We start from the raw sequence: 121,896 nt of genomic DNA, 5'->3' as shown, positions 1-121,896 counted from the left end.
TATTATTTTTTATAAACTCTCTTAGTGATTTTAACATGAATGCAAAGTTGAATACTGCTGATCTAGCTAGGGAAGGCTTTTTCATCTCTCTGAAATCAAGGTGTATGTGTACGTGTTTATGTGTATGTGTGTGTGTGTCTAGCACACAAAGCAAAATGTGAAAACATGAGATCAAGAGAAAAACAACTGCAGGCCATAACTGACACTGATGAGCGCTGGCAACACACTTGGCTGACTTCTTAGATTCTATTTTTAATGCCAAATCCACACTGGTTATATAACATTGGGGCTAAAAGTTTTACATAACAAGTCCCTTTGAATCTGTAAAACTCAGGTTGTTGATTTTATAAAAATCTTTATTTCATTTCTTTAAAAATTAGTTCTATTGTGATTTCTTTTTATAAAGGGAAGCTGCAGTTTCTTTACAAGATTTTTTTTTAAAAGCCCTGTTTATTTTAAATCCTCCATTCATTCTGAGATTCACTCACTCCTATGAAGAACTCTGTAAGAAAATTAACTTAGTAATATCAAAAAAGGCTAATACTATAATGGTACGTAATAGTTTGGTAAGTGCTTAAGATTGTATATATGGAGCAACATATATTTTAGATTTATTTTTTTAAGCTTGAGATAATTTTTAATTTAAATTTGCTAGCTGTTGCACTTTAAGCTCTCAGATTACATTATCCAAGGTTTAGCCTTACTCCCTCAGATGACCACATTACTGAGTTGTTAATAAAAGTCAGTTAACGCTTCTCTCTATGCTTTTATAAAATGTGAATGATTTATCCTTCTTTACTTCACAATAGTTTTAGAAATCTAAACTCATTAGAAAAAAGCCAAGGATGAAAGGATTTAGAAAGCATAGCATTCATACAAGAGAAGATACTATACATAAAGGTATGGTATTTTCTCTGAACAGTCACTTAAAAATCTCTCCTTGTATAGTGTATATTATGTGAAGTGCACAATCACAGGAAAAAGATATACTGAGAATTAAGAACTGGAACAAAGTATACAACATTAAAATGGTGATTTCCATTAACATCTGTGTACTGCACAGACTATGACAATTTTGTTTTTCTTCAACTGTGGTGCACACATAAGAAGCATTCAACCCCTTCTTCTTAGAAGGTAGCAGAAGTTTTTAAAGGGGTAGTATATGAAAAGATAACTGTTTTTGTAAATAACATGACCATAAAAGGAATAGAACTAACTGAGAAGAAATACTACAGATTTCGGCTTAAAACTTTAGTTTTGGAATATTTTTTGTTCTTTCTAGATTTCAGCTAATACTAGGCTTTTTTGAACCTGTTATAAGGATCCCCAATACCTCTACACATTATGAGGAATCTTTATTTTTACATCCAAAGGATTCTTCTGGAGTTTTAAGGTATGGAGACCAAAGTTAGGGATCTCAAGCCCAATGCTGCTCTATCTCTGATTATTCAGCGGGAAGAGAGGTGGTGGGAAGAAGCTAGAACAAAGAATGAATTAGATTCCGTTCTCCAACTTGAGCTATGTAAATGTCATGAGGCAGAGCTGCATAGGCACCTGCTTAGTGAATGGATTACAAGGGCTTGCATGACTGACCACATTACACACATTTTCTTCTTTGCCTATCTCTCTGAAGAAAAAAATCTATTTTTCTCAATGTGTCAATAAAGATCTTTGAAAGGAACAGACTTAGATTTCCGGTTTTTCATTTTTGTTGGCGGTGTGGTGTAATGTGCTCTTTTAAGCAGCACTGAGCAGCTTCATTTGAACTGATTACCTTGGAATGAACTAAAACAGCAATAATATTCTGGCCGAGTCAGACCTTATAAAATTTGCAAGAGGCAGAGGAAAGCACAAGGGTTAGGAATGTAAGAAATGGAGCCTCTGGTTATTCTGGTTTCAAGTTTCAAGTTCATTTACATAGATATAAATACTTTAAATTCAGCAAATGATTAATGTTATTACAGTTTTAATCTGAAAAGGAAATCCTTAATTTCAAGTTTTTGCTACTGGTATGAAATTATCATCTGAATAGTCCCAGTATTATTCCATCTTTTTATCATTTTGAAAACTCAGTATGTATCACCTTGACAGACAAAATCCTTGAATGATTTGGTATTCATAGATAAAACCACGTGTAGGTCGGTCTTTAAGAAAGTTCCCAGGGGCAGCTGAGCCCAATATGAATGTACCAAGAATTAAATAACTTCACCAATTTCAGTAAATGCTAACACTAATATAATCTGATAATAAATCATTAATTAGCCAGTGGGTAACTGAACACATAGAGTATCTCCGGAATACACTATTAAGACAAGAGGAAGCGCACAGGAAAAGACAGCATGATAAAAATTTGTGTTTCATTCATTTATAGAAAAGACAAATCTCAATCAATTCTGCAAAGAATTTCCAGTTCTAATCCAACCAGTTTTCCTAATTTTCCTGGTGACTGGAAACAAGTTAGGAGTGGGATACAGTGGAATGAAGATGAGGAATTCTGTTTTTAACAGAATTAAAAGGTTAGGAAAAAGATAAACTCCAAATCACCAAAGAACACCCTTTCCTTTAAGTGTTTTCAAAATAAATATGAGATAGATTTTAGAACAATGTACAACCATGGATAAGTTAAAAGTTTTAGGGAAAGGGAAAACTGGGATAACTATAGAATACATATAATCAAGACCCAGGAGAACTGACTTGTTTTTCATTCTCTGGTAAAAGAAAATGCAGGATGGTAGGGTCTTACATTTCAACATTTTATATGAAACTATGAAATAGAAACAACTGTGCAAAGCACAAGATTCAAATGAAAGAAAAATCCCAAATGTCCAACTCTAAGAATATGCAATTGATGTTTAATAATCAGAGGATTAAGTAACAAAATCAAAAGATTTTTTACTTGCCTAGATTCATTCCCTCTGAATTCTTCTATGATTTAAAAATAATCTATCATACTTATTGATTTAGAACCATCAGATTTTACTTCAGGAATATCTAATATCTTTCAAAAAGTTATAATTTTAATGTTAGCACAAAAAATTACTTTCTAACATTTCATTTTTAAAAACTTTTCTGCAGCCAAAGATTCCTATTTTTTAATTACAGTACTGCAAGGCACATACAGAACTCACCTTCTTCAAAACACACAGAAGATATACTCCCTGAAATAGAATTTAAAAATCCTTAAACAATTAGAAATACTACAAAGTTAGCAATTTTTAGGTAAAAATGTTGTTCCTACAGGATCATGCACCTTTCTTAAAATCAGTTCAGCATATATGTATAAATAATCCTTTTTTTAAAACATTTATACTTGAAATGCAGATACAGTGATGCTGAAGACAGCACTAAACAAAAACCTGAAAAGTACTATAGCTTGATAAATTTTATGTTATTGCCTTCATTAGAGACTGTATTATCTTTAGCATTTTAAAAGATTTGAATTTAATAATGGGGTACTATGCATGAAATAAAGGATTTTTTCTTTCTTTTTAAACAATATTTCCATTATTTGTAGCATCAATTCTTTTATAAAAGATGCTAAATGAATCATATTTTTTTGTTAAGTACAACTGAGAATGAGTCCATTTAAATGCCTTTGCTAAATTTAATGCAGCTTAATTAGGGACCGGGTACATATTTTCCTCTGAAAATTTTTGGTCAAGCATGTCTAACCATGAAAGCAAAATGGAATTTTAAGAGGTAGATTTTTTTTTTCCCATGATGCACTTGTTAATAAAGGTATTGTCAAGAAAAATCAAAACAAGCACTGAGTGTGTTTTCTTAAAGTATAAGGGTCTAATGAAAAGAAAAATAAAAGATAGGTATGATATTTGTTAACAGTCATAGTATTAGATTTTTGTGACCAGTGCATTTTGGATTCTCTCAGGATCAAAATACGAGTCTGCCAACTGTATTAAATCCTCCTCCACCCCCTCCACCAGTTGGTCCACAGCTTCCTGGTGGGTCATTGTCATCAAATCCATTGGGCCGAAATGAACAGGAGGCAGATGCAGCTTGTAGGGCCCGGGCTCGAGCATTCAACTCTTGTTCCTAAAATTAAAAAGAATTTTTATAACGTTAAGATCTTAAATACAATGGATGTATAAATATTTTAAAACTGACTTAATTCTTAATAAGCATCCATCAATCTCAGTAATTTAAAAAGTATTGACTATACTAATCCTTACCAAATATTACTAAATAAAGTACATAATCACAGATGGAACAAGTAAGACAGAGAACAAAATCCTGGTGTAACTCTACAGAATGACAAACCCTATGGCTTGTTCTGTTTCAATACTTCAGTCTGCAGAAGAGAAAACTGAAGCCCCACATCCTAAAATTCCTCTACAGGAATTCTATAGTTCTTGTAAATACTCACCAATACACATAGGAATAGATTTCCTTGCTAATATACAGAATGTAGATATTTAAAAGTTACAACAATGGATTATCTACTCTTTATTAAGTGGGGCTATTTTGTATGTGGGTGATACAGTAAAAGGTATAAATAATGAAAGAAGACTGAATGTTAGCTACCCTTTCCTTAGAATATTTCTCAGTAAATAAAGGTAGAATTTCAATAACATTGCTAAGGAAAATGGAACCTTACCGTATTACTTATAACATTTTCCCTACCAGATTATCAGAACTTTTATGAGGAACCAGTTATACTGGTCTATGTGCCAGACACATATTAGGTGTTCAATAAATATTAATGATCTCAGATTAGAACACTTTATTTATTTATAGAATTTATTTATAAATATTTTTAGGATTTACAAATATAAATATAGAATTTATATATTTATAATTTATATTTATAAATTATATATATGTTATAATTATATATAATTATTTATAATTTATATATGTTATATATTATATATATTATTTGTACTTATATATATAATTTATATTTATGTGACCTTAGATAAGAAATTCTTGTAACAGAATGGCCTCATTAACCAGTCACAGGAAGGATTTAGAAAGGTTTTTAAAACTTAATTTATAAGATACTTCTCAAAAACTTTTTAAATTACTGTACTGGTTCCTTTGTATAATGTTTTTTTAAGACATAATCTATTATTTAGTCTGTAGAATTAAAGAAAAAATCAAAATAGAAACTAAAATTTTCAATATTACTGATAGAAAATAAAAGCTATAGGTATGTATATAAGAAACAGACACAAAAATAAGAAACAAAATCCTCATTGCGCTAGCTCTATAACCTGTTAAACTATCCAAACAAGCAATGAAAATGACTCTAAGATCTGGTTTCAGATATAGATCATGTTCCCTAATGAAATAAATAAAACTGAATATGCAAGGTAGAGTTCAAGAAGTTCTGCTCCCAAAAGATAGGCCAGATTTTGTTACAAAGTAATTCCCCCCCAGAAGCAGTGTTAAAGGACACACACAATACAAATTTAACCCCATTGCTTCTGAGATGCATGAGAGCTACATTGTATTTCAAAACAGCTTCCTAAGGAAGGAATATTCCTTTTTTGCTTTTTATATACTTATAAAAATATATGGCTGACAGAGAAAAATGTATGATATCCTGTTTTCAGAAGCTTAATGGACTGAAGCAGGGAAAACTGCTTCTCATTTTACTTCTTTTAGCACAGTGAGAGCACTGTGTAGAATGCTAAAAATTATGATTCTCAGAGTGTATATTTTATATTCCAATTTTATATCAAGTATTAAAATTAATTCTTAGTTCAGTAATGGACTATAGGCCTGGAGTTATTGTTGCTTTGGGACAAATAACTTTCAGTATATTTAGATCTCTCATTTAAGTAAATATGTTAACATTAAACTAATCCATCTTTTATTTTTCTTCAAACTACACAGATATATTATGTATACTCTTTTGTATGTATAATAAAGAAAAATATTAAGACACTAAATTACCACCTCCTCCAAAGAAACAAAGGAAAGAAACCAAAAATAAAGGACAGAAGGTCTGTCTGTAGTTGATGCGGGACACGTGGAGATAGGTGGTGATATCACTTCACAGTGTGGTGCTGGTGCTACTCACACATTTTTCTCGCTGGATCCTAACTAAAAGCATAATTTTTGGAGTGTAGACACTAAAATAATAGAGACATTCTTTATGCAAGTTGGATCTAAGGGAAAGAAATAAAAGAAGAAAAAGACCTTCCCAAAATTTACTTCGAGATCCACCATCTGCACTGCTATGTGTCAGGCTATGATACACAGTTATGATACTGCTATCCTATGTGTCAGGTATGATACAAAGCAGAAAATGGTTTGGTCACATAGGATTTTTTGCCCACTTATCAAAATCACTAGTCTCATCAGCACCAGAAAGAGCAAGAGTTTTTCTCCAACACATGTCAATCTAGATGTGATTTTAGTAAAATTTAAAAATGGAATCCCCCCAAATTATACAAGATGAATTTCCAATGTAATTATGAAGAATTAAAAAAGAAAGTAGCTACCCTGATATGTACTATGATGGTAAATTCATTTGGAGTACTACTCAAGAGCAAAGGAACTCAAAATATTCACTCTGCATTCTACTAAGACTTAGTTAAGTTTTTGCAGTTGTTTTATAAATAGGTATAAAGCTATACCTTAAAACTAAAGTTGTATTCTTGACATAGCAATCTATTTTAAAGCATTATTACTACGAAATGAGCAAAAATTTTGAACTATGCCTCAAAAATATAAAAAAATGAAAATAAGAAAAAATATATGCCCTGTATTCAAAAAAGTACAAGTCTCTTAATACTAACTTAAAATACCACAATGATTCAGTTAAATAGTATGAGAACCATCACAATTCAAATTTCATCATAAATCAATTACATTATTGAATTTAAAAGTAAATAATACAAAGTATAAATGTATTTAAATTTTTAAGAGTTGAGTATTTATTATCATAATTCGCTTTAAAAAGGTAGTTTGATAATAAGCTTTAGGAGCCTGTCTTAATGCAGGTTCATAAACATCTTAATGTAAACAGACACATAGACCAGAAGAACAGAGTAGAGAGCCCAGATACGGACCCGCAACTCTATGGTCAACTAATCTTTGACAAAGCAGGAAAAAATATCCAGTGAAAAAAAGACAGTCTCTTCAATAAATGGTGCTGGGAAAATTGGACAGCTATGTATAGAAGAATGAAATTCGACCATTCTCTTATACCATATACAAAGATAAACTCGAAATGGATAAAAGACCTCAAAATGAGGCAGGAATCTATCAAAATCCTAGAGGAGAACACAGGCAGTAGCCTCTTTGACATTGGCCAGAGCAACTTCTTTTAAGACATGTCTCCAAAGGCAAAGGAAACAAAAGCAAAAATGAACTTTTGGGACTTTAAGATCAAAAGCTTCTGCACAGCAAAGAGTCAACAAAACAAAGAGGCAACCCATGGAATAGAAGATATTCACAAATGACACTACATACAAAGGGCTGATATCCAAGATCTATAAAGAACTCCTCAAACTCAATACATACAAAACAGATAATAATGTCAAAAAATGGGCAGAAGACATGAACGGACACTTCTCCAAAGAAGACATACAAATGGCTAACAGACACATGAAAAAATGTTCATCATCATTAGCCATCAGGGAGATTAAAATCAAAACCACACTGAGATACCACCTTACACCAGCTAGAATGGCCAAAATCAACAAGACAGTAAACAAGTGCTGGAGAGGATGTAGAGAAAGGGGAACCCTCTTACACTGTTGGTGGGAATGCAAATTGGTGCAGCCACTTTGGAAACCAGTGTGGAGATTCCTTAAGAAATTAAAAATAGAGCTACCCTATGACCTTGCAATTGCACTCCTGGGTATTTACCCCAAAGATACTGATGTAGTGAAAAGAAGGGCCATCTGTACCCCAATGTTCACAGCAGCAATGGCCAGAGTTGCCAAACTGGAAAGAACCAAGATGCACTTCAATGGATGAATGGATAAAGAAGATATGGTCCATATATACAATGGAGTATTATGCCTCCATCAGAAAGGATGAATACCCAACTTTTGTATCCCATGACGGGACTGGAGGAGATTATGCTGAATGAAGTAAGTCAAGCAGAGAGAGTCAATTATATGGTTTCACTTACTCATGGAGCATAAGGAATAACACGGAAGACACTGGGAGGAGAGAAGTGAGTTGGGGGAAATCGGAGGGGGAGACAAACCATGAGAGACTGTGGACTCTGAGAAACAAACTGAGGGTTTTGGAGGGGAGGGGGTTGGGGGTTGGGTAAACCTGGTGCTAGGTATTAAGGAGGGCACTTATTGCATGGAGCACTGGGTGTGGTGCATAAACAATGAATCTTGAACACTGAAAAATAAAATAAAATAAATCAGTTGAAAAAAAAATAAAGCAAAAAGGAAACAGAAAAATAAAAAAATAAAATTTGGCAATATCTTTTAAATTACATTAACTTGCCAATCTGAGACTTCAGATGGAATTTAGAAAAACTGCAGACACTGAAAAACTGAATTAACAAAGTACATAATGCTTTCCTTTATAGTGACAATGGGCCTTAAAACAATAATGAAAAGAATGGCTTATCACACCCAGATATTGTAAATACTATAATGGGGGAAATAGTTAAGACAGAGAAAATCATTTGGAGGTAGGCTATAATGAAATAGTTATGGTTACAAGAGCTTTTGGCAATCCAATCACAGAAAGAGAGTAGTAGGTTCCTCATCTTTTTAAAATCTATGTCTCTATCCTTGGATAAAGATACTATTTTACCCATCATTGAAATATAATCTGCATACTTCCACAAGTCAAGATTATACTGGGCCTTATTTTATGTATCTTATATCACAGAAAATTTCTATTTCAACCTAACCCTCTTGCCCTTACTCCTCCTTTTAATCTCCAAGAATCATGACAATTAATATCAGTGCTTATGGAATATCTAGCAAGAAGGATAAGATTGAATACATCCTGTTAACTTAATCATAAGTCTTCTGACTGAAAGTCAGAATTTTTGGTGGTGAATCAGGCTTAATAGTATTTCTAATTTTTTTTTCTGTAACTCCAGGACATTGCCAAACTAATAATGTATCATGTATCATTGAGTATTTTATAACATGGCAAATTTGAAAATTTTTGAGAAAAATCAAGTTCTAAAAATCAGTACTCTAATGACCCATTTCTTCTCTTAATTTGTATTTTTCAGCTTTGTGATTTTCAAACACCAAATTTTTAGAACTTACATAAACTCATAAAATCACTTGGACTACACAGTTAATACACCTACAGTTTCACTAATAATTTAGTGTTAATCCTTATGCTATTAGCAAGTTAGCAGGTTTCAGAGAAAAATACTTGTAGCCAAGATCTTTATTAACTTTTAAATAATAAAATCACTAACTCCTTGCAAAAGTGTAGTTGTAAGTAAATTCAGGTCATATGAAACCTTTGTTCCATGGCTTTTATTTAGTAATTGTTCTATTAGTTCTCTGGTTTTATTGCTCAGGGCCTTAAAGAACACAATTATGTGCTTTTGTTTTTGTTTTTTGTTTTTTTTACATATTCTATCTTTTATCTTATCTACCTGAATGTTAATAAGTGCCCTTAAAACACCTGTCAAATAGTGTAGAATGAAATAAACACCAGATTCAGCAGCTGTTTCCTCTGGTAGGTGGGATTAAAGAGGAGAGGGAAGATACTTCCATTTTACTAAGCTTCCTGTATTTCTGTACTGAATGACTGTATAATGAGCACATCTTTTGTAATTAAAAACAAGTGAGGTCTTTTAAACTGCATTTAACTCCAACTTTTCATTGCTAATTCATAGCATTAGAAAGTAATGGCTTTCTATATATATAGAAGTATATATAGAAATATATATAGTATATATATATACAGTATATAGGCTGATTTCTATATAAACCCAGACCCAAATTTCAGAACTGCCACTGTAAATTCCTTGAAAATGCAGAAGTTGGATTTCAAAATTAGGATACTCATTTAACCACCGTTAAACCAATTGTTTAAATATTTTCCACAGATTAAGTTTCTATATCCAACTTACCTGTAAATATAGTTTATTGTCTTTTGTTATAGCATCCATAAGTTCTTTCTGTAGAGGTGGGTCTCCATTTACCCAGAGTCCACTGGTTGAACTGTTACCACTTAAACCATTAGTGCTATTCTGTTTTTTATACAAAAGCACATAAGCTGTGTCCTTTGGAAACCTACTCGTAATTTTCTGGACTGACTGAAATGAAGTAAATGTCACTCTGCTGTCATTAAATAAAAACCATTCTTTTGACATTTCCTTATTCTCTAAATCCTGTTCAATAACTGCACTGGGACTATTTCTCTCTAGGAAATGACTTTGGGAGGATGCTAATGCCAGAGTCTCAGACTGATGGCACATCTGGTATGAGGACTCTGTACCTGTGATGTTTCTAGCATAAGAATAGTAATGCCCACTTTCAGAGGATATACCAGAGTGAACAACAACAGAACTTAATAGATATGGCACCAATCTGGAGCAGCAAGTTTCTTCAGTTCCAGAAGGCTTTAATTTTTTAGCTAGGTTCTCACTAACATCAGTGAAGTCAACATCTATAGACCAACTTTCTGACAATGAAGAGAAAGAAGTAGTTCTTTTAACTGGCAACTCCAAAACCAGTGGCAGTGACACGTTGTCTAAAATCTTTCTTCTCACATGATACTTTTGATCATATGAAAATCTCAGGAGAGTAAGAATAAGGTACTCAGGCTCCTCCGTGATTTGCATAGTTTTCTCAGCATTCTGCAAAGAGGCACAGTTTTCACAATAATACTGGTTGTCGCCAGTAAGAATCTCTGGAGCCAAAAAATAATTTAGTAAGTCAGTTACTGAAGGTGTGCTTCCACCTCCTGGTTTCTGAGGTACATCTTTATTAACAAGAATTGTGCTAGATTCACTGGGGACACAAGTGTTTTCAGTACAGCAAAACTCATCAGAAGGACTGCCTAACATTCTTTCATTCATAGCTGAGTCACAAACAAAGGCAGCTGTTGCTGGATTATAAACTCCTGGTTCTTCTGAAGGACCAGGTACACTGGCTTGCATTAGGCCACCATCTTGTGTACTGGCTGATGATGCTGGATCTTGAAAAGACAAGTTTTCGACAGAAGAGGAAGGACAAAAGGCCAGTGAAAGATCGGTAAAGGCTTCCACTTTTTGTGAGGTACTCCTGCAGTTCAAACAACATATATGAGTTCGTAGTTTTCCTCCAAACATTTTTTCTATTAAAGTCTTCTCACCATCACTTGTACAAGGGCTCTCTGCTAGTACAGCTGCCTTACTGGCTACTTCCTGTAAAGAAGTTTCATTGCACCCCAGACTTTCAGATGGCTTGTGTGAGGACTGAACTTTCAAGATCTTTTCTTCTTCATGTAGCCTGCAGGAGAGTATATATCATTATATTGCTGCTTCACTTATGTTTCAATATCATTGCTATTTAAAAATATTGGGGCTTAGGGGCGCCTGGGTAGCTCAGTGGGTTAAGTCTCTGCCTCAGCTCAGGTCATGGTCTCAGGGTCCTGGGATTGAGCCCAGCATCTGGCTCTTTGCTTGGTGTGGAGCCTGCTTCCCCACCTCCTCCCACCCCCCACCTGCCTCTCTACCTTCTTGTGATCTCTGTCTGTCAAATAAATAAATAAATAAATAAAATCTTTTAAAAAAATTGGTGGCTTATATAAATAGCCAAATTATTTTTTAATCAAATATAATAACTTAAAAAATCAAGTTTTTCCTCTTTTAATCCAGAGGAATATTGAACAATTTAAGAATGTAGATTAAAAGTTAGGGGCTATCACTACCTTATAGTCTCATTCTTTCTTCATACTGCTATTTTATAGCACTTATTACATGATAGTAAATGATATATGTCCACTAATTATCTTCTATATCTTTGTCTGCCTGACATCTCATAGAAAGCCTGGTACAAAGAAACCGCTCAACATGTCCTTGGCAATCAGCTAATCAGCACATGTTAAGTTCAACTAACTTTATACTAGTCATTCATGTAATAGAAGGAAGGCAATGATCTGGAGAAGAAGATAGAGGTTTTATTAACTAAGTGGTAAGGATACAACAAAATACACCAAACTCATCTAATTATATACTGATCTAAAGGAGCAACTATTAAATTTTTGGTCTCCAGATCCCTTTATACTCTTAAAAGGAACTGAGGAAAATTGAGGAACCCAACAGCTTCCATTCATGTCGTTATGCCCATCAATATTTACTGTATTCAAAAACTGAGAATAAAAGTAATAAAATAATACATTTGAAAATAATAAACCCATTATGTGTTAATACTCATTATGAAAAAGTTGTATTTTCTAAACCCACAAGATTTAGTGAGAAGAATGGCACTGTTTTACATTTTGCAAATATTTCAAGTATCTGGCTTAATAGAAGACAGCTGGATCCTCATAGCTGCTCTGCATTTAATCTATTGTGATATGTTGCTCTGGATGAAACATATGAAGAAAATCTGGCTCAATTACATATACACAGATATACAGTTAGAAAAGGGAAGACCCCTGAGAATGTTTTTGGAACCCGCAGGGGGTCTTTGTACCACACTCTAAGAACAGCTGGTCCAAAGTAAGAAAATCGAAGAAAGAAGCCAAATTAAAAACAAAAGAACACTTAAATATATACAGTAAATGCAAGGTATTTTAAAGATTAACATTTGAAATATGTTTTTAAAGGCAAAAACAATATGCCACAGAAATAATCTGTTATGAAAGAAAACAATTCAAATCATAACTTTCAAATACTTTTTACCTGTCTAGCAGAAACCTGAGGTATTCAGAACAGTCTTGTTGTGATCTGGGGGTAAACCATGGAGGTCTAGAAGCCTCAAAGAATACCCGAGGTGCATATGCTTCTCTCTTGATATCAGTAGAGAAAATACAAGGAAGTGATTCTCATACCATGAATCAAATAACTAAAATCTTAATATACAATGTTTAATAAAGATCAATTAAAATTATATTGCACTTAACACTACTACAAAGACCCAGAAATGGGGACAGATAAAATTAGAAATAAATTTAGGTAATCTTCAGTCATAACTTCTCATTCTGCAGATAAGAATTAATATCTAAAGAAACATGTGACTTGCCCAAGGTTTTACAGTTAAAATAGTACCAGAGGGAATCCAGGTCTCTCAAACACTTAATATAATGCTACTGGCATTATCTCTCTTACAGTCACATGCTTGCATCCAAATTTTTTGTAAAACCAAATCTGAAAAAGACATGCTAATGAATACATATTTTGGATAAAATAATAAGGGGAGTACCATATAGGGCCACACATATCTACTTTAGGTGAAAATTTCCTTGACTAGGTACACATTTCATAAATGCACAGAATGTAAGTATACTGTTTAGGGTCCTTGCTGATCTTTTTTGGTGTGGTGGAGGTTTAGTGGAAGTGGATGCTCATTGACTTTGAAGCAATCTTGGCTCAAATCCTAGATTTTGCAACAACAAAAAGTAACTGAAAAGGCATCTGAAAACATGTGATTTAAACCTGAAAACTTAGAATTCTGACATTTTGAATATTTGTGGAATGTAACAGAGTCCTCAGTTGAAAAAATTTTTTATCAAAATGGGGTGTTGATAGCATTCTGAAGGAAGGAACTTCAACATACTAGTTAAGCATGAGTTCTAGCGTCATTTGTTTCATATCATACCCCAATTTGCCACTTGTCTGCATGACACTGAAAAGCAGGTAATATAAACCCAGTTTTTTCATCTGTAAAATGGGGATACTATCTTATTACTTCATAGATTCTTTCTGAGGATTGAGAAATAATACATGTAAACTACTTAGGATAGAATCTAGGCAAATTTAAATGCTTAATAAATGTTAGCTTCCTCAGTTGTAAGAAAAAAAGGCTTTTCAATTATATAGTGAAATCTATCAATCCAAAAAAATCCTTGCTGGCTTGCTATCAGACAAGGTCTCAACTATGACAGAACTTTTATTAGGTTCTCTGGTGAATTCCTGTCTTCTTTTCCTTGGGAGCATGGAACCCTCCTATAGTTTTTTTTTCTAACAGCTCTGATTCAGAAAGGTAATATAGTATATATAATGTCTTTATAGCTACCTATACACACATAGATATATATACATTTTATATAATATATGGTAAATACAGACTAGTGATAAAGCAAGTACAGAAATCAATTTACTAGGAAAATAATGTTTGGCAATTGGAGGGAAGAGATTTCATCTCCCTTGGTCCTGAGACGTTAAATTTAATTTGTGAACAGATTTTCTTCAGAAAAAGAACAATAAAATTATTTCTTTGAGTATACTAATACTTATAGGCCATCACTCATATGTTAATTTTTTTCATTTAAGAAGTTACACTGGGGCGCCTGGGTGGCTCAGTGGGTTAAGCCTCTGCCTTCGGCTCAGGTCATGATCTCAGGGTCCTGTGATCAAGTCCCACACTGGGCTCTCTGCTTGGCAGGGAGCCTGCTTCCTCCTCTCTCTCTCTTTCTGCCTGCCTCTCTGCCTACTTATGATCTCGCTCTGTCAAATAAATAAATAAAATCTTTAAAAAAAAGAAAAAAAGAAGTTATACTTGAGCTATTTCACAGCTTATATATAGGAAACAAGGCATTCTTATCAACTCAATCCCAGTAAAGCTATCTTCTCTTCTGATTCTCCCACCTACTCCTTTTACAGAAGTAAGACAGAGTAAAAGTAAGACAATCAGAGTAAAACCAGAAAAAAATAGTATACATTATTTATAAATGACATATATATTGTTCATATGTAGTACTCAAAACTTAAGAGTTCCTTGAGTGTAAGGATTGCCTTCCCCTTTGAATGTTTACCAGACTCCATACTGTCTCTCAATAAATGTCTTTATTTATTTAAGTAATTAATTAACATATAAAGTATTATTTGTTTCAGAGGTACAGGTCTGTGATTCATCAGTCTTAACAATTCAGTGTTCATCACAGCACATATCCTCCCCCAATGTCCATCAATAAATGTCTTTCAAATGAATGTTTACTATATGTGACTTTCTTGCCAGTAGCATAAATTCATTTCCTTGGATTAATTTGTGGACATAAAAGATCATCTTAAATCTTAAGCCTTAGAACTTAATGGATAAAGTTGTTAACCCATTAGGCTCTAGAGCTTAAAATTTTGGTCATAATAAGAATGAGAAGGTACATACATTAGAAATAGGAGATAAAAGCCAATGTGCCACAAAATTATTTTATTAATTATTATGAAAAATCTATCAATTTAGTATTATAAACTATTAGAGATGCATTTAAAAAGATGTTTTCATGAAGATGTTTATTTATTAGAGAAGAAATCGGAGTTTATCTATATTAGAAGAATGGGTCAGCATAATATTCATCTACAAGAATGGGAAACAGGAGGAAGAAATAAAAACTCAAAGCATATCCCAATTTTAGGCAGGATGTCTAGTACATCTAAGTGGATTTGTTATGCTGCGTCAAATACATATTATTTAAACAAGATTCATCAAGTTTGGTATAATGTGAAGTTTAAAGAATATTATCAATGAAGTTAACATATACATACTATACACACTAACACTCACCTGTGTATGAGCCAAAAAGGCAAAGAGATGCTGTAACTTTTTCATTAATGAATTGCACCCATTTAGATTTAAAGATAATACTTGTCTCCTGAAACTGACAGAGAATAAAACAGTGATTCTTGTATACATGTACATGCATATACACACATATTTTTTAAAAGCTAAAAGGAAATTAGTTCAAGAACTTATTACCTTCAAAGTAAAACATCACTCATCTGATGGCCCTTTACCTAGCAGAGTTACTACTTACAATGTCGTGAAGAAGGAAAGGAAGAATGACAATAAAATAGTTACTATGGGACCAGACAATGGCCTACGTGCTGTCACATATTATTACTATTTTCTGGATTAGCAAACAGAAATGGATTAAGCTATTAATTAGTAACTAAATAAGCAACTTTTAAATTCTTTCATACACCTGCATGAAATAAAATATATTGTCAACAAAACATACTATAACTTTAGAGTGCTTTATAGACTGTGGTACAAGTAAGGGATGGGAAAAGGATAAATTATTCAAACAAAAGAATAGGAACAATTCGATATCCATTTGGAAAAAAAAATGGAATTAAATAAAATTTTAAATTATTACAAATGTCACACAGGAGTAATGAGCTAATGTAAAATAAGAAAACTAGTGAAGTATTTAAAAGAAAAAAGATGGGGGAAATGTCGAGCGGGAAGCCTTCCTACGATTCAGACACTATAAATGAGAAATAGCAGATTTTACTGCGATGCCTGGGTGGCTTAGTGGGTTAAGCCTCTGCCTTCGGTTCAGGTCATATTCTCAGGGTCCTGAGATCAAATCCCGCATTGGGCTCTCTGATCAGCAGGGAGCCTGCTTCCCTCTCTCTCTCAGCCTGCCTCTCTGCCTACTTGTGATCTCTCTGTCAAATAAATAAAATCTTAAAAAAAATTACAAATGAAACACTCTATAAATCTGAATCACACCGACTGGAAGGGAGCATGTGATAAAGGATTATCATCCAGAGTATATATAAATCAGTATGCAAAAGAAAAAGACCCAATAGAAAGGTGCACAAAAGAAAGAACAGGTTATTCAGAAAACAAACACAAATGAACAAAGTAAAATATAGACAGAAAACTCTGTAATGGTCAGTAATATTACAAATTAAAGCAAAAAGACACTTTTGCCCCAATTAGAAAAAAATCTCAAAGACTAACTATATCAAGTACCACTAAAGGAATGGGGTCACAGGTATAATTATATATTAATATGTAAGTTCAAATGCTACAATCTTTCTGGAGAGCAACTGGCATACCTATTCAAAGCAAATCCTCTACATCTGCATATGGGCGGAGAGATGTTAATTATGAGCAAAACAATCTAATGTTCATCAACAGGAGTATGGTTACATAAAATATAGTACATCTATTTATTCAGAATGACAGTTCTGTCATTACCCTATCATGGGGATACTGCCAACATGAATCATTAAAAAATAAAAGTTCTAGGAAAAAACCATATAAATAAGATTATAAATATTTTTTAAAAACAATGCATTTGTTCTTGTTCTAAATAAAATCTTGTTAACTGTAAAAAAAATTATCTGAAACAATGCACACAAAACTGTTAACCAATTACTTTTATGAATGGGGATGTCTGATAAAAATATTTTTTATACCTGATTTTTATTTTACATACTTCTAAATTTATCTTTTTAAACCACAAAGAATTCACATATTACCAAGAAATAAAATATGTTATATGCCTATTTTTAGATAGTATAATTGGCTTATTCAATAAGATGGCTTTATGAATTGCTGTTGCCAGTTACACTTGCTTTGGGTTTCTGCTTTCACCATCATCTGGCTGGACTAGATGACATCTGGTGGTGAGATACAGATTTGAATTTAGTTTTATGCTTGTGTCTGAGTGTACACATTAAAAAAAAAAATTAATAATCTCAAATACAAACAAATAAAAAAAATAAAACACTGAGCCAAACAAAAAAACACTAGTGTTATAGCAGATTCTGGGGCCAGAAAATAAACTAAACCTAAGAATTCATCTTTTAGTTTATGATTCCTCTAGGGAAGCATAAAAACTTACAAAGGCATGGAACTCAATTTGTAAAGACCATTGGTCAAGTTCCATAAACACTCTACTGGCAATGAAGAGAAATATCCAACCATATTTTTGTCTTTAGGAAAAGTTTATCATTATTTTGTACTTTTACACACAGCACTCAAGTAGCTAACAGCCTCTGATTTCATATTTGCTTGGCTACAAAAAAAGAAAATTAATTTGAAAGCAAATCTGTAAGAGAACAAAGGAACATAAATGTTTACATATTTGTTCAGTATCTGCAACTTGTGGAGGGAAACAGAGCTTATGCTTCTTTCACAGTAACAGAGAAGTTATCAATCTGATAAACAGCAAAATAGCTATAAGCAGAAAAAACTAAACATAACTCCCTTAAAAGATATATAGGCTAAAAAAATACACTGTCTTATAGGACAATAATAAATTAGTACTTGAGGACACTTAAACTCTTTGGAATAAGCCCACTTAATGCTTCTGTTATACTAAGAAATATCCAGCCAGAATAATCAAAAGAGTCTCAATGCAATACACAATATAAATATAGAGCAGAATTAATATAAGTTAACATTTTAATAGCTCCTGAGCACTGACAGCAATTACATTTCTAAATAAGGCAATTATATACAAATATTAATATTTCTGCCATTTATAAGAAATAATGTCAAGACAATCCCATCATCTTACATTTCATCAGTATGCATCAATTTCTACAGTTAACAAAAAAGGTTCAAATTTAAACTTACTCTGTAGCCATAAACAATGCTTGTATAACACTGTTCATATAACATGTATTTCCTAGATTAATAAGACCAGTTTTCCCAGTTTCAGATTTTCCAGAAAGTCTAGACAAGCAAGAGGCCAAAGAATTGGATTGAGAAGTCCAGGCACTTTGACTGAGAATCAATTTGATCTTCTCTTCACTGGGCTTAGGAAAATCCTGTAGAACATCAAGAAGAGAAAAGCTTAAAAATAGAAACTATTTTTGTTATTAAATTAACATCATAAAGAAGATTCTTCCACTGACATTTAACTTTTCTTTTCCTCCACTAGTTTTGAAATCACCCCTAATACTTGACAAAATACTTGGCAAAAATAATTGTCTCTTAAAATAAATAACTACGTCCTAACAGTAGAGTTTATCAAGTGAAGAAATATTCAAGAACCAGGGATTCAAGTCACATTGGAACTATTTATGTTCCAATGTGCCAGCAAAATGTTTCAGAATAGAACTCTGAGACCAGAGAGTATACTGCAGTGCTACTCAAAGACATCAGAATGAGGACTTAAATTAGCATACAACTGAATAGCCTAGACAATTTGCTTTCAAATTTTCTAGTGAAAGTAAAAAATATCTCCTTTTCATTCACTACTACTATTTACTCAATATTAACCCTTAGAAATAAAAGCTCAAAGTAATCAGGATATGAAAAATGAAAGCACCTAAGCACAATGACTTCTGACTTCAAAAAATTAAACTCAATCTCATGTTTAACAATATAATTATTATAAGATATAGATTCTTTTATTTGCTCTATGATAATTGAGATATATTTATCTATTTATTTATTTATTCAAAAGATTTTTTTTTTTATTTGATAGAAAGAGAAGGCAAGAACAGGGGTAACGGCAGAGGGAGAAGCAATGAGCAGGGACTCCAATGCAGGGCTCCATCTCAGGACTTTGGGATCATGACCTGAGCAGAAAACAGATGCTTAACAGACTGAGCCACCCAGGTGCCCCACGATACAATTTTAAATCTAAGTGATTTCAAGTATGAATGGAGCAATGCAGAATAATAGAAGTTGGTGACATCATTAAGCCTATTTTTGGACTGATATTATCATCTGATACTTAGACTTCAGAAAACATTTTCTGAAGGAATTTTAATCTCTTTAATTCTCTTGTTGTTGACAGCTAATAGAACAGTGTTGCCCTTGGATTGAGAGTGAGAACCTTGCTTCTTCTGAGCCTATTTCAGTTATCAGAATTCTCAACACATAAAGCACTGAAAAATGGCAATTAACAGCAAGAGGTTTCATCTATGGACACAGAGCGACACTGTAGAAAGAGATTAACATTATTATTAAATCCATGATAAAATGCTCCTGTACATAAAAACATTTACTTTTTTTTTTTTTTTAAGATTTTATTTATTTATTTGACAGAGATCACTAGTAGGCAGAGAGACAGGCAGAGGGCGAAGAGGAAGCAGGCTCCCTGCTGAGTAGAGAGCCTGGTGCGGGCCTCGATCCCAGGACCCTGAGATCCTGACCGGAGCCGAAGGCCCAGGCTTAACCCACTGAGCCACCTGGGAACCCCAAAATATTTACTTTTGAAATGTCAAATGTAACACTAGTGGGATACCTAGTGGAATACCTTGTTCAACAGTCTTGTTTTACATTCAACCAAAATCAGTTTGATTTAGCTAGAACTATATAGTAAAAAAATGTATTCATTTCAGATATAGAAGAGGTAATAAAGATAATGAGGCTTATCTTGTATTTCAGCGTAAAAAGGAACATTATTAATAGAACTGATTTCTAATAACTTCTCATTAGGTCTGCCTGAGGCACATTTTCCAATTCTTTTGCAATACCCTGATTATGTAGTCAATTTAAGAGTGAAGTATGTCTATGTGTAACCGATTCTTTTTTTTTTTTTTTTTTTAATTTTTTTTTTTTTTTTAAAGATTTTATTTATTTTTCAGAGACAGAGGGAGAGAGCGCGAGCGAGCACAGGCAGACAGAGAGGCAGGCAGAGGCAGAGGGAGAAGCAGGCTCCCTGCCGAGCAAGGAGCCCGATGTGGGACTCGATCCCAGGACCCTGGGATCATGACCTGAGCTGAAGGCAGCTGCTTAACCAACTGAGCCACCCAGGCGTCCCTATGTGTAACCGATTCTTTAAGACAAATAGAATCAGTGCTTTTTAGGTCTACTAGTTACACAAAGTTGAAAAACAGGGTGAGTTCACAAAGAACTCAAGTAAAGATTCTATAAAATATGCATATACATGAATAGTTCACAACAAAAATGGAATAAAAGTAAGTAAAGAAACAAAGTCAAATATTTTGTTAAACTGTCTTTTCTTGATTCTAAGATTTTCTTAAATATTTTAACACTACTACAGGAGCCTGGGTGGCTCAGTCCATTAGTTAAGTGTCTGCCTTTGTCTCAGGTCATGATCCAGGAGTCCTGGGATCAATCCCCATGTTGGGCTTCCTGCTCAGCAGGGAGTTTGCCTCTCCCTCTCTTTCTGCCTGTCCTCCTGCTCATGCTTTCTCTCTCTCACAAATAAATAAAATCTTAAAAAAAATATTTTAACAATTCTGATATTAGATATTGTATGGATTCACTTAATGTAGCATTTAATTTTAAACAAATTTCCCCAACAGCTGTTATAAATGTAAAGATATGCCTTATAACTGATGGTATTGTAGAACTGAAGAAATATGGTTATTAATTTAGATTAGTTATAGCAAATAAGAAAGAGATTACTCCCTAAATATTAATGAACCCCCATTCTAATTACATTTTTCAAATAAAAAGCACATTACCATAGAATAGTAAATTGAGTATCTAGTTATATAAATGTTTCACTACATTCATCTATCACATCATGGTTTGCAGTTGAACAAATACTGGTGTAACTACCATCATACCTTTATTGCTTCCAGAATAGGTTCGTAAAGATCTGGAAATCCAGAATAATGATACATCATACAGTGTATCAGTTCTGTTAACTGCACTAAGAAGGCTGTACTGGAAGGCAGACCATCACTTTTGAAGGAGTGAACCAAACTAACTACGTGAGGAACAATCTGAAGAGAAAAAAGACACATATTCCAATATAAAAAGACAAACATTCTAATATACAAATGGACAACAAATTCTCTAGCCTACAAATGGAATGCAAATGTTACATGATCAGCAAGTACTTTTCTGTATGTTCAGTCACAGTCTTTTTCTAAAAAAGTTATGAATTTAAAATTTCTAGAATATCAAGGTACATCAAAATTTCAAAGTCACATGTAATTTTAATTCCATATAAGACCTGTCTCCTTATTCTTATACTCCACCTAAAACACAAACTAAGGTACAAAATAGAAGTCGTAGTCACTTCTGCCATTCTGAAAAATGCTAGGCTGAAAAATGTTAGGACTATTTTATTTACCAGATTGTTCAATAGGAACAAACTTTTAAAAAATATAAACCTAGAATTAGCTTAAGAGCTCCATCTAGTGTGAAGTTCAGATTTTTCACTTGAAAGAATTAAACACAGTACATTGCACATTAAAGTCTACTTCAAGAAAGTAACGAACTTAACTGAAATTAGAGCTCAGCTCTTCTTTTAGGTAAGTATGGAGAAGATACCGAGAAGATGTCTTATGTTAGCATTGTTATTCTTTTTAACAACTCCATTTCCCCACCTCCAAAAAGAGGAGATGGTTCTAAAGAATAAATGGAATAAAAAATTTCTATTACTTTTAAGAAACTGGAGTTAAAATGGAAATCTAAAATGCTCATTGTTCAAAAACATGCAGAAAACTTAGTATTGATAATAAGCACAACAGTGTGTTTTCATTACAAAATTAAAGTCAATACAGGGTCATCACATATTCAAGAGGTTATTAACAACATGAACTCGGTTTTGCAGAAATGCCTCTTTCCATGAGTGCAGTGATATCTTTGTTCCAATTAATTATTAATCATAATCTAATAATATACATTTATACTTCACATGTAAAAGGTCTCTAATAATATTACGTTCTATTTGTAGAACATTTTTTTGGTTGTTAACTTGTGATAAAGGTGAAGTTATGGCTCTATCGTCTTTTCACTAAATGGCAATAACAACAATTATAGTAGCATCATAATCAACTCCCTTTCCTTCCTCCTAAAAGGAACAATCATATTCTTTTTTTTTTTTTTTTAGAGATTTTATTTATTTATTTGACAGACAGAGATCACAAGGAGGTATAGAAGCAGGCAGAGAGAGAGGAGGAAGCAGGGTCCCTGCTAAGCAGAGAGCCCGATCCAGGGCGCGATCCCAGGACCACCTGAGCCGAAGGCAAAGGCTTTAACCCACTGAGCCACCCAGGCACCCCAGGAATAATCATATTCTTAAATTAACAGTGCTACTCTCATTTTGCTCTGATTCTATGCCTGAGGTCTCAAAATCGCTTTTTAACTTTTGCACATCCTTCTTTGATCTTACCTCCATCACCATGAAACCATCAGTTCCTAATGAGTTCACTGTATTGCTCTCATCTCATTTCTAAACAAAGCTGAATTATAATTTTGCTTCATATAGCTATATCTATCAGATAGTATCTTGCTAAAATAGCAGAAATCCAAAATTATTATGCTTCCTCACAGGTGAAAAGAGAGAGAGAAGTGGAAGAGAAGAGAAAATAATTTTTAAAAAATGATTATTTAATTTACAACTCTAAATCTTCCAAAAACCTTCCTAGTGTAGATTTGGTCTTTGCAATCAGGTAATATAGTTGTCTACTATTATATCCTGTATGGTCAAAATTATCACTGACATAGAAATGAGACTAAGTTCTTCACAGGTACATAGATACACGTCCAAGCAGGCTATTACATTCTAACTGCTTGAAAGTTGCTTTTTTTTGAGTGAGTAAATCTAAATATTTGTGGACATTACTGTAATACTCACTAAACTTAAGTTACCATTTGAGAAAATGTGTATGACTTATTAGAAACTTTGATATTTTTCTTTGGTTTAAAATAAATTTCTTTCCACTTATAAAAAGCATATGAAAAGCAATTTGGTCTATAATAATATATATTATAACATCCATCTTAGTTTGCTCTAAAATGCTATGAATAATGATGTTGGTGATTCCCAGTTATTGCTCACATTTAAGAACTTCTAAGCCTGCATCCTTTACTGAGTTAGAGTAATACTGAGTTAGAGTAATACTGATTTAACTACTACATGACCATTAGATGCCCAAGTTCATTTTAGTTGAGTAGCCAGTCAGGTTACATACAGTATATAGGCAATAATTAGATCTTAGTTTTTAGAATTTACTAAGCCAGATGACAATTTTCAATTTCAGATCTAAGTAAACTTTAAGTAAATGATTTCATATCAATAGTTCAATAAGCCAAATATTTCAAAGTCAACCATTTTTATTTCAACTATGTTTTTCAGAAAAAGAAGTAATACAACATATGGAGATATCGTCCATCTTTTAAAAAAAGTGGGAGCCAAAAATAGGTTTAGAGTATGGCATAAGTGACAAATCAGATTAAGAAATGTCATCAGTGAGAGGAGCAGTAAACATTAGAATGGATGAGTAAGTTTTATTAAAGAATCTCCTTCTCAAGAGAACCTGAAAATAAACCTTTTATCAACTGGCCTACACATGATTATGCCTGAAGACAGACATAAATAATTGATGTTCTTTACCTTGTTAGACTTAGCTAGTACACATGCTATCTTAGCTTGAGTTCTGAGTTTTGTTTATGTAACAAACCAATATCGGGTTATTGGTTGATGCATCAATTATGAAATTAATTGTAGAAATTCTCAGAAAAACCCTTTCGAAGTGACAATGGATGACAGAATTACTTGTTGATAAGGATTACTTTCTATAAAGCCTGCAGATTTTCCTTCAGTGGCAGTGAGGCACTAAGCAGCCTAAGTATGTACATGGTTCTTTGAGGCTAGTTTTGTTTCTAGCTAATAATCAACAATTGGAATTCAGCACTTCTTCATCAGTCTCCCTTGAATTTGCTTGTATTGGGTCAGCATTCCTAAGATATTTATATTGTGGGTATACTAGTAATAAGATTCTAATCCTGTAAAACTGGGGACCAGACCCTAAAAGAAGCAAATAACCATATAAAGCACTGCTTTCCTGCGATGCACTAGACAGATAAATGGACAGAGTCTCAAAATAACATTTTGTCATTTCCACCTGTAATGACTGATAATCAAAGAACTGAAACCAAATCAAATCAAAACCAGTGATATAGCATATTAAAAATGGTAGGGTTCTGGATATATTTTAAAGGTGGAGTTAACTGGATTTATAGGTTATGGGTTGGGAGAGAATGACATCTCAATTCTGGGGCTATAAAACAACATCTAATCTTTTCACATTTCTGAAATTCTAAAGCATTTTTTTTCTACATTGTTCCTATGTGCAAGAGACAACCATCAGTGATGCTGACATGTAACATCTCTCATGTAGAGCAATAATATTTAACTGCTGGTAGTGGTTCCAAGTGCAGCAGTTTTCGTGAGACTCAAAACATTTTGAAAATATACTTTTTGGAGGGAAAACCCACAACCTCAATTTTCTAAGAAATCATAAAGCTACAAGAAAATAGATTTAGGACTAACATAATCTTTTTCACTATATACAAATGTGACTCCATATTAAACTAAAATTTTAACACAAAGTTCTTCAGTGCAGAAAGCTTGTGTCCTAACTTACCAGATGGAACGCCTCTGGAGAATGCTGAAAACTGAGCAGCATGTGAGAAAGAACTGCAAGAGCACCAGGTCTCACAAGAGGAAACCAAAGTCGATTAAAAACCTTCAAAAAAGAGAAGACATCCACCTTAGGAGTTTGTAGGAAAATCATTAACCCAATCAGTGGCTCTTTTCCTTGGACCAAAAATATTTATGTGACTATCTCCCTTCCTGGAAAGTTCTATCATAACATGTCACTTTGGGAGAGAAAGTTGGGAAATAACAACATAACAGAGATCAAGAGAATATAGTGGTCTAAAAAACTCTTAAAACCCCTTGATCAAATACAAATCTGTCAAGCTTTACCTACAAAGTGATCGTTCCTTGGCCCACACTTCATTCAACAAACATTGATTGAGATTCTACCATTGCTTGGCATTGTTCTAGGCACTGAGGATACAACAGTGGATTTAAAAAAATCCCCAATTTGATAGGGCTTACTGTCTCTAGGGCAGGTAGACAATAAAAAGTAACATGGAGATAAATACTGAAAATAGGGTATGAAGATAGGGACTGCTGAGTAGCAAAGGGACCTGCTATTTTATTATTCAAAAAATGTGTCATTTAAAAGGTGATATCTGTATATATAAAAAAGCTGAAGGAAATGAAAGTAAGCCTGCAGACACCTGAGAGAAGAGCATAATAAGCAAAGCAAAGGCCAAGTACTGCAAAGGCCCTGATGTCTTCAGCCTGGTACTAGAGATAGAGCAAAAAGGGCAGTGTAAGCAAAGTACAGAGACTGAGGCAATAATAGTGGAAGACTTGAGGAGAGAAGGAGCAATGGACTAGATCATGTAGGTCTTGTGTGACACCTGTCGGGGCCAAAGGGGAGGAGCAGGGAGACTACAGCAATCTGTATAGCATGGGATGATGAGAGCTTTGGACCAAGGTGGTAGTGATATAGCTGGTTAAAAGTGGTAGGATTCTGGACATTTTAAAGGTGGAGTCAATAGGATTTGTAGGTTAAGGGCTGAGAGAGAATGAAAAGCAAGAAGGATAGCTTTCAGGTTTTGTCCTGAGCAAGTAGAAGGATGGAGTCACTATTTAAGATAGGGAAGACCAGGTCAGGGAGGGAAAAATCAGAAATTAGATCGTGGATAAGCTGGATTTGATATTCAAGTATAGACACTTGGATACATGACTCTGGAGTTCATGGGACTATAATGAACAAGAAATATATACCTGGCAGTCATTAACTTAGAAACATTATTTTAAAGTGATGGGACCCATATGCTGTGAGAATGGACTAGAAAATGGCTGAAAAATTAAACTCTAAAGCGCTCTAAAGTTAGAAAGATCCATTATGGGAGACTGAGGTGCCAGTAATAAACTAGGACAAAAGCCAAGAGAACTAGGACAAAGTGAGGCAAGTGTTTCAAGAAGGAGCGATCAACTGTGTCAAATGCTGCTGATAGGTCAAATGAGAGGAGGCCTAAGAAACAACTCCTGAGTTTAGCAATACTCGCAAGCACTGGTGTCAAAGATGGTTTTGGTAGGATAAGGGTGGTAAAAGCTTGATTAGCCAGATTTAAGAGATAATGGGAGGAATGTTTTCATATTAGATACTTGAAAACAGCAAAATTCTTTTAATTATCTATACTAAAATACCATTCTTAATTTCTATTTCAAAATTATGATTCAAAACCAACCAAAACCAAGAACATATTCAACATTAGATGCTTTATAGGGGACTACCCAAAGATTAAAAGATTGAGACCATTCATTCAAAGAGATTTATATACTCCCACTTACCAGCTCTATTTTCAGTAAAGTAACATCTATCAAAATAGTAAACTTCTGGACAGCTGCCAGTCCTTTTAGGAGTGCAATCACCCATGTATCCACATGCTGAGCCAATGGCCAGGATAGCCAGTCAATCATTCTGAAAATTGAAAAAGAAAACTATCAGTCTTGAAAATGTTTTCAACATCTTTTAGTTGGGAATAATAAAGTTACAGTAGACAATCTCTCCCTTTGTGACTCAATATTTACTGAGCTGGCTTGTGAAAGAAAAGCACTGTTCTAGATGCAGAAATAAGTATAAAGGTGCTTGTACAGAAGGAGTTTCCGAACTTGTAAGAAACTGACAGTTTCTTACATATTTCAATAAAAAGAAATTCTGATAAAGTGTCATTTCACATAAATGCAGTTTTAAGCTGACTCTACACAGTGCTAGTTAGAATTTATTAGGCAAATTCACCCTAAGAAGAAGAGCTCAAATGTAGCTATTGACTAAGATATACGGAAACAAAATTTTTCCTTTCTGGTGATTGCAGTCTAAAAATGAAATGCACTGTTAAAAATGACTATTTTGAATTGAGAAATAGGTCTTTTTATCCCTTTCATTATCCTACTATACCAAGACATAGAAGGAAGCTTTACATAGATAAAAGGGCACTGAATCTGTAAATACACTAAATGGCCTCATACTGAATTAATCAGTGTTCTTCTTGAATATCAACCCAGTTAAATGGAAATAAAGACAAAATAATATGGGGTGTGATGGAGACTGTCCTTAATGTTAAATATCAATCACATTAAAGAGCAGTACAACTGTTTTGATCCAATAATCCAGTTTTGGGGATTACATAATAAGAAAATAGTAGTAGGAAAAAAAAGGTTTTTAAAATCAGAGTGATCTGGTTTCAAAATCTTAACTTACCATTTATTAGTTGGAGGGGCCCTAATATCTATGTCTCAATTTCCTTATCTATGGATTATAGATAAACATGTTTATTTTACAGGGCTGATTTGAAGACTACATGAGTTAATATATGACACTGGAAATACTCATTGTGAATGCCTCTCTTCTACCAAATATCAACACATATGGCAATAAATAAACAACTAAATAAAATGTCAAACATAAATACTAAGTACAAAAGCATATGACCAAAAAGAGCAACTAATATCTTAAAAAAACTGACTTCAAAATTGATATGGTTATTTTCATAACAGCTAATGTTATAACCATCTATATTAACACTGGAGTGTTATCTCCTTTTTTAAAGTTTTTGCTCTTAAGATTAAAATGTTCCATCAGATGTTAAGAGTAGCCCAAAGTCCAAAGGCATGTTAGTTATCTATATGTTCCTTATGTTTCCTATTTTAAATCCATATTTTATTTCCTTTCTTGTTTTTCTGGCCATCTTCTTTAAACAATGATAATTACAAATCGTTAAAAGAGCCTCTGACAGCTAGCTGTTCTACATATTCTAACTGTTGTTAAGTTGATTTTAATAGAAGTTTGTAGCCACTCTACATATAGGGAGTAGAGAGATACTTGTATTGGTGTATAAAGAGTAAGTTCATAGTTGCACTGTATTTAGGATATGGAAAAATGCAAATAATCTAAACGTCCATCAATGAGGGAATGGCTAAATATACTATGGAACATTATGTAGAATTTTATTCCTTTTTTTTTTTAAACTTAGTATTTTTTTTTTAAAGATTTCATTTATTTATTTATTTGACACACAGAGAGAGATCACAAGTAGGCAGAGAGGTAGGCGGAGAGGGAAGGAAGCAGGCTCCCCACTGAGCAGAGAGCCTGATGGGGGGCTTGATCCCAGGACCCTGAGACCCTGACCTGAGCTGAAGGCAGAGACTTAACCCACTGAGCCACTCAGGCGCCCCTAATTTTAAAGAATGAGATGGATCTATATGAATCTATCTGTGGGGATCTAACATGGAAAGATCTGAGATATTGTCCAATTAAAGAAGAAAAAAAGTGCCAATAACTTCTAAAAACTGTTCTTTAAAAAAATCATGCTGGACACAGTTCATATTTTTTTAGTACAAATATACACACATACAAAAATGTGATTCAGAGAAGTATATGTGAGCACATCTCCTTGGCTTTGTGGACTCTGTCCTCTGTGGGGGAATGGTACCACCAGAATAGAAAGAAACTGGGCTCTCCAGAACAGGGGGCCCTGGGCCAGAACTCCCTTTAGCTCAGGTCTAAGAGTAGAGTAGAAAATTCCATTTGGCCATGGTTCTGCATTATACCTAATCACCCAATCAGCTTTTTCCTCTTCTTCCCATTTCTAGCTTCCCATCTCAAAAGCCTTTACTCTTTACCTTATCCCATATGTCCACAATGTCCTCCAGCATACTAAAGAAACTTCCAGTCAAAAGTAAGAGTAAGAAGCCATTCACTCAACAAATATTGTGCTTATTCCATAACAGTTACTCTGTTAAGTGCTGAAAACAAAATAATTACAATTTCTGCTTTCAAATTGGTAAGAAAAATTAGGAATTTTGTCAACAGTTATATAATTAATAAACAGCAGTACTGGTGTTTGAACTAAGCTCCGCTGGTGTATAAATGCAATGCTTTGAGCTACACATTAATTATATTCCAGTTCTGCTTCAATTTGATTGGACTTGCATATGCCCAAATCCTTTCAGGCACTGGTATTGTACGATGAATTATTTTTATGATTAACTACACTAATTTTGTCCAACATATATTGGTTTCTACATGAATTTTAAGGATACTTAACCCTGATATATTCAGTTAATTTCTTACTATTTAAAGAACATTGATTATAGTTATAATTTATGTACTTTGAAATCTTCTTTCCTCCATTAGACCATGAGCTTAAGAACAGTGATCTTTAATTTATGGATCTCCAGTACTTAGCATACTGTTTGGAGCTGAGAAGGAATTCAAATTTGATGAATAAATGAAACCATCCAAGTTGCAAAAAAATGCAACTTGAAAATCTTTTTTTTTAATATCTTTTTTTTTTTTAAAGATTTTATTTATTTATTTGACAGAGAGAGATGACAAGTAGATGGAGAGGCAGGCAGAGAGAGAGAGAGAGAGGGAAGCAGGCTCCCTGCTGAGCAGAGAGCCTGATGCGGGACTCGATCCCAGGACCCTGAGATCATGACCTAAGCTGAAGGCAGCGGCTTAACCCACTGAGCCACCCAGGCACCCCGGCAACTTGAAAATCTTAACATTAAAACTGGCAATAGGGATGCCTGGGTGGCTCAGTGGGTTAAGCCGCTGCCTTCAGCTCAGGTCATGATCCCAGCGTCCTGGGCTCGAGTCCCACATCGGGCTCCTTGCTTGGCAGGGAGCCTGCTTCTCCCTCTGCCTCTCTCTGCCATTCTGTCTGCCTGTGCTCGCTCTCTCTACCTCTCTTTCTGACAAATAAATAAATAAAATATTTTTTAAAAAAAACTGGCAATATTACAAAAGACAAAAAATAGATTTATTCTTAATTTGTAGAGAATAAAACCAATTTTCACTTTTAGATGGCACCTTCACGGCTAGAGCCAGCCTCAGTTTACCTTGTTCCACTGTTTTAAAAGTTGGGAAATTTCACATAAAAAACTGGATTACAGGCTTTTGAAAAATCAGATCAGCCATACTGAATTCAAATTTCCTTATGGCAACAAGAAAACTGGAGTTGAGGATCAGCATTCTCTTTTAGAAGGTACTTATGTACCCCATTCCTTATTATTTCACTTACATCTGGCTAATCTCATACTTTAATGTTACTTATCTGTTTCTGGTATGGTATTTGCATTTCTTTGGATTACAGAAAATAACAGTTCAAGCATAGTAAGTGCTACGTGTGGGGAAATACAGACTATGAGGAAGGAGAAGGTAGGAGAATGATAAAAATAAACACTGCTATCCTGTTGAGTTATATCTTACTATAAGAATAACTACTTCAGATAGACTATGGGTTAAACAGGATCATACAGGATAAATTAAAAATGCAATACTTTTAAAAAGTGGATCATAGCTTCCCACAGAAACAAACAGGCAAAAATTAACTACCAAATATATTTTTAAAAACAAGAAAAATTCAGAAGTTAGATACCATGGCTATTTTGAAAAGGTTGAAAAATTAAGATGAAAAGTGCCAACTGCCAAGAAATGGAATTTGCACTTGATTTAGTAATGTGTGGAAGTCACTGCAGTTTGTTAATCAGAAGGGAGAACTGAATAGATCAGGATGACTTAGAGAAGAGAGAGAAATGTAAGTCACTGTTGGCAAAAAGACCAATTAGAAGCCTCTGTTGCAATAACTTACGGCATGTAATGAAAAATGTTAGATATTATTACCTAGGCAATGAAGGTGAAAGACAAACGGATTTTTAATTTCACTTTCAGCTATGAAATGTGTAATTCTCTGACTCTTCCTATTTTATTTAAGGACCACATAATTTATGATATCTTCATCTCAAAGAGAAAGAAATTTTAGTGCTGTTGAGGTCATACTTATAATGGAGTGTTACTGCTAAATAGGACATATACAGAATTTCATTATGGAGAGATGGATGAGATAGAAGTCTTTCTTTTCTTTTTCTTTCTTTCTTTTTTTTTTTTTTTTAATAGGCTCCATGACTAGCATGGAGCCTAATGTGGGGCTTGAACACACAAACCTCAGATCAAAACCTTAGCAAAATCAAGAGTCAGAGGCTCAAGTGACTAAGCCACCAGCCGCCTTGGTAAGAGTGTTTCTTAAAATTAAAAGTAAACAATGAGAACTTTACATAAAGACTTGGACATATAGAAGACATATAGAAGAGAATTGATAAAGTGATAAAAATAAAGGGAAAAGGAAAAATAAGAAGAACAATATGAAGAAAATCCTAACAGCATGGTGTCACAGGATTTCTATAATTTTAAGGAATTATAGAATTTTATGAATACAAAGATATCAAGATGATGAAAACAAAAATACAGACCACTAAATATGGCAAGGAGATCACCATAAATTAAATGTAGTAGAGATAAAGGCCATACAGCAGGAATAATATTTATATAGGTCTATGGAAGTTTGAGAGAATGAGCAACAAGAAACTGAGAGTAATAGGTACAGCTAAATTGATTTAGTTAAATTTAAGAGCACAAGGAAAAAAGAAGGAAAGTTGGAAGAGAAGGGTCTTTTCAAACACTAGACAAAAAGGGGGAAAAAGTGGAAAAAAAATTCATGTCCCCAAAGTTTGTGTTACAGATAGTGAGATTTGTATACATGTAGCTTTCTGAATATCCAACACAAATACTTAAGTTTCTATGTCATGACTACAATTTTGTAACAGGTACACAGAAACCATTTTGTTCCAAATCCTTATATTTTATTTAGATGTGCCACATACACACGCACAAATGTGTACGCTGTAGAAAAAAATTACAAAAAAACTCAGGCAGATGTGAAACAAAAACAGGTAGAGGAGAAAAGCTCGATTAGAAAAATAATCACTGGGACGCCTGGGTGGCTCAGTTGGTTAAGCAGCTGCCTTCGGCTCAGGTCATGATCCCAGGGTCCTGGGATCGAGTCCCACATCAGGCTCCTTGCTCGGCAGGGAGCCTGCTTCTCCCTCTGCCTCTGCCTGCCTCTCTGTCTGCCTGTGCTCGCTCGCGCTCTCTCCCTCTGTCTCTGAAAAATAAATAAAATCTTTAAAAAAAAGAAAAAAAAAAGAAAAAGAATCACTAAGGGGCACCTGGGAGGCTCAGTTGTTAAGCATCTCCCTTCAGCTTACGTCATGATCTGGGAGTCCTTGGATGGAGACCCACTTTGGGCTCCCTGCTCAGCCAGAAGCCTGCTTCTCCCTCTCCCACTCCCCCTGTGTTCCCTCTCTCGCTGCATCTCTGTGTCAAATAAATAAATAAAAATTTTTTTAAAAAGAGCAGAGGTTGAGGTTTTAAAGAAAAATAGAGTCACTGAAATAAAGAAACTCAATAGCTAGAATAAGCCCTATAAATGGGTACTCTGAAGAAAAAAATCAGTTGAGTTTTAAGACAATATTGACGTTCTTCCCCTTCGATCTCCACAGGCTTTGCTCCCTCTTTTGTGTCTTTACTTCATCTTCATGTTCTCATTGAGGCCTTCCTAACCCACCTAATTTAAAATTGCAAACCAATCTCTCATACTTTATGTCCCTCCTATCTACTTTTTTTCCAAAAACAATTATCACTATTCAAATACTAAATTATAATTTTAATTATCATATTTAAAAAAATCTAAAACAAAATTAATTTTAGGATGTATAATTAGTTTATGTACCATTAAGGCAGGAAAAGTCATGCCAATTAGACTAGAATACCAAGTGACTTTATATTTCCACATTTTAACATCTCTGAAATTAGAATGCATCTTGCAATCAAAGAGATATGTTACTAATTTACTGTCTTCTTCTTCATCTAGAAACTAAATCCACGAAGACAGATTTTTTTTATCCATTTGTTCAAAGAGGTTTTGAAACACTGCCTAGCACTCATGATAAGTTAAGTGTCTATAAATACGGTTTGAATAAATGAACAAATGAATTAATAAAAGCATGAAAATGCTGAGGATAAATATATTAAGTTTACACCTAGAAATATAAGAATAAACTGAAAAACATCAAGAGACATAAACATTACCAGAAAAGCCTAACTACTCACAAAGGAATGACAACTGGATTGACAGCAGACTCCATATCAGCAATAATAAATGCCAGAAGACAATGCAGTATTATTTTCAAAATGCTGAGAAAATGACTATCAAATTAGAATTCTGCATTTTACCCAATCATCTATTTAAGAATAAGGAAGAAAAAACACATTTTTAAACAGACTAAGGTAGAGTGTATTATCCAGAGATTCTGATTGAAAGAGAAAATAAAAGTATGTACTTAGCTTAAAAAAACAAAAAACAAAAACCCAGGGAAAACAGGTTGCAGGAAACCACAATGAGTAAGTAAATTAGTAAAATATACTGATAATCCAACCAATTCCTTACTGTACAGTAAGTCTACTCATGTGTATATTTTTGGAATTAAAAAAGCTGAACTGAAAATGGACTTTGAATTACTTTGAATTTGGGAGACCTGTCAAACCTAGATAGTAAGGTAAATAATTCATTCCAATTAATTTGGAGAATATGTATTTCATTCTACAATTTCAGTTTAAACATCTAAGTTTTTCATTACCCACAAAATACAATAAAGTATTTCCTCCTCCCAAATCTACAACACCATCTACAGTGTCATGAAGAAGTACCTGCAAAGAGCTTGGGTCATACTTGCATCTTTTACATTTGGATCCGTAGTTAGGCTCCTGATGAGAACTGTAATCATCTGAAGAGGAATATGCTGCACAAGGCTTGCCAATGCTACAGAAGGTTCAAATGATGTATCTATTTTTTTAATTAAAAAAAAGAAAAAGGAATATGGCAAGAAGGTTCAAGTGAAGTATTTAGAGAGAAACAACAATTTACAAAAAAAAAATGTATTCGCAGCAAAGGTGTTACTCAGGGCAAGCTGTTATGCTCTACCTCACGGACAGGCTAACAACATCCAAGGAACGTTAAACTACAGAAATGAGGGATGAAACGTGAGCAGCAATGATTGTTCATTACAGACAGAACTACTGCAATATAAAAGCTATTGTTCACTATCACCATATTCAGCTCATAAGTTACTTTATTCTCCTGCATTAGTTAATATTAAGTCATATTAAGTTGTGTTAAAATATTCGTTAGTAAGAAAAGAAATTCAAGGTATCATTTAAATTCCCACTTTAGATCTTCCAAAGTAACTTGTAACTATTAATTACAGTAGCCATAGTTCTAAGGAAGACTTAAAAGAAATCTCTTAAAGAAGTAAAAATTAAGGTGAATTTTGAGGGGACTTTGTTTAAATTATATAATGATTAAGCAAATTCAAGACAAGTTCCTTTACTGCTACTGTTGAACAAGTTCTGGGGAAATCTAACAGTTCTAGCAACACAGGTAATAAAAGAAAAATTACAATGAAAAAATAAGACAACTCAGATACTGCAAATATTTAGTTGATTATTCTTTCCTAAACATATTTAATTCATCAGAATATACGGAGCTTGTTAAAACTCTACTCTTATTTCTGGTTCCCAAGATAAAAGACACCTCCTTCACAAGTTCAACTTCAAATAGCCAAGGAGAATGGTTGTACCAAGTATAGAGGAAAGGAACACAGTTTTGGGTCTATTGTCTCACAACTTACAGAGCTGAAAGCTCCAAGTCCAAAAAAGGAATGTAAATACAAAGTAAAATTCCTGGTGAGAAAGCATTTTCTTGCCAATTATCACTTGACTCCTTCCCACTTTCTAAGGATGTAGTTCTTTCTAAGGATGGGCTATATACACTGAGCACAAAAACATCTATTTAAGTTCTCATAGTCTTTCCCTCCTTCTACCTATACCCTCTCTCATAAACTACTGTAGAGAAAAAAAAAGTCAATATGCAAAAACTACATAGTTAAACTGTGATAATCCAGTAATAAAACAAACCATACAGCCCATGAATAAAAAAGTGGGAAAATTAAAAAACAGGAGAAAAACTAGTAATGACTAGATGACAGAGTCACAGTACAATAATAACATGGTAAACATTATTATGCTATCATTAGTCACTAATGAATAGAAGCTTTATTTAGTCGCTGTCATCCTCAAAGCATTCCATAACTTCAGCAGAGGCTAGGTAATTAAGCAACTTACTCAGTGCCAAAGGTCTTAGACCTCAATATTTTCAACATTTAAAATAGGAACACTGCTCCCCCCCCCCCCCCCCGGTCCCCAAAGGTACAAAGGGACACCCTAAATACGGAAGTGGATGAGAATAAAACTTTGGATGAGGGTATTAAGATTTGTTCTCCATTAAGAATGTTTTCAGGGCAGAGAAGCAAACATGGTGTGTGTCTAAGAGACATGCTGAATTTCCAAGAGAGATTTTTCTGGAATATAATGACACTTACCTGTGGAAGAAATGCTTGCAAAAACTTCCTGCAGGGAAGGCAGGAGTGTGGAGGGCTCGGCCTTCCAGATGTTCTGCAGTAAGTTACTCACTTTTGTCACCTGAGAGACATATTCCCGCAGCTCCTTCTCCTGGGTGGACACGCACTGGAAATGGCCTATCGTTCTTACAAGCTGTTGACAGAAGGTGACGGACAGTTTTCCCTTGGGGATGCACTGCACGAAGTCGGTCAGGAGGTCGCTCAATCGGGCACACAGCTGCGGCTCCGGCCTCTCACACACCATACGTAACACCTCTACTTGCAGCAGGCTGAAGAGGTCCAGCACCGATGGGCAGCTCATGATCAGCTTCAGGCCGTTGTGAATGTAGTCCAGAATGGCTACGTCCTTCCTGTCCAGCGAGTGGTAGCCCTGCTGAAGGAGGCCCAGCACGAACGTCTTGTTGAAGAAGGACTCGAATTCTGGCCGGTGGTATCGCGCATAGGCCTCCAGCACTTGGTGCCCCACCTGCCGCTGGAAGGGGTCTTGGCCCTCCAGAATGAGCCGGGTGGTCAGGTCAAACATGGCTTCACACTGCGCCTCGTCTAGCCAATGCTCCGCCGATTCCACCACCTTCCGCACAATCACCCGCTTTAGGGGCAGTGGGTGCGAAGAACTCACCAGGCCCTCCAGGATCTTGTCCATTGTCGCCAAACTGCAAGGCCGGGGCCGGGGGATTAGAAGCGGGGGAAGACAGTCCCGACGTGGGGCAGGAGAGTCCCGCGGCACAGGTGAACTTGGAGCGCCGCAGCAGCAGCGGGACCGACCACCGCCACCGCAGTCTCAGCAGCCACATTTATCGGACAGAAGGGCCCATCCAAGCCCGGGCGGGAGGTGGCAAGTCTGGGGAGCGTAAGAAGCGGCAGCGCCCGCGGCGGGCCTAGGGAGCCAGAGGCTCGCACTCCGCCGCCGCCCCGGGCCCACGCTCCCTCTCAGCATCAGCGCGGAGCGGTTGGCCAGGACCCCCGGCGGCGGCGGTCACTTAAGGACCGTGGCTGTCCCCCAATAGGTGGAGGAAGCGCGACTTAGCGTCCCGAGGCAGGTGTGGACGTCGGGGCTCAGCAGGTCGTAAGATGAAACCAGCCTTCGGTTGAGTCAGAAGCCGCTGTCACTGAAAGTGCCGGGTCAGCCCCGGAGAAGATGAGGAGGCGAACCCTCCTTGACCCGGATTCAGAAGTTCCCGCAAACAGGAAGTGAAAGACCTTTCCCTCCGGAAAGGCCCGCCCTCCGGCCCTACAGCCCTCGGGCCCTCCGGCCCCTCCCCCCCGCCTCCACCTCTCTGTCCTCCTCTCCCCCTCCAAATCCTCCCCAACTCGCCGCCACCCTCCAGGTTACGCCCCCGCCGCCTCCCCGCCCCTCCTCGCCTTGCCCCGCCCCGCTCCTTCGCAGCTACGCAGGTGCGGCCGCTTGCAGTGGAGTCGCACGGCGACGCTCGCGTCATTGGGTAGCGTGTGTCGAGTCACAGGCGGTTTTCTGGCAGGTGCGGCCGGGAGCGGACGCTGAGGAAGTGACCACGATTTTAGTATGCCCACCTTCCGAACTCTGTAGGTTCTGTGCCGGTCAGGTTATTCGTGAAAGCCTGAGGAAGTGCTATTTGTGTAAAATTTTGTGAAAACGTTTTGGAAACGAGAGAAAAACATTTGGGGAGTAAGTAAGGAAGAGAAACCCAAAACTGTGATTGAGGAGAAATGGTTTAGGTCTTGGCTCCTTCATCGAGAAATGAGCTAAGGCTCCTAAATGTGAGTGCCTTCAGTGCTGTGGCTATTAAAGTAAGAACTGTACTGGCAGTTGCGTGCGTTTAGTGAGGGCCGGTATGGGTAGGGATTTTTGTCAAGCCTCGAAGTATCTTTTTAGTGAGCTTTTGGGTCATATTGAAAAACTAAAAGGTGTCCAAACAATGGAAGAGTAAGGAAAAGGTGGCAGGTGAGAAAGAATGAAAGGTATGTATATATTTGCCTATGTTCATCTCTGAGAGTACTTCGACGGTAGAAAACCAGGTGAAAATTAAACAGTGTTTAATACCTCATTTTGTTGGACTTCACGTGCTAGAGTAAATAGTGGTTTGCGGATATTGGCTTATGAACTGGAGGCTTGTGGTAACCTTGTGTCAAGCCAGTCTGTTGGCGCGGTTTTTTGAACTGTATTTGCTAATTTTGTGGCTTTGTCACATTTTGGTTTTTGCAGTATTTCAGACTTTTTAATAATTACTTGTGAAGGTAATCTGTGAGCAGTGATTATGATTCACTGGAAGCTCAGATGATGGTTAGCATCTTTTAGCAATACAGTATTTTAAAATTAAGGTATGTAGTTTTTTAGACATAAAGCCATTGCACATTTAATAGACAACAGTATTGTGTAAACGGAGCTTTCAGATGCCCTGGGAAACCCCAGAATTCATTTGACTCTTGTGATACTTACTTCGTACTACAGTGGTCTGGAACTGAACCTACATTATCCCTGAGGGCTGCCTTTATGTGAGCATGCTGACATTGAACATGGTTTACAATAAACAGCTACAGTTATGCTTGTACTTTTTCAAGTTAAAGTCCAAAGATTTGCAATAAGAATATAGCCTTTAATAGAGCCCTTTAAATTGGAAAGAAAAATAGCGTAATTATAGCCCCGTTCACCTTTAGCTAATATAGTTGTGAAATTAGGCATAAATGGCCTCCAATAATGACAAAACTTAAATGATTTAAGATAGAATAGAAATAAAATAGAAATATTTTTTCAATAGAAAAATGAATAAAGCTGTATGTTTTTCTTTTACCAATTTACAAAATGATTACACCAACATATTTAACATGCCAGTTGTGGTAATCATAAGAATAGCAGTTTAGATGAGAAAGGAACCAAGTAGAGTAAACTTTTGGACAGAGTTTGTAGGAAGAAACTGAAGATAAAAGAGAAATAAGGCAGTTGATGAGTCTAAAAGACAACCATGCTAGAGCACAGGAATAACTTTGGAACTTTTCCTTTTCAAATAGATAGAGGGTAAAACTATAGAGGAAAGTTGTACTTTACTGGGAATGGTGCCGTATTGGAAGACAAAAATAATATGAAAAGTGAAACATTAAGAGGAATGAACAGTAGGCCTGTGAATTTGAGGAGTAGCAGAGATTTGGAATTAGCCTTAGTTAAGGATTTGCTAGGGATCCAACTGAAGATAATTGAAGATTGCTGAGGAGAAAAAAAAATACTGGTTAGTTAAAAACTTAACAGATCATTAATAACATTTCCTTCTTTTTGTTAATATTCTCTCTTGAGAAATTGAATGTTGTAAAATAAGATGTCTGAGAGAGCATAGTGCAAGTTGTTCTCAGTCTGCATAACACAGATAACATAGTTTCATACTATCAGGCTTCCAAAAGCACCCATGACTCAGTGTGGTTTTTTTGTTTTGTTTTGTTTTTTGTTTTTTAAGAATTTTATTTATTTATTTGACAGAGAGGGATCACAAGTAGGCAGAGAGGCAGGCAGAGAGAGAGAGAGAGAGGAGGAAGCAGGCTCCCTGCTGAGCTGAGAGCCGGACACGGGACTCGATCCCGGGACCCCGAGATCATGACCTGAGTTGAAGGCAGTGGCTTAACCCACTGAGCCACCCAGGTGCCCCCATGACTCAATGTTTTTAAAGTATTTCTTGAGTGCTGGATGCATGAAATAAAATATTTAGTAGGTTTTTATGCTCAAATAGTCAAAGCATGTTTTCCTATATTGCCATTGGTAAAAAAAAAATGTACACAATATCCTGTTCTATTGTTTTAAGATTTCATTTGAATGTGATTTTACATAATTGATTTTATCCCACAACTGAAAGTTATATACAGTACCATGTTCTTGTTCAGCATCTTAAAATATTTTCAAAAGTCTGTGGAAAGGTTTTGCTGAAGTGTGTTCTGCCCCTAATCATTGAATTAATAGGTGCTATTGCCACAGGCTTTAAAATTTTGTATAAAATTTTACTCTAAGACTCCAGTTATGAATGAAATGGTTTTAGAAATATCTTAAATCTGAAAGTAGGAGCTGTGATGGGGGTGAACGAGAAAAAGCTCAGGATAGGGAAATATCATTTATTAAACACCCTCTGTTTTCCTGGGACTCAATATAGTATACTTTATTCTTAGTTTTCAAAATAGGCTTTGGAAGTAGACATCAGGGACCATTTTACAGACAAGGTCATGAAAGCACCAGAGGTTAAATAAATAGCTATTAGTTGAGAAGTGTGTGTGCGTTTATATATTTGTGATAGGCAAAGAGGAAAGACATTTTCAAAGGCAGTGGTTAGAGTTGGCCAACTGCAACACCACTACTATGAAGTTATGAGATTATTTATATTTCTCTATAGAATCAAAAGCAAACTCATTGTGTAGATTAGAAAGAACTGTGATTAATAAATCATCTTGTGAATAATTACTAATAATCACTTTATGCATTTTATGTTAATGTACATTTTTTAAATTAAAAAGATGGAAAGAAATATACCGATCACTGGTATGGTGGAGTGATATTTTTTATGATTTCAATAACACACACCAAACTTAACCTAACAACTTTTATACTTGATCTTAGCCAAAAGGCCGAAAAGCAGTTCCCTAACAACTTTTAAAACTGTCAGTGCTTCCTATCTTATTTAGAATAAAATTCAAGCAATTCAAGTGCCTACTATTAACTGCAAGACTTTACATGAAGTAACTCTTGAGTCTTTTCCTACTACTCTCCTCCTTACAGTGTGAACCACACAGGCCTTCTTATGGTTTCTTCCTCAGGTCATCCTCTTTCAGGTCTTTGGGCATTTGTACTTACTGAAATTTTCTTCTCTGGTTACTATAATTTAAATCTGCTCAGAAGTCATCTCCTCATAGGGTCAGTTCTAGATTATCTACCACTCTATTATGTTACTCTGTTTATTTCTTTGTAGTACTTAACCATCAACCACTTAAGTGAAATTAACTTAATTGTTATTTAATTGATTGTAGTCCTTTTCTTTCCTCTAAAATCTAAGCTCCATGAGGTCAAGAAACTCTAATTTTCTCCGTAACCTCCATATCTAGTAGTTAGAACGGTATCTGGCACAAAGTAAACAATCTAATAATTTATTGAACAAATGAACTTACTATTTTTAACAAAATGAAGGAATTATTTTAAAAATTCCAAGAAATTAGCAAAACAACTTAAAGTGAGTTCAGCAAGTTCTCAGAATACAAGATAATAGACAAAAAACAATTATACTTTTATATACTAGCAATGAACACATGGAAACCAAAATAAAAAATGTAATACTATTTACAGTCACAACAAAACAATTTAGGTGTAAGTTTTGTAAAACATGAGCAGGACTTACACTGAAATCGACAAAACACTTATTAAAGAAATAAAGGAAAATGTAAATATATAGAGATGCGTATTGTGTTCATGGATTGGGAAACTCATAGTAAAGATGCTAATTGTTCCCCAGCCGACGTACAGGTTTAACATAATTCCTATTATAATCCCAGCAAGATTTTTTTTTTTGAGATACAAGAGTATTCAAAAATTTATATGGAAAGGCAAACTGAAATTGTAACAATAATTTTGAAAGAAGAGTTAAGTGGGAAAAATCACTTAACCCAAATCTAATACTTACTATAAATTACAGTAATGAACAAAATGTGGTACTGGTAGAGGGATAAACACACAGATCAATATAACAGGTTAGACTACCCAGAAATAGACAAACAACTGAGTTTGGGCAAAGATGCAAAAGCCATTCAGTGGAGAAAGGGTAGCTTTTTAAACAAATGGTGCTGGAGAAATTGGATATTTATAGGCAAAGAAAAAACTTTGACCTAAACTTCACACCTTATACAAAAATTAATTCAAAGTGGATCATAGATTTAAATGTAAAACATCAAATCTTAACACTTTTAGAAGACATAGGAAAAAATATTTGGGACCTAGGGCTTGGTGAGAGTACTTTGACGTAATACTAAAAGCAATCAATAAATTGGACATCATCAAAATTAAAAACCTTCCCCAGTGAAACTTCCCCTGTTAAAAGAATGAACAAACAAGTTATAGACTGGGAAAAAGTATTTGTAAACCAGATATCTGACAAAGACATATCTAGAATAAAGAACTCAGGGAGTTCAACAATAAAAGGCTTTTGTGTATCTGATGATACTACCAAGCGAGTGAAAAGACTAAACATGAAATGGGAGAAAATATTTGCAATAAATTGACTTCAACAAAATTTAAAAGCTTTAAAAAAAGGATGTAAATATTCATTAATAGATGAGTGGATAAACAAAATAAGTTATATCTATACAATAGCCAGTCATAAAAAGGAGTGAAATACTACAACATGGATCAAGTTTGAAAACATTATGCTAAGTTAAATAAGTCAGACATAAAAGAACAAAAATTACATGATTTCATTTAGGGGAGGTACCTAGAAAAGTCCAATTCAGAGACAGTTGAATAGAAGTTACCAGAGGTTAGTGGAAAGAGGAACTTGGGAGTTACTGCTTACTGGGTACAGAATTCCTGTTTTGGAGGATAAAACTATTTAGAATAGGTGGTGATTTCACAACATGTACTGCATATTGAACTGTACACATAAAAATGGTTAAAGAGTTCTTAGAAAATGGGCAGTAAAAAAATTAAGCAATCCATAAAAAGCAAAAAACATAAAGACATTGCACTGAAGAGTATACATAGATGGCAAATAAGCACAGGAAAAGATGTTCAATATCAGTAGTCACTAGGGACATACAAATTAAAACCATGAGGTATCATTACACACCTCTTAGAACAGCTCAAGTAAAAAATAGTGTCTATGCTAATGCTGGCAAGAATGCAGAGAAACTGGATCTCTCGTACATGTTGGTAGAATGCAAAATCATTCAGCTACTCTGGGAAATTATTTGGCAGTTTCTTAGAAATTAAATACCCAACTACCATAGACTGAGTCATCACACTGGGTTTTTATTCCAGAGAAATGAGAACTATGTTTGTACAAAAACATACAAATATGCATAGCAGCTTTATTTGTAATAAGCAGTAACTAGAAACAACCATAATGTTTGTCAGTAGGTGAATGACTAATCAACTTGTGCTACATCCATACCATGGAGCACTAATCAAAATAGGAACAAAATAGGTGTGTCTTGATAGACACACCACTTGGATGGGCCTCAAGGACATTACGTTAAGTGAAAAAAGACAATCTCATAGGTTATGTAATGAGATTCCATTTATGTAACATTCTCAAAATGAAAAAAATAGGGATGAAGAATGGATTAATGTTTGCCAGAAGTTAGGGATGGTGGGGTTGGAGAAGAGGAAGGGTGGGTATGACTGTAAAGAGATAACATGAAAATGATTTTTGTGGTGATGAAATAGTTTAGTGTATTAGCATGGCTCTCCAGAGAAACAGATTGAATAGAAACAGAACTGTATGAGATTTATTATAAGGAATTAGCTCACACAGTTATGGAAACAGAAGTATTGGGATCTAAAGTTGATAAGCTAGAGTTCCAGAAGAGTCAATGCTATAGTTCGTCTGTCTGAAGACAGGCAGAGAAAATGAATTTTCTCTTATTCTGCCTTTTTCTTCTATTCATGCCTTTATTGGATTGGATAAGGCTCATCCACATTGGATAGAGCAACTTGCTTTACACAGTCTAGTGAATCATATGTTAATCTCATTCAGAAATGTCTTTACACACACACCAGAGAATACTATTTGACCAAATATCTGGGCATTCTGTGGCTCAGTCAAGGTGACACAAAATTATACAGTTGTCAGTTTGGCACTCACACACTTCTCCTTAACCATATTTAATCCCCAAATGAAGCAATAATAAGATTGTAATTTTACCAAATATCCTAAAATACTGTTTTCTTGCTTCCCTATAAGAGGAGGTAAAATTTTTGAATGATACTTTCTCTTCTTTATATCCTATAACTTAAATACCAAATGATATAAAATTAATAATACTTGCACACTATATGTTCCATGTTACTTAAGGAAATAAGTTACTTAAGGAAATAAGAGGAAAGACAAAATTTTTGCTGCATATATATATATATATATATGTATATATATACACATATATATATATTCCTTACTTAAGGAAATAAGAGGAAAGACAAAATGTTTGCTGCATATATATATATATATATATACACACACACACACATATATATATACACTAAGCAAATACTTCTGTTATGCATATCATGCATAACATGCATATTACACACACAAACATATAACAAAAGTCAGGAAAAAATACTTAGGATAATTATGGTCCTCATTTCTGTAACTGGTCATGTAGTTATAGCTGGTATTTGTAAGAATCTTTTTCTCACCTATTTCTCACTATTGCCTTCAGCAAGCACTTTAGCTGGTTATGGTTCTTTGCCCAGTAGAGTGACTCAAACCTTTATTCCTGAAGAGTCTGGTCCATTACTAGTCCTATTTTGATTGGATTCTTACTGACTTTAATCACTTAGGGAGTATAGTAAGAGATGCCTTAAAGTATCTCTCATATTCTGGACAGAGTACATTCCTCATGTCTAGTGTGGACTAGCAGCCTGATTTCCCCTTGATGGTCAGGTTCAATCAAGCACAACAACTCTTGATTCTCTTTGCCTATTGAATCATTGGTTTGAGTTGTCCAATGTAGTCTAGTGACATTCTCAACTCTTAGTTCACTGGAATCATTGTTGTATTTCCTGGTGGAAGCATTCCTCCCTTTGGATCCAAGACTTCTAAACTAGCAGAGCATAATGTCTCAGTAAGAGGGAACAAAAATTTTGCTAGCAGGTCACCAGGAGTAATAGTGAGTGGTGTCACTCCTACTTCTACGGCTTGGTTTCTGGACCTGTGAATCCTGGCTGTAAGAGAAACAGCATCATATATCAGATGTTGATTCAGAGAATACACAGACTTCTAGAGAACTTTGCTTTAGCCCTGCAAGTTGTCACCTAGTTGGCACTGTAATTGAGTCTCTAAAATCTTCAGAAGGCTTTTACACTGTTCTGTCAAGCCAGCTGCTTCAGGAAGAGGGCGGGGAACATGAGAAGACCAGTGAATTCCGTGAGTATGGGTCCATTGCTACACTTTGTTTGCTGCGAAGTGAATTCCTTGATCAGACGTAATGCTATGTAGAATACAATGGATGTGGGTAAGGTACTCTGTAAGTTCATGGATGATAGTTTGGGGAGAAGCATTGTATGCAGAGAAGGAAATCCCATATCCAGAGACAATGTCTGTTCCAGTAAGAACAAAATACTGCCCCTTCCATGATGGAAGCAGTCCAGAGTAATCAGTCTGCCACCTGGTAACCGGCTACCACCTCAGGGAATTGTGCCATATCGGGATTAATGTTGTCTTTTCAATTGACAGATTGGACACTCAGCAGTGGCCATAGCTAGGTCAGTCTTGGTAAGTGGGAATCTATGCGCTAAGCCCATGATAACCTCCATCCTTGACACCATAGTCATTTGTTCATGAGTCCACTGGACAATGCCAGGGGTGTTTGGGGCGAAAGTGATTGGCCACAGTCAGTGAATCAGTATGTAATCATGTCTGGCCATTTCTCCTTCCAAGCAAAGTGAATAATCAGGTGCACTGCGCAAAGTTCTGTGCACTGGGAGGGTTTCCCTTTACCACTGCCCTTCAGGGATGTCCCAGAAAAAGGGAATGTAGTGCTCCAGCTGTCCACTTTTGGGTGGTATCTGCGTATTGTCCAAAACCATCTCTACACCAGGCCAGAATCTTCCTCTGTCAACTGATTGGAGGGAACTCTCCATGAGGCCATAGGTGCAGGCTGGGAAAGAGAAGGTAGCGTGGCAGGAGTGAGGACCATGAGCATTTGGGCCACTTTTACATGTAACTTTTGCCTTCAGGGCCTGCTTGAGCCTAATCACATACATACCATTTTCACTTGATAATGGAGTACTGCTATGCGTGCCACATTTGTGCCTTGGTGGGTCAGGTAACACCCAGTTCACGATTAGAAACTCAGGTCACACGGTATCCTGGTGGCTCATGGTTGTACATTTAGTTTCTATGAAGTCTCAGTTGCAGGCCAGGAGCTGTTTTTCAGAGTAACTATCTGCAGAAGATGGCAGAATTTTGCTTTAAAATCCTAGGGGCTTGTGTTGTTCACTTCTAGGGACTTGCAAAAGGCTCCAAATAGCATCTCTATCTACCACTGACCTTTCAGTCTCACTGGATGTGGTGGATTATATGACGCAAGTAGCAGAGCTGCTTGTACAGCCACCTGGACCTTTTACAGAGCCTTCTGTTCTAGACCCCAGTCAAAACTAGAAGCTTTTAACGTCACTCAGTAAATGGGGTAGATTAAAATGCCCAAATGAGACAAACCACGAGAGACTGTGGACTCTGAGAAACGAACTGAGAGTTTTAAAGGGGAGGGTGGTGGGGGGTTGGGTGAGCCTGATGGTGGGTATTAAGGAGGGCACATAATGCATGGAGCACTGAGTGTGGTGCATAAACAATTTTGGAACACACACACACAAATTATAATTAATTAATTAATTAATTTTTAAAAAAACCCTCCCAAATGAAGAATATGCTACCTTCCAAATCCAGAGGCCCACCAAGGGTTCTGCCTCTTTTTTGGTTGCACAAGTCAATTTATTTATTTGTTTCCTCCAGCCATGTTTACATGCACAGGTGCAAATATGGAGCAGGCAGAGAACTGGACATAAACACGGCTGTGGTTTAGCCGAATACAAAGAGATAAGAGAAGGGAAGGAGAGTTAAAGATATATGTGGTATATGCAAGGAAGTGATTATCACTGACCATGCAATTTAAGGTGGATAGAATCAATGAACTATAGATTTTTGTAGGGTCAGAGACTTGTTGGAATTCTTCAAATATAGGTAGTTAAGCTAGAAAGATAGGAGATGGTGGTCAGAAAGTGGGATGCCTCAAATTGAGATGATTGAGAAGCTGTAATTATTGGGGATGACAAAGATGGAGGTATGGTCATGTGAGTAAATAACTGGAATAAGGTAGAGGATTAAATTGGAAGAAAGAAGGTCAAGGCACTGAATGACAATGCATTGGGTGGATCATCGATGTGGGCATAGAAGTCAACTGAAATTTATGACAGGAATAGGGTCTGAGACTGTATTGGGGAGTTAGGAACTAAAATCTTCAAGGAGCAGGGTGGAGGAAGATAAGATTGTTCCAGCACTGCAGCAAGGAAATGAGAATTAATGCTGTAGTTTGATGTCATGAAATTTAAATGGAACATGTTTATGGAGGAGGGAAGAAGAATGGTATGGCAGGAGCAACAAAAAATGAGAATGTCATCTCTACTTCCGGGCCTTCTAGTAGTAGAGTTAGGACTTTGAGCTGCAGAGAAAAGGGCTGAGGGCTCGATCAGGTTTTAAAGCAAGAAGTGAAGAGGATGTTTCAAGAAGGCCATTCTGCTGATGACTGAGTCTCAAAAGGCCCAGGTATTATTTCTGGTTTTGGACAGGGATAAGGAATGGGGCCAAAAAAGGGAAAATTCAGAGCCTTATGGGAATTAGAATCTTGAAGATAAGTTTACTCAGGCTATTTTTGTGACAACTGAAATCAACATGCATAAAAAAGGCATTGTGAAATTAATCTTGATGAAAGTCTTTGATAAAAGCTTTAAGTTCAGAATTGAAGCTGTAATGAACAAATGTCCCCTTTAGTGCCTATTCAAGTACAAACTTGGGCTCAGATTACTCATGAGTGAAATACCTGTTGGCAAAATGTCTTCCTCTGAAGGGCATAGGGTGGTATGTGAGGTTATGAAGGAATCTGAAGGCCTTGAAGATAATCAAGGCTTAATATACATTGCCTTCAATTTATGTCATAGGCAATTATTGCTGCTATATCAAAGACTTTCATTATCATAAGGGGATTTTTCTCAAAAGCTAAGCAATAATTTTTTCCCTCTTACCTGAGGAGAGTTTGTGTAATAGTAGAATCTTGTTGATTTGCAGACATTTTACCTATTGTTACATTCAAACAAAATTTTAAACTTGAAATTTAATTTTTAAAAGTCACCAAAGATTAAAGCAGTCAGAATTAGCTGAACATGAATTCAGAATAAGCAGTAGGGGAACTCCAAATATGGCCCTAAAAAATGGGCAGAAATGTTTATAGGTACATAAAAAACTATTACAGTTCTCCCTCTGCTGCCTAGAATCATCCACAAATAATACAAGTAAAAACAGTGGGTGAGAATATTCTTGTTTTGGTTAACGCAATTATTTTCCCTTAGACTAGACCTGGGTCTCTCCTCTTCACTTATTTTTATCAGGAACTCAGAACTACCATTGCTACTGTTAAATGTTGAGAGAGGAGCAATTTGCTGGTTGGGGACAACTGAGGTATTGCCTTGCTCAGAGAAGGACATGTAACTACAGGATGGTGTAAATAGGAATGAAGTGAGAGCAAGAAAGCAGGGGGCCGTGCAATGGTAGCAGTTTTATTTATTTTGTGATTGGGGTCTTTGCATAATCTGAAAATTCATGTTTGCTAAGACAAGGAGAGGGCTGGAATGGATAATTGTGCAATGCTTGTGTACGAGTTTTGAAGATTTAGACAGAAAATAGTACTGAAATTTTTCATGTACTGTTTCGGTAATTTTTAAAGTTTCTGTCATGACGGTTACTGTGTAAGACGCACTTGGCACACCAAATTGGAGAATAAAACCAGGGTCTGTCAAGAGGTACCTTGTGGTTTTGTTATAAAAGTAAATTAAATAAAATATGCAAGTACATAGCCAGGTTCTTGGCTTAGGTTGAATTTTCTTTCTAAAGAATTTTCTGAGGAATTAGCCTATTCATTTTTTTAATGTGTTACAGAAACAATGACTTCTGGTTGCAACAAACTTCTCTAATATTTAGATAAGATCTTTAATGTTGTACTATAAAATATTCTCAGCATTCTGTATCTTTCTCTAGCACTCATCACGATTATAATTATTTTTTCTATAATTTTTGAATATCTTTTTTTCTACACTGGGAGCTAAGTTCCATAAGAACAGGGATCACATTTATCTTCATTCCTGTTTCTAACCCAGCACCCAGCACAATATCTCCCAGGACTCAGCGTTCAGTAATATTAAATAATTAATCTTGGTTTTAGTTAAGATGTTTCTGGTGATATGCTCATTTGGCAAAAATAAATATTTTTAAAGAGAGATTTGACAGGAAATAAGTTCTTCAGTGATATTATGTCTCTTTAGGAATTCTGTATCTTAGCTTCCTTTGCTGTAACTGCTATAACACATGAGTGTGTATATATATACATATATATGTACATATACACATATATGTGTGTGTGTATGTTTTCTTAAGATAATGTGGACATTGCCAGTCTGTAGGTTGTTAAATATTTTTAATAATGTTTTAATGCCTAAATATTTTTGATAATGTTTTAATGCCTTATTTCTGAGGCCTTGTACATACTTTTTCTCAAAGATGTATCACCAGCTAGCTTAGATTTCTTAGATAAAACAAGATGTGATAATCTGTTACAGGTTCCAATGTAGAAAAAAATATTTGTATTTTAGGAAGGTGGTACTTGAGGCAGATTTAGCTATAAAGCACTTTCATGTGAAGAACAATCCAGAGGGTTTATTTGAAGTATCCCTTCTAACTCTAAGGGGTGGCAAACAAAGAACCAGAGAATGTGGGAACAAAAAAGGGCAAGTCATCTTTCTGTTTTTTAAAATGTTACATATTTTTTTCACTTTCAATTATAGATTAGTGAAGAAAAAATATTTTTTCAAATGTTTTTCAAAACAGACCGAAATGGATTGACCCTACTCTTACGGTGCAGCCTTAGGTTACATGCTTGGACCTTAGTCAGTTTCCTCATCTGCAAAAGTGCACTCTAGTCCTTACTCCCAGGAATGTTCTATGGATTAAATAATCCAGTGTACATAAAGAGTTTGACACATGATAGCACACAACTAATATTTATTTTTCCTCTTTTATTAGTTGGTGGTTTGGCTGAGGAAAAAACAGCAATGTAGAATTTTACTGAACCATATTCTTCGACGCTCAGACCAGGTCTTCCTCCTCTCCTCTCCCCACCCTTCCAATTTCCTCTCCTCTCCTCCCTCCTTCCCTCCTTTCTTTCCCATTCTTTCCTTCCTCCCGTCATTCCTTGCTTCTGTTTTCCCTTCTATCTGAAACGTAAAGGTTGTGGTTTGGGTTGTCATTTGTTTTTATGAGGAAGCTCACTAGGATGTGAGGTTAATGAAACATACATATTTTCTCAAATATCCATGTCTATATCTTGGATTGGTTTAGAAAGCTCAGAAAACTGAGGGTGGCGGGGGGTTGTGGTAAGTTTTGGAGAAGAAATTGTTTAGAAAAGCATTGAGGAAAACAGCTAATGAATTGTTAAATGAATTTATTATTCATGAGTCCATAATGTAGGTGCAAGTGCTAATTACAGAGTTTCTGTATTACAAAGGAACCCATGAAAAGAAAGAAGTTGGATTGGTGGGCAGGCTAGAGTTTTCTTGTTTATTTGTTTGGGTTGTTTGTTTGAGATAAAAGGATGGGGAGGCACTTTTTTCTAAGCTTGTAGTAAGAACTTTGTAATCTATAAGCATAGTCTTCCAAAGCCAAAGAAAGTCTGTCCCCTTTTAATGTCACTTCTGGAGTAAAGTCAGTGCAACTGTATTTATCTAACAGGACACTTTCTGTCTCATAGTTCCATATTTTGGTTCTGGTCAGATCATCTGGAAGTGATGAATCACAACAATAAATTAAACAACGTACTCAATTTAGCTTACAACAGATACAATTATACAAATGATTAATTTGTTCTACTCCAGAGTTTTTTGATTCTTACCAGTGATGTATACCACAGTCAGTAGCTTTAACTCCCCGTGGATTATTATGGTTAATAACAGATCTTACTTATAGAAAGGAAAGAAATTTCAACTAATCAGTAGTCACAGGCTGTAGGCATTATCTAGTTTATTGAAATTTTTATTAACTGGCTTCAAATGCTGGGTCAGTCCTATAATTCAATTCTCTTACTCCCTGTTTGCTGAAATATTAAGTCAGGAAAATGCACTAATTAATTATATTTCTAGTTCATGTTATCCACTCATGAAATAGGTATACTCATTGCTGTTAAACAAGTGTTACATTCATCTCTAAATATTTCATATTCCCCCAGTACCCAAGGACCCTCCCCCTGCTTTTCTTTGATAATATCCTTCTTTCTTTATTAGAAAGATTGAGGACTATCACATCATTTCTATTAATTTCTCTCTTCATTGGAAAAAAGTTTTTGAATTTTTATACACTTCCCATCTTCCTTCTAATCTCAGAAAAAAAAAGTCCTCTTTTTGTTAATTCTGATGCTTGCGACTTCCATCTCTCTTCACCTTTTAGTGATACTTTGCTTCATCGATTTTATCCTTGTATTATCAGTCTCTTTCCATTCTCCTCACTTTCTAAGTACATGTTCCTTTCTTAAATCTTGTTATCATCTTATATATTTACCCTTTAGGAGCTCATGGTATTTTAACAAAACTTTATAAAGTAACATGCTTTACACTGTCTAAACTGTGTGGAAAAGAACATATACTTGATGAAGTTCCAGAACCTAAGTCAGGTTCGGTGGGGTGAGGTTCGGAGCTGACGGCTAAAGAAAGAATTCTTAAGACATCTTTGGTGCAAAATGGTGGTTTATTAAAGCACGGGGACAGGACCCGTGGGCAGGAAGAGCTGCTGCTGCCCAGGGCCTGTGAGGAGTGTCTGGTTATATACACAGGAGTTGGGTAGGTGAGGACAAAGGGGTGTTCAGAAGGGCTATTGGGGTAAAGAAGACTGTCAGGATATTGAAGGCCTGGTTACTACCAAGCCAAGGCCACTTTTCCTCTAATGAGGCACTAACATAAAGACAATTGGGAGTCTCCTGGTGGAATGTTACATTCCTGCTATCAAACGTCCTTGTTAGTGAGATTTAGGTTTTAAAAGAAATTTAACTTTATTTACTTTTCCTTCTACCTCCGTCTCGTTCGGTTTTTTATGGAGGGGAGGGTGACGTTAGGGCTTGAGGAACTGAGTTATGTATGCACTTCTAAATTATTGAAAAAGATTTCTATTAATTATTTATGTGATTATAAATATATCCTCATTTTAGTAATTTAATAACAAAATTATTTTCCTCTGTTCATATTTTACTCAAGAGTGATCTATTAGACACAGATCGATATCATTTACCAGGAAAAAAGAGATATTATTTTTGCAGGAAGAACCCCCTCTTGGGTACTTTTGTATCTCTCTGAGTCTATGACTTTCTACCCTGAAAAACAGTCATTATTTCAGTGACTACTTTGTAGTTATACAACTACTAAGATACTTTGCTGTCCCAGGAACTAATCAAGGCCAACCTTACCCTAGAAAGAAGAGTGATATAACCTTTTGAAAACTACTTTAAAAACACCTCATATTGCTTGTATCATTTAAATACCACCATACCACAGTGAAATAGCCAAACAACTACCTTTTCATCGCACGGCAAAATATATGTCTCATAAGATTATTTAATAGAACTGGTATGATTGAAATACATCACTAACACAATCAAAACATTATTACCAAGGGCCACCTGTTTATATATTAGAATAGCATCTTATATAGAACAGGATAACAAAATTACATTCATACCTAATTTTGTACATTCAAGAATTAGAGAAATAAATTCACAAAAGATACATAGTAATAAAGCTCAAAAGAAATCCATGAATGTTAGATTTTTAATGTAATTTATATTATTGTTGGAAGTACTTTTTTGTGGGAAAAATTAATAAAATTACTAATGTTAAAAACACATTATGAAGGAGTCTCAGAAGCTGCTAGAGTAGGAAGCACCAGGAGCTGTCTTCTCATTGAGATAACAGTTACACTGGCAGAATCTGTGTGCTGCAACTTTTTCGCAACTCAGATCTATTGAAGTCTTGCAGATTGCAGGGGATATCTTAGATGGCAAACTGCAGTTAATTTTGGTCAATTTCAGTAGTAACTACCAACTCCCTATTACCAGCCACTATGGCAGGCAGTTGTGGACATGTTCCTGGAGCAGTTTCCACATAGCTTGCAGGAACCAAACTGGGTAAGAGACCCTATCCTCCAAATCTCAAGGTCTGATCACAGAGATGCAGCTGTTGTTTTTCCTCCTCCCACTGTAACAATCCTCCATCCCCCAGGCTGAAGTAACTTCCAGAGGATTTAAAGGGCCAACACCTTTTTCCTCTGCACTTAATTTTTTTCTTTCCCTCACTTTTGGGAGCCAGACACTAAAGATTAGGACATTAGAAAACAAATTCACATAAGGAAAAAGTAGAATGTGGCTGTATAGGCTCAGAGAAGGTCTCAGAAAGGACCTGGATGATCTTAATTGTACACCTGCAACTGATTCTTGGCACAGAGATAGACTAGAACAGCAACAAGAACCATCACAACTACAAACAAAATAAAAACAATAACAAAAAATAGTTAAGTTCTTAGGGAAGAGGAGAATCTGATTTTCAGTTGTCACATTATTAGATAAAAATATCTACTTTTCAACAAAAAAAATCCACCAGGCATACAAAGAAAAAATAAAGTATGGCTCACTCAAGGAAAAAAAAAAATCAACAGAAACTGGCCTTGAAAATATCTAATGGCAGATCTACTACACAATGTTTTTTTTTGTTTTTGTTTTTGTTTTTAAAGTATGCTCCACACTGTGGAGCCCAACACAGGGCTTGAACTCACAACTCTGAGATCAAGACCTGAGATGAGATCAAGATTTGGACCCTCAACTGACTAAGCAACCCAGGTGCCCCATACTACACCATGATCTTTTTTTAAAAGACTGTCTTAAAGATGCTCGCTCAACAAACTAAAGGAAGATGTGGAGAAAGTCAATAAAATGGGTGTTAAGGAGGGCACTTGTGATGAGCACTGCATGTTGTATGTATATGATGAATCACTAAATTCTATGCCTGAGATTAATATTACAGTGTATGTTAACAAAATTTAAATAAAAACCTTAAAAAGGAAACATTATATTATGCAAGTAAAAAAAGAGAGTAGAGCTTTAATGTTGTCACTTTAACAACAACAAGATGTTAATTATGTGAGGTGAAGGATGTGTTGACTAATATTATTATGCTAAATAATTCACAGTATATACATGTATCAAACTATCACATTGTATACATTAAACTTATACAATGTTATATGTCAATTATATCTTAATAAAGCTGGAGAAAATGACAGAATTAATTATTATTAGTAAATATTTTATTAGTAATTATTTTATATATAACTGATAATCAGAAAATAGAGATTGAGAGAATGGATAGAGCAGTTCAGTTAAATATAAGAATAGACAAATAAGGGTCACCTGGGTGGCTTAGTCAGTTGTGTGTCCAACTCTTGATTTCAACTGAGGTCATGATGTCAGGGTCATGAGATCGAACCCCCATTTGGGCTTCATGCTGGGTATGGAGCCTGCTTAAGATTATCCGTCCCCTTCTGTCCCTCCCCTATGTGCTCATGCTCTCTCTCTAAAAATAAAACAAACAACCTAAACATTGTGGTAATCATTTTCCAATAAACACATGCATTAAATCATTATTTTATACATCTTACACTAACCCAATATGTCAATTATAGCTCAATAAAACTGGAAAAAATAAGGGAGAAATAGATAATTCTACAATAACATTTGAAAGATTTCAATATACTCTCAATAATTGATAGAACAAACAGAAGGTAAGTAAGGAAAAAGAAGACAATGCAATGCACTAACATACATATACATAACATACATATACAGAACACTCTACTTAACAACAGTATACGTATTCTTCTCAAGTGGACATGGGACATTTTCCAGGATAGGCCATATGTTAGGTGACCTATTGAGTCTCAGTAATTTAGAAAAGATAGATGTTATATAAATATTTTCTCTTACTATAAGTGGATGAAGTTAAAAAGAAATGAACTATCAAGCCATGAAAAGACATAGAGGAACCTTAAATGCATGTTGCTAAGTAATAGAAGCCAGTGTGAAAAAGCTACATATTTTATGATCTCAACTATATGACATTCCGGAAAGGACAAAACTAAGCAGAGAGTAAAATGATCAATATCTGCTGGAGGTTAGGGAGAAGGAAGAGATGAAAAAGTAGAGCATAGGGATTAAAAAAAAAAAAAGATTTTATTTATTTACTTCTCAGAGAGAGAGAAAGAGAGCACAAGCAGGGGGAGGGGCAGATAGAGGCAGAAGTTGCTCCCCACTAAGCAAGGAACCCTATGTGGAACTCCATCCCAGCAATGTGGGATCATGACCTGAGCCAAAGAAGATGATTATTCAACTGAGCCATCCAGGTGTCTCAAGCACAGGGATTTTTATGGCAATGAAACTACCCTATGTAATATTATAATGAAGGGTACATAACATTATGCATTTGTAAAGCCAGTAGAATGTATAATAGAGAATAAACCCTAATGTAAACTATGGGCTTTAGTTAGATAAAGTATTAATATTAGTCAGTTGTAAGAAATGTACCACATGAACACAAGTTGTTAATAATAAAACTGGGGTTGGAGGCCTATAAAAATTTAAAACTTTCTGGGGGAACTTTTCTGTAAACGTAAAACTGCTCTAAAAAATAAAATCCATCAAAAATTTCATTATGAAAGATGCTGTTTATCTCATTTGTCTATTCTGGGCTCTGGAATCTTTATTACAGAGTGGAGCGGGGTTTGTTGGTTCTGTGATTTGATTTTACCATGCCTGCAAGCAAGTAAGTTAGGCTGGTATTTTTTCATCAATGCTTGAACATCTGTATATTTGCATCAGTTCCCCTTGGCCCTCATTCACATGCGAATGACACAGAGGGCTTAGTTGGGGGCCTATACATTAGTTAGTTGTGTTACAAGAAAAAAACACCAAATATGGGAATCCCCTGCTTTTATAGCAAGCAATAAAGAAGGCTGCTCTTTGGGATGAGGGCATTAACCTATCTCTCAAGATTGCTCACTGTAAATACAACCTTGAGGAATGGCCAAAGAAAGGAGTGGTTAGGGCTTTGCAATCTTGGCACATTATGTAAGAATGTGCAGGATGCCAATTACCCATGGTGGAGCACCTTTCCAGGTCCTTTTAGTTACGGTATTTTTTTCTAACAATGCTTAGGGAAAGAAATGCTTTACATTAGGGTTTTTAAAAACAATAAATATATATTTTCATGTGCAGTTGACTTATGCATACGTATATAAAATTAAGTACACATTCTTCACAAATGGAATACTGATGTCAATTTCCATTGCTGCTTCTTTTTTAAATTTAAACTTTATTTTATTTTTTCAGTGTTCCAAGATTCATTGTTTATGCACCACACCCAGTGCTCCATGCAATACGTACCCTCCTTAATACTCACCGCCAGGGTCACCAACCCCCCACTCTCCTCCCCTCCAAAACCCTCAGTTTGTTTCTCAGAGTCCACAGTCTCTCATGGTTCATTTCCCCCTCTGATTTCCCCCAACTCACTTCTCCTCTCCTCCCAATGTCCTCCGTGTTGTTCCTTATGCTCCACAAGTAAGTGAGACCATATGATAATTGACTGTTCTGCTTGACTTATTTCACTCAGCATAATCTCCTCCAGTCCTGTCCATGCTGATACAAAAGTTGGGTATTCATCCTTTCTGGTGGAGACATAATATTCTAGTATATATATGGACCATATCTTCTTTATCCATTCATCTGTTGAAGGGCATCTTGGCTCTTTCCACAGTTTGGCGATTGTGGCCATTGTTGCTATGAACATTGGGGTATATATGACCCTTCTTTTCACTACATCTGTATCATTTCTTCTTAATAAGCATTCTTCTCTGTGGTGGTCCAATCTAGATTGATTTTCTTCCCAGTCTTCCCAATCTTCCTTTGGAAGTTTCCATGCATATCTTCTAACTAAACCTTTTGTTAATTTTCTTAAAACTCCAATTTTATTGTTTCAGAATTGACCGGGCCATGTATCTTTTGGGGGTAACATGGGGATAGGGGGAAGGCTATGCTCAGTGCCATAGCAAAGGCTCATTACAGTTTGAGAAATTGAGAAAAATAATAGTTTTCTCTATTATTTTTAAAAATTTCTCCCAATGTTAGTAACTCCCTAGATGGAAGTCACATTTATTTAGAAACTGCATTAACATTTTAAGGCCATTTTGGTGCTAGTTAATATATATACTTCCATCATACTAAAAATAGCACCTAGATAGACATTCCAAAGTGGTTTCAGAGACTTGATAGTATAGCAAGACAGTGTGATTTGAAATAAGGAAAAACAGCTCAACTGAAGAGTTCAAGTGTCTGAATTTAAAACCTAGTGTTATAATTTACTAGCTATCTGACCTTAGGAAAATGAATTAGTCTTGAGGCTTCAGGCCTCTCATATGATGGTAATAGAGAATTTAGGGCTTTTTATATAATAAATGAGATAATCCATAGAAGGTACTTATTTAGTTCAAGTGTTTGTCACATGTTATTCACTCTATTAAAGATAGCTTTTTAATATTCCTTAGGATTAGTATAGTAGACTAATAATAACAATACTTAAAGAGTATTTTCTATGAACTTGGTACTGCATTTTCACAAGCATTGACTCATTTAATCCTCACCACAGTTCTCTTAGATAGTGATCTTAACACAAAGGATTGCATTATCAAATCAGACAATCAAGAATTAGAGATCTTAGGGCACCTGGGTGGCTCAGTGGGTTAAGCCTCTGCCTTCAGCTCCGGTCGTGATCTCAGGGTCCTGGGATCGAGCCCCACATCGGGCTTCCTGCCCAGCGGGAAGCCTGCTTTCCCCCTCTCTCTGCCTGCCTCTCTGCCTACTTGTGATCCCACTCTCTGTCAAATAAATAAATATATTTTTTTAAAAAAGGAAAAAAAAAGAATTAGAGATCTTATTCTGCATCAAGTTTACTAATCTTTATTACAAGTAATCTTGAAGCACAGGCTTAGTAGGGAGAGGCCTGGGACCACCAACACAGATCTCCATGTCCTTTCTTGCTGTACCGGGATTCACTCTGGCACAGATGAGTATATGAAGTCTCTAAATAAGTAACACAAGTTGCTGCATTTTTTACACAAAAGGTAACTTTTTCAATAATAACACATTTCCACTTTACACTTAGATAGTTATTGGTACCTGACTCCTAAATCCCTAGATTCTAGATTTAGCTACTATAAGGAATCAAAACAGATCAGGTACATTCTGCCAAAGGCTTTCCATAGATAAGGACTGTCTTAATCTGCTAGAACTGCCATAACAAAATACCACGACCTGCGCAGCTTAAAACTCCAACAGAAATTTATTTTTTCAGAGGCTAAAGGTCCAAGATCAAAGTGCCATCAGGGTTTGTTTCTAATGAGGTCTCTCTTACTGGCTCCTGGGCAGTAGCCTTCTTACTGTGTCATCACAAGGTCTTTCCTTCTGTGATATGAAGAGATACAGAGGCCTCTAGTATCTCCTCCTGTTCTTATAAGGACAGGCCTATTGGATTAGGCCCCCCTTACGACCTGATTTAAACTTTATTGTCTTTTTATAGGCCTTGTCTTCAAATTCTAGAGATTAGGCTTTAACCTGGACACCATTCAGACCATAACAAGGATCTCTCATTAGCATTATTTGGTAAAATGATGACTTGGCATAATTAATGTGTTTACCAGTTTTGTCATTAGCATGTTCATGAGGAGATTTAACTTGGTCAACTTCTTTTTTTGGGGGGAGGGGGGAGGCCTCCCTGTAGTAAAGGGAGAGAATAGATTGCAGGAATATTGTTAGCTAGTTTCTTCCCAGGCAAGCACTAGTATTATTCCCATTTTAAGGTTGAAGAAATGAGGGACAATGAATTTAAGTTAGTAGCATAAAGTCAACCAGCTAGTAAACGAGGGAGCCTGGAACATAAAGATTGTGGTTTATTGAGTATCTACATACATGAAGCACTAAATTACATAAAAATCCTCAATCAAATTCACATTTAATTTTTTTCTTTTTTTACATTTCACTTCTTAATAACTTAAGATTTGAAAGAAGATATTCTTATAGATTCATAAAATATACATTGAATGAGAATATTATACAAACAGAGTCTCTTTTTTTTTTTCTTTTTCAGGAATGGCAACATCATCTGCTTCTGCAAACCAGAAATCTTGGAGTTATCCATAGAATTTTCTCTTCTTCATCCCCATATCCAATATCCCATAATGAATTCTGTTGTTCCTCCATTGTAAAAAACAAAACAAAACAAACAAACAAAAACAACCCTGTAAGTGATTTACTTTACTCCACTTTTTCTATTCCCCCTAATCTAAGTACGACTGAGCAAGAGTGAGAAAACTCTCCAGGTGAGAAAACAGCCTATGCTATCACACTCTTAAAATATGGTCTCTACACCACTTGCAAAATGATCTTTCAGAATGAAAACCTTATGTCATTCTCCACTTAAAATACATTAAAGATCATCATTGTTAACATAATAACAGAAGTCTTTCCTATAGGCTCTGAGGCACAACAGGATTTAGCTCCCAACTATATTGCTAGTCTCTTATCACACTCTGCTTCCCCTTGTTTTCCGTATTCCAGCCACTCTGGCCATTTTGCAAATTTTTGTAATTCCGGTGTGTTAACCTCCACTTAGTTTTTGGACTTGCTGTTCGCTTTGTTTCCTGTCCCTTTTGCTTGTTTGTTTTTTGAGATTTTATTTATTTATTTATTTGGTGGAATTACTATGCCATCAATAACCCGAAATCTTGCCATTTGCAATGATATGGATGGAACTAGTCGGTATTATGCTAAGTGAAATAAGTCAATCAGAGAAAGACAATTATCATACGATCTCTATAATATGAGGAATTTGAGAGGCAGAGCGGGGGGCCTTTTGGGACTAGGGAGGGAAAAAATGGAACAAGATGGAGCTGGGGACAGAGACAAACCATTAGAGACTCTTAATCTCAGAAAACAAACTGAGGATTGCTGAGGGGTGGTTGGGGGGAGGGATAGGGTGGCTGGGTTATGGACATTGGGGAGGGTATGTGCTATGGTGAGTGCTGTGAACTGTGTAAGACTGATGATTCACAGACCTGTACCCCTGAAGCTAATAATACATTACATGTTAATTTTAAAATATTTATTTATTTGAGAGAGAGGGAGGGAGAGATTGAGAGAATGATTGGGAGGAGGGTCAGGGGGAGAAGCAGACTCCCTGCAGAGCAGGGAGCCTGATGCTGGACTTCATCCCAGGACCCTGGGATCATGACTTGAGCTGAAGGCAGACGCTTAATGCACTGAGCCATCCAGGCACCCTGTTTGGTTGTTTTTTTGAGTTATCCTTCTGACTTCAGTTATTTTTGCTCAATGAAGCTTTTCTTCACAGATCAGATTCCCCAGTGATAGCCTCTCAAGACATGAACTCTAGGTAATTTCACTGAGAAACAGTTAACTGAGAGCCAGTTCCACGAAGGACCAATGTTCTAAGAACAAATTTGGCAAAAGCCAATTTGCAGATGACCAGTTCATCATCAGATATCATCAGATAGTTCTCTGTAGCTGTCTTTCTGGAAAAGGTAGAGACAGGCAGAAGCTCAAGTCTGAAGACAGTAAGCTGCATTTAAAGAGAAGTCCACCATTTGCTTATATTACAAGAGAAGGGCTTGGCATCTGAAATGTGAAAACATGAAATTGATAATCAGCCCAGAGAAACTGTCAAATTTGGGACTGAAGAGCTGTCATAAAAGGACTGCATTGAAACTTCAGTGAAATGAAGTTTCAATGAAAAAAATCAATAATTCAGTGAATTGGTTATTTGGTGAAATAATGATTTGGCAGACTACTCTTCATCAAATTGATTTTCTAGAAATTGGCTTTTGGCAAACTTGCTTTTGGTGAATTGTCTGGTAGGGAATTCAGTGAATCAGTCATTTGGAAAATTGACTTTCTGCAAATTTATTTTTGACAAATTGACTTTTTTATAGCCCCATGTACCTCTCTTTGTTCCATTTTTCATAGTTTATGTTTTCTATTTGCTTTATGGTATAGGAATGGTGGTATTCGCCCCCACTGTACAAAAGCAACACAAGGGGAAATATCTGTTTTTATTCACTGTTATACTCTCAGCTTCCAAAATAGTGTGTGGCACATAGTTAGGACTCAATAGATATGTGTAGAATGAATGGGGAAAAAATGACAATTTGCTACAGATCAAAAGGGAAAAAGAATGCACTTGGGACACCACTCATTGGGACTTAATCACCAGATACCTGAAAGATCTGATTATGTGGGAGTTGCTTATAGGTATGTGCTTATATAAATGCCATGTGTGTGTGTATATATATATATATATGTGTGTGTGTGTGTGCATATATATATATATTACTTATAGGTATGTGCTTATATAAATGCCGTATATATATATGTGTGTGTGTGTATATATATATATATAAAACGCTGTATGTGTGTGTGCATATATATATAAGCAACTCCCACATAATATAAATATAAATATATAAAATATATTTAATAAATATAAATATATACATATAATATAAAATAAATATAGAATATATTTAATATTATATATTATAAATATTATAATTATTATATAATATAATATATAACATAATTTATTATTAATATTATTATTAATATAATATATTGTATATTATAAAATGTAATATAAATATATATAAATATATAAATATAAATAATATAAATATATATATATATAAGATGGTACCATTTTAACTTAAAGGTTAATAATAACTAAATTTTATATATTCACTAATTTCCAAAATAACATTATTAATTCATTTAGTCCTTGCAACAATCCTATGGATTGATGGGCAGAAAGCTACAGATATTGGTTGGCATTGTGTGCTGTGTGGAAATTTGGGCCACATGTACGTGGGTTTGGGAGCATGTTCTGGCGAGGCTCCTGCCGCTAGTGCTCAAAACCATGGGCCGGGCCCACACAGCTCCCCTGAAGGGCCCTGCCACTGGAAGCGAGTTCACTGGGGGTTTCTGGCCAATTCTCAGGAGCTTTCTGCCCAAATTGATTTGGACAGAGATCTCTCGAACTTTGGAATAGGTTCTCACAACCTGTAGACTAGATCTCCCAGGAGTTGGACTGAAGTCATGTGATGTCTCTGAGTTCTCATGATATATGAAAAGACTGGTCACAAGTTGTCTCCTCAATTTTCGTAAGAATTCTACCGAAATCCATAGATTGGAATTCTCGTGAGAATTCCCTGAGTTCCCAGGAGATTTGGACTAAGATCTCTCAAGCTTTAGAATACGTTCTCACCAGTTTTGGATTAGGTCTTCCAGGATTTGGACTGAGATCATTGATGTTCCTGAGTTCTCAGGCTATTTGAAAAGGGTTCTCAGGAGATTTCTACCCAATTCTAAAGAGAATTCTACCCAAATCTATTGATTTGGAACAAGATTTCAAACAAGATCTCCCGAGCTTTGGAATAAGTTCTCGTCTCATATTTGGAATAAGTTCTCACGATATTTGGGTAAAAATCTATGAAGTAGGGCTTGAGTTGTCATGAGATTTGGATGAGATCTCATACCTCCCATGGTGGGAGCTGACACTGCCACTCCATCCAGAGTCACAAACTGCAACTCACCACTGCCTACAGTGGCGTCAAGCTGCATAGCCTCATTATCACTGGACCCACACTGCATCTCAACACTACCTCTAGTGGCTGTAAGAATCACTGCAAGCCTCCGATGTCTGTGACACTGCAACTGATCTCTGCCTCCACTGACGGGAACCGATGCTGCCCTTCCCTCCAGCGTTTCACACTGCAACTCTCCATTGCATCCAGTAGTGTGGAAGGGCATTGCAGCATTTTCAGGCCTCTCACAATGGAACTCACCACTTCCTCCAGTGGATGTAAGCTGCAATGTCAAGTCTTCTTGCTCCTCTCATGGTGTAGCTCACCACTGCCTTCAGTGGCAGTCATCAACACTGCAAATCCTTTTGGCATCCCTCTAACTACAGCCGACTCAGGCAGAAACCGACATTCCCATTTCTTCCAGGGTCTCCCAGTGTGGCTCATCACTGCCTCCAGTGCCTGCAATCTGCACCGGCCTATCTCCCAGCAGCTTTCCTAATGAAGCTCAGCACTGCCTCCAGTGACAGACATCTGCCCTGCCATTGCCATCAAGCAGCTCTCTCCTCATTCATCTTTCCACCACTGGAGGCAGTGCTGAGCTCCAGTGCAACAGATGCTGAAAGTTGAGGCAGTTCAGCTTGCCACCAAGGGAAGCAATGCTGAATTGCTGTAGGCAGGATGCTGGAACACGTGCTGCTGGAGCTTGCCGACAATGGATACAGTGAACAGACACAGTGCAAGGTGTGGGAAGGCGATGCAGTGTGGATTCCCTTCACTGTCTCCAGTGCTGAGTTGCAGTCTGAGGGACGTTGGAAGACATGCCAGTTTGGCTTGGGACCAGTGGAGGCAGTTGTGAAGTGCATTGAGAGATGCTGGAAGGCCCAGCAGTGCAGGTTCACGTCACTGGAGATAGTGGTGAGCTGCAGTGTAAGAGTCACTGGAAGGCATGGCAATGCTGCCTGCCACCACTGGAGGCAGTGGCAAAACAGTATTCAGAGAGCAGTGTGTACATTGAGCACAATGTCACATCCATGTCAGGACAGGAGGTAAAACTTCTTTTTAACCCCAAACGTCATTTTCTCTTATCTCCAGTGGAGCCACAAAGTCAAACTGAAGCAGCTGTCAGCAATCTAGAGAGTGGGTGCAAGAGTTCTTTGGTTTCCCTGCAGGGAGAACATGGCAGAGGATCTCTGAGGGGAAAATTGAGCGGCGACTGGAGTTTCTGATTTTAAGGAATGGGAGGCAAGAGATTTGAAAGAGCAGTATTCATGCTGATGTGGTGCTCCATGCCCAGTGAAGGTTTGAAGCTTGGATTTGGAAGCATTGGTATTCAGGGAGGATGTTGTCCAAGCTTCCTGCACACAGAGTCACTCAGCTGGTCTGCCTAATCGAACCAGTTCCTGCCTTTTGAAGGGCAGCTTGAAAGTGGCTTGGAACCCTACTGCACTTGTGGAATGATCTCGATGGGACACCTTTGTTGGCCAGTGTAGACAAACCCAGGGAATTCCAGAGCTGATAATGAATACATTTCTGAGGCTGGAGTTGGCTTCTCTGTGAGTAGCAGTGAGCTGGGGTGGAAAGCAGTGTCTGGAGTCTTAGGAGTCAACCATGTCAGTAGGTATGAGCCTGGCAGGGCAGTCAGATCAGAGAGCAAGGAGATTGTGAGGCCATGGTGGTGGGCCTTCATTCTTGATGCACAGGCCAGCTTGTCCAGGGACAGGGCTCTGCTCCCTAGCCAGCCCTTCTGCTGCAGATGTGATATGAAACTTGTTTCCTGTTTGGTTCTCAAGTCCTCGTCTCAGCAGGGGGCTTGGTGGGAAGCAGCCCACAGGCAGCATTCTGGATTCTTAACCAGTGTGCCCTTGTTTCCTCAGACGAAGCACTGCAGGTGTCCTCTGCCTAGTGTCTGTGAATTCAGCCAGCAGACACACTTCTTCCAGAGCCACACCCCTGAGAAAGCCTCCACTTTTCTGTGCTGTGAGGAATAGGCCAGTTTTCATTTGGAACTGAAATCTCAGCTCCTGCCATTTGGTTCCAAGGCTATATGGCACACCAGTCTCCTTGAAGCTCCAGTTCCACATGGGGCCTGATGTGATACTGAGACCTAACTTGGGCGGCCTGCAGCTGCTGCTGCTGCAGGTTCCTTCCTGAAGAGTGTGCCGCAAAGCCTGGTTTGTGATGACATCCCAAGAAAGAGGGACAGGTGCACCATTCTGCCCCACCATAGGAGAATACTGGGTGTCAATCACAGGTGGCTGCTGCATGTAGGAGAGACGTCTGTTTCCCAGGACCTTGGCCAGAGGGACATTTGGATCCTGGGATGCTTCTCTGCTCAGCTTTCTCAAATGAGCACATTAGGTAAGGGGAGGAAATGTGTGTGCTCACCTGGAATCAAGGAAGGTGTCTGGTTTCAGGTCTCATATGCAAGTGAATTCCTCTTATGGCTCAGTTTCCTGATGGTCTTAAGGGTGCCATAGGTGGGACCATTGCCTCAGGCATCCTGACTGTGCAAGAGCTCTGGTCACCTTTTCCCCTGGGCTCTGGACTAGGAAATCAGAGGGAGTCAGTGGTAAAAGCACCTGAATAAGCCTCCATTTCCCCCTTGCCAAGATGCCTTTGTGACTGTGATAACTGCTATGGAAACAGAAAGCAGAAGACAGGGCTGGGGTGCTGAAGGGGAGGTGGTGGTGGTGCTTGCTAGTCACATAGGGGCAAGGTGGGACTTCACTAGGAAGGTGATACTTGAGTCAAGTTCAAAAGAAAGTGAGTGATATTACACCAAGAGCTTCTAAGTGGAAGGGAAAGCACATGCGAAGGCCCTGGGGCAGGCAGGTATGTCCAGGAGCAGCAAGAAGGCCCTGTGGCCACAGGAGATAGCTTAGGATATGACCTCAGGGAAGTGACAGCAGGGTGACAAAAAGCAATTTCAGGGTCATGACCCCATGGAACCCTGTTTCACTGGGCCATCCTGGCTACAGTGTTGAGAACAGATGACACAGGGTTGAGGGTAGGCAAGGGAGGTCAGTGATGAAGCTTTTCTGGGAACTCAGGCAAGAGATGGGCTCCAGTGTGGACCAGAAAGGTGGCCTTGGAAGGAAGGGTTAGTGCTATTCTGGGTACCTAGTGAAGTCAGAGCTCACAGGATTTGCCGATGGGTTTGATTTGGGAATGGAGGTAGGAGGAATTGAGGTAACTCCTAGATCTTGTAGGTTGTCCTGAGTGATGTGAAGGAGGTTTCTGGGGGTAGGAGGTAGTCCATGTTCCACCTGCTGAGGAAGGTGCCTTTCACAGTGGACCTGCTCTTGTTTGTGTCTGGGAGAACTCTGAACTTCTACCCCCTCAGCAACTTTCAAGTACAAGTCTTCCCCACTTTTCTCAAAGTTCATTTCAAGACACTTGGCTTTTTGGAAAGATTTGTGTTATTACCTGGATCTCGTACAAGAAGAAACCTGGAGAGGATTTCCTTCTTATGATAAAAGTTAAAAAGTGGGCATCGCATTCAGCATCTGTTTTGTGGGGAACCACTACAGAGGTGGTGTGCACCTCAGCCAGCTTCTTCCTGGGCACTTCCTCTGCGTTCAGCCACCAGCACTTTGAATTGTGTCTGTGAGCATCTGCTGTGCTTTGTCTCTATTTATTTTGGATCCATTAGGGTGTTGTGTCCTGAGGCCCAAGAAGAGCCATAGAGAAGGAACTTTTGGTGCCTGAGTATGCTCACTCATTTTTCTGTAGAAAGAAATGGTCATTCCTTTTCATTTCTGCTGTGAAAGGTTTCTAGGAATACTGTACTTTCAAGTAGTGGGGGAGCCTGTACCCTATCCTGAAGGGTTAGCTTTCATCTCCATGCTGCACAGAAAATTCCATTACTTGCACAGACTTTATCACTCAAACATGGCACCTTTGACTATCTTCACGTTTCCCCCTACCATCCCTGAATCTGGCAACCCCCAATATGTTCTCATTATCTATGAATTCAGTATTTTTTTTTTCCATGTGGGATGTCCATGAGAGCCCCTGGTATTTGTGTTTCTGTATCTGAGTTACTTAGTGTAAGGCTCCCAAGGTCGATGTTTCCATATCTGATTATTGTGAATAATGCTGCTGTGAACATGGGACTACATCTCTTTTGGAGGGAATGTTTTTGTGTTCTCCAAAGAAATACTCAGTAGAGTACTTACTGGGTCATATGGTAGCTGTATTCATTTTTTTCTGGAACCTCCATAACGTTTGTCACAGTGGCTGTACCAATTTTCATTCCCACCAACAGTGTACAGGGTCCCCTGTCTACACACCCTTGACCACACCTGGTGCCTGTCTCTGGGATGATTGCTGTTCCAACCATGGTTAGGTGATAACCAATGGCAGTTTTGACTTGTTTCCTTGATGACAATTAATAATGCTGAACGACTTTTTCTGTGTCTGTTGGCCCCCTGTATGTCATCTTTGGAAAGTATCTATTCACATATTTCCCCCAGTTTTTATTCAGTTTTTGTTTGGATTTGAAGGAGTGTTTTGTGTATTTTGGATATTAGCCTCTTCTCACACATATGATATGAAGATATTTTTTCTCATTGGGGAGGTTGGGTTTTAAGGGTTGGATGGTTTGTTTTCTCATGTAGAAATTTCAGTTTGATGTTCTTCCACTTGTTTATTTTTGCTTTTGTTGCCTTTGCTTTTGGTGTCTGATGTAAAAGACTCTTCACCAAAACCACTATCAAGAAACTTACTACCTGTGTTTTCTTCTTGGAGGCTTATGGATCCAGTTCTTATATTCAAGCCATTCATCCATTCATAATGTGTATGTGCCATGTGAGAAAGTGATCCAATCACATTCTTCAGCATTTAGTGTTCAGTTTTTCCAGTATTGTTCACTGAAGAGTCAGTCCTTTCCCCATTGTATATTTTCTGCTGCTGTGTCATAAGTTAAGACCATACATATGTGGATTAGTTTCTGAGGTTTCTCCTTTCTTTTCTTTTCTTTTTCCCCCTTTCTTTCTCTCTCTCTCTCTCTCTCTCTCTCTCCTTCCTTCCTTCCATCGTTCTCCCTTCCTTTCTTCTTTCTTTCTCTTACCATTTATTTGTTGGGAAAATATTTTTCCTGTCAGAATACATGCAGTGTGGACTTCATTGATGATGTCTTCATACTCTTTGTTAGGACTTTTCTCTGACAACCGTGTTTTTGTAAATGAGTAGCTGGATCTATAGCTTTCAACAGGTTGAACATTTGGACAGAACTACATAAGTAGTATTCTATTCTTCCATCAGACACCAGATTGTGTCTGATTGTCTTCTTTTGTGATGTTCTCAGTTGTGATGATGGGTATCTATATTTCCTTTTCCATGGTAGATTTATTAAAGTGAATTTAATTTTTCTTAAAGTTTTGGATTCTAAATCATCCTTATTTTATAATATATACTTATCCAAAACAGCATGTTTAAAGAAATGCATTTATTGGAAACAACAGTTGGAACAGGACATCAATATTATTAATTCCCACTCAGAGTTAATAATTCTATCAGAGCTAAGCTTTCCATCTTGATGAAATCCCAATAGCTCATTTTTGCCTTTGTTTCCCTCACCTTTGGAGACATCCCTAGCAAAAAGTTGCTCTGGCTGAGTCAGGGAGGTTGCTTCCTCTATTCTCCTCAAGGATTTGGATGAATTCCTATTTCCCACTGAGGTCTTTCAACCATTTGGAGTCTATTTTTTGTGTATAGTATAAGGAAATGGTCCAGTTTTATTCTTCTGCATTTGACTGTCCCATGTTCCCAGCACCACTGGTTAGAGAGACTTTTGTTACCCATCTGATATTCTTTCCTGTTTTGAGGAAAATTAGTTAACTCTAGAATTGAGGATCACTTTCTGGTTTTTCTATTCTGTTTGATTGATCTATGGATCTGTTTTTATGGAAGAACCATACTGTCTTGATGACTACAGCTTTGTCATAGGGCTTGAAGTCTGCAATTGGGTTGCTACAAGCTTTGGTTTTCTTTTTCAACTTCCGTTTGGCTATTTGGGCTCTTTTCTGCTTCCATACAAATTTGGGGATTATTTATTCCAGTTCTATGAAAAATGTGGATAGCATTTTGATAGGTATTGCATTGAATCTGTGGATTGTTCTAGGTAACATAGACATTTTCACAATATTTGTTCTTTTAACCCATGAGCATGGAACGTTTTTCCATTTCCTCGTGTCTTCCTCCATTTCTTTCATAACTGCTATATAGTTTCCTGAGGACAGAGCCCTTGCCTCTTTGGTTAGATGGAATTCTAAGTATTTTATGGTTTTGGGTGCCATTATACATGGGATGGACTCCATAATTTCTCTTTCATCTGTCACATTTTGCTGTAGACAAATGCAACTGGTTTCTTGGCATTGATTTTTTTATCCTGCCACTTTATGGAATTCCTGGATGAGTTCCAGCAATTTTGGGGTGGTCTTCTGGATTTTCCACAGAAAGTATTCTAGTGTCTGCAAAGAGTGAGAGTTTGACTTCTTTGCTGATTCAGATGCCTTTTTGTAGTTGTTGTTGTCTAATGGCTGAGGCGAGGAATTCTAGTACTAAGGTTGAACAATAGTGATGAGAATAGACATCCCTGTCATGTTCCTGACCTGAAGGGAAAAACTCTTAGATTTCCCCATTGGAAATGATAGTCTCTGTGGGTTTCTCCTGGATGGCCTTTATAATGTGGAGGTATATACCCTCTATCCCTCCATGGTGAAGAATTTTGATCTAGAAAGGATGCTTTCATTTATTAGATGCTTTTTCTGCATCTATTGAGACAATCCTATGGTTATTGTTCTTTCTTCTATTAAGGTAGCATATTCAATGGATTGTTTTGTGGTTATCGAACCACTCTTGCAGTCCAGGAATAAAGTTGATTTTATTATGGTGTATCATCGTTTTAATGGACTGTTGGGTCCTATTGCCTAGAATGTTGGTGAGAATTTTTGCATCCATATTCATTAAGGATAATGGTCTGTAATTCTCCTTCTGGATGGGGTCTTCATCTGTTTTGGAGATCAAGGTTACACTGGTCTCATTCAAAGGGTTTGAAAGTTTCCCTTCCAGTTCTATTTTTTGGGGATGTTTCAGAAGAAGAGGGCCTGGGTGCCAGGCCTCGGGCACAGAAGCCAGGAAGCCCAAACTAGGGTTACAGGGTAGGCCCTAGGAACATTGGTACCTGATCCGCTGCCACTGAGGTGAGCTCCTGAGAATGCAGAGTCAATAGTGTGGGTCAGACTGAGCATCAGGATCCAGGTTTGTGTCCATGGGGCCACTGAACATGGGGGTGGCCACAGGTGGACATGCAGATGTCTCCTGCTCTGAATCCTTTGAAGAATTCCAAATGGGATGGTTTATTTCTGGGCAGAAGGTGTAGTCTTGGGGAATGGTTCAGGTGTCCCCAGTCTGAAGGGCTTGGGGGTCACGATTCAGGGATCTGAAGCCAGAAAACCAAACATACAGTTAGCGTTAAGGCCTGCTAGCATGGCAGGCCCATTTTGCAAGTGCTGAAAGGAGCACGACAGGGGCTGAGTTGAGGACGTGAGTCAGGCTGAGTTTCAGGCTCAGGGATTATGTCCAGGGGGCTTCAGGAAGTGGGTGAGGCCCTAGGTGGTCCTGCAGATGTCTCCAGGTCTGAATCCCTTGTGGAGTTCCAAATGGCATGGTTTCCTTCTTGGAGGCAGGCAGAGTCCTGTGGTGTGGTTCAGGGGTCCTCAATCTGAAGGCCTTGGGTGCCAGGCTTCTGGGGACAGAAGCCTGAAAACCCCACCTAGGATTAGCTTTATGGCAGAGGGGCAAGGCAGGCCCAATCTGCCCAAGTTGAGGGCAGGGGTCAGGCTGAGCATCAGGCTCCAGATTTGTGGACTGGGGGAGGGCGGTGCTGAAGGTGGGGGTGGCCTCAGAGGGGCATGAAGGCTTCTCCCATTTTGAGGGTTCCTCCTGAGGAGCATGTGGAATCCTGGGATGTGGCTCCGAGGTCCCTAATCTGGAGGGCTTGGGGTCCAGACCTCTAGGAATAAAAGCCTGAAAACCCAACCTAGGGTTAGGGCCTGGGGGCAGGGCAGGCCCCACCTGTCATTGCTCAGGCAGGCTACCCAGAGGGCTGAGTAGAGGGTGGGTTCAGGTGGTGTGTCAGGCTCTGGGTTTGTAGCCCAGAGGGGTGCTGAATGTGGGGGTGGTCTCAGGGAGGCATGCAGGTTTCTCTCACTCTGAGGGTTTTGCACATCTGCAAATGGAAGGTTTCCTCCTGGGTGGCAGGCGGAGTCCTGGGGTGTGGCACAGGTGTCCCCAACCTGAGAGCTTGCAGGCCAAGTTAGAAGCCTGAAAAACCAACCTAGGATTAGGGTCAAAGCCTGGGGGCATGTCTGGCCTTATCTGCCAGTGCTGAGGGGACTCCCTGGGGGGCTGAGTTGAAGACAGGGGTCATGCGGTATGTCAGGCACTGGGTTTTTTGGGGGGGCACCGAATATGGGGTGGCCTCAGGGAGCAAGCAGGTTTCTCCCGCTCTGAGGGTTTTGCGCAGCTCTGAATGGCACGGTTTCCTCCCGGGTGGCAGGTGGAGTCCTGGGGTGTGGCTCAGGGGTCTCCAATATGGAGGTGTTGGGGGCCAGGCCTCTCTGGGAATGGAAGCCTAGAAACCCACCCTAGGGTTATGTTTAGGGACTGGGATATGGCAGGCCTGATCTGCTGGCGCTGAGGTTGGCTAGCTAGGGGTTGAACTGAGGTTGGACATCAGATGGCATGTCAGTCTCCAGGCTTGTGGCCGGGGGCCTGCTGATTGTAGGGGGTGGTCTCAAGGGGAGCATGCAGGTTTCTCCTGCTCTGAGGGTTCTGCACAGGTCCAAATGGCAGGGATTCCTCCTGGGTGGCAGACGGACTCCTGGGGTGTGACTCATTGGTCCTCAATCTGGAGGGTTGGGGGACCAGGCCTCTGGGGACAGAAGCCAGAACACCCAACCAAGGGTTAGGGTTAGGTACTAGGGGCATGGCAGGCCCAAGCTGCCAGCGCTGTTGTGGGCTCCCCAGGGGACAGAGTAGATGGCTAGGGTTGCTGGCATTCTGCAGCGATTTGGGGCACATGGGTATGTGATGTTTAGAGCGCATTCTTGCAAGGTACAGGCCACGACCCTGTGGGAGCATGGGCTGGACCAAGGCGTCTCAACTGAGGTCCCTTGCTGCCAGAAGCAATTTTGCCAGATATTTCTAGCCAATTCTCATGAGCTTTCTGCCCGAATCAATATTGATTTGGTCAGAAAGTTCATGAGAATTGGCTGGCATTCTGTGGCTATTCTGGCCACATGTGCATGTGAGGTTTGAGAGCTTTTTTGTGAGGTTTGGTCTGCAACCATGTGGGACCACGGGCCATGCCCACACGGCACCCCTGACTGCCTACACCATCAGAAGTGAGATTGCTGGATGTTTCTGGCCAATTCTCCCAAGATTTCTGCTCAAATCAATTTGGACTGAGATCTCTTGAGCTGTGGGATAGGTTCTCATGATACATGGACTAGATACATCAGGATTTAGATGAAGTCATGTGATATCTCTGAGTTCTCACGATATTTGAAATAAATTCTCATGAGGTTTCTACACAATTATCATTACAATTCTACCCAAATCCAGAGATTTGGATAAAATTCTTGTGAGAATTACTCTAGAACTCAGGAGATTTGGACTAAGAACTTTAGAGCTTAGAATAAGTTCTCATGAGATTTGGTCTAAATCTCTCAGGATTTGTACTGAGGTCATGTGATGTCTCTGAGTTCTCACAATATTTGAAATGACTTCTCACAAGGTTTTTACCCAGTTTTCAAGAGAATTCTATCCAAATCTATCAATTTGGGTAGAATTCACATGGGAATTGTCTGAGTTCTCAGGAACTTTCAACTCAGATCTCTCAAGCCTGAACCACCACAGAACGCTGGCAACCCTTGCCCTCTACTCAAACACTCCAGGGTGCCCATCTCAGGTCGGCATATTGGGCCTGCCATGTCCTAGGCCCTAACCCTAACCTTAAACCTAACTGCCCTGGCCAGCCCCACATTCTGCATCCCTCCAAGGCCACAAACCCAGAGCCTGACTCTTTGCCTGACCCTTCCATCAACTGCCTTTAGTGGGCATCCTCAGGTTAATTGCGTGAGCCTGGCCTGTGGTCTGGGACGGTTGTAACATGCACCTAGTAAGAAAGTGCTCCAAACGTTGGGTGTGCATGTGTCCTAAATCACTGTACAGTGCTGAACAATTCTCACAAGCTTTCTGCCCAAATCAATATGGATTTGGGCAGAAACCTTGTGAAATTTGGGCAGAAACCTTGTGAAAATTGGACAGAAACCCCCACTGAACTACCTTCCAGTGGCAGGGCACTTCAGGGGAGCCACCTAAGGTGTGGCCCATGGTCCTGAGTGGTCATAGCCCAAACTCTGGGAGAAAGTGCTCTAAACACCAGGCATACCCATGGCTCAAATCACCTCACAACAGCGGCCACCACTATGTTCTACTCAAACCCTGGGAGCCCATCTCAGATTGGGCCAGCCATGCCTCTGGCCCTATCTCTAACCCTAGGTTGGGTTCTCAGGCTTCTGTCCCCAGAGGCCTGGCTCCCTAGCTCTCCAGATTGGGGACCCTGGAGTCACACCCCAGGAGTCCACCTGCCACCGAGGAGGAATCCATGCTGTTTGGAGCTGCGCAGAATCCTCAGAGCAGGAGAAACCTACATGACCCCTGAGGCCACACATACCTTCAGTGCCCACCCCCCAGTCACAAACACAGAGCCAGACACTCGGCCTCACCCCCTCCTTCAACTCTGCCCCTGGGGAGCTTGCCTCAGCGGGGTCCCACAGGGGAGCTGTGTGGTCCTGGCCCATGGTTCCTGACATTTGCAACATGCACCTAGAGAGAAAGCGCTCCAAACAATGGGCGCGCACAGGGACCAAACCAGACCACGCCGAACAATGCTCATGACTTGGCTCACGAAATCTTGTGAAAATGGCCTGGAAGCCCCTGGCAAACTCGATTACAGCGGAACAGCCTTCAGTGGAGCCTCTTGGGCATGGCCTGTGGTACCGAGTGGTCCTGGCCCCAACCCTGTGAGAAAGCGCTCTAAACACCAGGCACTCATGCAGCAACCCCTCCCTCTACTCAGCGCCCTGGGGAGCCCACCTCAGCCCTGGCAGATCCAGCCTGCCATGACCCTAGACACTAACCCTAACCCTAGGTTGGGTTTTCAGGCTTCTGTAACCAGAGGCCTGGCCCCCAAGCCCTCCAGATTGGGGACCCCTGAGCCACACCCCACGAGGCTGCCTGCCACTCAGAGGAATCCATGCTGTTTGGAGCTGCGCAGAAACCTGAGTGGGAAATACCTGCATGTACCCCTGAGGCCACCCCCTTCCATCGGCGCCCTCCCCAGCCACAGACCTGGAGCCTGATGCCCTGTCTGACTCCAGCCCTCTGTTCAGTCCTCTAGGATCCTGCCTCATTGGCAGCAGAGCAGACCTGCCACGCCACTAGGCATTAACCCTAACTCTGTGTTCGATTTTTCAGGCTTCCGAACCCTGAGACCTGACCCCTAAGCCCTCCATATTGGGGACCCCTGAGCCACACTACAGGATTCTGTCAGCCACCCAAGAGGAAATCATGCAAAACCCTCAGAATGGGAGCAATCTGCAAGGCCAACCAATGCCAAACACTTTCGGCATCCCTCCCCAGCACCCCCAGCTCACAAACCCGGAGCCTGATGCTCAGCCTGACCCCCTCCCTCAACTCTGCCCCAGAATGCTCACCTCAGAGGGAGCTTTCAGGGAAGCTGCGTGGGCCCAGCCTGTGTTCCCAGATAGTCGCAACTCGTGCCTACAGATAAAGAGCTCCAAACACTGGGCTCAAGCATGGGCTGAATCACTGCACAACACTAGTTAATGCTCACGAGCTTTCTGCCCAAATCAATATCAATTTGGGCAGAGAGCTCATGAGCATTGGCTGAAGACCCCAGCGAACTGTCTTCTGATGCCTTGGGCCTTGAGGGGAGCTGCCTTGGTCTGGCTTGCGCTCCCAAATGGTTTCTGTGCAAACACTTTGATAAAGCACTCTAGACGCCAGACGCAAGCATGGCCAACACCTCCCACTTCTCAGGCCCCTGGGAAGCCGACCTCAGTGCTGGCAGATTGGACCTGCCATGCCTCTAGGCCCTAAACATAATCCTAGGTTGGGTTTTCAGGCTTCTGTCCCCAGAATCCTGGCCACTAAGCCCTCTGGATTGAGGACCTCTCAGCCACACCTCATGTGTCCGCCTGCCAGCCAGGAGGAATCCCTGCCATTTGGAGCTGTGCAGAACCCATAGGGCGGGAGAAACCTGCATGCCCCCATGAGACCTCACCAAAATTCGGCAGCCCCCCAGCAAAAGACCTGGAGTCCGACAAGCCAACAGACCACGGCCTTCAACTCAGCTCCCTGGGGAGCCCACCTCAGCGCATGCAGATTGGGCCTGCCATGCCCTGAGGCCTTAACCCCAACCCTAGGTTAGGTAGGATATCAGGCTTCCACCCTAGAGAGTGGCCCCCAAACCCTCCAGATTGGGGAATCCTGAGACACACACCAGGACTCTGCCTACCACTGAAGATAAAACCAGACCATCTGGAGCTGCGCTGAGCCCTGAAAGCAGGAAAATCCTGCGTAACTCCCTAATACCAGCCTCAAATTCCGAGGCCCTCCTGGCAAAAAACTTTTGAGTCTGACATGCTGCCTGACCCATGCCCTCAACTCAGTCAACCAGGGAGACTGCCTCAGGACCAGCAGATTGGGCCTGTCATGCCCCAAGGCGCTAACCCTAACCCTAGGTTGGGTTTAGGCTTCCATACCCATAAGCCTGGCCCCAAAGTTCTCTAGATTAGGGAACCCTGAGAAGCACCAGAGGATTCTACCTGACACCCAGGAGGAAACCATGCCATTTGGAGCTGCCCAGAACCCTCAAAGCAGGAGAAAGCTGCATGCCTCCCTGAGGCCACCCCCAGTTTCAGCACCCCCCACTCCTGGCCACAAACCCAGAGACTGATGACCCACCTGACCCCCACCCTCAATTCAGGCCCCCGGAAGCCCACCTCAACACCAGCAGATCTGGCCTGCAATGCCCCTAGGCCCTAACCCTAACCCTAGGTTGGGTTATTGGGCTTCTATCCCCAGAGGCCTGGTCCCAAAGCCCTCCCAGTTGGGGACTTCTGAGACACAAACATCAGGACTCTGCCGGCCACCCAGGAGGAAACCATGCTGTTTGGAGTTGTGCAGAACCTCAGAGTGGGAGAAACCAACATGCCCCTTGAGGCCACAACCACCTTTAGAGGGCCATGTGGCTGCAAACTCGGAGTGTGATGGACCCCGTCCCATGCCCTCAACTCAGCCTCCAGTGGAGCATGCATTTGCACTGGCATCGAGCCTACCATGCCCATAGGTCCTAACTCAAACCCTAGGTTGGGTTTTCAGGCTTTCATCCCCAGAGTCCTGGTCCTGAAGATTCCAGATTGGGGTCCTCTCTGATACACACCAGGACTCTGCCTGCTAACCATAACCCAAAGTTGTGTTTTCATACTTCTGTTAAGAGGCCTAGCCCCTAAGCCCTCTGTATTGGGGACCACTGAGGCACACACCAGGACTCTGCCGACCACCCAGGACACCATGCTATTTGGAGTTGCGCAGAACCCTCAGAGTGGGGAAAAGCCTGCGTGTACCCCTGAGGCCATCCCCACCTTCTGTGGCACCACCCAGCCACAAACCCAGGAGCTTACGCATTGCCTGACCACTGCCCTCCACTCAGTCCCCCCGGGGAAAAAGTCAGTGCTGGCAGGTCAGGCCTGCCATGCCCCTAGGCCCTAACCTTAATCTAGGTTGAGTTTTTAGGCTTCCATCCCAGAGGTCTGGCCCCCAGCCCTCCCAACTGGGGACTCCTGAGCCACATGCCAGGACTATGACTACTATGCAGTAGGACACCATGCCCTTTGGAGCTGAGCAGAATTCTCAGAGCTGGAGAAACCTGCATGCTCCCTTATGGCCACACCCACCTTCAGCCTCCCCACCCCAGCCACACAGCCTGACTGCTGCCTTCAACTCAGCCCCCCAGGAATCCTGCCTCAGTGCTAGCTGATGATGCCTCCCATTCCTGTAGACCCTAACACTAATCCTAGGGTGGGTTTTCAGGCTTCCATCCCCAGAGGCCTGGACCCCACACCCTCCCGACTGGATACTTGAGCCACATTTCTAGACTCCGACTGCCACCCAGGAGGACACCATGGTGTTTTGAGCTGCACAGAACCCTCAAAGTGGGAGAAACCTGAATGCCCCCCTGAGTCCAACCCCACTTTTGGTGGCCTCCTTGGCCACAAACCCAAGGGCTTATGCACAGCGTGAAAGCTGCCTTCAATTCAGGCCCCCGGGGAGCATGCCTCAGCGCTGGCTAATGGGGCCTCCCATGCTCCAAGGCCCTAAACTAACCCTAGGTTGGGTTTTCAGGCTTTAATCCTCAGAGGACTGGCTCCCAAGCCCCCCCGATTGGGGACCCATGAGCCACACACCGGGAGTCTGCCAGCCACCCAGGAGAACACCATGCTGTTTGGAGCTGCACAGAAACCTTGGAGTGGGAGAAATCTGCATACCGCCCTGAGGCCATAGAAAACTTGGCCACAAACCCAGGGGCTCACCTGCTTCCTGACCCTTGTCCTCAACTCAGTTCCCTGGGGAGCCAGCATCAGCCCCAGCAGATTGAACCTGCAATGCCCCTTGGCTCTTAACCTAACCCTAGGTTGGGTTTTCAGGCTTCTGTCCCCAGTGGACGGCTGGCCCCCAAGCCCTCCAGTCTAGGGACCCTGGAGCCACATCCCAAGAGTTCGCTTGCCACCCAGAAGGAAACCGAGCTGCTTGGAGCTCTGCAGAAACCTCAGAGCAGGGGAAACCTGCATGCATCCCTGAAGCCACATTTGGTGGACTCCTGGCCACTAAAACAGAGGCTGACACACTGCCTGACAAGCACCCTCAACTCAACCCACCACGGAGCCCACCTCCGTGCCCCTAGACCCTAACCCTAACCCTAGCATGGGTTTTCAGGCTTCGGTCCAGAGAGGCCTGGCCCTGAAGCCCTCCTGATCAAAGGCCACTGAGCTACAGGCCAGGACTCTGCCTGCCACTCAGGACACAGTGCCCTTTGGAGCTGCACAGAACCCTCAGAGCGGGACAAACCAGCATGCGCCCCTGAGGCCATACCAACATTTCATGGCCCCCCAGCCACAAACCCAGGGGCTTATGCACCACCTGACCCCTGCACTCAACTCAGCCCTCCAGGGAGTCCACCTCAGGGCAGGAGGATCAGGCCTGCCATGCTCCTAGGACTAACCCAAATCCTAGGTTGGGTTTTCATGCTTCTGTCCCCAGAGGCCTTGACCCTAAACCCTCTCAACTGGGGATGACTGAGGCAAACTCCAGGACACTACCAGCCATCCAGGGTAACACAGTGCCATTTGGAGCTGCTCAGAACCCTCAGAGTGGGAGAAATCTGCATTGCCCCTTGAAGCCATAATAACATTCGGTGACCCCAGCCACAAAACCAGGGGCTTATACACTGCCTGAATGCTACCCCCAACTCAGGCCCAGGGGAGCATGCCTCATCGCTGGCAGATCAGGCCTGCCATGTACCTACCTAAACATAGGTGGGGTTTTCAGGCCTCCGCCCCAAGGCCAGAACCCAAGAGGACCACTGAGTCACACACAGGATTTTGCCAGCCCTGTGGGCTGAGTTGAGGGCAGTGGTGAGGCTGTGCATAAGACCATGAGTATGTGGTCAGGGTGGCTGACAAGTGTGCGGGTGACCTCAGGGGTGCATGCAGGATTCTCCCTCTCAGAGGGTTCTGCACAACTCCTTACAGCACAGTGTCCTCCTGGGTGGCTGGGATCCTACATCAGCGCTGGCTGATGGGGGGCCTCCCTTGACCCTAGACCCTAACCCTAACCCTAGGTTGGATTTTCAGGCTTCGGTCCAGAGAGGCCTGGCCCCAAGCCCTCCTGATTGGTGATGGCAGAGCCAAAACCAGAACTCCAACTTCCAGCCCAGAGGACACCACATTGTTTGGAGCTGTGCAGATCCCTCAGAGTGGGAGAAACCTGCATGCACCCCTGAGGACACTCATTTGGTGGCCCCCCTACCACAAAACCAGGGACTTATGGATAGCCTGACTACTGCTCTCAACTCAGGCCCCAGGTAGCCGGCCTCAGTGCCAGCAGATGGTTGCACCCATACCCATAGGCCATAATCATAACCTTAGGTTGGATTTTCAGGCTTCCATCCCCAGAGGCCTGGCCACCAAGCCTTCCCAACTGGGGACTCCTGAGCCACACAGCAGAACTCCAACTGCCACCCAGTAGGACACCGTGCCCTTTGGAGCTGAACAGAACCCTCAGAACAGGAGAAAACTGCATGCCTCCCTGAGCCACCCCCAAATATGGCAGCCTCCTGGCCAACAACCCAGAGCCTGAAGAATCCCATAACCCTGTCATCAGCTTAAGACACCTGGGGATCCTGCCTCAGTGCTAGCAGATTGGGACTGCAATGTTGCTAGGCCCTAACCCTAACCTTAGGTTGGCTCTTCAGGCTTCTGTCCCCAGAGACCTGGCCCCCAAGCCCTCCAGACTGGGGACACCTGAGCCTTACCCCTGGACTACCCCTGTCACCCAGGAGGAAACCATGCCATTCGGAGCTGTGCAAAACCCTCAGAGTAGAAGAAACCTGCATGCCCCCCACAAGGCCACCTCCACCTTCAGCGCCCCACCAGCCTGTAAACATGGAGGCTGATGCTCAGCCAGACCTCCACCCTCAACTCTGTCCCTGGAAAGCTGTCCTGTGAGGAGGCCCTTGAGGGAGCCACAGGGCCCCGGCCTATGTTCCCAGATGGCCGTAATGCACACCTAGCAAGAAAGCACTCTAGACCACGGGTGCCAGCGAGCCCAAATGGCCACCCAACACTGTGCAATTCTTACAAGCCTTCTGCCCAAATCGATTTCGATTTGGGCTCATGAGAATTGATGGGAAAACTCCCAGCGAACTCATTTCTGCTGGTGGCACTGCAGGCCCAGGGTCCTGAGTGGTCACGGCCCGATCCCTGTGAGAAAGCCCTCGAGGAGTCATGCACACATATACTGGCTTCTCTCACTCTGAGGGTTCGGCATAGCGCAAAATGCCACAGTTTCCTCCCACGTGTTGGGCAGAGTCCTGAGGTGTCACTCAGAGATCCTTAATCCAGGGGCTTAGAGGCCAGGTCTCTTGGGATGGAAGCCTAAAAACCCAATCTAGGGTTAAGGTTAGGGTTAGGGAGTAGGGGTATGGCAGGCCCAATTTGCTCATGCTGAAGTGGGATTCCTGGTGGATTGAGTTGAGGGAAGGCATCAGGTGGCATTTTGGAGTCTGGATTTGTGTCTGGGGTGGCCCAGTTGCAGACAGTGGCCTTGGGGGGCATGCAGGTTTCACCCACTCTGAGGTTTTTGTGCAGCTCCAAATGGCACGGTTTCCTACAGTGTGGCTGGTGGAGTCCTGGAGTGTCACTCACAGGTCCTTAATCTGGAGGACTTGGGAGCCAGGACCCTCGGAATGGAAGCCTAAAAACCCAAAGTAGGGTTAGGGTTAGGGCCTAGGGGCATTGCAGGCCTGATCTGCCAGTGCTGAGGTGGGCTGTCCTCAGGGCTGACTTGAGGGCACTCATCTGGTGGCTCCTCAGAATCAGACTTTACGGCCAGCTGGCTGCCGTTGGTGGAGGTGGCTTTAGGGAGGCATGCAGGTTTCTCCCCCTCTGCGGGTTTGGTGCAGCTCCAAATGCCATGGTTTCCTTCCGTGGGGTGGGTGGAGTCCTGGGGTGTCACTCAGAGGTCCTTAATCCAAGGGTCTTGGGGGCCAGGCCTCTTGGGATGGAAGCCTGAAAACCCAAACTAGGGGTAAGGTTAGGGCCTAGGGGCATGTCAGGCCTGATCTGCCCATGCTAAGGCGGGCTCCCCTCAGGGCTGAGTTGAGGGCATACATCCAGCGGCACAGTGGAATCTGGCTTTATAGTCACGGGGATGCTGATGTTGGGGGTGGCTTTGGGGGGTATGCATATTTCTCCCCCTCTGAGGGTTCAGCACAGCTCTAAACAGCATGGTTTCCTCCCATGTGGCAGACAGTGTCCTGAGGTATAGCTCAGGGGTCCTTGATCCTCGGGGACTTGGGGGTCAGGCCTCTTGGAATGGAAGCCTGAAAACCCAAACTAGGCTTAGGGTTAGGTCCTAGGGGGATAGCACCCCCAATCTGCTGGCACTGAGGTGGGCTTTCCTTATGGCTGAGTTGTGGGCTTGTGTTCAGTGACATGGCAGACTCCGGCTTTATGGCCAGGGGGCCGCCGATGGTGTGAGTGCCTTTAGGAGGACATGCAGGTTTTTCCCTCTCTGACAGTTCAGCAAAGCTCCAACTGGCATGGTTTCCTACCACATGGCAGGAGGAGTCTTGGAGTGTGTGTCAGGGGTCGCCAATTTGGAGGGCTCCAGGACAGGCCCCTAGGGATGGAAGACTTAAAACCCAACTGAGGGTGAGGGCTAGGGCCTACTGGCATCGTAAACCTGATCTGTCAGTGCCGGGGCGGCCAACCCAGGGAGCTGAGTAGTGGGAGTTATTCTCCTCATGTGCGCCTGGCTCAGAAAGGCTTTCTCACAGGGTTCGGGCCGTGAACACCTGGGACCGAGGCCCAGGCTGAGGTGGCGGCCCTGCGGGCTGGCGTCACCAGAAACGAGTTCACTGGAGGTTTTCTGGCCAATTCTCACCAGCTTTCTGTAAAAATCAGTATCAATTTGGGTAGAAAGCTGGTGAGAATTGGCTGGCGTTGGACACCAATTCAGGCCATGCTGTTGTCCATGGTCTAGATTACTTTCTGGCTAGGTGCATGACAAGGCCATCCGGGAACATGGACAGGGTCCACATGGATCCCAAGAGTGTCCCCATGCAGGGGAGCTTTCCGGGGGCAGAGATGAGGGAGGGGTCCAGCTGAGCATTAGCCTCTTTGTTTGCGGCCAGTTGGGGCACTGAAGGTGGGGGTGGCCTCAAAGGGGACATGCAGGTTTCTCTGACTCAGAGAGTTTTGCCCAACTCCGAATGGCAAGGTTTCCTCCTGGGTGGCATGTGGAGTCCTGGGGTGTGGCTCAGGGGCCCCCAATCTGGAGGGCTCCAGGGACAGACTCCTGGGGATGGAAGCCAGAAAATATAACCAAGGCTTAGGGCCAGGGCCTAGGGGTAAGGCAGGCCTGATCCGTCAGCACCGGGGCGGTCACTCCAGGGGCCTGAGTAGCAGGAGGCATTGGCTTTAGATGCACCTGTCTCATAGAGGGCTTTCTCGCAGGGTTTGGGCTGTGACCATTCAGGACCTTGGGCTATGCCCAGGCTGAGGCCCCAGGACTCGTGCCACGGGAAATGAATTTGGTGGGGGTTTTCCAATTGATATAGATTTGGGCAGAAAGCTCATGAGAATTGGCCGGCGTTGAGCAGCGATTTGGGTCATGCTGGTGCGTGCATTCTAGAGTGCTTTCTCTCTAGGTATGTGTTGCAACCATCCAGGAACACACACCAGGCCCATGCGGCTCCTCTGCTACGGCCCCATGCGGGGGAGCTTTCTGGGGGCAGAGTTGAGGGAGGGGATCCAACGGAGCGTCAGCCTCGCTGTTTGGGGCCATATGGGGGCCCGGAGGTAGGATGGCCTCAGGGGAGGCTTGAAGGTTTCTCCTGCTCTGATGGTTTCACGCAACTCTGAATGGCATGGTTTCCCCCGGATGGCAGGCAGAGTCCTGGGGTGTGGCTCAGAGGTTCCCAATCTGGAGGGACAGTGCCAGTGTGGCTTTAGATTTGTGGAGGCGCTGTGAGCTGCTTTAGGAGTCTTTGGAGGTTCAAGCCACTGGAGGGAGTGGTGAGCTGTGGTGTGAGACACCCTGGATGGCATGGTAATGCTGCTTGCCACCACTGGAGGCAGTGGCGAGCTGCAGTGGGAAACACACCAGAGGAGGAGTCAGTGCAACCTGCCGGCTCTGAGGGCAGGGGTGAGGTGCTCGTGAGAGACCCTGAAAGGTGAGGCACTGCTTCTTGTTTTTACAGGAGGGAGTGGTGAGCTGTAGAGTGTGTTTCTCCAGGCTCAAGAGTGGTGGTAACAATCCCTGGAGCTGGGCCACTACTCAGCATCTTGCCCCGTTTCCCCAGGTTTGGTGGTAACGTGCTTTCAGGATGGTTCAGGAGGGTCCTCCCGGTGGTGGCCTGGAGACCAGAGGGAAACCAAACCCAAGTCTTGTTGCATTTGGAACCGAGGAGTTGAGTGTTTGTTTGGAAGAGTATATTTGCTTCTCCAAAAAGGACAAGGGCATTGGTCAGTGTTAGAACGAAGTTAATTACCACTTAAGAAACAAGCATGTGTCTCTCCTTCTCCCAGGAATCAGAGCAGGTGTGAGGCTTTAGGTGGGAGGAGCCTGCTGATCCCCACCTGCCAACCCTTCTTCACTCTGGCTCCATGAGGCCTGAGGTTTGGAAATCAGGGTCTGAGTCAGTCATGCTGCTTGTCCCAGGACGTCAGCGCTCAGAGAAAACAGCAGGTCCATTGGGCGCAAGGTCACATCCATGCCAGGATGGAGGTAAAACTTCTCTTTCCTTGGTGTGTGTTTCAAGCATAGAATGTGTTCCTTCATCTAACAGTGTTTATTCCACTGGGCCTAGGCTGTGGTGGGATGGCCAGCACCTAGAGTTAGGTGGCTGTCTGTGGTCAGATAGAGACTTGGATGATGTCTTCTCCTTTGTCAAAGGTGATGTATCCTAATGGATTCATGTTTTCATCCAAGGAGTTCCAATGGGAGCAGAGGGAAAATTCAAAATGATTCCAAGGAGCCTTGGATGTTAAAAGGGAAGCCTGACTTTCTAGTTTCACTCAGTGGACCATCTATGTAGTTGGTCTTGCCATATTTTCTCTGCAGTTTTGTGGGTGGTGAAGTCAGAAGGATGGTCTTTGGGAATTCCCCTGGATAGAGGCATTCTGGTGGCTTCAAGAGACTTGGTGTCAGGAAACCTGGGGTGAATTTCTGGAACTGCCTGCCTGACTCTGGGCAAGTCAGGTTATCCCACAGGTTTTTCGTTTCCTCCTTAGGAAATTGCTGGCAGGGAATGTTCTGCTTAAAGCAGAACCCTCCGGCACTGTCGGTGGGCATGTGGGCAGCCACTCTGGAAAAGAGTATGGTGGTTCCTCCAAAAACTAAACACTGAACAACCCTAGGATCCAGCCATTTCCCTCTTAGGTATTTCTCCAAAGGGCACAAAAATGCACATTCAATGGGGTGCAAGCAGCATTATCAACCATAGAGAAACTATGGAGGGAGTCCCAATGTCCATTCACTGATGAGTGATTATATATTTATATAATCTCCCACATCTTCTTAATGGAATAGGAGCCAGCCTCAAAAAGAATGAACTCTAACCATCTGCAAGGATATGGATGGGTCTAGAGCAGATTGAGTTAAGCAAAATCAGTAAGAAAATCAGTAGAAGACCATGTTCTAGTTCATGAAGAATGAGGTAAAAATGGAGTGATTTTCATTCTCCTGTTCTGTAGATGATCATTTTCACACACTGTGGTAGGATACACTAGTTTGTGATTGCCTAAGGAGCCCTCAGAAAGCTGCCATGAAAGATTCAGATCTCAGAGCATGTACACGTTCCGTTGATATGTTCCTTGCAGTTTGCCCAGGTACAAAGGTAAGTGGAGAAAAATATCGCAGAAGAGGAAAGGAAGTGTTAAGTATTCAGGAGGGAGCCTCTCTCTTTCTCATGAATGCCTTGGGCCAGTGTCAATTATGAAGAAGGAGGTGGGATCCCAGAGCTTTGTGGCAAACAGAGGAGTTCCAAGTGTGCTTAGAGCTGACAGGGTTCCTGAGGAGAGCTGAGCTTGGGGCATGGCAGGCCCAGACTGTTGGTGCTGAGGTGGGTTCCCTGAGGGCCTGACTTGAGGACGGGGTTCAGGCAGCACATCAGGCCCCAGGTTTATAGCTGGGATGCTGGAGAATGTGGAGGAGTCCTCAGGGAGGCATGTATATTTCTCTGGCTCTGAGGGTTCTGGGCATCTTCGAAGGGACTGGTTTCCTGCTGGGTGGCAGGCGGACTCCAATGATGTGGCTCCAGGGTTCCCAATCTAGAGGTCTTGGTGGATAGGCCCCTGGAGAAGGAAGCCTGAAAATGCAACTTAGGGTTATGGCCTTGGGGCATGGCAGGCCCCATCTGCCGGCACTGAAGCAGGGCTCCCCTCGGGGTTGAGGGAAGGCATCCAGTGGTGCAATAGAATTGGGGTTTGTGGCGAGGGGGCATACAGGTTTCTTCTTCTCTGAGGGATCTACAGAGCTCCAAATGGCATGGTTTCCTCCCACATGGTGGACAGATTCCTGGTGTGTCTCTCACAGTCCTCAGTCTGGGGAGTTGGGGGTCAGGCCTCTTGGGATGGAAGGCTGGAAAGAGAAAGTAGAGTTAGGGTTAAGGCATTGGGGTATGGCAGGCTCGATCTGCCGGTGCTGAGGCGGGCTTCCTTGTGGGCTGACATGAGTACGGGATTCAGGTAGCATGTCACACTCTGAGTTTGTGTCCAGTGGGGCCTCAGGGTGGCATGCAGGTTTCTCCCTCTCTGAGGGTTCTGCGCAGCTCCAAATGGCACGGCTTCCTCCTGTGTGGCAGGCAGAGTCCTTGGGTATCGCTCAGGGGTCCTTAATCCAGGGGCCTTGGGGTCAGACTCCCCAGAATGGAAGCCTGAAAACCCAATCTAGGGTAGGGTTAGGGCCTAGGGGTATGGCACACCAAATCTGCCAGCGCTAAGGTAGGCTCTGCTCAGGGCTGATTTGAGGGAATGCTTCCAGTGACACAGTGGAAACTGGCTTTATGGCTGGGGCGCTGCCAATGGTGGGGGTGGCTCTAGGGGAGCATGCAGGTTTCTCCCTTTCTGAGGGATCTGAGGACTCAAATGGCACGGTTTCACCCCGCATGGTGGATGGATTCCTGGGGTGCCACTCAGGGGTCCTTAATCTGGGGAGTTTGGGGCCAGGCCTCTTGTGATGGAAGCCTGAAAAGAGAAACTATAGTTAGGGTTAGGGCCTAGGGGCATGACAGGCAGGATCTGCCAGCACTGAGGCTGGTTCCCCTCAGGGATGAATTGAGTGCATGCCTCTGGCGGTGCGACAGAATCCGGTTTTATGGCCGGTGGTGTCGATGTTGAGGGTGGCTTTAGGGTGGCATGCAGGTTTCTCCCCCTCTGAGGGCGCGGCGCAGCTCCAAAGGGCATGGTTCCCCCCTGCCAGGTGGTGGGTGGAGTTCTGGGGTATCATTCAGGGGTCCTTAATCCTGGGCGCTTGGGGGACAGGCCTCTTGGGATGGAAGCCTCAAAATCCAAAGTAGGATTAGTGGTAGGGCCTAGGGGCATGACGGGCCCGATCTGCCAGTGCTGAGGCAGGATCCCAGGTGGGCTGAGTTGAGGGTGGGTGTCAGGCGGCATTTCGAATTCCTGGTTTGTGTCTAGGGGGGCCATAGAAGCTGGGGGTGTTCTCGGGGAGCATGAAGGTTTGTCCCGCTCAGAGGTTTCTATGCAGCTCCAAATGGCACCATTTTGCCCTAGACAGCCAGTGGAGTGCCGGCATGAGTCTCAGACATCCCCAATCTAGCGGATTTGAGTCCAGGCCTCCGGGCACAGAAGCCTGCACACACTCCCTAGGGTTATGGTTAGGGCCTAGGGGTGTTGCAGGCTCGAGATGTCGGTATTGAGGCATGCTCCCCTCAGGGCTGAGTTGAGGGCATGAATTGGGCAGCCCGACAGAATTCGGCTTTATGGCTGGGGGGTTACTGATGGTGGGGGTGGCTTTTAGGGGGCATGCAAGCTTCTCCCCTTCTGAAGGTTTAGCACAGCTCCAAATGGCATGGTTTCCTTCCATGTGGCAGGCTGAGTTCTAGGGCATCATTCAGGGACCCTTAATCTGGAGGGCTTGGGGGCTAGGCCACTTGGAATGGAAGCCTGAAAACCCAAACTAGGGTTAGTGTTAGGGCCTAGGGGCATGACAGGCACTATCTGCCAGCGCTTAGGCAAGTTCCCCTCAGGGATGAATTGAGGGCATGTGTCTGGCAGTGTGACAGAATCTGGCTTTATGGCCGAGGGGGTGCCAATGTGCGGGGTGGATTTAGGGAGACATGCAGGTTTCTCCCCCTCTGAGGGTTTGGCTCAGCTCCAAATGACAAAGTTTCCCCCCACATGGCAGGCGGAGTTCTGCGATGTCCCTCAGGTGTCCTTAATCCTGGGCGCTTGTGGGACAAGCCTCTTGGAATGGAAGCCTCAAAACCCAAATTAGGGTTAGGGTTAGGGCCTAGGGGCATGGCAGGCCCAATCTGCTGGTACTAAGGCGGGCTTCCTGGTGGGTTGAGTTGAGGGCGGGCATCAGGCGGCACGTTGGATTCCTGGTTTGTGTCTGGGGGGGTCCACAGAACCTGGGGGGTGATCTCAGGGGGTGGGGCATGCTGGTTTCTCCCACTCTGAGGTTTCTACGCAGGTCCAAATGGCAGCATTTCACCTTTGGAGGCTAGCAGAATGCTGGTGTGAGTCTCAGGTGTCCCCAGTCTGGAGGGCTTGGGGGCCAGCCCTCTGGGCACGGAAGCCGGTACAACCCACCTAGGGTTAGGGCATAGGGCGTAGGGGCATGTCAGACCTGATTTGCCAGTGCCGGGGCAGGCACCCCACGGGGCTGGGTAGTGGAAGGCATTGACCTCATGTGTGCCTGGTTCATAGAGGGCTTTCTCCCAGGGTTCAGGAGGCGACCACTTGGGATCTCGGGCAAGGTCCAGGCAGCAGAACTGCGGGCCCGCGCCACCAGTGGTGAGTTCTCCAGGTGTTTGCCCACCAATTTGTATGAGCTTTCTGCCCAAACCAATATCAGTTTGGGCAGAAACCTCGTGATAATTGGCTAGCATCGGGCGGCGATTCAGGCTGCCCTGTCACCTGCGGTCTAGAGCGCTTTATTGCTAGATGCGTGTCGCGGCCATCCGGGAACACAGGCCGGGCCCACACAGATCTCTTAAGGGCACCCATGCAGAGCAGCTTTCCAGGGGTGGAGTTGAGGAAGGGGGTCCAGCTTAGCATTAGACTCCTTGTTTGCAGCACAATGGGTCACTGAAAGGGGTCATGGCCTTGGGGGGTGGGGGGCATGGAGGTTTCTCCCGCTCTGAGGGTTTTGTGTGCTCTGAATGGCATTGTTCCCTCCTGAGTGGCAGGCATAATCCTGGGATGTGGCTCAAGGGTCCCCAATCTGGAGGGCTTGGGGGCCTGGTTTCTGGGGAACGGTAGAGCCAACATTAAGTTAGTGTTAGGGTCTAGGTGCATGGCAGGCCTGATATGTTGGCGCTGATGCAGGATCCCCAGGAGGCTGAGTTGAGGACATGGGTGAGGCAGCAGGTCAGGCTCTGGGTTTTGTGGCCAGGGGTGGCCGCCAGAGCTGGCAGTGGCCTCAGGGAGGCATGTGGGTTTGTCTCAGTCTGAGGGTTCTGTGCAGCTCCAAATGGCATGGTTTAATCCTGGGTGGCTGGTGGACTCCTGGGGTATGGCTCCAGGATCCCCAATCTGCAGGGCTCAGGAGACAGGTCTCTGGAAATGGAAGGCTAAAAACCCAACTGAATGTTAGGGCGAGGGCCTAGGGCATAGCAGGCCCGATCCACCAGCACTGGGGTGGGCACCCCAGGATGCTGAGTAGTGGGGGGTATTGGCCTCACGTGTGCCTGGCTCATTAAAGACTTTCTTGCAGGGTTCAGGCCGCAACCACTCGGGACCATGGGCCAGGCCCAGGCAATGGAACTGCCAGCCTGCTCCGGCGGAAGTGAGTCTGCCCGGTGTTTTTTGGCCAATTCTCACAAACTTTCTGTTCAAATCGATATCAATTTCGGCAGAAAGCTCATGAGAATTGCCTGGCATTGGGTGGCAATTCGGGCTGCGCTGGCGCCTGCAGTCTAGAGTGCTTTCTGGCTAGGTGCATGTCACGGCTATCAGGGAACACAGGCCGGGCCCAGGTGGCTCCAGTGAGGGCCCCTGTGCAGGGTATCTTTCTGGGGGCAGAGTTGAAAGAGGGGGTCCGGCTGAGCATCAGCCTCTGTGTTTGCAGCCCGGTTGGGCATGGAAGGTGATGGTGGCCTCAGGGTGTGCATGCAGGTTTCTGCACTGAGGGTTTTGTGCAGCTCCAAATGGCACGGTTTCCCTGGGTGGCAGATGGAGTCCTGGGGTGTGGCTCAGGGGTCCACAATGTAGAGGACTCCAGGAACAGATCCCTGGGGACAGAAGCCTGAAACCCTACTGGGGGTTAGGGCCAAGCCGCAACACACCCTTAGCGAGAAGCACTCTAGACCGTGGGCACCAGTGCAGCCCAAATCGCAGCCCAATGCCGGCCAATTCTCATGAGCTTTCTGCTAAATCAGTATGGATTTGGGCTCAGAAATCTCATGTGCATTGGCTGGAAAACCCCTGGTGAACTCACTTCCAGCAGGGTGGACCAGCAGATCTGCCACTTGGGACTGGCAATGGGTCCCGAATGGTTGCGGCCTGAACCCTCGGAGAAAGGGCTCCATGAAGCAGGCACACACAATACCAATGCCTCCTGCTTCTCACCCCTCTGGGGTTCCTGCCCCAATGCTGGTGGATTGGGCCTGCCATGCCCCTAGACCATAACACTAACCCTAGTTAGGTTTTTCAGGCTTCCATCTAAAGAGCCATGGTCCCCTAGCCCCCCAGATTAAGGACCACTGAGGGACACCCTAGGACTCCACCTGCCATGCGGGAGGAAATCTTGTGGTTTGGAGCTGCGCCAAAGCCTCAGAAGAGAGGAGAGACCTGCATGTTCCCTAAGGCTACCCCCACAATCAGTGGCCCACCTAGCTATAAAGACAGATTCTACCGCAGTGCTGGATGCATGGCCTCAACTCAGCCATGAGGGAAGCCCACGTCAGTGCCAGCAGATTGGGTCTGCAATGCCCCTAGGCCCTAACCCTAACCCTAACCCTAGTTTGGGTTATCAGGCTTCCATTCTGAGGGGTCTGGCTCACCAAGCTCCCTAGATTAAGGACCCCTGAGTCACACTCCAGGACTCTGTCCATCACGCAGTAGGAACCCGTGCTATTTGGAGCTGCGCCGAACCCTCAGAGGGGGAAAAACCTTGTGCCCCCTCTAATGCCACCCCAACAATTGGCAGCACCCCGTCCATAAAGTCGGATTCTACCATGACACCGGACGCATGCCCTCAACTCAGCCCTGAGGGGAGCCCACCTCAGTGCTGGCAGATCGGGCCTATAATGCCTTCAGGACCTAACCCTAACCATAGTTTGGTTTTTCAGGCTTCCATTCCAAGGGTATTGGCTCCCAAGCCCCCCAGATAAACGACCCCTGAGCGACACCCCAGGACTCTGCCAGCCACATGGTAAGACTCTGTACCATTTGGAGGTGTGCCAAAACCTCAGAGAGGGAGTAACCTGCATGGCCCTCAAAGCCACCCCCACCATTGGCAGCCCCCTGGGGATAAAGCCAGATTCTGCCATGCCACCTGATGTATGCCCTCAACTCATGCCTGAGGGGAGTCTGCCTCACCACTAGCAGATCAGGCCTGCTATGCCCCTAGGCCTTAACCCTAGGTGGATTGTACAAAGTTACGTGCTCAGAGGGCTGGCTCCAAATCCCGCCAGATTGGGGATGCCTGAGACTCGCGCCAGCACTCCGCCAGCCTCCTAGGGCAAAATGCTGCCATTGTCAGCTGCGCAGAAACCTCAGAGTGGGAGACACCTGCATACCCACCACTGGCGGTCCCCCAAGCCATGAAGCCGGATTCTACCAGGCCGCTGGATGCAGGTCCTCAACTGACCCATGAGGGGAGCCCGACTCAGTACCAGCATATCCATCCTGCCATGCCCCTAGTCCCTAACCCTAAGCCTAAGTTGGGTTTCCAGGCTTCCGTTCTGAGGGGCTGGCTCCCAAGCCCCCCGGATTAAGGTCCCTCGAGCTACTACTCCAGCATTCTGCCAGCCACTTGGTAGAAACCATGCCATTTGGAGCTGTACCAAACCCTTAGGGGGGGAGACACCTGCATGCCCCCCTAAGCCAACCCAACCACTGGCAACCCCCTTGTCCTTTAAGCCGGATTCTGCCATTCTGCCGGATGCATGCCCCCAACTCAGCCCTGAGGGGAACCCGCCTCTGTGGAGGGCCTCCGGGAGCCTCATGGGCCTGGCTCACGGTCTCACAGGGCCACAACACGCACGTTGTGAGAAAGCTTTCTCAACATGGGGCCCAAGCACAGCCTGAAGTGCCACCCAACACTGGCCAATTCTCACGAGCTTTCCACCCAAATAGATGTCAATTTGGGCGGAAACCTCCTGAGAATTGGCCGGAGAGCCCTGGCAAACTCCCTCCCAGTGGCTGGGGACTTTGTGAGAGCTGCCTGTTCCCAGCCCCAAGTCCCACATGGTGTCACCCGAAGCCTGCGGGAAAGCGCTCTAAAGGGCGGGTGCGTGCATGGTCCCGGTTGCCTCCAAATGCCAACCAAACCTGTCCTCTTCTCAGCCCCCAGGGAGCCCGCCTCAGCACTGGGAGTTGGGGCCTGTCATGCTCCTAGGCCCAAACCCTATCCCTGGGTTGGGTTCTCAGGCTTCCATCCTCAGAGGCCTGGCCCTCAAACCCTCCAGATTGGGGACCCCCTAGCCATACTACAGGACTCCGCCTGCTGCCCAGGAAAAAACTGAGCAGTTGTGAGGTGTGGGAAACAGTGGGAGACACCTGCATGCCCACCTCAGGCCGCCCTCACCTTCGCCGCCCCCTTCTGCCATTAAAAGCCCGAACCTGAGGCTCAGGCTCACACCCTAACTCAACTCTGCCCTGGAGAACTCATCTCTGTGGGGTCCTCCGGGAGCTTCGAGGGACTGGCTCGCTCTCTCACATGGCCACAGCACGCATCTAACGAGAAAGCGCTCTCAGCACGGGGCCGGCGCACACCTGGAATTGCCACCCAAAGCCAGCTAATTCTCATGAGCTTTCTGCCCAAATTGATGGGCAGAAAGGCCATCCTCATCTTCGGTGCCCCCTTCTGCCAAAGACAGCCAGAGCTCGAGGCTCAGACCCACACCCAAACTCAACTCTGCCCCCTGGATGCTTGCCTCTGCAAGGGGCCTCTGGGAGCCCCGAGGACCCTGATTGCGGTCTTGCACTACAATCACAACAGGCACACAGGCACGTAGCAAGAACTCGCTCTCAGTACGCGGCCAGAGCATGGCCCAAATCGCTGCCCAACGCCAGCCAATTCCTAAGAGCTTTTTGCCCAAATCGATTTGGGCAGAAAGCTCATGAGAATTAGCCAGAAACACCCAGTGAACTCCCTTCTGGCTTCACGGGCCTTCAGGGGAGCTGACCGGGCATGGCCAGAGGTCATGAGTGGTTGCAGCCTGAACCCTTCGAGAAAGCACTCTAAAAGCCAGGCACACAGGTGGCCAAAAACCTCCCTCTACTCAGCCCTCTGGGGTGCCAGTCTCAGCACTGGCAGATCAGGCCTGACATGTCCCTAGGCCCTATCCTGAACTCTAGGTTCGGTCAGGCTTCCATTCCTAGGGGCCTTCCCCCCAATTCCTCCAGATTCAGAACCACTGAGCCACACCCCATGATTCCGCCTGCCACCAGGAGGAAAATGTGCCCTTTGGAGGTGCACAGAACCCTCAGAAGGGGAGAAACTGCATGCCCCCTGAGGACACCGCTGCCTTTGGCAGGCCCCCTGGCCCGAAACCCGGAGCCTGATGCCCCATCTGACCGCTGCCCTCCACTCAGCCTCCGGCAATCCCACCTCAGTGCCAGTAGGTGGGGCCAGCTATGCCCCAGGCCTGAATCCTAATCTTGAGTTGGTTCCTCAGGCTTCTGTCTCCACAGACCTGACCCTCCGGCCGTCCAGATTGGGGACCTCTGAGCCATACCAGAAGGACTCCACCTGTTACAAGGAGGAAACCGTGCCATTGGGAGCTGTGGGGGACACTGAGAGTGGGAGAAGCCTGCATGCCCACCTCAGGCCACCCTCATCTTTGACAACCCTTCTGCCAAAAAAAAAACTGGAGCCTGAGGCTCAGGCTCACACCCTAACACAACTCCGCCCCAGTGAGCATGCCTCTGCTGGGGACACAGACCTAAAACACACCTAATGAGAAAGCACTATGCACGTGGCTGGCACACAGCCCAAATGGCCGCCCAATGCCAGCCAATTTTACGAGCTTTCTGCCCAAATTGATGTCAATTTGGGCAGAAAGCTCATGAGAATTGGCTGGGAAGCCCCAGCAAACTTGCTTCCTGTAGCAGGGGCCCTCAGGGGAGCCATCTGAGCTTGGCCCAAGGTCCACATAGTTTCACCCAAAGCCTACAGGAAGGCACTCTAAAGAGTGGGTGCACGCTTGGTCCCAGTTGCTTCCATATGCTGGATAAAATTGCCCTCTACTCAGATCCCAGGGAGCCCGCCTCAGCACCAGCAGATGCAGCCTGCCATGCCCCTACTCCCAAACCCTAACACTGGGTTGGGTTCTCGGGCTTCCATCCCCAAAGGCCCGGTCCGCCAGTCCTCCAGATTGGGGGCCCTTGAGCCATACTGCAGGACTCTGCCTGTGCCCAAGAAGAAACTGTGCCTTTGGGAGCTGTGGGAGACACTCAGAGTGGGAGAAACCTGCATGCCCAACGAGGCGACCCTCAGCATCTGTGTCAACCCAGGACCAAAAATCGGACTCGGATGTGTTGCCTGATGTCCACCCTCAACTCAGCCCACCGAGAATCCCACCTCAGCATTGGCAGATTGGGCCTGCCTGCCCCTAGGCCCTAGCCCTAACCCTAACCCTAGTTTGGGTTTTCAGGCTTCCATCCCAAGAGGCCTGGCTCCCAACTCCCCCGGATTAAGGACCCCTGAACAACACCTCAGGACTCCTCCCACTATGCTGGAGGAATCCTTGCAGTTTGGAGGTTGCTGAACCCTCAGAGGCGGAGAAACCAGCATGCCCTCCTAAAGCCACCCTGACCATCAGCAGCCCACCTGGCCATAAAGCCAGATTCTGCCGTGGTGCTGGATGAATGCCCATAACTCAGTCCTGAGGGGAGTCCACCTCAGCAACTGCAGATTCGGCCTATAATGCCCCTAGGCCCTGACTTTAACCCTAATTTGGGTTTTCAGGCTTCTATTCCTAGGGGTCTTTCTACCAAGCCCCCCGGATTAAGGACACCTGAGCCATACTCCAGGACTCCACCAGCCATGCGTTAGGAACCCATGCCATTTAGAGCTGTGCCAATCCCTAAGACAGGGAGAAACCTGCATGCCCCCCTAAAGCCCACCCATGGTTGGCAGCCACTGGTCATAAAGTCAGATTCTGCCATGGCGCCAGATGCATAGCCTCAATTCAGCCCTGAGGGGAGTCCATCTCAGTGCCCCTAGGTCAGGGTTCTAATGAACGTAGGCCCTGACCCTAAGCCAAATTTGGGTTTACAGGCTTCAATTCCGAAGGATCTGATCCCAAGCCACCTGGGATTAAGGACCCCTAAGTGACACTCCAGGATTCTGCCAATCACCAGGTAGGAAACCGTGCCATTTGGAGCTGCACTGAACCCTCAGAAGAGGAGAAAACTGCATGTCCCCCTAAGGCTACCCCCACCATAGGGGCCCCCTTGACCAAAAAGCCGGACACTGCCACGCCTCCAGACACCTGCACTCAACTCAGGCCCAATGGGAGCCCACCTCACTTCCGGCAGATCAGTCGTGCCATTCCCATAGGCCCTATTGTGAACCACAGTTTGGGGCTTCCATTCTGAGAGGCCTGACCACTAAACCCCCTGGGTTAAGGACCCCTGAGCTACACCCCAGGACTCCTCCCACCACGCAGTAGTAACCCGTGCTGTCTGGAGCTGCGCAGAACCCTCAGAGGGGCAGAAAACCACATGCCCCCCATAGCCACTCCCACCTTGGCGGAGCCCCTGTCCATAAAGTCGGATCCTGCTGTTCCACCGTGGGTATGCCCTCAACTCAGCCCTGAGGGGAGCCCACCTCAGTGCTAGCAGATCAGGCCTGCCATGCCCCTAGGCCCTAACCCTAACCCTAACCCTAAGTGTGGTGTACAGGCTTCCATGCCCAGAGGGCTGGCTCCCAATCCCACCTGAGACTCACCCTGGCACTCCGCCAGCTGCCAAGGGCAAATTGGTGCCATTTGGAGCTGTGCAGAAACCTCAAAGCGGGAGAAACCCGCATGCCCCCAGAGGCCACCCTCAGCATCTGCGCACCTCCTGACCCAAACCCGGACTCTCACGTGCCACTTGATGTCTGCCCTCAACTCAGCCCTGAGGGAAACCCACCTCAGGGCTGGCAGATCGACCTTGTAATGCCCCTAGGCCCTAAACCTAACCCTAGTTTTTGTTTTCAGGTTTCCATTCCAAGGGGCCTGTCTACCAAGCCCCCCAGATAAAGGACCCCTGAGTGACACTCCAGGACTCTGCTAGCCACACAGAAGGAAACCATGCCACTTGGAGCTGCACCAAGCCCTCAGAGGGGAAGAAACTTGCCTGCCCCTCTAGAGCCACTCCCATCATTGGCGGCCCCCTGACCATAAAGCAGGATTCTGCCGCACCGCCAGATGCATGCCCTCAACTCAGCCCTGAGGGGACCCCTCCTCAGTGCTGGCAGATGGGGTCTGCCCTGCCCCTTGGCCCTAACCCTAACTCTAGTTTGGGTTTTCAGGTTTCCCTTCTGATGGTCCTGGCAACCAACCCCCCCAGATTAAGGAACCTGAGCTATACCCCAGGACTCTGCCTGCCAGGTGGTACAAACCCATGCTGTTTGGAGCTGCGCCGAACTCTCAGAGGGGAGAAACCTGTGAGCCCCTCTAAAGCCACTCCCACCTTTGGCGACCCTCTTGGCCATAAAGCAGGATACTGCCACGGTGCTGGACAAATGCCCTCAACTCAGCCATTAGGGGAGCCCGCCTCAGCACCGGCAGATCAAGCCTGCCATGCTACTAAACCCAAACGCTAACACTAGGTGGGGTGTCCTGGCTTCCATGCAAGAAGTTTGGCTAAGAAGCCTGCCGACTGGGGACTCCTGAGACTCATGCTGGCACTTCGTTGACCACCTAGAGTGAAATTGTGCCATTTGAATCTGAGCAGAACCCTCAGATGGGGAGAAACCTGCATGTTCCCCAAGGCTGCCCTCAGCATCTGCAAACCCACTGGACCCAAACCAGGTCTCTGACGCACAGCCTAATACCCATCCTCAACTCAGCCCACTGGGGAGCCCACCTCAGCACCGTGAAATTGGGCCTGCCATACCCCTAGGCCCTAAACTTAATGTCAGTTTGGGTTTTCAGGCTTCCATCCCAAGAGTCCTGGCCTCTAAGTCCCTAGATTAAGGACCCTGTAGTGACACCCCAGGACTCTGACCAGCACATGGGAGGAAACCTTGAAGTTTGGAGCTGTGCCAAACCCTCAGAGGGGGAGAAACCTGCATGCTCCCCTAAAGCCACCTCAACTAATGGCAGCTCCCCGTCCATGAAGCTAGATTCCGCTGCACTGCTGGACACATGCCCTCAACTCAGCCCTGAGGGGAGTCCGCCTCTATGGTGCCAGATCAATTGTGCCATGCCCCTAGACCCTAACCCTAACCCTAGTTTTTGTTTCATGCTTCCATTCCGAGGGGCCTGGCCACCAAGCCCCCCAGATTAAGGACCCATAAGTTACACCCCAGAACTCTACCCATCACACAGTAGGAACCCATTCTGTTTGGAGCTGTGCCGAACCCTCAGAGGAGGAGAAACCTGGATGCCCCCCTAAAACCACCCCCATCATGGGTGGCCCCTGTCCACAAAGCCAGATTCTGCCGTGACGCTGTACCTATGCCCTCAACTCAGCCCTGAGGGGAGCCCAACTCAGCGCCAGCAGATCGGGCCTGTAATGCCCCTAGACCCTAACCATAATGCTAGTTTCAGTTTCAGGTTTCCATCCTGAGGGACCTGCTTTCAACAACATCTGGATTAAGGACCCCTGAGTGGCACTCTAAAACTCTGCCAGCCACGCAGTAGGAAACCATTCCACTTGGAGCTGTGCTGAACCCTCAGAGGGGGAGAAACCTGCATGCTCCCCTAAAGCCACCCCTGAGGCCACCCCACGTTTGGCACCCCAATGGGCTGCAAACATGGAGACTGACACTCAGCCAGAACACTTCCCTCAGCAATGCCCCAGGAAAGCTCCCCTGCACAGGGGCCCTCCCGAGAGCTGCATGGGCCCGGCCCATGTTCCCAGATGGCCACCACATGCACATAGTGTGAAAATACTCTAGACTGTGGATTCCAGCACAGCTCGAATCACCGCCCAAAGCTGGCCAATTCTCATGAGATTTCTGCCCAAATCGATATCGTTTAGGGCAGAAAGCTCGTGAGAATTGGCTGGAAAAAAATCCCAGCGTTGTCGCATCCTGCTGCATATGTCTGCAGGGACGCCACCTGGGCCGAGCCTGGGGTCCCAAGTGGTCGCAGCCCGTACATTGCCAGAAAGCCCTCTATGAGCCAGGCGCACATAAAGCCAATGTCTACTGCTACTTAACCCCCTAGGGTGACCGAACCGGCTCTGGTGGATTGGGCCTGCCATGCCCCAATGCCCTTGCCCTAACACCCGGTTGTATTTTCAGTCTTCTGTGCCCAGGGACCTGTCCCTCGAGTCCTCCAGATTGGGGACCCCTGAGCCACACCTCTTGACTCCGTCTGCCACCCAGGAAGAAACCATGCCGCTCAGAGTTGTGCAAAACCCTCAGAGCGGTATTAAACTGAATGACCCCATGAGGCCACACCCCAACTAATGATGCCCAGCCGGAATCCCTCCCTCACCTCTGCCCCCAGAAAGCACTCTTGTGTGGGGGCCCACGGGGAAGCTGTGAGGCCAGTGTTCCCGGATAGCTGCGACATGCACCTAGCAAGAAAGTGCTCTAGATCACAGGTGCCAGTGCAGCCCAAGTCAGCACCCAATGCCGGGCGATTCCCACGAGCTTTCTGGTGAAATCAGTATTGATTTAGGCAGAAAGCTCATGAGTATTAGCCGGAATACCCCAGCAAACTCATTTCTTGCGGTGCATGTCTGTAGGGCCGCCGCCTGGGCCTGGTTCGGGGTCCCTAGTGGTCGAATCCCAAACCCTATAAGAAAGCCCCCAACAAGCCAGGCAGACATGAAGACAATGCCACCTACTACTCAGTCCCCTGGGGTGCCCGCCAGGGCACTGGCTGATGGAGTCTGCCATGACCCTAGGCCCTGACCCTAACCCTCGGTTGGGTTTTCAGTCTTCGGTCCCCAGAGGCCTATCCCTTGAGCCCTCAAATTGGGAATCTCTGAGCCATACCCCATGCCTCCTGCCATCCAGGAGGAAACTGTGCCATCCTAAGCTGCGAAAAACCCTCAAAGTGGGATTAAACTGCGTGTCCCCCCAGAGGTCATCCTGCACATTCGGCGCCACACCGGGCACACACACGGAGGCTGATGCCCAGCTGTACCTTTCCCTTAACTCTGCTACTTAACCCCCTAGGGTTAAGCTTCCCTGCGTGGGGGCCCTTGGGAGAGCTGCATTGGGCCTGGCCGAGTTACCCGGATGGCCGCGACATACACCAGATGAGAAAGCGCTCTAGACTGTGGGTGCCAGCCAATTCTCATGAGCTTTCTTCCCCAAACGATATCGATTTGGGCAGAAAGCTCATGAGAACTGGCTGGAAATCCCCCAGCGAAGTCGCTTCCTGTGGCACATGTCTGCAGGGCCACAGCCTGGGACTGCCCAGGGTCCCGAGTGGTTGAAGACAAAACCCTTTGAGAAAGCCCTCTGTGAGCCAGTTGCCCATGAGGCTAGTGACACTGGTACTCTGCCCTGAGGGGTGCCCATTTTGGCGCTGAAAGATGGGGCCTGCCATGCCCCTAGGCCCTGGCCTGTACCCTCGGTTCGGTTTTTAGGCTTCCATCCCCAGAGGCCTGTCCTTCAAGTCCTCCAGATTGGGAACCCCTGAGTCATACCGCATGACTCCACCTCCCACCTGGGAGGAAATTGCCACTCAGAGCTATGCAAAACACTCAGAGCGGGATGAACCTGTATGCCCACCCTTAGGCCCCACATCCCCACCTTTGGCAGAAAGAGAATGAGATCCCCTGCCAGGTGCTCCCTGCAGAGAAACTCAGGAACTCTGACACCCACTCTGGACTGCTGACAGCTGCTTCAGTGTGACTTTGTGGGTCCACTGGAGACAAGAGAAAATCCCAGGAGGTTTGGGGAGAAAGAGAAGTTTTACCTTCCATCCTGGCATGGATGTGATATTCTGCCCAATGGGCCTGCTGTTTTCTCTGAACACTGACGTCCTGGGACAAGCTGCTTGACTGACTCAGACCCTGATTTCCAAACTTCAGGTCTCATGGAGCCAGAGTGAAGAAGGGTTGGCAGGTGGGGATCAGCAGGCTCCTCCCACCTAAAGCCTCACACCTGCTCTGATTCCTGGGAGAAGGAGAGACACATGCTTGTTTCTTAAGTGGTAATTAACTTCGTTCTAACACTGACCAATGCCCTTGTCCTTTTTGGAGAAGCAAATATACTCTTCCAAACAAACACTCAACTCCTCAGTTCCAAATGCACCATGAGTCAGGTTTGGTTTCCCTCCGGCTCCAGACCCCCACCGAGAGGACCCTCCTGAACCATCCTGACAGCACATTACCACCAAACCTGGGGAAACGGGACACAATGCTGAGTGGGGGCCCGGCTCCAGGGGTTGTTACCACCACTCTTGTGCCTGGGGAAACAGAGACTCTACAGCTCACCACTCCCTCCTGTAAAAACAAGAAGCAGGGCCTCACCTTTCAGGGTCTCTCACCCAGCACCTCACCACTGCCCTCAGAGCCACAGGCTGCACTGACTCCTCCTCTGGTGTGTTTCCCACTGCAGCTCGCCACTGCCTCCAGTGGTGGCAAGCAGCATTACCATGCCATCCAGGGTGTCTCACACCACAGCTCACCACTCCCTCCAGTGGCGTGAATAGGCACTGCCGGGTGTTCCACAGACTCCTAATGCAGCTCACAACCCTTCCACAGGTCTAAAGCCACACTAACACTGTACCTGCAGATTGGGGACCTCTGGCCCACAACCCAGAAGTCTGTCTGCCACCCAGGAGGAAACCGTGCCATTTGAAGCTATGTAGAACCCTCAGAATGGAACAAACCCACATGCCTCCCTGAGGATACCCCCAACTTTGACAGCACCTTGGCCACAAACTCACAGCCTGGTGTGCTGCTTGACCCCCATGCTTGACTCAGCCCCCGGGGTTCCCACCTCAGCGCCAGTAGATCGGGCCTGGATACCCCTAAGTCCTAACCCAAACCCTACATTTTATTTTAGGCTTCTGTGCCCAGAGACCTGGCCAACAAGCCCTCCAGATTGGGAACCCCTGAGCCACACCCAAGGACTCCCCCTGCCATCCAGGGGGAAACCATGCTGTTCAGAGCCGTCCAGAACCGTCAGACCAGGAGAAGCTGCAAGCATTCCTGAGGTCAGCTTCACCTCGGATGGCCTGCATGACAAGAAAACCCAGAGCCTTACGTGCCACTTGGCCCCCATCCTCAACTCAGACCCCTGAGGATCACACCTCAGCACTGGTAGATTGGGCCTGTTATTGCTTGGCCCTAACCCTACATGTAAGTTGGCTTTTCCAGCTTCCATCCCCAGAGACCTGGGCCCTAAGTCCTCAGACTGGGGACACCTGAGCCACACCACAGGAATCTGGCTGCCACCCAGGAGGAAATCGTGCCATTTGGACCTGTGCAAAACCCTCAGAAAAGAAACCTGCATGCTCCCCAAGGACACCCCCACCCTCAGCAGGAACCTTGGCCATAAAGCTGGATTCTCCATGGTGTGGGATACATGCCCTCAACTCACCCTGTGGGGAGCCTGCCTCAGTGCTGGCAGATCAGGTCTGCCATGCCCCTAGGCCTTAACCCTAACACAAGGTGAAGAGTACAAGCTTCTGTACCCAGAGGCTTAGCCCCAAGTCCGCCAGATTGGGGATACTTGAGACTCATGGTAGCACTTCGCCAGCCTTGTAGGGCAAAATGGTGCCATTTGGAGCTGCACAGGAAGCTCAGAGTAGGAGAAACCTACATACTCCCAGCAACTATGCCCCCTTGGACCAAACCCAGACTCTGACCTTAGGCCCTAAACTTAATGCTAGTTTGGGTTTTCAGGATTCTATCCCAAGGCCTGGCACAGCAGCCACCTGGATTAAGGACCCCTGAATGACACCCAGGACTCTGCCCACCATGCAGGAGGAAACCTTGTAGTTTAGAGCTTATGGAACTCTCAGAGGGGAAGAAAAGTGCATGCCCCCTTAAAATCACCCCCACCATCGGCAGCCCACCTGGCCATAAAGCCAGATCTGCCGCAGTGCCTAATGAATACCCACAATTCACCCCTAAGGAGAGCCCATGTCAGCACCTGCAGATCGGGTGTGTAATGCCTCTAGGTCCTAACCCCAACACTAGTTTTGGTTTTCAGGCTTCCATTCTGAGGGTTCTGACTACCAAGCCCCCTGCATACAGGACCACTGAGCAACAATCCAGGACTCCACTAGCCACACCGCTGGAAACTGTGCCATTCGGAGCAGCGCCACGTCCTCAAAAGGGGAGAAACCTGCATGGTCCCCCAAAACCACCCCAAGCAACAGCAACTCCCCGGCCATAAAGCTGAATTCTGCCGCGGTGCCAGATGCATGCCCTCAACTCATCCCTGAGGGGAGCCTGCCTCAGTGCTGGCAAATCAGGCCTGTAATGGCCCTAGGCCCTAACCCTAACCCTAGTTTGGGTTTTCAGACTTCCATCCCAAGAGGCCTGGCCCCCAAACCCCCCGGATAAAGGACTCTGCCTTCCATGCAGGAGGAAACCTTGCAGTTTGGAGCTGTGCCAAAACCTCAGAGCGGGAGAAAACTGTGTGTCCCCCTAAAGCCAACCCCACAATCAGTGGCCAAGTGGGCCATAAAACCAGATTCTGCCGTGTCACTGTACATAAGCCCTCAACTCAGCCCTGAGGGGAGCTCTCTTTAGCGCCGGTAGATTGGGCCTGTAATGCCCCTAAGCCCTAACCATAACCCTAGTTTAGGTTTTCAGGCTATGATTCTGAGGGACCTGGTTCCCAAGCCCCCAGGATTAAAGACCCCTGCGTGACACTCCAGGACTCCGCCAGCCATGCGGTAAGAAACCATGCCATTTGTAGTTGTGCCAATCCCTTAGAGTGGGAGAAACCTGCATGCCCCCCCATAGCCACTCCCATCTTGTCCATGACACTGGAAGCATGCCCTCAACTCAGCCCTGAGGGGAACACACCTCAGCGCTAGCAGATTGGGCCTGTAATGGGAGGCCCATTAGGGCCCTAGGGAGGCCCCTAACCCTAACCCTAGCTTGGGTTTTTAGGCTTCCATCCCAAGAAGTCTGACCCCCAAGCCCCTTGGATTAAGGACCCCTGAGTTACAACCAATGACTCTGCCTGCCACGCAGGAGGACACCTTGTGGTATGGAGCTGCGCCAAACCCTCAGAGGGGGAGAAATCTGGTAGCTCCTCTAAAGCCACTTGAAACATCGGCGTACCCCCCTGGCCATAAAGCCGGATTCTGCCAGGGTACTGGACAAATACCCTCAACTCAGCCCTGAGGGGAGCCTGCCTCAGTGTCAGCAGATCTTTCGTGTCCTACCCCTAGGCTCTAACCCAAACCCTAGTTTGTGTATTCAGGCTTCTATTCTGAGGGGCCTGGTCACCAAGACCCCTGGATTAAGGACCCCTGAGCTACACCCCAGGACTCAGCCCACCACAAGGTAAACCCATTCCCTTTGGAGCTGCACAACTCCCTCAGAGCAGGATTAACCTCCATGCCCACCTGAGGCCACCCCCTATATTCAGCACCCCACTAGGCTGCAAACCCGAAGGCTGATGCTCAGCTGGAACCCCTCCCTCAACTCTGACCCTGGAAAGCTCTCCTGTGCATGGTCCCTAGTGGGAGCCGCCTGGGCCCAGCCCATGTTCCCAGATGGCCATGATAGGCACCTAGCGAGAAAGCCCTCTAGACCACAGATGCCAGCGCAGCCCGAATCACTGCCCAACACCAGCCAATTCTCAGGAGCTTTCTTCCCAAATTGATATCAATTACGACAGAAAACTCTTGAGAATTGACTGGAAAAAAATCCGGCAAACTCGTTTCCAGCGCCGCAATTCCGCAGGGCCGCTGCCTGACCCTAGCCTGGTGTCCCCATTGGTCAAGGCCCGAACCCTGTGAGAATGCCCTCTAACAGCCAAGTGCATGCGACAACAATGCCTCTCGCCCCTCAGTCCCCTGGTGTGCTGGCCCGGGCACTGGTGGATCAGGCCTGCCATGCCCCTAGGCTCTGGCCCTCACCCTCTGTTGGGTACTCAGTTTTCCATCCCCAGGGGCCTATCCCTCAAGCCCTCAAATTGGGGACCCCTGAGCCATACCCCATGACTCCACCAGCCACCCAGGAGGAAACCATGCCATTTAGAGCTGTGCAAAACCCTCAGAGGGGGAGAAACCTGCATGCCACCCCTGAGGCCATCCACCACATTCAACATCTCACCTGATCACCAACACGGAACTGACGCCCAGCTATACCCACTCCCTTAACTCTGCCCCCAGAAAGCTCCCCTGTGTGGGAGTCCTCAGGGGAGCCTCGTGGGCCCTGCCATTGTTCCTGGATGACTGCCACACACACCTAGCGAGAAAGGGATCTAGACTGTGGGTGCCAGCGTGGTCTGAATCACCGCCCAATGCTGGCCAATTCTCACGAACTTTCTGCCCAAATTGATATTGATTTGGGCAGAAAGTTCATGAGAATTGGCCAGAAAACCCCCAGTGAAGTCGCTTCCTGTGGCACATGTCTGCAGGGCCACAGCCTGGGACTGGCCGGGGTCTTGAGTGGTCAAGGACCAAACCCTTTGAGAAAGCCCTCTATGAGCCAGTTGCACATGAGGCCAATGACACCCAGTACTCTGCCCCGAGGGGTGCCCACACTGGCACTGGAAGATGGGGCCTGCCATGACCCTAGGCCCTGGCCCTAACCCTCAGCTGGGTTTTCAGGCTTCCGTCGCCAGGGAACGTACCCAGCATCTGTACCCTGCAAACCCAGACTCCAATGCACCTCCTGACACCCACCCTCAACTTGGGTTTTCAGGCTTCCGTCGCCAGGGAACGTACCCAGCATCTGCACCCTGCAAACCCAGACTCCAATGCACCTCCTGACACCCATCCTCAACTTAGCCCACCAGGGAGCCCGCATCCGCACCGGCAGATCGGACCTGCCAAGCCCCTAACCCTAACCCTAACCCTATTTTGGGTTCAGGTTTCTATCCCAAGAGGCCTGGTCACCAAGCCCCTCAGATGAAGGACTGCTGACAGACAACCCAGGACCCCGCCTGCCACGCTTGAAGAAACCCTGCAGTTTGGAGCTGCACGAACCCTCAAAGGGGAGAAACCTGACAGCTCCCCTAAAGCCACTCCCACAATCAGTGACCCATCTGACCATAAAGCTGGATTCTCTTGCGCCGCTGGGCCAAAACTCACCCCTAAGTGGAGCCTGCCTCAGTGCCAACAAATTGGTCGTCCATGGCCCCAGGCCCTAACCCTAACCCTAGTCTGTGTTTTCAGGCTTTCATTCTGAGGGGCCTATCTACCAAGCCTCTCAGATAAAGGACCCCTGAGCAACACTCAAGGACTCCTCCAGCCACGCTGTAGGAAACGGTGCCATTTGGAACTGTGCCAAACCCTCAGATGGGGAGAAACCTACATGCTCCCCTAAAACCACTCCCACAATCTGTGGCCACAATCTGTGGTCCTTTAGCCAAAAAGGTGGAGTCTGCCGCTCTGTCCAACACATGCCCTCAACTCACCCCTCAGGGAGCTCGCCTCAGTGCTGGCACATCAGTCATGCCATGCCCTAACCCGAACTCTAGTTTGGGTTTTCAGGCTTTCATTCCGAGGGTCCTGGCTACCAAACCCCCATGATAAAGGACCCCTGAGCAACACTCCAGTACTCTGCCAGCCAGGCGATAGGAAACTGTGTCATTTAGAGCTGTGTCTAACTCTCAGAGCAGGAGAAAACTACATGCCCCCTAAAGCTACCCCACTAATAAGTGGCGCCCCAGTCATAAAGCCTGGTTCTGCCATGGTGCCGGACGAATGCCCTCAGCTCAGCCCTGAGGGGAGCCCATCTCAGTGCTGGCAGATTGGGCCAGCCATGCCCCTAGGCCCTAACCCTAACACTAGGTGGGGTGTACAGGCTTCCGTGCCCAGAAGGTCGGCTCAAAAGCCCGCCAGATTGGGGACCCCTGAGACTCATGCTGGCACTTTGCTTGTCGCTGAGTATGAAATCATGCCACTTGGAGCTGCGCTAAACCCTCAGAGGGAGAGAAACCTGCATTCCCCCTAAAGCCACCCCAACTATTGGGGGCTGCCCTGTCCATAAAGCCGGATTCCGCTGCGCTGCCTCACACATGCCCTCAACTCAGCCCTGAGGGGAGCCCGCCTCTGTGCCGGCAGATTGGTCATGCCATGCCCCTAGGCCCTAACCCGAACCCTAGTTTGTGTTTTCAGGCTTCCATTCTGAGGGGCCTGACCACCAAGCCCCTGGGAATAAGTACCCTTAAGCTACACCCCAGGACTCTGCCCATCATGCACCACAAACCTGGGCCATTTGGAGCTGTGCTAAACCCCCAGAGGGGGAGAAACCTGCATGACCCCGAAAACCACCCCCACATCAGCAGCCAACCTGCCCATAAAGCTGGATTTTGCCACAAACCGGATGTTTGTCCTCAACTCAACCCTGAGGGGAGCGCACCTCAGCATGGACAGATCGGGCATGCCAGGCCCCTAAGCCCTAACCCTAACCCAGGTTTGGGTTTTCAGGCTTCCATTCCAAGGGGCCTGGCTCCTAAGCCCCCCAGATTAAGGACCCCTGAGCAACTCCAGGATTCCATCAGCTATTCAGTAGGAAACTGTGCCATTTGGAGCTGTGCTGAACCCTCAGGGGGGTAGAAACTGCATTCCACCCTAAAAACACCCCAACATTGGTGGACCCCCTGGCGATAAAGCCAGATTCTGCCTCACCACCGGATGCATGCCCTCAACTCAGGCCTGAGGGGAGCCCGTGTCAGTGCCGGCATATCTGGCCAGTAACGCAGCTAGGCCCTAACCCTAGTTTGTGTTTTCAGGCTTCCATTCTGAGAGGCCTGGCTCCCAGGTCCCCCAGAATAAGGACCCCTGGGCCACACTCCAGGACTCCGCCAGCCACACAGTTGGAAACTATGCTATCTGGTGCTACGCCAAACTCTCAGTGGGGAAGAAACCTGCATGCCCCCATAAAGTCACTCCCACCATAGATGACACCCCTGTCCATAAAGCCAGATTCTGCTGCACCACCGGACACATGCCCTCAACTCAGACTTGAGGGGACCCCACCTCAGCTCTGGCAGATTGGGCTTGCCATGCCCCTAGATCCTAACCCTAACCATTGTTTGTGTTTTTAGGCTTCCATTCCAAATGGCCTGGCCACCCAGCCCCCTAGATTAAGGACCCCTAAGCTACACCCCAGGACTCTGCCAGTCACACAGTAGGAACCCATGCCATTTGGAGCTGCACTGAACACTCAGAGGGAGAGAAACCTGCATGCTCCCCTAAAGCCACCCCCACCTTCAGCAGCCCCCCGCATAAAGCTGGATTCTGCCATGACACCAGACGTATGCGCTCAACTCAGTCCTGAGGGGAGTCTGCCTCAGCACCAGCAGATCGGGCCTGTAATGCACTTAGGCCCTAACCCTAATCCTAGTTTGGGTTTTCAGGTTTCCATTCTGGGGGGCTTGAGAGAAACCTGCATGCTCCCCTAAAGCCACCCCCACCTTCAGCAGCCCCCCGCATAAAGCTGGATTCTGCCATGACACCAGACGTATGCGCTCAACTCAGTCCTGAGGGGAGTCTGCCTCAGCACCAGCAGATCGGGCCTGTAATGCACTTAGGCCCTGGCCCTAACCCTAGTTTGTGTTTTCAGGCTTCCATTCTGAGAGGCCTGGCTCCCAGGTCCCCCAGATTAAGGACCCCTGAGCCACACCCCAAGACTCCAAAGCCACACGGTAGGAAACCGAGCTGTGCTGAGCCCTGAGAGGGGGAGAAACCTGCATGCCTCCCTAAAACAACCCCAACAATCAGCAGCCCCCCGTCCGTAAAGCTAGATTCTGCCACTCCGCTGGTCACATGCCCTCAACTCAGCCTTGTGTGCAAGGCTGCCACCTGGGCCTGGCCTGGGGTCCCAAGTGGTCATGGCCCGAAACTTGCGAGAACAACCTCTACAAGCTAGGCTCATGCGAGGCCAATGCCACCCACTACTCAGGACTCTGGGGTGCCCACCACAGCACCAACTGCTCGAGTGTGCCATGCCCTCGTTCCTCACCCTAATGCTTGATTGGGTTTTCAGTCTTCTGTCCCCAGTGGTCTGTCCCTCATACCCTCAAATTGGGGACCCCTAAGCCAGACGCCATGACTCTGCCTGTAACCCACGAGGATACTGTGCCATTCAGAGCTGAGCAAAACCCTCAGGACAGGAGAAACCTGCATGCCCCCACGAGGCCACCCCCACCATTGGCACCCCAAACACGGAGCCTGACGCCCAGCCAGAGCCCCTCCCTCAGCTCTGCCCTTGGAAAGTTCCCCTGTGTAGGGTCCCTCACGGGAGCTGCCTGGGCCCAACCTGGGTTCCCAGATGGCCATGACACGCGCCTATCGAGAAAATGCTCTAGACAGTGGGCGCTAGTGCAGCCTGACTCGCCGCCCAATGCCGGCCAATTCTTACGGGCTTTCTGCCCAAATTGATATAGATTTGGCCAGAAAGCCCATGAGAATTGGCTGGAAAAACACCAGCAAACTTGCTTCTTGTGGCGCATGTCTGCAGGGCCACCGCCTGGGCCTGGCCTGGGGTCCCGAGTGGTCACATCCTGAACCCTTTGAGAAAGCCCTGTATGGGTCAGGTGCATGCGAGACCAATGCCTTCTGCTACTCAGACTCTTGGGGTGCCCGCCCTGGTGCTGGAAGATCGGGCCTGCCATGCCCCTAGGCCCTGGTCCAAACAGTTGGTTGGATTTTCAGGCTTCTGTACCCAAGGGCCTGTCCCTCAAGCCCTCAAATTGGGGACCCTGAGCCACACCCCCATGAAATCGCCTGCCACCCAGGAGGAAACTGTGCCATTCGGAGCTGTGCAAAGCCCTCAAAGCGAGATCAACTTGCATGCTCTCCCTGAGGCCACCCCCACCTTTGGCGCCCCACTAGGCCGCAAACACAGAGGCTGACACCCAACCAGAACGCCTCCCTCGACTCTACCCCCAGAATGCTCCCCTGCACGGGGGCCCTCCCAGGAGCTGCATGGGTCTGATCTGTATTCCCAGATGGCCGTGAAACTCACCTAGAGAAAAACCATTCTAGACCATGGGCGCCAGCACAGCCTGCATTGCTGTCCAATGCCAGCCAATTATCATGAGCCTTCTGCCCAAATCTTTATCAATTTGGGGAGAAAGCTAATGAGAATTGACTGGAAAACTCCTGGCAAAATCACTTCAGGTGGCGCCCGTCTGCAGGGCCGCCGCTGGGCCGCTGCAGGGCCGCCGCAGGGCCTAGCCCAGGGTCCCGAGTGGTCAAGGCCCTGACCCTGTGAGAAAGCCCTCTATGAGCCAGGCGCAGGCAAGGCCCATGCCACCCACTACTCAGCCCCTGTGGTGCCAGCCATGGTGCTGGAAGATTGGGCCTGCCATGCCCCTAGGCCCTAACCCTAACACTAGGTTGGGTTTTCAGACATCCATCCCCAGAGGCCTGGTTTTGAATCCCTCCATATTAGGGACCCCTGAGCCACAAAACCAGACTCCTCCTCCCCTCCAGAAGAAAACCTTGCTATCTGGAGGTTCACAAATCCCCCAGAGCAGGAGAAACCTGCATAGCCCCCTCAGGTCACCGCCACATTTGGAGCCCCCATGGACACAAACTCGAGCCTGAGACAGCCTGACATCCGAGCTAAATTCAGACCCCAGGGAGCTTGCCTCAGCATCTGTACATCGGGTCTCCATGTCCTAGGCCCAAGCCCTAACCCTAGCTTGGGTTTTCAGACTTTTGTCCCCAAAGTCCTGGCCTCCAAGAACTGCAGATTAGAGACCCCAGACCCACACCACAGGACTCCACCTGTCCCCCAGAAGGAAACCGTGCCATTTGGAGCTTCTCAAAACCCTCAGAGTAGGATAAACCTGCATGGTTCCTGAGGCCTCCCCCAGTTTTCCAGGCCACCCTGGATACAATCGTGTAGCCTGAAACTCAGCCTGAGTCCTGCCCTCAACTCAGCTGCCCCCCACACCTGGTAGCTTGTGCTAAAGCCAAAAGATCAGGCCTGCCATGCCCCTAGGTCCTAACCCTAACGGTTGTTTGGGTATTCAGGCATATGTCCCCAGACACCTGCTCTTGATTCCCTACATATGGGGAACCCCTGAGCCACAGAACAAAAATCTTCCCTGCACCCCTGAAGGAAACTTTGCTATTTGGAACTGCACAAAACCCCCAGAAGTGGAAAAACCTGCATGACCCTTAAGGCCACCACCACCATTGGCGCCCCCTGGACACAAACCCACAGGCTGACACTACCTGACAACCCCATGTCAACTCAACACCCCAGGGAGCTTGCCTCAGCACAGGCAGATCTGGCCTCTCATGCCCCGAAAACCTAACCCTTGGTTAGGTTTTCAGGCATCCAACCCCAGAGGCCTGGTCTTGAACCCCTCCATATTGGGTACCCCTGAGCCACAAAACTAGACTCCTCCTTCCCTCCAGAAGGAAACCTTGCTATTTGGAGCTGTGCAGACTCCTCAAAGGAGAAACCTGCATGGCCCCCTCAGGTCACCACCACATTTGGGGCCCCCATGAACACAAACTCAAACCTGAGAAACAGCCTGACACCCACCCTAAATTCAGACCCTGGGGAGCTTACCTCTGAGTCTGCACATCGGGCCTCCATGTCCTAAGCCTAAACCCTAACTCTAGCTTGTGTTTTCAGACATCTAACCCATAGTCCTGGCCTACAAAAACTCCAGTTTGGGGACCCTGGAGGCACACCACAGGACTTCTCCCACCTCCCAGAAGGAAACTGTGCCATTTGGAGCTGTGCAAAATCATCAGAGTAGGAGAAACCTACAGGGCCACCAAGGACTCCCTAACTTTTCAAGGCCGGCCTAGGCACAGTCCCATAGCCTGGAACTCATCCTGAGTCCTACCTTCAACTCAGTCGCCCCCCACACCCTGGGAGCTCATGCCAGAGCCAAAGATCTGGCCTGCCATGCCCCTAGGTCCTAACCTTAACCCTTGGTTGGGTTTTCAGGCATCCCTCCTAAGAGGACTGGTCTTGATTCCCTCCATATGGGGGACCCCTGAGCCACAAAAAGAAATCCTCCTGCACCCCAAAAGGAAACCTTGCTATTTGGAGTTGCACAAAACCTCGAGAGCTGGAAAAACCTGCATGGCCCTTAAGACCGCCACCACAGTTGGCTTCCCCTAGACACAAACCCGCAGGCTGAAACTGACAACCACAGGTCAACTCAGCACCCTAGGGAGTTGGCCTCAGTGCAGGCAGATCTGGGCTGCCATGCCCCTAAGTCCTAATCCTATCCCTGGGCTGGGTGTTCTGGCATCCATCCCTAGAGGCCTGGCCTCGAATCCCTCCATATTGGGGACTGCGAAGGCATAAAACTGAACTCCTCCTACCCCTCAGAAGAAAACCTTGATATTTAGGTCTCGGCTCAGACCTGGAAAAACCTGCATGCCCCATTAAGGCGGTCAACACCATAGGCGCCCCCTGGACACATACTTGCACCTTGACATTCAGCCTGACAACCTCCTATCTACTTGGTCCCCTGGGGATCTGTCCTTAGCACCCATGATTGGGCATGCCATGCCCTAGGCCCTAAATCTAACTGTATTAGTGTTTTCAGACATCTGTCCCCAGAGGTCTAGTCTTGATTCCCTCCATATGGGGGACCCCTGAGCCATAGATCTGGACTCCTCCTCCTCTCTAGAAGGAAATCTTGCTATTTGGAGCTGAGCAAACCCCTTAAAGTGGGAGAAACCTGCATGGCACCCTCATGTCACCACTACATTTGGGGCAACCATGGACACAAACTCGAGCCCAAAACACAGTGTGACACCCACCCTAAGATCAGAACCCGGGGAGCTTGCCTCAGCATCTTCACATTGGGCCTCCATGCCCTGGGCTCAAACCCAAACCTTGCTTGGATTTTCAGAGTTCTGTCCCCAGAGTACTGACCCAAAACCTCCAGATTGGGGACCTTGGAGCCACACCACAGGACTCCTCCTGCCTCTCAGGAGGGAACTGAGCCATTTCCCTGCATATGGGAGACCCCTGAGCCACAAAACAGAAATCCTCCTGAACTCCTGAAGGAAACCTTGCTATCTGGAATTGTGCATAACCTTCTGAGCTGGAAAAACCTGCATGGCCCTTAAGGCTGCCACCACCATTGGCACCCCTGGACCCAAACCCACAAGCTGATGCAACCTGACAACCCCATGTGAACTCAGCACTCCAGGGAGCTGGCCTCAGCACAGGCAGATCTGGCCTGCCCTCCCCCTACACCCTAATTCTAACCCAAGGTTAGAGTTTCAGGCATCTATCTCTGAGGTCTTGTCTTGAAACCTCAATATTGGGGACGACTGAGCCATGAAACAGGACTCCTTCGGCACCCCAGAAGGAAACCTATTTGGAGCTGTGCAAAACCCCCAGATTGGGAGAAACCTGCATGGACCCCTGAGGTCACCCCCATATTTGATGGCCCCCATGCACACAAACTTGTACCTGAGCCACAGCCTGACACCCGCCCTAAACTCAGACCCCAGGGATCTCACCTCAGCATCTGCATATCGGGCCTGCCATGCCCTAGGCCCTAACCTTAACCCTAGCTTGGGTTTTCAGACTTCCTTTCTCAGAGTCCTGGCACCCAAGCCCTCCAGATTGGGGTAATCAGAGCCACACCAGTGGAATCTGTCTGCCCCTCAGAAGGAAACCATGCCATTTGGAGCTGCACAATACCCTTAGATGGAAGATACCTGCATGACCCTCTGAGGGTACCCCTACCTTTGGAGGCCCTTCTTGGATACATACCCACAGTCTGAGTTAGTCTGACCTCTGCCCCAAACTCATCTCCTTGAGAAGCTCACCTCAGTGCCAGGAGATCAGGCCTACCATGCCCCTAGGCCCTAATCCTAACCCCATGTTGAGTTTTCGGACTTCTGTCCTAGAGATCTGGCCCCCAACTTCTCCATATTCAGGATCCCTGAGCCACACCACAGCATTCTGTCTGACCTCAGAAGAAAACCGAGCCATTTGGAGCTGTGCATGACCCAAAGATCAGGAGAAACCTGTATGCCCCTCTGAGGCCATCCCCACATGCAGCAGATGCCCTGCTCACAAACACTCAGCCTAACACTCATTTTGACACACCCGCTCATCTTATTCCCATGGAAGCTTGCCCGTGGTAGCAGATCAGGTCACAGTGTCCCTAGGTCCTACCCCCCAACAGTAGTTTGGATTCCCTGACTTCTGTACCTGAGGCCTGGTACCCAAGCCCTCTTCTTCTGAAACCTTTCTGAAAAATAGAACTGGAAGGAAAACTTCCAAATCCTTTGGATTAAGCCACCATAACCTTGATCCCAAAACCAGACAATGACTCTACACAAAGGGAGAATTATGGACAGCTATCCCTAATGAATATGGAAGAAAAAATTCTCAAAATACTAGCCAATAGGACCCAACAGTACATTAAAATGATGACTCACCAAGACCAAATCAAATTTATTCCTGGGCTGCAATGGTGATTCAACAACTGCATATCAATCCATGGAATCCACTACCTTAATAGAAGAAAGAACATGAGCCATAGGATCCTCTCAGTAGATGCAGAAAAAGCATTTGACAAATTAGAGTCTCCTTCCTTGATCAAAACTCTTCACTGTGGAAGAATAGAGTATACACCTCCACATCATAAAGGCCATCTGTGGGAAACCCTCAGCGAGTGTCACTATCAATGGGGAAAAACTGAGAGCTTTTCCCTTCAGGTCAGGAATGTGACAGGGATGCCTATTTGCATCAATATTTTTCAGCATAGTATATAATCTCTAGTTTCAGCCATCATACAACAAAAAAAGAAATAAAAGGCATCCAAACCCGCAAAGAAGAAGTCAAACTCTCACCTTTTGCAGACAATAGGATACTTTCTGTAGAAAACCCAAAAGACTTTACCCCAAAATTGCTAGAACTCATCCAGGATTTCCGTATAGTGGCAGGATATAAAATCAATGCACAGAAATCAGTTGCATTTGTCTACAGGAACAATGCAACAGAAGAAACAGAAAAAGGAGTTCATCCCATGTATAATTGCACCCAAAACCGTATGATACTTAGGAATCCATCTAACCAAAGAGGTAAAGGATCTGTCCTCAGAAAACTATACCATAGTCATGAAAGAAGTGGAGGAAGACAAAAAAATGGGAAAACATTCCATGCTCATGGACTGGAGGAACAAATATTGTGAAAATGTCTATGTTATCTAGAACAATCCAGAGATTCAATGCAATCCCTATCAACATCCCATTCACATTTTCTGCAGAACTGGAATAAATAATCCCCAAATTTGTATGGAAACAGACAATACCCTGAATAGCCAAAGGTATGTTGAAAAAGATAAACCAAAGCTGGTGTCAACCCAAGTGCAGACTTCAAGCTCTATTACTAAGCTGTCATCATCAAGGCAGTATGGTACTGGCACAAAAGCAGTCCCATAAATCAATAGAACAGAACAGAAAAACCAGAAATGGACTCTCAACTCTAGGGTTAACTAATCTTCCTCAAATCAAGAAAGAATATCCAATGGAGCGGGGAGGAGAAGTCTCCTCAAAAAATGGTGCTGGGAACACGGGACTGTCACATAGAGAATAATGAAACTGGATCAATTCCTTAAGCCATACACAAAAAATAGACTCCAAATGGGTGAATGACCTCAATGTGAGACAGGAATTCATCCAAATCCTTGAGGAGAACAGAGGCAGCAACCTCTGTGACTTCATCCAGAACAATTTCTTGTTGGACACTTCTCCAGAGGTGAGGAAAACAAAAGCAAAAATGAACTGTTGGGATTTCATCAAGATAGAAAGTTTCTACATAGCAAAGGAAACAGTCAACAAAACCAAAAGAAAACCAACAGAATGAGAGAAGATATTTTTAAGTGACATATAAGATAAGGAGCTAGTATGTCCAAAATCTAGAAAGAACTTAACCAAACTCCACACCCACAGAACAAATAATTTAATCAAGACATAGGCCAAAGACATGAACAGACATTTCTCCAAAGAAGACATCCAAATGGCCAACAGACACATAAAAAAGTGCACAACATCCCTTGACATTAGGGAAATACAAATCAAAACCTTAATGAGATGCCACCATACACCAGTCATAATGGCTAAAATGAACAAGTGAGGAAATGACAGGTGTTGGTGAGGGTGTGGAGAAAGGGGAACCCATTTATATTGTTGGTGGGAAAGCAAGCTGGTGAAGCCACCCTGGAAAACAGTGTGGAGGTTCCTCAAGAAGCTGAAAATAGAACTACCCTACCACCCTGCAACTGTGCTACTGGTATTTACCCCAAAGATACAAACAGAGTGATCTGAAGGAGCATCTGCACCCCAATGTCTACAGCAGCAAGACCCACATGAGCCAAAGTATGCAAAGAGCCCAGACGTTCATTGACAGATGAATGGATAGGACAATGAATTGAATATGATGCAGGCATCAAAAAATGAAATCTTGTCATTTGCAATGACATGGATGGAACTTTGAGAGGGTATTATGCTAAGTGAAATAAATCAATCAGGGAAGGATAATGACAATTATCCTTGGATTATATATGGAATTTAAGAAAGAAGACAGAGGATCATAGAGGAAGAGAGGAGAAAAGGAAGCAAGATGAAACCAGAGAGGGAGACAAATCATAAGAGACACTTAAACTCAGGAAACAAACTGAAGGTTTCTGAAGGGGAGGGGCATGGGGGAATGGGGTGGCTTGTGATGGGCATGGGGAGGGTGTGTGCTGTGGTGAGCACTGTGTGTTGTGTAAATCGGAAGGATTACAAACCTGTGCCCTTGAGACAAATGACACATTATATTATCATAATAAAAAAGAAGTGCAAGAAAAATATTTAGAATACAAATGTGCACTAAATAAAGATACATAAATAAATAAAAAATCTCACTTATAAGCAAGCAAGCAAGCAAACAAACAAACGACTAAGGACCTGAAGTCACCACACTCCAATTTCAAGCTAGATTACAAAGCTGCTGTCATCAAAACAGTATGGTACTGCCATAAAAACAGACACACAGGTCAATGAACACAATAGAAACCTCAGAAACATAATCGTAGTACAAAGTTAATTCATTTGTATATTAAAGTTATATTTAAACTTAGCTCTGATAGAAATATTGACTCTGAATAGGGATTAATAATATTTATGTCCTGTTCCAAAATTTGATTTCAATAAATGCATTTTTAAAACATGCTGTTTTATATAAATATATATTATAAAATAAAGATGATATAGAATCCACACTTTAAGAAAAATTAAATTCACTTTAATAAGCCTACCACGGAAAAGGAAACATAGATATCCATCATCACAACTGAGAATATCACAAAAGAAGACAACGAGACACAATCTGGTGTCTGACGGAAGAATAGAATACTACTTACGTAGTTCTGCCCAAATGTTCAACCTGTTGAAAGCCATAGATCCAACTACCCATTTACAAAAACACAGATGTCAGATAAAAATCCTAACAAAGAGTATGAAGACATCGCCAATGAAGTCAGTCCACACTGCATATATTCTGACAGGAAAAATATTTTCCCAACAATTAAACAGTAAGATCAGAAAGAAGGAAACAAAGAAAGAAGGAATCAAGGAAAGAATAGAAGGAAGGAAGGAAGGAAAGAAAAGAGAAGAGAAAAGAGGAAAAAGAGGAAGGGAAAGGAATGGAAAGGAAAAACCTCAGAAGCTAACCCAGACATGTTTAGGCTTAACTTATGACACAGCAGCAGAAAATATAAAATGGGGAAAGGACTGTCTCTTCAGTGAATGGTACTGGGAAAACTGGACACCAAATGCAGAATAATGTGACTGGATCACTTTCTTACACCGCACATATAAATCACGAGTGGATGAATGACTTGAACATAAGAACTGAATCCATGAACCAGGTAGTCAGTTTCTTGATATTGGTTTTGGTGAAGAGTTTCATACATCAGACACCAAAGGCAAAGGCAACAAAAGCAAAAATAAACAAGTGGAAGGACACCAAACTGAAATTTCTGCATGACAAAAGAAACCATCCAACCCTTTAAAGGCAAACTCCCCAATGAGAAAAAATATCTTCACATCATATGTGTGAGAAGAGGCTAATATCCAAAATACACAAAACACTCCTTCAAATCCAAACAAAAACAGAATAAAAACTGTGGAGAATATAAATAGGTACTTTCCAAAGATGGCATACATGTGCCCAACAGACACAGAGAAAGTTGTTCAACAGCACTAATTGTTGTCAGGGAAACAGAAGTCGAAACTGCCATCAGCTATAACCTCACACCTCTGGGAATGGCAAGGGTCCCAGAGACAGACACCAGGCGCGGTCAAGGGTGTGCACGCAAGGGGCCCCTGTGCGCTGCTGGTAGGAATGGAAATGGGTGCAGGCACTATGACAACTGCTGTGGAGGTTCTGGAAAAAAAGAATACAACTACCACATGACCCAGTAACCACTCTATTGAGTATTTATTTGGAGAACACAAAAACACTCCCTCCAAAAGAGAAATGCACTGCCATATTCACAACAACATTATTCACAATAACCAGACATGGAAACATTGACCTTGAGAGCATTATGGTAAGTCATTCAGACATAGAAAGACAAACACCAGAGGCTCTCATGGACATTCCACATGGAATCCAGAAAGTACTGAATACATAAATACTGAGAATAGATTGGTGGCTGTCAGATTTGTGGAAGTGGGGAAATGGGTGAAGGTAGTCAAAGGTGCCATGTTTGAGTGATAAAATCTGCAAGTCATGGAACGTTCTGTGCAGCATGGAAATGAAAGCTAACCCTGCAGGATGGGGAGCAGGCTCCCTGACTACTTGAAAGTACAGTGTTCCTAGGAAACCTTTCACAGCAGAAATAGTGTAAACAGAAAAAGGAATGACCATTCATTTCTACAGAAAAAATCAGTAAGCATGATCAAACACCTAAAATTCCTTCTCTTCACTCTTCTTATGCCTCAGGACACAGCATCCTCACGGATGTCCGAAATAAATGGAGATAAAGCACAGAAGATGCTCACAGACACAATTCAAAGTGCCAGTAGCTGGACGTGGAGAGCACTGCCCAGGATGGAGCTGGTTGGGGTGCACACCGCCTCTGTAGTGGTTCCCCACAAAACAGATGCTGAACACGATGCCAACTTTTTGACTTTTTTCATAAGAGGGAAATTCTTTTTGGGTTTCTTCCTGCTACTGGAGCTGGGTAATAATGAAGGTCTTTTCAAAAAGCCATGTGTCTTACCACGAACTTTGAGAAAAGTGGGAGATTTGTACTTGAAGTTGCTGAAGTGGTAGAAGTTCAGAATTCAAGAGCAGGTTTACTGTGAAAGACACCTTCGTCATCAGGTGGAACATGGACTATCTCCTACCTCCAGAAACTTCCTCCTTTACCTCACTCAGGACAACCTGCAAGAGCTGGGAGTTACCTCAGTTCCTCCTTTCTCCCATTCCTAATATCAAACCCATAAGTAAACCCTCTGAGCTCCATCTTCAATAAGTATCAAGAATAGCACTAACCCCTCCTTCTAAGGCCACGTTTCTGGTCCACACTGGAGCCCAACTCTTGCCCAAGTTTCTGGAAAAGCTTTATTGCTGACCTCCCTTGGTCATCTTCAACCCTGTGTCATCTGTTCTCAACACTGAAGCCAGGATGACGCAGTGAAACAGGGTCCCATAGGGTCATAGCCCTGCAATGGCTTTCTATCACCCTACTGTCACCTCCCTGAGGTCATATCCTAAGCTGTCTCCTGTGGCCACAGGGTCTTGTTGCTGCTCCTGGACATGCCTGGTATGCTCTTGCCCCAGGGCCTTTGCATATGTTTTCCCTTCCACTTAGAAGCTCTTGGTGTAATATCATTCACTTTTTTTCAAACTTGACTCAAGTATCACCTGCCTAGTGAAGTCCCACCTTGCCCCTATGTGAATAGCAAGCACCACCACCACCTCCCCTTCAGCACCCCAGCCCTGTCTCCTGCTTTCTATTTCCAGAGCAGTTATCACAGTCACCAGGCCATCTTGGCAAGGGGAAACGGAGGCCTACTCGAGTGGTTTCACAAATGCCTCCCTCTGATTTCCTAGTCCAGAGCCCAGCGGAAAAGATGACCATAGCTCTTGCATAGCCAGGATGCCCGAGAAAATGGGTGCCCCTATGGCACCCTGAAGACCATCAGGAAACTGAGCCATAAGAGGAATCCACTTGCACATAAAACCTGAAACTAGACACCTTCCTCGATTCCAGGTGAACACACACATGTCCTCCCCTTGCCTGATGTGCTCATCTGAGAAAGCGGAACAGAGAATCATCCCAGGGTCCAAATCTCCCTCTGGCCAAGGTCCTGGGAAACAGACATCTCTCCTTCCTGCACTAGCTACCTGTGAATGATGTCCAGCATCCTCCTGTGCTGGGGCAGAATGGTACACCTGTCCCTCTTTCCTGGACATCATCATAAACCGGCTTTGCTGCACAGTTTTCAGGAAGGAAACTGCAGAGCAGCAGCAGCAGCAGCAGGTCACCCTGATTTGGTCTCAGTCTCGCACGTCAGACCCCATGTGGAGCGATAGGTTCAAGGAGACTGGTGTGCCGTGTGGCCTTGGAACCTAATGGCAGTACCTGAGATTTCAGTTCCAAATGAAAACTGGTCTCTTCTGCACAACACAGGAAAGTGGAGGAATTCTCAGGGGTGTGGCTCTGAAAGAAGTTCTGCCTGCTGAATTCACAGATGCCAGGAGAGGACAACTGCGGTGCCTCACTCAAGGAAGCAAGGGGCATACTGGGCAAGAATCCAGAATGCTGCCTGTGAGCTGCTTCCCACCAAGCCTCCTGCTGAGGCAAGGGCCTGAGAACCCAACAGGAAGCAAGTTTCCTATCACATCTTCAGCAGGAGGGCTGGCTGGGGAGCAGGGCCCTGTCCCTGGAGTAAGCTGGCCTGTGCATCAAGAGGGAAGGCCAACCGCCATCACTCACAATTTCCCGACTATGATCTGATTCAGCTGACACGGTGACTCCTAAGACCTAGAGACTGATTTCCTCCCCAGCTCAATGTTACTCACAAAGAAGCCAACTCCAGCCTCAGAAGCGTGTTCATTGTTAGCTCTGGAATTCCCTGGGTTTGTCTACACTAGCCCACCCAGGTGTCCCTTCCAGATCATTCCTCCAGTGCCCTAGGGTTTCAAGCCACCTCAAGCTGCCCTTCAAAAGGCAGAAACGGGTCCATTTAGACAGACCAGCTGAGCAACGCTGTGTGTGGGAAACTCAGACCACATCCTCCCTGAACACCAATGCTTCCAAGTCCAAGCTTCAAACCCTCACTCACTGGGCACAGAGTGCCATGTCGGCATGAACACTGCTCTTCCAAATCTCTTGTCTCCCATTCCTTAAAATCAGAAACCAAACTCCAGTCTCCACTCTATTTTCCCTTCAGAGAGGTAAGGGAAAGGATAGAATAAAACACTGCGTGTGCACAGCACACTTCTATCCAAATGGAATTCCATGTTCTTTCTCATCCTACACTGTCCATACTAATAAGAGGTGTCACAAGTTCAGTCCTCATATATATTTGATCTTGTGTTTTTCCTTTTGATATTTGGATCTGGAAGTCAATGTCTAAATTGTCTGCTCAAAATAATAAGAATAATAATGATGTGGTCACATGAAGGTCTGGGTCTTCATAACCAGACAACACAGCTCTGGGGCAGATAAGGATGAAAACACAACCCCTTCCCAGGAAGCGAAGCCCACACCCTCAGGGATCCTGACACGCCTCACAGGTGATGGGTTCCTTTGCTCCATGGAGTTGCCTGAGCGCAAATTGTGCAGGCGCCCTCCAAGGTTCATTCTGTTTTCTTCATAAATTCCCCAGTTCTAGTCACAAGGGACTCACTGGGTCAGGTTTCAGAGCCCAGGATGGGCCACCAGGTGAGCAGCCTCCCCACCCAGGGAGGGGAGATTTCCTCTGGGAGCACAACAAGTTACTCCCTGAGCTACTCAACAACCTACACTCTGACTTCATTCGTCCTCCTCACAAGGGCCACTGTGCCCTGTTAGAGCTCCATGGCTGTGTTTCACTTTAAAAAATATTTTCTGGGGTGCCTGGGTGGCTCAACAGGTTAAAACCTCTGCCTTCGGCTCGGGTCATGATCTCAGGGTCCTGGGATCGAGTCCCACATCGGGCTCTCTGCTCAGCAGGGAGCCTGCTTCCTCCTCTCTCTCTCTGCCTGCCTCTCTGACTACTTGTGATCTCTGTCTGTCAAATAAATAAATAAAATCTTTTAAAAAAATAAAATAAAAATGAAAATATTTTCTAATATTAGAATATGGTTCACAGAAGAGAAATACATGAACACCCGCAAAGAATTCTTGTAATATTTCAGAAGATTTGTTTCCCATTGTTTTAATTAAAACAGCAAATAAAAATGCACAGATTGCCCCTTCCACTGGCAGATATGATTCACTGCGGTGACTTAAAGGAGAGCAGGAAATCCAAGAGGAACAGATATTCTGATGACCCATCATTTCCATCATCGAGGTTTTGAAACTTCACACAGTCAAAGAAAGAAGCCCAAACCAACGTCTCAGCCTGGCAACGTGGAGCGGTCTAAACTGGAGTACCAGGGACAGACGAAGAGCTCGTGCGTGTTGCAGAGGCTGGTGGCACAGAAGAAGGTGCTCTGCCATCTCTACACCTGGACCTCACCTGTCCTCAGCCAGGAACCTGCTCACAGCCTTGACCTGTCACACGGGGGACACAAGGCCACCCCTGAGCCAGCCCTGTCCAGACCCTCCTGCAGAACGCACTCTGCTCTCCTCCCGGACCCCTGTCTGGAACTCTCTTGTCTGCTGCAAAGCTCCAAATTCCTCCCTCTTTTCAAAATGACACAGGCCCAAGGCTTTCATAAATGTGTTGTATTTCTCTCCATTTACCTTCCTACCTGGGCAAACTGTAAGTCATGTATCAACGGAAAATGAACGTGCCCTGAGGTCTGAGTCTTTCACTGTAGCCTTCTGAGGACTCCTTGTGCAGTAAATAGCATGGTCTATGACAGGGGTTATGAAACTATTATTTACAGAATAATATAGCCCAAATCACCTCATTGTTAGTTGCTCTTCATTAGGCTGAAAGTTTCTGTGTAAAAAGCCTTTCCATAGATATTATCTTCCAGCAACTTCATGAGGAGAAACAAACTGTGGGATAAGCTGCCTCACCCAGCATCAGGCAAGCATTTCCAGAATTCACCTCAGGGATCCTGGAGTCCACCAAGCCCCTTGATACCACCAGCATGCCTCTGTCCAGGAGAATTCCCAAAGACTCTCCTGACTTTACCACCAGAGAAACTACAGAGAAAACACAGCACGTCAAAATATCCAGATGATACGTTGAGTCAAACTAGTAAGTCAAGCTTTCCTTTTAAACGGTAAAAGCCTACTTTGAATCATTTTGAATTTTCCCTCTACATTAATTGGAACTCTTTTGATGAAAACACTAATCAGTTATGAAACATCACCTTTGACAAATGACAAGACATCATCCAAGTCTCTAGCCAGCCACAAAAAGCCACCTAACAGCAGATGATGGCCGTTCAAACACCCCCTAGGCCCAAGGAAATAAACGTTGGTA

The 121,896-nt window shown here is 43.8% G+C and overlaps 1 protein-coding gene across 1 annotated transcript; it reads right to left on the bottom strand.

Annotated features, from left to right (window-relative positions):
- Positions 1–389: 389 nt before the first annotated feature.
- USP38 (ubiquitin specific peptidase 38) lies at positions 390–37,242 on the bottom strand. Its single transcript, XM_032332380.1, has 10 exons — positions 35,941–37,242; positions 34,211–34,346; positions 26,953–27,082; positions 25,163–25,264; positions 21,350–21,508; positions 18,435–18,628; positions 15,624–15,717; positions 12,806–12,912; positions 10,046–11,408; positions 390–4,050 (listed from the first exon to the last, which is right to left on the bottom strand). The coding sequence occupies exons 1-10, from the start codon at positions 36,620–36,622 to the stop codon at positions 3,889–3,891; spliced, it is 3,129 nt and encodes a 1,042-aa protein (XP_032188271.1). The 5' UTR covers positions 36,623–37,242; the 3' UTR covers positions 390–3,888.
- Between the last annotated feature and the right edge of the window lie 84,654 nt (positions 37,243–121,896).

The sequence above is a fragment of the Mustela erminea genome, chromosome 2, assembly GCF_009829155.1.
Source record: "Mustela erminea isolate mMusErm1 chromosome 2, mMusErm1.Pri, whole genome shotgun sequence".
Classification (NCBI taxonomy): Eukaryota; Metazoa; Chordata; class Mammalia; order Carnivora; family Mustelidae; genus Mustela; species Mustela erminea.
This window is presented reverse-complemented; position numbering and strand designations above follow the sequence as displayed.

Coding starts and splice junctions, on each gene's coding strand:
- USP38 (XM_032332380.1), bottom strand. CDS start 36,622: ATGGACAAGATCCTGGAGGGCCTGGTGAGTTCTTCGCACCCACTGCCC. Junction 27,083..34,210: donor ATGACCCAAGCTCTTTGCAG/GTACTTCTTCAT, acceptor TTCAATTTTCAG/AATGATTGACTGGCTATCCT. Junction 15,718..18,434: donor GCATTGTTTATGGCTACAGA/GTAAGTTTAAAT, acceptor ATTCTCTGTCAG/TTTCAGGAGACAAGTATTAT.